Here is a 142,267-nt window from a genome sequence, read left to right as displayed (position 1 = left end):
TTACCTGATCTCTCAGAGTAGGTGTTCCATGATGAAAAATCCATTGTGCATCAACTACCCCCACCTTGTAACGCGCAGGCTTTCAATTGCGTTGAAGAAAGAAAAAAATAAATCAACCTTAGTTGAGGAAGCATATTATTGGCTCAGGTGACAATGTATTTTTTTTTTTTTTCAATTTAAGTTAACACAGAACATTGTAGTTAGCTTGTATACTTGAACAATTTTTTTCAATAGAGCAAGAAGTTACCTCAGCACAATTCCTAAGGACGTAGTCAAGCCCCCAGCCATGAACCAAGTCATTCTATAACAAATTTCATAACATGTCAATAGCAATATAGAATAACAACAGCAACTATATATGGTAATTATACAAGAATTGAAGTACCTGAATCATGTGCCATACACATCTCCATGCATCTCTAGAAAATACAGGTGCCATTATCTCTATGAACCTATGGATTAATTAAAATTATCAAAGGTTAGATCCAAAGAAAATTGCATGGGCCGGGTACTTTTATCTTTTGGAGACAAAGTCAGACTAACAGTATATATAGATCTAGAAAATAGGAAATGTCATGAAATGTTGTTGTCATGCAATCATTACTTCACTACATTCATAGATAACTTAAACGGTATGAACACAAGGGAATATAATTAATAAGCAATATATGATATGAGAGGCTTATTGGAGATCAGTTGTCTTTTGAAATCTACCTTTATCTGTCTCATGTTTTTTTTTTTATAAATAGGTGAGATATTTCATATTCGTCATTCTACCATTAAACATATTTATATGAGAATTCATTGAATTTAAAACTTGTGTAGGTTGCTATTTGGATTGGTTCTTCTTGTAACTGGTGCTGATATCAGGCCTAGACTATATATTCTGATTTCTATAAGAAATCGGTGGGTTTTACCCCACTTTTAAAAAAAAAAATTATATGAGAGAACTTGAGCGAGTATTTACTCTGAGCACGGTGGTTGATGCTTAGGGCAAACCCATGGAGCCTCCCCAGCTTCACTGTTAAGAAAAAGTAAATAAAATTAGAGAGGAAGTGTTTGATAATAGAAAATTGGATATAAACTATAATTCCCTTGTTCGTTGATCAGAAATGTCACCAGTATTTTCCACTAGGCCTCCAAATTAGTGTGATCTTAGTTTTTTTTTCCATTTTAGTGTCATTGAAGTTAAACATAAATTTCTTTTTATTTTCTTCCTCACTAACACATGCATGACCTGTATTCAAAAGTAATGGTATTGACCGACTGAGATCTCAGCCATGCCAAACACTGATAAATTTTACTGGTACAACTTGGAACTTTTACTGGTATGGTTCAATTAGTAGATTGACTGACTACCAAACTAACGCTTGATAGCTACTACCAAGTTTCTCAAAAAAAGACTGACTAGCAAACTAAACGGTCTTACTTACACTTTGAAAATGAGAAAAACAAGCAATTCTCAAGTTGTGATATTGACAACCAAAAAAGAAAAAAGAATAACTATTTTGTCATAGTTTTTCAGAATCTTACTTGTGCACTTCGGTACCATTTCTCCTTTTTGTTACTTCATAAATGATAAATCTACTCGACTCCAATGCTGGTTGTGAGATCTCCAAGTTGTATTTTCTCACCAATTTGATGTATCTACAATTGAAATAGATAAATTATGAATTTCACAACATGGTAAGCCTCACGTATGCAACCGAGGCCAATTATAGCACCAATTAGGAAATAAGCCTTACTAAGCTTAACTTCCCAATTAAGCATTCAGTAACTCCAATTACATTGATTATTTACTATCTCGATTTCTGTCATCTAAATTCTGATATACCCCAGTTAAACCATTTAGCCTCAGCATACCCTTCATTCAAAAACCAAAATCAAAACATAATTTTTAAGAAAAATGAGAAGTATACTCTTCAGCATTAAAATGCTCGACTCCAAGGTCTTCATCCCAAATAAAAATGTACTCGTATGCAGCCACAATATCTGGATGAAGAAATCTCTTTGCATACCACCTAGAGAGAGAGAGAGAGGGGTTAGTTCTGTGTCTTCTCTAGATTTATTTTAGGGCTTGTTTAGCCACGATCTGTGAAAAAATATACACGCACCATTTAGCTTGTTTCCTTGTGCTTATGTGGATTGCTCGTTGCGACCACTCAAATTCGTCCCATTCATTTACTCGGCCATCATAATGGAACAATAATATTGTAAAATTCTCTGAAAACTGCACCACAGTAGATAAGATCTCTCAATGGTTAAAACATAAAATTTCATATCAACACAGCTTCCTGGCCCTTCCAATTAAATGATAACATCTGAGCGTTGTGTTTTTCTGACAAATACTTTGACTAATTAGACATTATGTATGACAAGTTCAAAATTTTAATCACCAATAACCAAGATGGGGAGTTCAAATTCCCATATATAGCTGTACAATAAAAGACTTTTTTTTTTTTAATCATCAGTACCTTTTGCACGGCTGCATTGACAATTTCTTTTTGTTGATATCCAACAGTGAAAACCACAAGGTACTTTGGCTTCATAGGCAAATCCTGTAAATCAGATTCAACATCAAGCTCATTTAAAATCTAACAGAGTATAACACTCAACATCCTTTCTATAAGAAATTTGTAATTGTCATTTTGCATATACCTCGTTTGGATTTCCCCATAATCTGTGCTGATAAAGATCCGAGTCTGAAACGACAATACCTGGGGGTAGTCTTTCGGCTCCCTTTGGATTTGATGGTTCATAAATCTTGCAAAGAACAAAAGAAAATGATTCATTGGTTTGTTTATTTTTATTGATTGTTCTCTATTGGAAATTTCTTATATATGTAAACGTGCTGCAGTATTGCCCATGTTAATTCTATCAACCAATTAATTAAAGAGCTGTATGATGTATTGCCATATAAACAAATATGAATTCCAATGAAACAAAAATTATATAATTAATTCAGAGTCAACTGGTTTAAACAAATATGAATTCCAGTGAAACAAAAATTATGTATAATTAATGCAGAGTCAACTGGTTTAAACAAATATGAATTCCAATGAAACAAAAATTGGTTTCCTAGGTAGTATAAATGCCAAAAACCACGTCACCACAAATTTCATGTCATACTATCATCTTAATAAACAAAGAAACACAAGGAAATAATGGTTACCTTAAATAAATCCGTCGAATTATTTTTTGTAGAATGATCTCCTGTATCTCCACCCGACAAAAAATTCGGAGCTGAAATTTCAAACTGACAAAATAACAAAAATTGTATTTTATGATCTAGAAGGTGTTTGTGTACAAGACGGAACATCAAAGTTTGAAGAATCATCTCCTCTGCTTTCAGTATTGGTAAGATAATTATAAGGTATTATACCATAATGAGATAACTTGCAGCTTAATGTACCTTAAAACTGGCACATTCCAATAAAAAAAATGCAGGGCTTGGTCTTTTTTTTTTTTTAACTTTGCAGACTTTTCATATTGTTGATTTTCCAGTATATATTGCTTATTTTCGTTGGTTCTCTGTCTAGGTTATTTTTGAGATGATGTGCAGAATGAATGATTTTGGGCACATTTTGTGCCAGAAAAAAAAAGATTGAGAAATTTTTGGAATATGGCTGGGCATGCAATTATCCAAAAGAAGGAAAAGAATGGATTTTTGCTGAAATTAAACCAGAAATGAAATGAAAAAATACATATATTACCTTGGTAAAGTTAAAAATAGGGAAAGCTGTTCCAATCATAAACCCAAGAACCGCTGCAATTACTGTAGACAAGGAGAAAGCCATGGTGAAGCTGTGCCGTAACGAGGACCGGCATCCCGAATCCTTCAATGAAATCTGCATTTAGACCTCAAATTCGAACTCCTCTTTCTCCACCAAACAGCCACTAATTCTGTTCCTCAGTACTAAACTACACAAAGGTTATTCCTTTACACAGGAAAATTGAATTCAAATTTGAGAATGTAAAAAAATGGTGTGTTATATATCTCTAAGAAAGAGCAAAGAGAATATATATAGCCCGGTACCTAATACAATAAATATTGTAATTTGTTTGTTATAGCTTTATATATACCCCCTACGGTCCTATAGTTTGTGCTCAATTGTTATTTATTTGGTAATAAATATTTGTGCGCAAATATTACGTGGTACCTTGCACAGTTGCACGTCGTTCTGTGTGTTCGGTAATCTTTGAATTTTATATTGACCTGTTAATTAATTAAATATTTTTGCATGGAAAAGAGGGTAATTTCCTTATCTAGGCCTCCTATGTTTTCTTTTTTTTGAAGGTTGAGGCCTCCTATGTTTTCAACAACCAGAAAATAAAGATTAAAAAAGAGCAACGAAATCGAATAATATTCTTCCTCTATTTGAAGTGCACGATTTCAAATCTTACGGTTGGCTAGATACACGGTCTCTGATCTTTTAGTCATTAGTACAGAAAGTCAAACATGGTATAATATATCTCAAATCTTTTATTATTTACAACATTTAAAAGAAAATCTTTTATTTATTTGTTGCGATATGCGTTTCTAATTACACAAATAAAACACATTCAATATATGTGTGCAATCACTGCGGGGTTAGTCCGATGCTATGGGCGCTCCAGGATCATTTCGTCCATTTTAAGATTTGCACATACCGCTTTAAGATTTGTGCGTGCTCGCATCAATTTTTGTGTGCACGGATTTTAAAGTAGATTGGTGGTGCTGGAGCCCATTAGACCTGCCAAGTTCTCATGTTCAATGATGCTACATATCTAGGATCAGACTCACCTTAATTAGTGCGTCTCCTCTGAGATATCTCATATTTTGTGTGACCAACGTGTCCGGTACCCATTCGGGGGTGACGTAGGGGGGCAATATTATTTGAGTTTTAAGATTTGCACAGAACATATTGCAACGGTTGAGATTTTCCAAAAAGTCACGCAAAATATGAGATATCTTAGAGGATGCAAATTCGCTGTCTTCCGAATCTCCTAAAGTAACTCAATTTTTGGGTTTTGGATCGGGACCGTCCGATTTGAATCTGTCATTCGAAATTGTTTCGCGATTCGAATTCATCTCTTGGGATGTGTGCGCTCCACTTCGGATAGATTATAGCGGATTCGAATCGGACGATCTCGATTTAAAACTCAAAAATTGAGTTACTTCACTGGATCTGAATCCCCCCCAACCCCCCTCTTTCCTTCTCAGATTTTGGATTCTGATTGGCAATTAGGATTGGAAATCAGAATATTGAAAATTAGAAGTTAAAGTATTAAAAATTAAAAATTTGAGCATTGTTTTTTTTTTTTATTTAGTATCCGATTAACTATTTAAACTCAATTCGCTATTTTTGTATTTGGTAATTAGAATTATAAGTTAGATATCAAAAATCATAAGTCAAACATTAGAAATTATAGATTAAAACATTGTATTTTATTTAGTACTTGATTATTTAATGGATTTGAATCCGATTAGTTAATGAGTTTGAATCCGATTTATTATTATTATTTTCATAACAAAAATCATAAATCCATCTCTGAATGAGAACTAAAAAAGTAAATTGATTAAAAAAGAGAAGTTCTGGCAAAAATGGGGAAAGCCGATTTTTTTTAAAATACCCCAAAAAATAATTATTTTATTAATAATAATCAGGTTTTGGATGGAATTTTTAAAATACCCAGGCCGCAGATTTTTTCTGCGCTCCGGAATTTTTATTCCGGGCCGCAGAAAAAATTTGCGCCCCGAAATTTTTTTTTTTTTTTTTTTTTTAGAGTTTGGAGAAAAAAAAAATTCATTATGTATATGTATATATATGTATATGTATATGTATATGTATGTATATGTATGTGTATGTGTATGTGTATGTGTATGTGTATGTGTATGTGTGTGTATGTGTGTGTATGTGTGTGTGTATGTGTATGTGTATGTGTATGTATGTATATATAAATATACAAATATGTATATGTATATGTATGTATATATAAATATACAAATATGTATATGTATATGTATGTGTATGTGTATGTGTATGTGTATGTGTATGTGTATGTGTATGTATATGTATATATAAATATACAAATATATGTATATATAAATATACAAATATATGTATATATAAATATACAAATATATGTATATATAAATATACATATATATACATATATATGGAGATGAGCTATGGTGCATTGCAATGCATGGAGGGGTTTGTGCATTAGACCATAAATTTAAAATTCAAAATTCAAATGGCCGATCCAAACCGTTCATCTTGTTCTCCATATTAATATGTTCTTGGATACCAAATTTTACATTTTTCTGAATTTTTTTACTATTTATTAAGTATTTTACAAAATTGTTGATCCAACGGTGGCTGCTAATTTTACTGTTTTGTTAAGCCACCGTTGGATCAACAATTTTGTAAAATACTTAATAAATAGTAAAAAAATTCAGAAAAATATAAAATTTGGTCTCCAAGCACATATTAATATGGAGAACAAGATGAACGGTTTGGGTCGGCCATTTGGATTTTGAATTTTAGATTTATGGTCCAATGCACAAACCCCTCCATGCATTGCAATGCATCATAGCCCATCTCCATATATATGTATATAATATTTATGTTTATGTATATGTATACACATATATACACATATATACATATACATATATTATACACATATTATATTATATATACATACACATATATTATTAAAAAAAATCAGATCATGGATATTTTCTTTCTCCAAACTCTAAAAAAAAATAAAAAAAAAATATACATATACATCTACATATACATATACATATACATATACATAAACATAAATATTATATACATATACATATACATATATTATACATATATTATATACACATATATACATATACATATATATACATATACAAATACATATACATATACATATATGATAAGCCAAAATTGTATCTATTTAAACCTAGGGTTAGGTATGTAAATTAAGCCAAGTTTTGGTTAAATTAGTTTAAATTAGGTTTAATTAGGTTAGAAATGTCCAAAAGTTCAAGTTACTGCCCTAGTTATGTTTGTTTTACAGGTAATCAAGTGTTTGGACCTTAACGAAGCAAAACGGGTGAGTTAGCACGAAGAAATGAGCTTCTGCCAACATTTATTGCGGCCCGAAATGGAGTTATTGCGGCCCGCAACCAAACAAGTCAGAGCCTCTTCTGTTGGGTTTTGCGGGGTGCTGTAACCAAAACCCCTTTTAGGCTTAAGGTGCGGAATGACCGTAGAACAAAAATTTCTACAGCCAACTTAAGCTCAGGATTAAACGGGGTATGTCAGGAAACTTTTCAAGGCGGTCCACCTTCAGTATTCCTTTGGCATCAAAACCCAATTTAATCCTTTTACAGATCTACTCCATGATTGATTTCTAAAACTTTAATCTACTTACAAATTAAATAGATTAATATAACATATTTATACCTTGTTTCCAAATCACAGTTGGAATGCAGACCGAGCGAGTAGAGCCTCACCAGGGAAGGAATCGACTCGGAGCATCAGACGTCTGATGCCTCTATCGGTTATCCACCAGGACTAACCAGAGAGCGGTTTGTTTCTTCTGCCAGAAATACCGTAAACCGCGGAATTCTGCAAAAACACTATTCACGGGGAAAAAGACGAAAACCTGTAAACACGAATTTTCGGTTGCTCAGTTTCATCAATATGCAAAACTGACATACCGCTAAATTCGGTAAAACACTATTCATCGATCCCGTAAATATACTCCACAACAACCCGCAAGATTATACGTCAAGTACGTATAACTTTCTTTTCTCAACCGAAACACTATTTGGGAGAGAAACCGGGAAAGAGAGAAAATACCGATTCGTTTCTGCACGAAAAGATACATGTGAATGTGCATATGTATATGTGAATATATATTTCTCTCTCTACCCCTCCACCCCTATTTATAGTGTTTAGATTCGGTTGCAAAAGACCAAAATGCCCTCCAAGTTCGGCCTATTTACAAGATATGCCATTGACACCTCATCCTTTTATATGTGAAATGACCAAAATACCCCTTCCACACCCTTCCACATTCTTCTCCATGCTTCTACACATGCAAGGTGGCATAGGTGTGAAATGACCATTTTGCCCTTGTGGATAGGATTGATGACATGTCATCTGGATAGGATCAATGACGTGTCATGCGGATAAGCACGAATCTGAAAAGACCCGAATGCCCTCGGCCCGAACACAAATAATATTCGTATAATTATTCTGAACAATTATATATATATTTTTCTTTCGGTTATTTGTTTCGGTATCGATGACGTGTCATCTGGATAGGATCGATGACGTGTCATGCGGATAAGCACGAATCTGAAAAGATCCGAATGCCCTCGGCCCGAACACAAATAATATTCGTATAATTATTCTGAATAATTATATATATTTTTCTTGTGGTTGTTGTTTCGATAATTTATACAATGTGTCCTGCACATTTATAAATTAACCGGTTAACTTTTATACAACGTGTCATACACGTTTATAAATTAACCAATGTTTTTGCTTGTTATTTTTACATAACATTTATAATTTAATTATAACACGTATAATTAATTATAACCATCTTATCATTGATCATAACCAATTTATAATCAATCAAAATAAGATTCTCCGATTAACTCCTATATGGTGTGACCCAATAGGATCTGTGTTATGTTGGTAAATAGAGTTAAAACTGTTTTAACTTCTATAATCATGGGTGGCGTCTGGCAACACATCATGACCATCCAATTACACAGATGATGCTGTACTGTACAATATCACGATCCAGTAAATAATTTACTTGTGTCTGTTCTTCTGTCTCATAGCTATCAGATCAGTTTCAAGGTAGATGTGTGTCATCCTTGCTAACTTAATCTTTTCTTGATCTTGAGCAGATTATCAAATATAATTACTCTTGTAATTATACCGCTAGCAGATAATCTTACTCTATCAAGGGGCCCAGTGATGCTATAGCTCGTATAGAGATACGAGGGACAAATAGTATTCTTGGTAAACTATCACTTCCTTAGCTAAGCTATACATATGGAAAAGCTACCGTTATGACTGCTTTTTACGGACAGCGGTAGATAGCAATCACACATACATATTTCTTAGTGGGAACGATAAATACCTCATACTTTAGAACGTGACACTGAATGAAAAACATTAATGACACGAACACAATTCTATTTAATGTTTCATTCGGGGTCTGTCAAATACCATGTTCCTAGAACATGTATCTATGTGATTAAAATGACATCTCGTGTCAGGTGGTTTGTAAAACTTAACCATCTTTTAATCCACATACTAACCTTATAGCGGTAATTAGTGTTCCTGCTAATTACCTTGGTTAGTGACCTTTTAAGATTAAGAGTATATATCATCTATATTATGGAGTTTCACAATTTCAGTCATGAACTCGAAATGATCCATAAATTCAATAATACTCAAGGCAACAAAATGATATTAATCATCCAATTCATGAACAAAGCTTTATGATAAATTATCGTATTATTGATTTCTAGATTATTACAAACTAACAATCTCCCACTTAAGCTAGGAGTCAATCATCGTAGACCCTACTTATATACAAAACTCTATATTCTCTAAGATCTCGTAGATCCTGAGAAAATCTCACAGCCAATTTTCTATGCGTTCCAAACTCATAGAAGCATTAAGCATCTAGTGCTTGGCTTGAGGAAGAGATTTTGTGAGTGGATCAGCTGTGTTGCTGACTGTGTCAACTCTACTTATCTTTACATCACCTTTATATTAATTATATCTTTTATAATTAATTATAAACATCTTATGATGTTTACGATCTCTTGTATTAGGTGATAACGTTGTAGACGAGAAACATATCCTTAGTTCTCCTCAAGAACTTAAGGATATTCTTTACAGCATTCCAGTGCTTTATGCCTGGATTAGCCTGATATCTACTCGTCATACTCAAAGCATACGAGACATCAGGGCGAGTGCACAACATGGTGTTTATGATAGAGCCAATAGCCGAAGCGTATGGTACTCTACTCATAGTGCTTTGCTCATCAGTTGTCGAAGGACACTGAGTCTTGCTAAGCAGTGCACCATGATTCATTGGCAGGAATTCTCTCTTAGAATCCTGCATGCTGAACCTATTCAGCACTTTGTCAATGTACGTGCTTTGACTTAATCCTATAAGTCTCTTTGATCTACCTCAATAGATCTTTATGCCTAGTATATATACATCCTCGCCCAAGTCCTTCATCGAGAAAACTTTTCTTTAATGAAGACTTGGCTAATTGCAATAGAGGAATATCGTTTCCTATTAAGAGTATGTTATCTACATATAAGATCAAGGAAAGGCGATGGCACTCCCACTATTTTTTCTGTACACATAAGATTCTTCTTCGCATCTGACGAAGTCAAGCTTTTTGACTTCTTCGCCAAATCAAAGATTCCAACTCCGTGATGCATGCTTCAATCCATAAATGGATTCAAGAAGCTTGCATACCTTCCCAGCTTTCTCTGGATCTTCAAAATCCGTAGGCTGTGTCATGTACACATCCTCTTCTTAAATTTTCATTTAAGAAGGCGGTTTTGACATCCATTTGCCATATTTCATCATCATGAAATGCGGCAATTGCTAGGAGTATCCGAATTGACTTAAACATAGCCACGGGTGAAAAAGTTTCATCAATTCCAAGAATTTGTTTGAAACCTCTTCACTACTAGTCATGTTTTGTAAATAGTCATATTGTCATCCATGTCTGTTTTCCTTTTGAAAACCCACTTGTTAGCTATGGGTTTCACCCCATCAAGTGGTACAACTAGGTTCCAGACCGTGTTGTCATACATGGACTATATTTCGAATCTTATGGCCTCCAGCCATTTATCAGAGTTAGGCCTATCCATTGCTTCCGCATAGGTCAGAGGATCTTCAGTGTCAAAAACTGAGACCTCGTGCAGTCCCAAGTACCTCTCGGGTGCATGGACTGTTCTTGTTGACCTACGTAGCACTTGTTCTTTAGGCTGTCGAACTTGATCCACAACAGTGTGCGGATTTAGTTCTTCTTCAACTTGCGTTGAAGCACTTGAGCTCGGGACTAGAACCTTATCCACAGCTACTTGTGGACTTGGTACTTCCAGATGCTCATTAGCCAAAAAATCAAGAGGTGGGTTAATCTGATCTAGTTCAGATATTGTATTGTGTGATGTATCTTGAATTTCTTCAAGTATTACATTACTCCCACTACTTCCTTTTGCAAGAAACTCGTTCTCCAAAAGTATACCATGACGAGCAACAACTAATTTGTTCTCGGACTGGTAATAGAAGTAATATCCTTTCGTTTCCTTAGGATACTCTACGAAAAAGCACTTGTCAGATTTGGGACCAAGTTTGTCAGACGTCAGGCGTTTGACAAATACTTCGCAACCCCATTTTTAAGATAAGACATATTTGGGATTTCCCAAACCATAACTCGTATGGAGTCTTTTCAACTGACTTGGATGGAACCATATTTATCGTTAGTGCGGCAGTATCTAGTGCGTGTCTCCAAAATGATTTTGGAAGGGTGGCGTTACTCATCATGGAACGAATCATGTCCAGCATGGTTTGTTTCATTTTCTTGGCAACACTGTAACATTGCGGTGTTCCTAGAGGTGTGAGTTGTGAGACTATCTCACATTCCTTTAAGTACGTTTTGAAAACCATAACTCAAGTATTTGCCATCACGGTCCTACCGTAATGCCTTAATACTTTTGTTCAGTTGATTTTCTACTTTAGTCTTAAATTCCTTGAACTCGTCAAAGGATTCAGACTTATGTCTCATGTAAGTCAATACTTTCATGAAACGTTTTGAGTCTTTTGTTATTGATGTTAAACACGGGGTTTTCCATTTCTAACATATAAAGACCATTTAACAAGTAAGATGATCCATAATATGTCTCATTTTATAAATAGAACATCTATTGTCCTTTATAACAAACGAGAAACCATTCATCTCTAAACACGAGATTGATATGATATTTCTAGAAATGGTAGGAACAAAATAGACATTTTCTAGTTCCAGAATAAACCCGCTAGGCAAGTACAATTCTATCCTACCGACTGTAACAGCTGCAACTTGTGCTCCGTTTCCAACTCGGAGTTGTACTTCCTCATTGCGTAACTTCCTCTTAGTGCGTGCATATTCGTGCAAATATGAGCACATGATTCGGTATCCAGTACCCAATCATTAAGAGAGGTCGCAACATTAATTTGAATAACATAAATACTTGAGACTGAGACTTTTGAGACATTCTCAAACTTCATATCTCCAAGATACTCCGGGCAGTTTCTCTTCCAGTGACCTTTGCTATTGCTAAAATAGCAGTCAGAGTTAACAGAAACATTTATCTTGGGAGAGTTCGTTCCTGGAACCAACTTCCATTTGCCTTTGTACTTAATCGCCGTTTTTCCCTTTTGCTTTCTTGATCTTCCTCCCACCTTCTTGGATCATGAGGACATGAGAGCTATTCTCGATGTCTTTATCAGTGATCCTCAGCATCCCTTGGGGCTCCTGCAAACTTTTATCCAACTCTTGCTTATGGGAGTTCACAATGAACTCCGAATAGCTGGGAGGAAATGAGTTCAGGATAACTTCCGTGGCCAACTCGTGGCTCAACGGACAGTTAAGCTTCTCCAGTTTCTCATCATCACTTGTCATACGAAGTGTGTGAGTACTGACAGAGCTGCTCTCTACTATTTCAGCAGGGACCGGTGTATTTAGGATATATTCCTTTTTCTCACGTATGTCTACCTTTCGAATAGAGAGCGTAAAGAGAAAGACGTTTCTTTAACCATATTTCTACAACGTTTAAAGTAAAGATTTTAGCTTTGTTCATGTAATGTTTTATTCCAATAATAAAACTCTCACTGCAAATTTGTTCTATTCCCGTTTGCAGTAGGACCAAGATCCATATTTTCACTAATAACCAAGGCAGTGTATGCATATCATGGCTATTAGTTATCTTAGGTAAGCAAACTTGCTAATCACATCTCTTTGTGATTCTTGGTTTCGTTAAAACATCACGTGTATTTAACGAAGACTTTGCCCCGAGCCCAAAACTGTTTTGGAAATCATCGGTAAGTAACCTCACTCTATTTGGTTTGATATGTCGGACATAACCCTCGACCACCAAAGGTAAAAGGCGATGTCTACTGAGTAGTTTAATCATCAACCAATGAACAATGGTTTGAGGAGGATAGAGTGGGAAGGGCATACTACTTAATATTTAATGGGTTGGTGTTTATGCTTAACAGTGATAGCAATATCCAAAGGAGTATGTCAGAAAGAACGACTAATGTGATTCTATTCGTATCTTTATAGCGACTTCTTTCATATGCTTCATTAAGCAATTATGGAAAGAAAGTCTTGAATACTGAATGTGATCTCCATTTCTTTTCTTATCTTATGTTAGAAAGAACGATTAATGTGATTCTATTCGTATCTTTATAGCGACCTCTTTCATATGCTTCATTAAGCAGTCGTGGAAAGGAAGTCTAAAATATCGAATGTGATCCCCATTACTTTCTTTTCTCAACATATGTAAGAATGACTAAATGTGATTCTATTCGTATCTTTATAACGACCTCTTTCATATGCTTCATTAAGCAGTCGTGGAAAGGAAGTCTTGAATACGAAATGTGATCTCCATTAGTTTATGTTCTCATCAGTACCTCTTTGATACGCTTAGCTTTGTTAAGCAGTCAGTTCTTGTAACTGACTTTGGACACGTGAAAGTCGTCTGCCAGAAAGACAACGGTGAGTTCCTTCACAAATCTTTCTTTGACATCACGTTCTTTCACGGTTCCTTTGAAAGCAATAAATCTAATTTATTCAATTCATATCAAAGCAGTAAATCTAATTTACTTATATACGGGAGCAAGTCAGGTATATTATTTATCAGTTCCTAATTCTTTATTTTGCAGCTATGCTCAGTTCTTATTTATACCATTTAAAGCACATAAACAATTTATATGTTTTAAAATCATATATTCTTTTCGGTCCATAAAGCAATTTGGTAATGTGATAAAGTTCCTTTTGGGCCAGCCATTAGGACACGTGAAAGGGGCTCCCAGGAAAGATTGGGGTCACGAGGACCGCTTAGACTCAATCTTTCCTAGACAGAACCATCTCTTTCTTGTGTGGAAATGACAGCTCTTACTCAGGTACTTTATTGCTTCATCACATTCTTCGATGAACTTTACTTATCCGAAGGTTTTCGAAAAGGCGAAAAACTTACACTAAATTTTGCCATTTCAAAAGCATAGAGTAATTTGGTAACATGACAAAGTCCCCTTTGGGCCAGCTATCAGGACACGTAAACGAGGGTTAGACGAAAAGCCGAGACTTTTCTTGTCATTAACCTAGTCGTTTACGGGTGGAGATTAGCAGTTCTTACTTGGGTACTTTATTGCTTCATCACATTCTTAGATATACTCAAATGCAGTTGAAAGTTTTGAAAACGAAAACATAAAGAAAGCATAAAATCCTATTTTATCTTTCTCGGTCGGAAAACCGATCCAAGAAATGTAAAAGTTTACATTTCATAAGAAAGCATAAAGAAAGTTTAAATCTAATTTAACTTTCTTAGTCGGTAGAACCGATCCAAGAAAATCTCATTTCTAATCGGTTTTGGACTTAAGCTGCAAATGTAAGAATTAAACTGATATGCGGTATATGCACTTAATTTGCATAAGTTATAACTTTTAGAAAATCAATCAGCGGGAGAGCCTTGTGCTCTGATACCACTGTTGGGTTTTGCGGGGTGCTGTAACCAAAACCCCTTTTAGGCTTAAGGTGCGGAATGACCGTAGAACAAAAATTTCTACAGCCAACTTAAGCTCAGGATTAAACGGGGTATGTCAGGAAACTTTCCAAGGCGGTCCACCTTCAGTATTCCTTTGGCATCAAAACCCAATTTAATCCTTTTACAGATCTACTCCATGATTGATTTCTAAAACTTTAATCTACTTACAAATTAAATAGATTAATATAACATATTTATACCTTGTTTCCAAATCACAGTTGGAATGCAGACCGAGCGAGTAGAGCCTCACCAGGGAAGGAATCGACTCGGAGCATCAGACGTCTGATGCCTCTATCGGTTATCCACCAGGACTAACCAGAGAGCGGTTTGTTTCTTCTGCCAGAAATACCGTAAACCGCGGAATTCTGCAAAAACACTATTCACGGGGAAAAAGACGAAAACCTGTAAACACGAATTTTCAGTTGCTCAGTTTCATCAATATGCAAAACTGACATACCGCTAAATTCGGTAAAACACTATTCATCGATCCCGTAAATATACTCCACAACAACCCGCAAGATTATACGTCAAGTACGTATAACTCTCTTTTCTCAACCGAAACACTATTTGGGAGAGAAACCGGGAAAGAGAGAAAATACCGATTCGTTTCTGCACGAAAAGATACATGTGAATGTGCATATGTATATGTGAATATATATTTCTCTCTCTACCCCTCCACCCCTATTTATAGTGTTTAGATTCGGTTGCAAAAGACCAAAATGCCCTCCAAGTTCGGCCTATTTACAAGATATGCCATTGACACCTCATCCTTTTATATGTGAAATGACCAAAATACCCCTTCCACACCCTTCCACATTCTTCTCCATGCTTCTACACATGCAAGGTGGCATAGGTGTGAAATGACCATTTTGCCCTTGTGGATAGGATTGATGACATGTCATCTGGATAGGATCAATGACGTGTCATGCGGATAAGCACGAATCTGAAAAGACCCGAATGCCCTCGGCCCGAACACAAATAATATTCGTATAATTATTCTGAACAATTATATATATATTTTTCTTTCGGTTATTTGTTTCGGTATCGATGACGTGTCATCTGGATAGGATCGATGACGTGTCATGCGGATAAGCACGAATCTGAAAAGACCCGAATGCCCTCGGCCCGAACACAAATAATATTCGTATAATTATTCTGAATAATTATATATATTTTTCTTGTGGTTGTTGTTTCGATAATTTATACAATGTGTCCTGCACATTTATAAATTAACCGGTTAACTTTTATACAACGTGTCATACACGTTTATAAATTAACCAATGTTTTTGCTTGTTATTTTTACATAACATTTATAATTTAATTATAACACATATAATTAATTATAACCATCTTATCATTGATCATAACCAATTTATAATCAATCAAAATAAGATTCTCCGATTAACTCCTATATGGTGTGACCCAATAGGATCTGTGTTATGTTGGTAAATAGAGTTAAAACTGTTTTAACTTCTATAATCATGGGTGGCGTCTGGCAACACATCATGACCATCCAATTACACAGATGATGCTGTACTGTACAATATCACGATCCAGTAAATAATTTACTTGTGGCTGTTCTTCTGTCTCATAGCTATCAGATCAGTTTCAAGGTAGATGTGTGTCATCCTTGCTAACTTAATCTTTTCTTGATCTTGAGCAGATTATCAAATATAATTACTCTTGTAATTATACCGCTAGCAGATAATCTTACTCTATCAAGGGGCCCAGTGATGCTATAGCTCGTATAGAGATACGAGGGACAAATAGTATTCTTGGTAAACTATCACTTCCTTAGCTAAGCTATACATATGGAAAAGCTACCGTTATGACTGCTTTTTACGGACAGCGGTAGATAGCAATCACACATACATATTTCTTAGTGGGAACGATAAATACCTCATACTTTAGAACGTGACACTGAATGAAAAACATTAATGACACGAACACAATTCTATTTAATGTTTCACAATTTCAGTCATGAACTCGAAATGATCCATAAATTCAATAATACTCAAGGCAACAAAATGATATTAATCATCCAATTCATGAACAAAGCTTTATGATAAATTATCGTATTATTGACTTCTAGATTATTACAAACTAACATCTTCATTACAGCACAGTTATTGCGGCCCGCAACGCACTGTAGCAGTCAGCCAAAAATAGAGTCTGAACTTAAAACGGCCATAACTTTTGACTCGTAACTCCGATTTAGGCTTGTGACCACTTTTTGGAAAGCTAACGAGAAGATTTACAACCTGAGAATATAAAAGGAATGTATTACAACCCGCAAGGACTTTTATTGCGGCCCGCAAGGACCTCTTCAGAATTTTTCTTTGCAGTCTGTTAACTGCTACAGTACATTGCGGCCCGCAATTAGGTCGGTTCAGAGTCCGAATTTGCTATTTTTGGTTGGTTATTTCTAGGTTTTAGAGGGGGCTATAAATAGGAACCTGTAGAACAGATTGGGGGACGTTTTTTTAGGCAGAATTTCTAGGGTTTCAACAAGGAAAAACAAGGAAAAGCTAGAGGAGAGAAGAAGGAAGGATAGAGCAAAATCGATCAACCGGTTTTATTGTTTTCTTTCTTTTGGAACTCTTTTATTCTTTTGATTTCATTGGTGCCTTAGCCATGGCTGGCTAAGGGCTTTTCTAGGGTTGATTAGGGTTGTACTTGAAACTTTTGTTATGATTTAGTTGGTTTTATTTTATATATTCTTGTTCTTCTTTATGATTTATTCTTTATTTTAATTGATTGTGAGGACTTAATCGAAATCACATGAAACCCTAGGATTTGGTATTTGCAATTGAGAAATTGAATATTAGGTCCAGACCATAAGGAATAGGGTATTTGATAGGCTAAGTACCGAGAGGTGACGCTTGTCTTATACGGGCTTTACCTAATAGTTTAGGGAATTGTGCCAAGTACCGAGAGGTGAAAGATAGTTTTCTAGATTTATTGGGACAGTAAGAACTTAATGACTTTAGATTAGGGTAGCCAAGTACCGAGAGGTGACGTTTATTCTAATTTAAAGATGGTATTAATATAGAGATATCCCTTTGTACCTACAACACCCAACTGTGCCTTCATAACTAAAAGAACAAATTTAATAAACCAATTAGTCATAACACTAGTGGATAGGAACCCTAAGAAACCCTACTTTCTCATACTTGTTATAAACTGAATTTAGCTTTAAGACTTTAGTTTAATTCAATTTAATCACAACCAAACCATCCTAAAAACAAACAAATTCCTTTTATTTTCTTTTACTAAATTAAATTGATTAGGTTAGACTTGAAATTCCGACTTGTCCCTGTGGAGACGATCCCTAAGTACTCTTCGATAATGTTGTACACTTGCAACCAAATTGAGTGCAATTTAGGATTTATTACTTGTATTGCATAATTCACATCAATATACATATACAGATACATATACATACATATACATATACATATACATACATATACATATACATACACATACATATACATATACATACACATACATATACATACATACACATACACATACACATATAAATACATATACATATACATATACATATACATATATATACATGATGGATTTTTTTTCTTCAAACTCTAAAAAAAAAAAAAAAAAAAAAAAAAATCCGGGTCGCAGAAAAAATCTGCGCTCAGAATAAAAAATTCTAAAAAAAAAAAATTTCGGGGCGCAAATTTTTTCTGCGGTCCGGAATAAAAACTCCGGAGCGCAAAAAAAATCTGCGGCCTGGGTATTTTTAAAATTTCATCCAGAACCTGGTTATTTTTAATAAAATAATTATTTTTTTGGATATTTTAAAAAAAATCGGTGGGGAAAGCTTTGAAGAGAAAAACAATGATCCGTCAAACCAAGTTTATAAGAATAAGAAATCAAAAGTCAAAACCTTAAAATGCAAGCCATCACCTGAAACTTTACAAATGTCAATATTCATTCAATGACGCGTGGCCATATTCTGTGGGGCCAAATTATTAAACTTTAAGTACTTGTAGAAGTAATGGCTGGGAGAGGGACAAACCTTGGGTAGTTATGCGCACCAAAGTATAAAAAATAACCGGAGATAAAAGAGAGAGAGAGAGAGAGAGAGAGAGAGAGAATGAAAAGGGAGTAACTGAAAGGAGGAGGAAAGGGACGTGAGAGAGAAATTGGAATCGGCAGAGATATTTTGTTAATAATTTAAAAAAAAAAACAAATCCTTAATATTTAGTGAACACGCCAATAAACTGTTTCATCCTTTTTTTTCTAAGTAAAGAATAAAAAAATATACACTGTTTTAAAAATCTGGGTTGGAGGGTCCGTGTGCTGCAGTGCTGGACGAGCCTATGTGTATTTAAATTAAATTAATTTTTTTTATTAAACTTTTATATACTTCGATCACTTTTAAAAAATGTTAAATTTATACTTGTAATTTAGTGATTAAAAATTACTTAGATTCAAATTCCAACTGTCATATATTATACATTTTACTTTTCATCTCCCAATCATTTTTTTTTTGGATTCCACACCATCCGTGTGACCTAGGTACCAGGGGCGGAACCAAGGGGGTAAGAGGGGGGGCCAGGCACCCCTCATAAAATCAGGATGTTGCTTATATATATATAGTCTAAGCACACATTTTCATATGATTTTCTACATATGCATACCGATTGGCACCCCCCAAATTCAAATCCTAAGTTGTTCTTTCGTCTTTCGACGGCTTGCTCCCCCCCCCCCCCCCCCCCAAAATTCAAATCCTGGTTCCGACCCTGCTAGGTACTTCAATCACAAGATGAAAAAACTTGTGAGAAACTTGGTTTGTGTTTTCTTTTTCTTTTTCTTTTTCTTTTTAAGGTTGGTGTCATGCATATCTTTTTCCAAAATATAGTGTAAAAGGTGTTTCTTATTCAATAATAATGAAATTTTCTTAATCTTCAATATAAAAAATATTTGTGGATAAATAAGGACGATGAAATATTTGTCTGTCTAAACATTCTTTTCTGACACCAAAAAAGAATAAAAAATAATAGATGAGGGTTCAAGTGCTCTTATTTTTTGTGCTTTCATTAAGTTTTTACTTCTTTAATTTTATAATAACAAAAATAATAAAAAATTTATATAAAAATTAAAACTCTTAGATATGACCTATACTATATATTTTCTCTACATGCACATAAAAATTAACATTTTTCAATTTTGTTAATAAATGGATCAATAAGTTGATGATTCCACGTTCAGAAATTGTCTACATAAGTGCATTTTTGCAATTTCTTAATAACAATCAAATTAAAGTAAAATGTCACATTTTTTTTCCTTTTGCATAGAGAAAATGATATGAGTGATCATATCTAACTTTGTTACTTTGACATTTAAAATTTAAATTTTATGTTATTAAAGTTTAAAATAAAGAGGCATAATAACGGCACACAAAATACATGCATTTAAACCCTCCTCAAAGTAATAACATGGTCCAAATTTGAGCATAAGTTTTTTACTTTTTTTTTAGAAAAAAGTAAATATTTTTTAAAAAACTGGAAAGTTGGCCAAAGATTTTCGATGTTATGTAAGGAACCGCATCAATGGAACCTGCTAGCATGCTACGCGTAGCATAGAGGGCCTTCATGCAACGGCTCAATATTTGACTTTTCAAAATTCTAACGGTCGATCCGAACCGTTCATCTTATTTTCCATATTAATATGTGTTTGGAGACCAAATTTTACATTTTTTTGGAATTTTTTTACTATATTTTTAGATTTATTGAAAATCGCTGTTTTTTTATGGTCCAGATTTGCTGAAAACAGCAATTTTCAATCAATCTAAAAAAATAGTAAACAAATTCTAAAAAATGTAAAATTTGGTCTCCAAACACATATTAATATGAAGAACAAAATGAACAGTTCGGATCGACTGTTAGGATTTCAAAAAGTCAAATATTGAGCCGTTACACGGAGGCCCTCCATGCTACGCGTAGTATGCTAGCATATTCCCCGCATCAATTATATCGTTCCTTAATACAAGGAACAACAGAACTGATGTAGTTCCTTAACGTGCCACAACAAACAAGCGAATTTCCCTGTATAATATTATTATATTTTTATATATTATCTATATATCTTTTTTATAAAAAAAAATTATAACAGATTAATAAATATTTACCACAAAATCAATATTGTAAGAAGTTTTTATTTATTTTCTTATTCTCTAAATATTGAAATAGCTACTATTCGAAAGTATGAAGAGAGAGAGAAAAAATATTTTTTTCTCGGATTTCCGCTAACACAGTCCCGAAATTATAAAATTGATACCACTTATGTTATCTACACGTCGTGACAATTCATTTGAGACCTCACTTGTCTATCTTTTCTCTTAATTAGCACTTTATTAATACTATTATTTATTGGTTACAGCTATTCAATATTCTAAATTTACAATCTAAACAATATTTTTACTAATCCAAATAGCATAATTTTTATACTAATATGAAAAATCACTATTTATTTTCTATTCTCATTTGCTATTTTTAAATTTCACTATTCTAGTTATTCTAACTTTCATCCAAACGTACCGAACATCATCGACATTTAACCTAAATATCATAACTAACCTTAAAAAAGTGACATTTAACCTAAATTAAACTACATATATTTAAATTAAATTTGATTTTTAACCTTAAAAAGGTGACATTTAACCTAAATTAAACTACATATATTTAAATTAAATTTGATTTTTAACCTTAAAAATGAGATTTAAGCTGAATGAATCTGTATTTTAAACTAAATATGATATTTAAGCTATATACTAGGACGAATTTGTAATTTTATTTCAATCAGGCTGAAATGGACTGCTTATGAATTCCTGCTTATTTTAATATTAGTACAAATCTCAATCGGACGGTCCACATCTTAACTCAAAATTTGAGTTAATGCAGAGGATATGAATTCCTGCTTATGGGTCTTTCAATGGGCAATCTTTTTCTTCTCTGCTGGCGCTTAAGAAAATATCTCCCACAGAACCGTATGTGACACGTAAGAAAATATCTTACCTTTTTTTAATTTTTCTCTCTCTTTTCTACATCACTCTCATTTTTCTTGTCAAAATTAATTATATGTCTTTGTCAAAATTAAAAAATATCATATTTATTCTTCTAGAAGACAGAATTTTATGCTCTACCATTTAAAATTAAAATATTTTAAATATCCTTCTAAGAAAAGAAATTCATATTTTATCTCGACACTTCAAAATTACATATTTCTTCTTCTCCTTCTTTTGAATAAAATGAGGGTTTATATATGCCCTCATTTGTATTAAATAAAACGGTTCTTTAAACAAAACATTTGAGCCTAAGTTTAATAAAAAATACTTAACCAGAAGCATCAAAAGAAATATAAATTGGGAATTAAGCAAATAAAACCGAAATTACATATTTCTTCTTTAAAATATAATAGCTCTCCAATTCTCTTTCCTTCCCTCTATATCCATTTCTCTCTCTCTCATCTATCAATAAGGACTGGGTCAAATAATAAATAGGCAGAACAGTAAAAAGTTGATTAAGATAGAATTCGGCCATTTTTATTAATACCCTAAAAAAAGAAAATTTTAAAACTGTCCCGCACTGGATTTTTTTTTTAAAATTGCCCCGACCGCTGAGCTCACGGGCGGCCCACCCTCCCTAGTAGACCGCCCGGGCCAGAGGCGGTCCACTAAGGACCAAACTGCCTTTGGTCCGGGCGGTCCTCTTTTTTTTTATTTAGAGAGAGATCTTAATATTTTGATTTAAATAATTTTATGAAGAAAAAATTTTCTTGTTTAAAGTGTATGCTAAAAAAATAAGATATTTGATATATTTATGCAGTTATGTCGTAACTCTTTCTAACAAGTTTAAAGATAACATTAATTAAGGACTTGGCATTGATTCTTAATAATTTATTTTATTCAAATATATATAAGGAAATATAGTTAGATTACCTCAATGATGTCAATTTCTTCTTCTTTTTTAGAGAATAATTTGATTATTTGATTATTGTCAACATATACCATTTGCTCGGAGATAGGCAAACAATCACAATAAATAGTAAATGCATTTTAAAATAATTATATGAATAATTCTTGAATAATCTCTTAGGCTTTTGACTAAACAAAATACCGATCGTTGTACGTCTACCGTTGAACGAAACTGAATTTTTAAGGAACTAAAGGATGTTTTTTTTAAATTCTAATGCTTTGTGGGGGTGACCCCCGGAGCGATATTCGGATTTGTCTCGTCCCCCCCCCCCCTTTCCGAAAAGTCGTCATACGCACAAATTCGACTTTCCTAGCCAAAGTTATGGATATTTAAAGTTTTTTCGAAAGCTGAACTTTGAAAATTCATAACTAATTGTAGACAAATCCAAATAAATTGAAATTTTTTAATTTTGTGTTCTACATGCTGGTATTTTTTAATTCTATGTCAATTCTGTATCAATCATGTGTATTTTTTAATATTCTACATGCTGGTGTAATTACTTTTTTTGTTTGGTCCCTGTATCAGCCCAGACTTTCTAATTTACCAGAAGATGTCAAATTTGATGTTTTTAGTGCATTGCACTATACCAGTGGCTTTTACTTAGTGCTTGGCTACTGAGTTTGGACTTGGTACCATACCAGAGGTCAGTCTATGGTGCTTTGTGCATAGACAGAGATCTAATTTGAGGTTTGTTCATATTTGAGTAGCTCTAAACTACTGTTTTAGTACCATAAATAAAGAGAAGAAGATCAACAAGCTGTCAGAGCTTGAAAATTTTTGAATCAAGGTCAAATTCTTAATTAGTGTTATCTTTAAACTTGTGATATTCAACTGACAAACTAAATCAAAGTTATAAAGAGTTACGACATCACTGCATAAATATATCAAATGTCTTATTTTTTGGAATACACTCTAAACAAGAAAAAAAAATTCTTCATAAAATTATTTAAATCAAAATATTAAGATCTCTCTTAAAAAAAAAAAAAAAAAAAAAAAAAGAGGACCCCGGACCACAGGCGGTCTGGTCCCTAGTGGACCACCCCTGGCTCGGGCGGTCTGCTAGGGAGGGTGGACCGCCCGTGGGTCCAGCGGTCGGGGCAATTTAAAAAAAAAAAAAAAACAATGCGGTGGTAGTTTTTTTTTTTTTTAGGGTATTAATAAAAATGACCGGATAAAATTTGACTTAATTTTGCATGAGGATATGATAAAAACACAGCTACCACTGGTAGACTCAGTAAAGAAGTAAATAGTTAGAAGTTATTAAGTAAACAAGTCAAGATAGGCAACTTAAAATATGTTTCTAGCTAGAATTAATGATAAAATTACGAAGACCGAGTTCTATACTGTAGTTTGTTTACTCTTTCTTTCTCTACATTTTTCAACTATACCTAATATATATTGTAAAATGGAAAAGGAATTCTCTTTTATGTTTTATGAGTATTAAAATGGTAAATGTTTGCAATTTTGAGACTGTTAGAAGGTATAAATGAGTTTTTTCATGTTTTAGCAGGATAATTATGATATTTGAGATTATGAAGTCTTCGAAGGTATATATAAGAGGTTTCGTGTTTTAAAAGAAAAATAACTAATTTTAAGAGAGATGTACAAGAAACTCTTGTCTTTTTTTAATATGTCGTATTCATTGGTTGAAATTTAAATATGGATTTGATTTTTAGTAAAAACAGTATTTGACTAGGAAAATACACTTCTACTAAGTATAATAGTATTTGCTTTTTGATATAATTTTCCGTGCTACGGCCTCAAAAACCAATAATATAAACTTCAAATTTTGATCTATGTAGCTCAGTAAATTTGTTATATAATGAACTTGTAGAATATTAATTTTTACTATTTTTTATTTTTTATTTTTTATTTTTTATTTTTTATGATTTATGAAAGATGGCAAAAATTGGTTTTAAAAAATATATATATTGTCAATGTTTTAGGTTCTTTTTTGTCATCTTTCATAAATCATAAAAAAAATTTCAAAAATTTTCAAAAATAACAAAAATTGATATTCTACAAGTTCATTAACAAATTTACTGGGCTACTTAGATCGAAGTTTAAATTTTTACAATTGATTTTTGAAACCGTAGCACGGAAGGTATTATGTTATCCACAGCACCTAAGTCTTACTCTTAAAAAATATAATTTGGGGAAGAAAAAGAGAATTATCGTAATGAAGAATGCAAAAATATTGATTTTTTTTTTCTCTTTTTGGAAGAAATGATATTTCATCAAAGAGCAAGAATAAAATATCTGAATTTCTTGCTACTTATTTTTAAATACTTTGCATATACCAAACACGTACATATGTTTGACAAATAAAAAAAATTGCTTTAGATTGTCCATGACAGTAGTCATGACCGTTTCTTACGAATTTTAAATATATCGATCGGCTAAAATTATACTGGTATGTTGATTGATTAGACAGTTTGAATTCTTGAATTAATATGATATTTTCAAACTTATATATGTATCATGATATGGACTCGATGACACATTGACACATTGCATGTCCGGCACTATATTTAATTTATCTATATTCATATTCGCGTCAACATTGTAAATAAAAATTATAATTTGATTGGCGATTGGCGAATTGTAAAAGAGTCTGGGCGGCTGCAGAGAACAGAGGGCTAGTTTGGGAAATTCATCTGTGGCCACTATACATGCGAAGAAGAACGTGGCTTCAAAAAAAAAAAATATATATATATATATAGTTAGGCTGGGTTGCTATGGATAGCATAGTGGCCTCTATGCTACGGCTCAATATTCGAGTTTTCAAAATCCAAACGGTCGATCCAAACTGTTCATCTTATTCTCCATATTAATATCTGCTTGGAGACCAAATTTTACATTTTTCTGAATTTTTTTACTATTTATTAAGTATTTTACAAAATTGTTGATCCAACGGTGGCTGCACAAAACAGTAAAACCGTTGGATTAGCGATTTTCCAAGTGGCTTAATAAATAGTAAAAAAATTCAGAAAATTATAAAATTTGGTCTCCAAGCAGATATTAATATGGAGAATAAGATGAACGGTTCGGATCGACCGTTTGGATTTTGAAAACTCGAATATTGAGCCGTAGCATAGAGGCCACTATGCTATCCATAGCACCCAGCCTAACTCTATATATATATATATATATATATATATTCTATATGTGTGCTTGTAAGGCATGCATGTAAATATATAACACACTATTATAATGTTGATATATATAAGCGATTATAAATAGAGGCAATTTATTAATTAAAATTTTATAAAATAATTTGCAAAACAAATGTCAGACAATGGCATATATGCATTAATAAACGAAGTTAAAAAAAATTAGAAGATACTAGGAGCTCAAAATTAAACCCTAAACTCTAAACTCTAAACCCTAATTCCGTGTGACCAATGCGCTTTTATGGGACAAACTTATTTTCTTTGTTGTTTACTAATGTTTTTTCTCTAGAAATTGAAAATATTACAAAAGTTCTACCAATGAAACCAAGTTGGAGAACTTGCAAATGTTATATGTTGGGACAAAATAGAGGTAAGTTCTACCAATAAAAAAATCACAGAAACATATAGTATAAATTCACTAAATCAAAGAATTTTACAAGTACAAGAAGATTAGAATTTTTAATAACACTTTCTGACACACTCTTTTTCAAGTATAAAAAAGAAGAGAACAAATTTTAAAAGAGGCTTAGTGAAGAGACAGAGACAGAAGACTATGGGAGAGATGCGGCACAGACACGAAATGGCTCAATTTCTCTCTCTCTCTCTCTCTCTGTCTCCGTATAACATACGGAAATGAATTCCTTTAATCGGCTTAATGGGCCGAAGCCCAATTGTCTTCAAATTCAACATTATAATACGGTAGACAGATAACAATTGTACTTCAAACCAATAAAATATAAATCATTGAAGTGATCATGGTCATATAAAAGACGAGAGGTAATGCACTAACACTTGGGGTCTATGTTACCCTGACACTCCTAGGAAGTCATCGTATCCGTGTCCGACACGTATCCGACACCGACACGCCTCCGACACGCGTACGATACGTGTCAGACACGCCAGCTGGCGTGTCAGGTGAGCTGGCGTGTCCTTACTCAGCAGATACGGTCTCCGATACTTGTTGACTCGCCTGGATACGACCCTGACACGCCCTGGACACGGCCCTGGTCCACCGTGAACCCGCCCCGTGAGCCGCGCCTGTGAGCCGCGTGAAATTTTTTTTACCCCAGCGTGAATCGAACTCGCGTGCTCCGATACAAATCCCACTTTACCTCAAAACTTTTTACCACTCTACCAAATTTCACTTGTGTCATAATGAAGCAATTATAATATTTAATACATTATTAAGTTAAGTTATTAATTATCTAAATACAATATAAAAAATAATTAAAATAATAAATATATAATAGCCGTGTCGTATCCTCTATTTTTGAGAATTGCCGTGTCGCCGTACCCGTGTCGTATCCGACACGATACCCGTACCCGTATCCATGCAACATAGCTTGGGGTCCATTTGTCGGATTTTATATAATTAATCTTATATTTCTAAAAAAAATAGTTTTTTTTTCAAATTTTTTTATTTACTAAAGAATGTCTAATAGCAAAGTGAACTTCTTTTGACATTTATGAGTACAAATGATAAGTGTTTCCAATAGTATTCTGTGTGCCAAACTGGATTTGAATTTGGTAATATTTGGTGCATATAAAAATCAAATTACGAATACATTATGATATATCTAGTGGAGATATTTCCCCTCCTCTCTTTTCCCATTTGACTCAAATAAATTTAAAAATATGTTTTCATATCTAACTTTTTTAGAAAAATTATAAAAAAATATACAAAAAATTCAGAAAATCATAACACTGTATCTTACCAAAAAAAATTCGGAAATATGCTTTTAATTCCATAGTTTTCTCATAAAAATATACTCTTAATAGTGAGAATAATTATAAAATTGTCACACACTATTTTTTCCGAAATTTTTAAATATACCATGGTTCAAAAAAAGATAAACCCAAACACCATTTTTTTGAAAAATTTCGAATTTTGACACGGCCGCATCCCGTGGGAGCGGCCACCATGTTTTCAGTTCAAAGTCACATGAGAAAAAGGCAAAAAAAAAGCAAAGCAAAAAAAAAAAAAAAAATGGGTCGCTGCCCCTAGAGCCCGCAGAAAAGTGGCCGCATCTAGGCGATGCGGTCATGTCAAAATTCGAAAATTTTCAAAACCGGAGTGTTTGGGTTTATCTTTTTTGGGATGATGGTATATTTAAAAATTTCGGCTATTTTTTTCCCCATTCTACTAAAAATAATGGGTGCGTCCCTGAATATACATCAACAATGTCTTTCCTACCAAATGTAATGTCAAAAATAATGAGGATACCCTCAATAGAAGTACAAGTCCGAATCCTCCGCATTGCCTCACCGTTGATTTTGAATCATGTCTGTCTGACCGTCCGATCAAAATTGAAGTCAATCCAGCCCAAACTTGTAATGTACAGGTGTATTTAAGATTCATACTCAAGGGCACATTCAGAACTTTTGTGAGGGGTGCCAAAAAAATAGCAAATTGGAATTAAATCCATTAACTAATCAAGTACTAGATAAAAAAATAATGATATGACTTGTAATTTTAATGCTCTTAATTCTAATTTTAATTACCAGCCGAATTTAAAAAATTTATTCTAATTTTAACTCTAAATATAACCTAAATTATAGATCAGAATTTCAGAGATGAAAACAAAAATTTCTAGGAAAGGAAAAAGTTAATCCAAACATAAATCTTCATAAAAATTTAAAACCTAAAGTGAGACAGTTGTCCCCCTCAGCTCCACTTCCTGTTCATACTAATATATAACAAACGGACCGAATTCAAACTCAAACGGTGAAGTACCTTAGATGATGTGAATTCATAGGAGTATTTAGTAGGAATGTGCCGACATCTAATTCTATACTTAAGATTTGCACATTAATTAAGATGGCGTGCAGTGTGTGATCCGAGGTTGACATTTGACATTTTTTAAGTCCATTTGTAGTTTTGTACTAATAATTTACGTGATACTAACCATACGTGCTTAATTAGTGCTACACGGTTACACCTACACCATATGGTAGAAATGAGGCTTAATGGTCACCAATTCACCATGGAAAGTTTGTTGAGTGATTAAGGCTAGCTGCTAAGCAATTTTCTCTTTTTCACCTCAATAAGTTTGCTTCATTTAAATGAGTGCTTGGCACCTGTGTTCCAAAAAAAAATAAGTTTTTTTCTTTCTGAAATTTGATTTTCATTTCGACCATGTTAGCTCTCACTTGAGTTCAAGGCCCAAGGCCCACGATCCACGAGCCCAACAGATATTAAGGGAGACAACATTCTTAATTTGACTTTGGATGCTAAACATTCTTAATTTGAGTTGGACGATGATAATAGTAGCATTAGTAAAATAAAAATGTGTGAATGTGGACTATCAACTATGGCTTATTTTCATGTATTTATTTATTTTTGTATATCTTAAAAAGAGCTACAATTAGAACGGAATAGTCTGGAATCTGGATTCAATCTCAGCCGCATAAAAAAATTAAAAAAAAATCCATACCGTTCTTTTCTAATTTCCACGCTTCGGTATATGAAAATTTTGGGGATTTGATCCGCTAACCAGACCGGCGCCGCCACCTCTAGCTAGCTTCATTGAGGTCGTCTTCTACAAGAACAATACATCTCTTCAGGAACATACTTTTCTTGAAGAGATCTATGTTGAAAAGTAAAGGGATGTATTGTTCTGTAGAAAATTACCTCAAAAGAGAAGTCACCGTACTCGGAAATGCAATCTTTAAGGAAAATTCTCATTTTGAAGCTGACAAGAGACGCGGTTATTCTGAGGTAAATTTTGAAGTATTGGTCAGTTTAGTTTGTGATGCAGGTAATGATGTCCAAACCCTAGATTTGGTTCAAGGAAGCTCGATTGAAAATATTTTATCTTTCTTTGTTTGGATTTTGATTTGGATCTTCCCACTCATAATATGTTCTATCTGATGTTAGTTGTGGTGGCAAACACAAAGATTTAAACTTTAGGAGTTGGGATAAAAAGACTTAGCTCTAAAAATTGTTTTAATGAACTTCTCCTGTACAGATTAGGAGGTATAGGAGGAATAGATTATTTCTGCTATTTCGATCCAATTATTGATTCTGATCAAAATTCCCCTGATTTGATATTATTATATGTAACTATTTACTTTTGTTTCTTACTAAGAAGTGCAATTGGTGGGAATTTTTATATTTTATTATACTGGTTATTAATTTTATTTAAAGGGGTATTTGGGCCTTTTTATTTGCACTTAAGCAAAGATGCAAGAATAAAGGGGTATTTGGGCCTTTTTCTTTTTATTTGCACTTAAGCAAAGTTGAGCAATCTCTCTTTTTTTTTCACTCAACTTAACTTGAGAAATTATTAAAAAAAACCTAAATTTCATGCCTACGGAAAGCATGGGGACATTTTTCTCTATCATTTGACATCCCGATTGCTATGGTTTGATTTTTTGCCTTCTTAATCGAGGTAATTTTTCTTGTTTTATATTCATTTGATAAGAGTAGAAACTACTCAGTTTGTTCAACTTTCCAGATATATCATATATATCTTGCCATAGTTGAAATTCCCCTTGTGTGATTTTTTTTTTAAATAAATCTTTCGTTGCTCAAAATATCTTAGTCAAGAAGCCTACTTTTCAAATGTGACAAATTAGTGCTAGTTTTGAGATATATATCTTAGTCCACTAGTTTTCATTTTATTAGTTGCTAAAGCTTCAGCCCATTTTGCATTAACTATATGTGTTGTTACTAACAATTTAAGCTATTATAGGAGCCTTGACATCCATCCTCTAGTTCTTGTGCTGTCTCTTACTAATTTTGACTTGATTTATAGCAACTAAGCTTCAGTTTTACTTTTTCTTATTGTTGATATTTAGTTTGCTTCATGATGCTGTTGGCCATGCAAACAATCATTGTACTAATTTTATATGCTTTAGTAAGAAATACTGGTATCACTAATCAACATATTTGTGGTAATTATAAAATGCTTGTGGCTATACCTTATTTAATGATCAAACTACGGTTTTGAAATGTTCAAGCCAATTATCAGGTGATGTGCATGCTTACTGGTACTTGCTGCTATAAGATGACCTGTGAAAAAATAACTTTAGCTGCATAATATAAAACATAACATGGAAATATTCAATTGCAAAGGCCAGATTAGAACAACTGGTAAAAATTTGATCTTGCTTCATCAAATTGTCATCCTTTGTCAAACAACATTCTAACTCTGTCCTCGTGGAAATTTTAGGTGATGGACCAAGAATGCACCCCTAAAGAAGAACAATTTTTATTTAGAGTTTGATTGTTCTTGTAATAACTTCAAATTGATGTATTGTGCCAAAAAAAACTAACATTTTAATTGATAAAAGCTGACCTGTTGTTTGATTGTTGGACTGCTGTGTCACTGGATGTCTGGATCAATGTATTTGATCCAGTGTTGTAAAAAACGTCCATTTAGGCCGATTAATCGTTGACAATGACCAAACCGTTATAGATTTTTCTGATTAATCAGTCGATTATTTCTGATTAGTCACGATTATTCCCGATTAATCACTTGGTGGTACTCTATCTGTTCGACGATTGCAAGCTATGGGGTTCCATTTACAAAGGGAAGACCTTTAAGTTCTACTTTGAATTGCTGTATCATTTGGGGTTCCTTGAAATTGTTATTATGAGTTCCACTTTGAAATATAATTAGTTTTATCATTTGGGCTCTTAAACAGAATTATTACGAGGACAAAATTTTAGAAACAAAAGTAATTTCTCTTAGATTCACTTTATCATTTATATAATAGTAAATCCAAGTTAATTTCATTCTTGGACCATAATTCTTTAATTTATTTAAATGAGAAGTTAGAAGTACTTCAGGCACGGATTTCTCTAGATGCGTTATCAGAATTCAGAATCCTGATCTGAGAATGAACACACAAAAAACAGTGAGGCACATGTCACATAGGATCCAGAATTATCGTAATCATTTCAGGCGCTGTCTAGGTCCCAATTCTTGACATTTTCACCTGCATTCCACTTATTTGTTGTAGCTTGTGCAAGCAATCAAGTACTGCCTGTCCATTTCAGAAGTCACCTGGTTATATCAATTGAGAACAAACATGTTCCAGTTACCCAAACAGTGATGATAGAAAAGGAAGGGTGCTGATATAAAACCCCATGTGCTGCGGAATGATATTCTCTGTGGAGTTTTTCGTGCGGAGCTTTTAATCTGGTCCGTTCATTTTGGATCGGACGGACTGGATTAAAAGTTTCACAAATTTTGAGTTTTTTAAAATTCGGACAAAATCTGATTTAATTTGTCCGATTCGAAACGAACGGATCAGATTAAAAGCTCCGCACAGAAAAACTCTGCAGAGGATATACTTCCTGTTCTGCTCCCACTCCTAGGTTTTCTTGTGCAAAGGATTTAGTTGGTTGTACCACCAACTATCATTTGTGCTTCCGCCTGTTCTTTTTGGGCCAACTCAGTCTGACTATAAGGGTTACAGCTCACTAGTATCACAGGTTTGATTTGGGCCTTTATATGTACGAGCCCCAGGTGTTTTGTTTGGGCTAAATAACTTAGCATGATATACATAACTGTTAATCAGTGTCAGGTGTCAATTTATGTCGTTTTTTACTGGGAGCCGACATTCGATGGTAGTTTCTACAAGTGACAAAAGAAGGCAATTCATTTCAAGATATAATTACATATTTAAAAAGAAGAGTGAGTCTATGGTACTATGCATATTACGATTTGGCCTGTAATACGGCTCAATATTTGACTTTTCAAAATTCTAACAGTTGATCCGAACCATTCATCTTGTTCTCCATATTAATATATGTTTGGAGACCAAATTTTACATTTTTTGAAAAAAAATTTTACTATTTTTTTAAATTTATTGAAAATCACTGTTTTTGGATGGTCCAGAATTTTCAGATCAAGTGATTTTCTAAATATCTAAAAAAATAGTAAAAAAATTTCAAAAAATGTAAAATTTGGTCTCCAAACACATATTAATATGGAGAACAAGATAAACGGTTCGGATCGACCGTTAAGATTTTGAAAAGTCGAATATTGAGCCGTATTACAGACCAACCCGTGATATGCATAGCACCATAGACTCACTCTTAAAAGAATTTCCAAAATGCCCAATTACAACATATTAAGATTTCTCCTCTCAATTTTAATAAGATCTCTGATACTGAAATCAGCCAACATCTAACGCGACAGTAATCAAAATATTCAAAATAATACAATATGTGTTGCAACTAATGCTGAAGACACTTCTAGCCTAATTCTCTCATTTCATTTAAAAAAAAAAAAAAAAAAACTAACAAGAGGAGATGCAAGAGCTAACCTTCTTGTGCCATAAACAAAACAGGAATACTCTGATGTGTAACAGTCTAACAGATGTGCATAAATTGTTACTAAACAATTAGACAACATTAATTTTACGATAGAAAACCATAATTTTGACTTCTTCTTTTTTTTTTTTCTGATTCGTTAGGGATATGCTTCAGGCACACAAGTCAAACTCAGTATTTTCTTCAATGAACTGCGTAAAGGCTTAAAAGCAAACTTAAATTGCATAACAACACAGATCGGCTCTCAGCTCTTCAGGAATGGTAATGATAAAACAACTTCCAAATCAAACCTCTAAAACAAGAGGGAAATTGCTTAATATCACAAATCTAATCACATAAATAAATAGGTGTAACAAATGTCAAAACCTTTACTTTATTGACTGGGCAGTTTTCTTCTGTTTTTTTTTATGGTCAGCGGTGAAGTTCCGCCGACAATAATTTTCATTAAAAAAGAGAGGTTTATTTACAACATACTTTTCTTCTGTTATAAATAAGATTGTAGAAAGTCACCAGAATTTACTGGGTAGTTTTCACTTACGGGCAGCTCCAATATCATGCCAACAGCAACGGGCAGTTTAATACAAAAATAAATAGGGAATTCCAGCGCATAATCAAAATTTTCTCATAAAAGGAATGATAGAAAGGGCTCTGACAAGGGCACTTAGCCACTTTCCAACCTACTTCAGGAAAAAGGAAACAAATGGGTACTTATCAAACATGCCTGTCTTGTAAGTTATTACTTACTCTTATGATGAAAAGGTAGGTGCATTATGAACAATGGAAGGTAAAATGGATTACTAATTTTCAAATATTAGTGGATACATCCTGTTTGTTTTGCTTTATTTTTTCCATTTAATTTTGTGTCTCAGGCATGCTTGAAAGTAAAGCCACAGTGCTGAAATCTTGAAGGCATGGCATCATTCAGAAAGAAGCATGTGGTAAAATTCTTTAAGATTAGTCTTTGCTTCTAAGCAACACAATATCAGTGATATATAAACCCCCATATACCTTATTCAAGAAAATCATTCATACAATATTCTCTCTCTCCCTTTATGCATTTTAGCATGGCCTTCTCTCTCAAAAATCTCTCTCAGGTTCTTCTCTTAGTTTCTCTCTTTTCCTCAACACTAGCCTTTCCAAGAGACTTCTCCATTGTGGGCTATGATGAAAAGGATCTATCATCCCATGACAAACTCTTAGAACTCTTCGAATCATGGATGGAAAAGCACAGGAAATCATATGTCAGCATAGAAGAGAAAATCAGGAGATTTGAGGTTTTTAAGGATAATCTGTTTCACATTGATGAGACAAACAAAAAGGTCACTAGCTATTGGCTTGGCTTGAATGAATTTGCCGATTTGTCCCATGAGGAGTTCAAGGAGAACTATCTCGGGCTTTCAGGGGCTGAAATGCAAATTCAGAGTAGGAAAAATAGGGATGGTTGTAGGTTCAGGTATGCTGATTCTGATGCTGATAAATTGCCTAAAAGTGTTGATTGGAGAAAGAAAGGAGCTGTTACCCCAGTGAAGAACCAGGGCCAGTGTGGTAAGGCCCCTAAACATATAGTATAATTATATAAGACAATATATAATAACATTTTTTTTTTAACACTAGAATTGTCATTTTGTAAAAAAAATTTATATAGTTAATTTTGATTTTCTACAGGTAGCTGTTGGGCATTCTCAACGGTGGCAGCAGTGGAAGGGATAAACCAAATTAAGACAGGCAACCTCACATCGCTGTCAGAGCAGGAGCTAGTAGACTGCGACACAGATGGAAACAATGGATGCAATGGAGGCCTAATGGACAATGCATTTAAGTTTATCATAGAGAATGACGGCCTCCGCACCGAGGAAGACTACCCATACCTCATGGAAGAAGGCACATGTGACGACAAGAGGGTGAGAACAACTAAATACTAAACATTAATAATGGGCATATATGCAAGCAAATTATAACCAAATTTTATTTCAACACAAGTTGATAACAAGACCAGCAACAAAAATAATTAACAGAACAACATAACATACATTTTGTATTGCCGAACTGTAGTGAAAATCTGAATATATTTTGTGCTAAATCAAATTAGGATGAGAATGCGGTTGCGACCATATCTGGATACGAAGACGTACCTGAAAACAGTGAAGAGGGCCTCCTTAAAGCCCTGGCCCACCAGCCTGTCAGTGTTGCTATTCAGGCTTCTGGCAGGAACTTTCAGTTCTACAGTGGTGTAAGTCTCCATTCTTCTCTTTTATTACTATTACTTTCCCATACATGTATCATTTCTGAGCAAAATTGACATTACTTATCATATCACCAGGGGGTGTTTAACGGGCCATGCGGAACCAGACTGGATCACGGTGTGTCAGCCGTAGGATATGACAGCACCAAGGATCAAGATTACATCATTGTGAAGAACTCATGGGGCCCACACTGGGGTGAAAAGGGTTACATAAGGATGAAGAGGGGCACTGGGAAACCAGAGGGTCTATGTGGAATTAACAAGATGGCCTCTTACCCCACCAAGGACGAGTGATCAACAAATTAATTCAAGAACTGAATTGCAATTTGTTGAGGGAGTACTGTTGGTTGTGTGATCTCTTTCTCTTGTTGTTCCCATGCATGATCTTTGTCATCATTCTGTTATCTTTTCTTCAATTCAAGAAATAAACTTGTAAGGGAATTGAAATTATCCTTCATTCTCTTTCCTGCTGTGGCAACTTGGCGATGCATCGTGCAATACATTAATATAAATGTTGCTCATTCAGTTCTATCGAGCCATATATATATATAACCCATAAACTGTCATTAATTGGTGGTTTCCTAGTTTTAAATTTTACTGATCTTAGGACAGGACAAGAAGTAATTAGTAGTGACGAATAACAAAATTTTACAAGGGAATGGCTCAAATTTAACAGTACGTCTTACTTAATTGGATATAAACAAAGCATATGCATGTCCTAAATGTTGCAAAAGATTATTCTTTTTTCTTCAAATTACCGACTTTAGTAACTTTTTTCAAATCAATTTTATATATTTTTTTTCTTACAACAATTCACAAAAATTCAAATGTGAAACTGACTAAATATTTTAACTTTAATTAGATTTTGTAGGTATATAATTGTACAGTATTAAATTTTACGTGTGTAATTGACAATTATATATAAATCAATTGCAAATGTATTAATATTTACTAGTATCATGCGGTGCGTTGTAATAGAGATATATTATAAGACAACAAAAAGAATTAGCATACAAAATGACACATTTTCATAAAAAAAATAGGAAAATGAAAAAAAATTATTCAATAATAAAAAATAGACCAATCTATTCTCATACAAATGTAAACTCCATTCTATATATATGAGCTTTTTTTTTTTACTGATATAATAGTTTTTTTATTGTTTTTGTTATGTTGCTTAAAAAGGAAACAATTGAAAAAAAAATCAAAATAAATTGTATTATTTGTTGTTATCATATTATTATACACATCATATCATAATATTATGGCTCTTATTATAGTTATAAGGGTTATCCTTCTCTCCTTGAATTATATATACTTTTATGTATCTAAAATAGATAATAGAATCATGTTTACTCAAATAATATTATTAAATAACAAATAACATTTCTAATATGATACAAAAAAAAATGAAGACATAACTAATTAATTATCAATCAGTGCAAAAATTTATTAAATAACATTAAAAAAAAAAACAATCAGTACAAAAAGAAGCTACACTAAATAAAATTGTAGTGAGTGCGTATCTAAATAAATTTAGACTTCTACACATCAAATTTAAACATGTATCTAAATAAACGTGTGGAAAAAAATAGGCCTGTCGAACATCCAAATAGGATTACAATTCCATTTGGCCCAAATCCATCAAATTCCCCTTAAGGCTTTTTCAGTAATGGAAATTTGAATGAAAATGATAATTTTTCAATTCCCAGAGAATATCAATATGTGAATTTCCAAACTTTTTCAACCCATGGTAAAATTTAAAATATATGTTCGACAAACATAGTAAATTTGTTAGAGTTTTTCTTTTTTCTTTTTACAATTAAAATTTGTTTAGAAGATGTAATTCTAAAATAAAACTATGTTAAGTGCATCAATATTATATTGATCCAGATAAAAATAATTGTACATATCAAATTTTTTTAAGAATTGATCATTTACTGCATAGTAATAAATTTAGAAATTTGTTAACTCTGCTTTTACTGTTAAATTGTGCGTTGTTTAATTATTTTTCTTTTATTCTTGAACCAACAATAAATAATATATTTGACCAAAGAAATAACAATCACACATTGTATTCAAGACAGTTACAGGAGTATAAACTGTATTCAAGCGGTGATCACAGAGCTCGCCGAAATTTTAATTGTTACCATAATAAAAAAATAAATAAAAAACTAAAACACCCTCATTTTGAAAAAATTTCATCAATACTCAGGCCGCAAAGCCAATCCGCGACCTCATTTAATGGAGACCGCACAACCGATCTGTAGATCAAGACCGAAGTTTGTAGTTTCAATCTGCGGCCCCAGTTATCCTTTCTTTCTTTCTTTTTTCCTTTTCTCTACTTAAAATTTGTGCCATTAAATTGTCAGATATTCTGCCCGTTTGAGATATCTCAAAATGTGAGCCATGAGATTGTTTAATTAATAATAAACAAAAATATATATATTTGTGGGGCCACAGATTCAATATGTGGACTAAAGTCTAGGTTCGCGGATCAGCTATGCGGTACTCATTAAATGGGTTTACGGATTGGCTCTGCGGCCTAGATAATTTTTGAATTCCGATTAAACGAGAGTGTTTTGGGTTTTTTTTTTTAATATGGTAAGAATAAAATTTCGGCAGAGATCGTAAATAATATAGTGATTTCAATTCATAATTACACAAATATAAATTATATTCAAGACAGTTACAGACTTACAGTGCAGATTTGAAAGACTACATGATAGTTCTATAAAGAAGTGAAATATCTAATATTATCATTCATGGTGTGATGTGGGAAATTTAAGACAAAGATCAAATTAGATTTATTTTTTATTTTTTCCACAAGTCGATAATTTCATTTGATGGTGGAGTGATCTTTTTAAAAATGTCAGAGAAATAAAATTGAGAAATTAAATACAAAATATTATACGATTTTGATTATATATTCTTGATTTTCTCCAAAGTTCGGAAAGATTGAATAATTTCCATTTTTATTGTTGAAAATATAGCAAAAATTGTTTGGAAAGATCGGATAATTGTATCATAGATTTGAAGAGAAATAAGGAAACAAAAACCATTGTTAGCTAATTATTTTCAGAATTTAAGAGATAAATCTTCCATTTTAAGAGAAGAAATAAGGAAACGAAGAGCATTAATTGCTAACTAAAATAGAACTTGCGATAGTTCATATGGCGAGTACATTTCTAATTAAATTTAGACTTCTACATGTAAAAAAAGATATATTTGATCAAAAGAAGACAAACTATTTGATTAGAGGGCTGATATTCAATTCGAAAAAATTATTTTTTAATCACAATCATTGACATATCAGAACATTTATGTGCTTAATATAATAATAGAGATAATTAAACCACCGACTTAATACAAATGATGGTGATGGATCTCGCCTCTCTATGGAAAAAGAAAAATACAGCTTCAGTTCTGAAAAAAAAAAGCATCTAAAATAGATATCAAAATTAACATGATTCACTATATTAAAAAAGACATCAATGATTAATTTGCAATTAAGATAGAGATGATCTAAGTATTCCTTAAAAAAATGAAATAAATAAAAAATATTGAGGGGATGTTGTCTGGTGGAGTTAGGAGGATTGGTGGGTCTATGATGGCTTTTATTAAATGTGACACTAGTTTTTAGTAGCTATATAATAAAATAGTACTTTTAATACATTATCTTGTCTATAATAACTTCCGATCCCTTCTAATATTATTTTAATTCCACTATTGAATACACAGTTGACCCTATTATGGCTAATTTGCCTCTTTCTTGCGTAAAATTGGGGACCACAACAATTAGAAAGAGATTTCAGGTATTTATTGACATTTCTCGTGCTTTTTTTTTTGTAAAACCTCTATGATTAAGTAGGTTGTGAGTGAGACCAAGAACGAAAATCCAACACTGACCACCCACCCACCCACGCACCTACCTTTTTTTTTTTGTGTTGGTAATCTCGTACTAGGGCTGCACAAAAAATTCATAGTTCGTGATTCGATTCGAGTTTGATTCGAAAAAGTTCGTAAAACGTTTGATTCGAAATTAATTCAAATCAAATTTAAACTAGACCTGGTTCGTTTGAAATAAGTTTGCGAACTATTCTAGTTCGAATCTCAAAGTAACGTGAATCGTTGATTTCTGCTAAAACTCGTAAGTCATAAGTCACAACTCGTAAGTCGTAACCCTCGCTCTTAGTTCTAAAATACTACGGGCCCGTTCGGCAAGAGTGGAATAGAGGAATAGAGTGAAAAATATGTTCTATTCCCGCCGAACAATAGAAAAAGTGCGTGGAATTAGAGAATTGAGAATAGTGGAATTAGGTTTGAACTTTTGCAATCAAACTCCTTTTTTTGCATTTTGGTCCCTCCTCTATTTCTCTATGAGCCAATTTTCTATTCCATGAGAATGGTGAAATAGAGGAATTAACTTTTCTCAAAAGATAGATTTAGCTTTTTTGTCAATATTCTTTCACTCTTCCACTATCCAACTTTTCTACCATTAACCAAACACGACCATAATAGTGAAGAATTGAAGCCCATTTCATATTCCAGTTTTCCTAACTATTCCTTATTCCAATGGTTTGCCGAACGGACCCCTACTTTCACCTCTTGCTTTCGGCAACTACGATCGCTCTTCCTTATCGTAAAAAAAGTTCGTAAAAGATTCAAAATTGAATTCTTGAAAAATTCGATTAGAAATTAATTCAAATCAAACTTAGTTCAAAATTAATTCAATTCAAACTCAAACTGGAATAAATTTGATTTAGTTTGATTCGTTTGCAGCCCTAGCCCGTACCAAGGCTCTTATTACTCTCCAAGTAGGAATCAGGATTTCCGTCCTTCAAATATATTTGTTATCTTGTAGTTTTTATTTTCTTAAGGATAATATCATGATAACAAAACTCGGTTTTTGCTTAACATATATATATATTATCATCGTGCAACGCCAATTAACGTGCCTGTGCACTGTAACATGCATATATTATAAGAAAACAAAAAAAATATTCATGAGTTATTTTGAGAGAATGTTTTCTTTGTTATACTTTTCAATAAAAGCAATATTTTGAAACTAATTAGTATTTTTAATGAAAATTCTAGATCATAAAATTTATAATTTTAAATACATTATGATCATTCATCTACTTGTTAAATACTTAGAAATTCTCAAATAATCATGTAATGACATTTGATTTTTGTAACAGCCCGCTAATATATATTATTTTATTTATTTTGGACTTATATATAATATTATAAAACTTAAAAGGTTGAATTGTACAAATACAAAACTTAAAAAAAAAATGCCAACGTGGCACTATGGCCACGCGACACCATGCATGTTTGAACACCCCATTAATTTCTCACTTTCTTAATAACTCCATTTATTATCTCTAATGTTTCTATCATTATCTAAATTTAAAAGAAAGTGAGAAAAAACGAGAAAAAAAAAAGAGAGAATAGAGAAAGCAACATTTGTAAATATTTTGATTATAATTAATATTTGATTTCAAGTTCCATTGGAACTCCGAGTACGTCTTGTTGATTTTGATCAGTCATTGCAATTTGATTTGGATTTCTGAATTGTTCACTATCAGGTAACTGGACTTCTCTATAATATGTGTTTTCGTTTTGTTTGGTTTAATTGGATGCATGTTTGAATTGGATTTTGAATTATGAATGCATACTTAACGGGATAGGGTGTTTGAGGTTCGAATTTGATCTATGAAATGATATGATTTTGTGTTTTGAGAATTTGTGAAATGAAATGATACAGATACAGTGTGACTTGATTTACAGATAACCCAGACCCAAGTACTATCGCCGGTTAAATATGCAAGTATAATTTGATTTGAAATTATGTGGATTAATCCAATCAGTTTGAATGGTTATTTAATTAAACCAGTTATAGAGAAGCACGTCGTTAAGTAGCCGGTTACTGAGCTTTGTAGCTGACTCTATATTGTATTTGTTTGTTCTTTTTGTTGCGACGTAGATTGACGAGACAAGGGATGGATGCGAGGGTGCCTCTTTTGTCGCAATCCCCGGTCCAACGGCGAGGTTGTGACAATTTTGACATCAAAACATTTGTTCCTCAGACTGTGTTTGTGTTCAAATTTTGTTTGTTACCAGTATTATGTCCGAATTTAATTTTGATCTATCTAAAAATATAAATGATCATTATTTCATGAAATTTATCATTTATTATATCATTTGATTATCAATCTATTTATATCTTATATGACTATGTAATAATTCAATTTAAAGGTAATTAAATTTATTTACAAGTTTATTATTTCTTTCTATTGATTTGTATATGATAAATTCGATTTGATTATCATTCATTTTTACTATTCAATTTGAATATCAACCGTATGAATTTTGAGAACAAAATTCTTTTAAAGGAGGAGAATTTGTAACAGCCTGTTAATATATATTATTTTATTTATTTTGAACTTATATATAATATTATAAAACTTAAAGGTTGAATTGTAAAAATACAAAACTTAAAAAAAAAAAAAGATGCCAACGTGGCACTATGGCCACGCGGCACCATGCATGTTTGAACACTCCATTTCCCACTTTCTTAATAACTCTATTATCTCTAATGTTTCTATCATTATCTAAATTTAAAAGAATGTGAGAAAAAACGAGGAAAAGAAACATTTGTAAATATTTTTACTATAATAATTATTATTCGATTTCAAGTTTGATTGGAACATCAACTACGTCGCGTTGATTCTGATCAGTCATTGTAATTTGATTTGGATTTCTGGATTGTTCGCTATCAAGTAATCAGACTTCTCCATAATCTGTGTTTTCTTTTTGTTTGGTTTAATTAGGTGTTTGAATTGGGTTTTGGATTCATATTTAACGGGATAGCAGGTCTGAGGTTTGAAGTTGATCTGTGAAATGATATGATTGTGTGTTCTGATAATTTGTGAAATGAAATGATATGGATACAATGTGACTTGATTTTACGGATAACCCAAACTCAGGTACTATTACCGGTTAAATATGCACGCATAATTTTATTTGAAATTGTGTGGATTAATCCAGTCGGTTTGAATGGTTGTTTAATTAAGTCGGTTATAGAGAAGTGCGTTGTCAAATAACCAGTTACTGAGGTTTATAGCTGACTCCATATTATTTTTATTTATTGTTTTTGTTGCGACGTAGATTGACAGAACGAAGAATGAATGCGAGGATACCTCTTTTGTCGCGATCCCTAGTCCGACGGTGGAGCTCGTGACAATTTTGAACATCCGATTAATAATACAAAAGGCAATGCTATACTATTTTTTAATAAAAGAAGTAATATTTTGAAATCCATAATTTTTCTTTATTCTCTTTCCTTAGAAATTTTGATAGTGGATATATATTCTATTACTTAATCGGTAAGATTATATGTATTGAAGGAAACTAAAAAAAAGTAAGACGTTAATTCTTGCCGTATGTTATATTTTCTTAGCCATCAAAAACAGTAAGATATCAATATTAATTCTTATTAAATTTGTGTACAGTACTTGTCTAAATAAATTCAGACTTCTACATGTAAAAAAACATTAAAATGATGCATTGATAAAAAAAAAAAACACAGACTTTTTATTTGAAGGGTTAATATTCAATTCAAAATTTCATCTTTAATTAGAATCATTAATTGGCAGATCAAGATATATATATGTGCTTAATATAAGAATGGAAATATTTAATGACTTGAAAAAAAATATTTAATGACTTGAAATTTTAATATGTCATGAATCAAAATTGATGTAATTTTGAAAACTAATTTACTATTCATCAACCATTAAAAAAAAAATAATGGTGTCCGCATTTGATCGGTATTTGAGTAATTCTCAATTGTATCAAGTTTTGAGTGAGCACTATGCATAGCGTAGGGATTAATATTTTCGTTTTCAATATGAAACAGTTTCTAGGAAAAAAAAAATCTTTAAAAATAGAAAACCACTATTTTTGAATAGTTTAAAATCATTTCAAGTGATCTTCTACCTATCTAACAAAAAGAATAAAAAGCTTAAAAAAAATATTTCATCTGTTATTATATTTTTGTATGAAAATCATATTGAACAGTATAGATTAATTATTTGAATTTAAAAAATAAAGATATTGATTCATAACATGACCAACATATCAAGTTATGATAATATAAAGTTATCTAAATATTGATAGGGAAAATATAAAACTCAACAGTTTCGCGAATCCTTCCAAATCATAATAACTACTAATTTGTCTCCTTCTTACAACAAACTGAAATTCTCATAATTATTTGCTACCTCCTCTTCAAATAAAATTGAACCACGTATAGAGTGAAAAAATCGTGCCATGTCGTACTGTGATTAACACGTCTTAATTTTGGTATCGTGCCGTGTCATGTTGTAATCAAGTCAATTTTTTACGTGTCGTACCATGTTGTGCCATGATCAAAATGTCAATGGGTGATTATGATATGCAAATGGTCACACTGTGTTCAAATGTGTTATAACCAAACGTGATTTGCGTGACCATTTGATCATAATTTATGTTAGTTTATTTAAGATTCACTATTTGATCAATATCTAACAGTCATAATTACACGTGACTCACGTGACCACATGCCGTAACTAGATATTTTGCGTATCGTGTCAAATTTTTTAAAGATAATTACAGCACACAAATTATCACAGTACAAAAATAAAAATCACAATACGTAACCGACATGTATTCTATGCCGTTATGCAACAGAGCCAACCCTCCCCTGTGTCATTTTTCCCACTCTAACCACATACATTTATACCAAGAAAACAGAAATTCTTAAAATTTGTTCCTGTTTCTGACCCTAACGAAAAATGAACCATATACAGTCTGTAGAAGATAACAAAAGAGTAAGGCTACGGTGCTATGGGTTGCATAGAGGACTACGGTTCTACAGCTCAATATTCGAGTTTTCAAAATTCTAACGATCGATTCGAACCATTCATCTTGTTATCCATATTAATATGTATTTAGAGACCAAATTTTACATTTTTTTGAAATATTTTTACTAATTTTTTAGATAGGTAGAAAATCACTTGATCTAAAAAATTATGCACTATTTAGTTAATTTTTTATCTATTTAAAAAAATAGTAAATTTTTTTTCAAAAAATATAAAATTTAGTCTCCAAACATATATTAATGGAGAGCAAAATAAATAATTCGAATTTACTACTGGCTGCTGCTATTCTAGTCTAGAAATCAGAACTCTATCCTATGATAGCATTTACTTTCCGATCTAAAATCGACGGTACAGGTCGTACGGTAATAATAATTCAATGGATAGTCTATCTGAACCGTTAGATAGAAGCAAATATTGACCGTTTGATTTTTATTAGACGACATCGATTAGGAGAGGACAATAATATTTAATGATGTTGCAGCAGCAAATCCGCTAGTCATATTCTCACCTACACCCACTGACTCCCACCCACCTACACCAGCAACGCCACACTCTCAGCCCCTTGTTTTCTCTCTCCTCCATAACCGCTATAATTGAATTTCTGCTCAGAAATTTTCGTTGGTATTTTTAGAAAGAGCAGAATCGAGAGAGAGAGAGAGAGGGGGGGATGGCGAAGGTGTTTACTTTGGAGGAGGTCTCGAAGCACAATTCCAACAAGGATTGTTGGCTGATAATCAATGGAAAGGTATGATATTTGCTTTAATTTTTGGATTTTTATATGATTCGTGGTTATTACGGATCTTTTAGTTCCCTTTTTTCATCCGCAATGTAGCCTCGCTAAAATCGCATATTTCGTTCTTAATACACTTTGCATATGTTTCCAAAATCTTATTTTTTGCAGTACATATCAGAGTCCGGTATTTTTTTTTTTTAATTTTGTTGACAAATACATAGATCTTCTTTATAATAGTAAAGAATTAGAAATCCCTTCACTAATTGTAATTAGAAAAAAAAAAAAAAAATTCGGGGGGGGGGGGGGGGGGGGGGGGGGGGGGGGGGGTTGTTATCGGCGATTATACCCTTCAGAGTTCAGATAGCTTAATTGCATTTGTGCCCTCACAAAAACTTTTCCTTTGTAATATACTTTTCAGCCTTCTAGTTCTTGATGTTTATCAATATAATAAGATCTTAACATCAACATTGAAGTTGATTAATTGATAATGGGATTTTGAGAAATTGTCTATAGCTAGATTCTCATAACCAGGGTTTATGGTTCAATGAGATGTTTAAACAACAAAGAAAAAAAACTGTTTCTAATTTTAGGATGGATATCATTTTATAATCTCGCTCTAAAAGTGTGGGTCTGAGCGCATATGCATGTACATGCAATGGTCCTTTTGTTTTGCTCTTTTAAGATTCCCTAATATTTTGCTTTGTTGCTGATGCCTTTTGTAGTTTCTTGGCATCAATAATGTTTGTTCTTAAATAGAATGAACTGATAGAATTACTGTTACCTCGAACAGGATAACTAAATCAGCCTTGGATATTTTTAGATTTTCAGTTCAGAAAAAAAAACTTTGAATCAAATAAATAAAAATATGTCAAACAGGATAAAATTGCTGCTATTTAATTTACTCATCATTGTTGCACTAACCAAACACATGATTTCTGTATGTAAATATATTAAAATCAGTTACAAGAGCAGTAAAATTTTAGGGTGTAATCTGCAAAAAAACAAGGTTAATATTTGTTTTCTAGCAAGCAATGAAAACACAGTTGTCAATTGAGGCGGTTAAAATAGGGAATTCAATTTTATATAAGTTTCAATGGTCCAAATTATCGTTTAATCTCAAGTTTAATGTCACGACTCATGATGAAATCCTCAAGACCTCAAGAGAAATATTCTAGAGGAGGCAACTTAGTTAATGAATTATTATTTTACTTTCTTTTATGCACTGTTTTCCTGTCAGTGTGCTTAACATGTTAAGTTTTATCTTATTCCTTTTAAAAGTTTTAATATGGCATTTCTGTGGATTTTAATATATTAGTTTTCAGCAAATATCATGAAGATGAGGTTGCAAATTCTTCTCTCTTGAGGGTAAACATATGTTTACTAATGAGCTCTGAAAAAAGCTTCATAAACTTTGCACTATATGCTTGGTATACACTAGCAATATATTTTTGCCTGGAATGACTATTCATAGTAAAATAATTTGATTCAAACTTTGTTCATAACAAATACCATTCTGTTAAACCTTCTAAATGCATTTGCTTTTGTTTGTTAACTTTTTTATCCCTTATATTCTATTAGGTATTTGATGTGACAAAGTTCTTGGAAGATCATCCTGGTGGGGATGATGTCTTGATATCCTCAACAGGTATCTCTGACACAAATTTTTTTATAGTAAGTAATTGGAGATGTTTCTTTAGTAGCATCTTGGCTTGTACTCCTAAAACAAACAAAAGTTGAAAAAAAAAACTGGATCAATTAGTTGTCTGGATCCCATGCAACTCCAATTACGATGCTGTTGTTTCGTGATTTTTATAGTACCAGGTTGCTAGTCTGTCAAGACGCTGTATTTTCTATCATCCATACTGGTTCCAAATTTAACCAGCCAATTTATAATGGTATCAGCTGATCAGCTCATCACATCTACCAGTAATGAACTAAAGCCATTGGTCCATTCTTTTATCCCAATTCTGTTCCAATACTACACCTAGTCAGAACTCCATGACGAAACCACTCTACTCAAATCCAGTTGTACTCTTGTAAAATCAAATTTTTGACTAATAAAGAATCTGAAAAATGCAGGAAAAGATGCAACTGATGACTTCGAGGATGTGGGCCATAGCACGACAGCAAGGGCAATGATGGACGAGTACTATGTGGGTGACATCGATGTCAACACAATTCCCAAAAAGGTGAAGTACACACCTCCCAAGCAGCCATACTACAACCAGGACAAGACCTCTGATTTCATCATTCGCATCCTCCAGTTCCTGGTCCCGCTCGTCATCCTTGGCCTTGCTGTTGCTGTTAGGTTCTACACGAAGTCTGAATCTTCCTAATTAACCAAGTTATTAATAATTGGTCTTGTGGTTGAATTGTTTTCTCAGAAGGTGTGTGCGTTGAAACTGTAAGGACTTTAGCTGGTGCGTTGTATTGTGTGATTGGATGGCTCTCTTATTGCGTGTTAGTGATAATGTGGAATCTCATACATACGTAGATTTTGTTCATGTTTTATCTTTGTTGGTTCTGCCTTTATTACCATATTTTTTTGTGAGGCGACTAGCTGCATTTGGGACATGAAATTGTGTCATCATTCTGTTTGATTTTTGTTAGTTCTACCTTTACTATCGTATAGTTTTCCTTAGTTAGGGTTGGCCTAAAATCTGAATAATTAATTTGGGTTATGATTACGGCCACTTCAGTATGAGAACTGCCAATTGAGTACAATCCATGAGAAATTTACCAAGGCCATTATATCAACCATATTATAGTCAAATCCGTATCCGACCGTTTATACTCTTAAATTTGTACTCTATGTTCTTAAATTGATTTATTTAATTGTATATTCATGCTAATGATTTATTAAACTGCATATTCATATACATTTTAATGAATAATATAACACTATGATAAAATTAATGACTAACATTTTAATAATATGATATATGTTTTATAATCAACAAATTTATTATGAAAAATATTAGATTTAATTTATGAATAAAAAAATTATATTTAGATGTTATTTTTTTACTATAATGTACATTAGTAATTTATTTTTAATTATCTGAATATATTCATATCTTATTCATATCTTATTCATATCCGATGAATCTGCATTCATAGTGTTTAATATCCGATCTATATCTGTATTTGTATCCGAACGTTTACACCCCTATACCGAGGGCTAGCCAGACTTTACGGGCGATTTTACCCTTTCTTTTTTTTGCTTATTTTATGTTGGGTTCGTTAATTCAGATAAAATCAAGTCTCAGTTGAGACGGCAATGTAGAATGTATAAGGTCATAAGCAATGTGTTCCGACTTCTGACCGTTTGTAGAGAAAGAGGAGGTAGCACAATTGATTAGGAAAATGTTCTAGAGTTGTTATACTCAAAGGTCGAGAGTTCGATTTCCCCTCACGAACCTTGGTAGCTAGTACCAAGTTTTCAAAAAAGACTTCTGACCGTTTGTATATTGCTAGGAAATTTGCTGGAATGCTAGCTAATAGCCAATAGGATGATTTATATGAGGTCTAGCTTCTCTATGTATTATCTAATAGTATGATTGTCATTAGTACCGGACTAGAAAATTTAGATAGTAGAGGCTGAAAATATATAATGTTAGTAATCAAAATTTTCCACAACGAGCAACTTCAACCGCTAAATTACAAACAAACATTTGATATTTTATAAAGAGGTTAAACTATATAAAAATTTAAAGAAAAAAAAAAGAAAATTCAATTAAAGATAAATTTATAATCATGAGTATTACTTAGAGCGTGCTCCAGAGAGGAGGAGAACTTCTCCATTAAAAGAAAGAAAGAGAAAATCCACACAACCACAGTTTGTCCACACCATTCACCTGTTCCAGAAGAAGGTAATCGGAGAGGAAAAAAATAAGAAACACGGGTATTGTAGCGAAAGGAAGTGGAGGGACTAGGAGCATATTCACAACCTAGTTCGGACTTGACTTTTCACACTTCATAAAAAGAGATGGGCCGAATATGGGCTAAAACCTGATCATTAGCAGGCCAGCTCAAAACAGATTTTTCACAAAAGTAAAACCCTCACCTCTTGTTAGCAGAGAAAACCTTCTTCTCTCTCTCTCTCAGGTAAAACCCTGCACACAAACCTCACCTTAGGGCTTAGGAGCATATTCTTATTTACTAAGATCAATTTCTCTCTTCTTCAACCTCGTCTCTGTATACTCCGCCTCCATGGGAAAAGCTTCGAAGCGGTTAAAACGAGATCCCAGCGAAAGTGAGGAGGAATTTGGTTCACACGATAGTGATATGGACACCGCCGCCGCCATGGGATTTGATTCGGAGGAGGTAAAGTTTCGACTACAAATTTTCATCTAGCCATCAGAATTTCAGTTTTTACGATTATTAGTTTCAATTGAAGGCTTGAAGTAGGTCGTGTGCGTGTAAATTGAACAAGTATTAATTGCCTATGCAATATCTAAGCTTGGAACCTGTCAAATTACGCGTTTAAATGTTATCCCCTACAGATTTGTCAGTATACTTTAGCATTGATTCGTTCCTCCAGATAATGTATTGAAATCGTGGTTGATTGCAAAGAAAATAGAAGTACAGTGTCTAACTGAAAATTTCGAAGCTGTCTCCGTCTGTTTCAGTTAACCCTTTTTCTTATTTCTTTTTGTGAATCACAATTGTAAATAACATTTGCATAAATAATTAGGAATTTGACTCAGAAGATGACCCGAGTGCAAGTGGTGATGACAATAATGAGAAGAGTGAGGTAAAGCAGTTTCTTTATTAAGGGAATTTTAAATATATAACCCTTCAGATTCTAATATTATAAATTGAGCTGAATAAATTGTGATGTGGCATATTAGGACGAGGAGGAAGAGGAGGAGGAGGAAGACAAAGATGACGAGAGTGACCAGGAGCAAAATAGAGATGCTGAAATGGAGCAACTTGAGAAAGAATATTTGAATTTACGAAACGAGGAGCAGTAAGTCTTCTGGCATCACTTATTGTGTCACCCATCTCATCTTGGTACCTGTTCGCTTTATATACCTTGACTGTTTCCTAGCATCTGAAACTTGGTGCATAGATCTGACATAAGAAACAATTATCAATTATCCAGTCCAATGGATTAGCATGGTGGCTCTTGTATTTTATTCATTTATTTGAATCACTGAAAACTTTCAAATTTCAGAAATCTTTTGACAAACCTGAAACGTCATAAAGATGAGGATGTGCTGAAAGGCCAGGCTGTAAAGAACCAAAAGGTACTTTTACTATCTGACATCTATATTTCCAATCTGGTTAGTAAAGTGATTAATATTTTTTATTGTAACTAATTGTCAAGTTTTCTGTTAATTTTGTTGAGTTCCATATAATGTAGAACCCCTTCAAGTTACTGTTGGATTGGTCTATATTTTGCTCGACCATAACTATCTGTTTACAAGTACATTTAATTATAACTCATGAGCATGGAGTTCTTTAACTTTTTTAAGTTTTCGTAACACAAAAAAATATTCTATATAAATGAATAAAATACAGAGTATTTTGAACAAGCAGTGATACACTGTTACCACCTGTGTTCATGCAGTTTTTACAACCTTATCACTACAAAAAATCGAATCACACAGCCTTTTATTCATCCGATGCCTTTTAAGTCTCAGATAAGTTTAGTATCTGTGGTTTTATCCAAAAATCTCAGTTTAATCTTTCCACAACAGCATCATTTATCACTGGGCTTCCAGAAAACCTACATAATACCTGACAATCTCATCCAAGGCATGCTATACAAGTACACATACAGAATAAAAGAATATAAGCAGTCGCAAAACAAATATCTTGTTACAACCAAAGTAACACAGCATAACCAAGAGGTTTTTCTGAACAATCCCTCAAGTTTCATAAGTTACACCACTTGTACCAGTAAGAACTAGTACTTCATCACCAGCATGTCTTGGCCTCTTCTTCCTCATTACAATCAGTTAACTGCATTGATAATAGTTCTACATCCTCTGGCAGAAATGATCAATCCACTGCTTCCAGTCCATACAGGATCCATTAATCTAGGAACACCATGGAAATTATTAGAGCCGCTACAGATCTATAAGACCTAGTTTTAAGTGAATCAAAACACACTCGACTTCTTTCAAGGCACAAATACCATATCACTGCACTGAGGATAATCTCACAACACTAGCTTTAATTGATATGCCACATATCATTGACGCCAATATAATGGACTAAGAAATTTATTAAAATGTGCAAACCAATGCCAAATTATGAGGGTTCAAATGCCTCCTTTTTTTGTGCCTCCATCATGCCTCCATTTTTTTAAAACTTAAATAATTCAAAGTTTAAAACTTAAATGTCAAAACAAAACCGTTAGATGTGATCTATGTTATTTTCTCTCTGTGCCCATAAAAAATTATCACATTTTGATTTTTCTTTTATGTGAATCAATAAGTTAAAAAATCAACGTCTAGAAATTATCCACATTAGTATACATTTTTACAAGCTCAAGATGACAACCAAAACAAAGTTGAAATGCCATAATTTTTTACACATGCATAGATAAAATGATGTAGTTCATATCCAACGGTTTTATTTTGAATTTTAAGATTTAAATTTTTAGTTATTAAAGTTTTTAAAAATGGAGGCATGATGGAGGCATTTGAACCCCCTTCCCAAATTATATATTTTTTTAAATTTTGGTAGTGTTAATTTAATCACTGACATGAAGTACCTTTGGGTTCCAGTAATGACATAAGTAGCAAAGTAATACATTGATTAGCTTTCAATATTTTTTTGTGAAATTTGACTTCAAATACTGAAGATTTTTTTTTTTTGAAGAAAGAAAGGGAAATTTTGTTCAAAGTTCAAGGGATAATTATTGTCCTGCTTATAGAATTTTTCCTATGCAATTTTTCAAATATTTAATTCTGTCCTTTGTGCACTTAAGGCTCTTTGGGACAGGACTCTGGAGCTCCGGTTTTTGCTGCAAAAAGCTTTCTCAAGTTCAAATAAATTGCCCAAGGTATACTCTTATTTTCTCAAAAGATTTAGCTTCAAATTGCCATCACTATCATTAGTGTTGTTAATATTACAAAATGATTTCTTTGTTTTGTTGTTATGTTTGATTGGTAAACATGATGTTCAAAGCCCAATGTAATCCTAATTTATACTTAGGCCAAAATGTCACCTTATTCTAGTTTGGCCATACTGTTAGGGAATGGAATCCAAGCCAAATACTTCTTGAACTGTGCTCTTTAAGTTTTTGGGTTTGGCTTGATTTGGCATATCTAATGCAGTGAGCATTTGAACTTGACTAAACTTGAGTGTGTCTCAGGATCCAGTCAGGTCAGAATTTTGCTCATCTAATGAAGCAGTGGACAAAGCATATGCTGATATAATCTCGTCATCTCAAGGAGTTCTAAGTTCCATGTTGGACCTACAAGAGGTATGTATAGTACACAGACTACTAAGAGCTTATAGAGTAGATCTTTATTTGTTCTTCAGGCTTCATGGGACTTTTTAGTCTTCATCTTAGTGCTTAAACCATAACACTTTGAAGGTATGTTTTCAAAATGCCATCAAATCATTTAAGTTAATGGTGTAGATCAAATGCGATAGAAATGCGGGAGTTCTTTCATGCAAATTGGTTCTCTTTTCAGAGCAGTATCGAATAATTGAATTAAATGCTACATGAGACTTGAAGAATAATCGATGCAATTTACTCTTGCTCAGTTAAATTTAGTTTTGGTTCAACTTATTGCATAATAATGTACTGCATTTTTTTTTTTTTTAATTCTGCAGGCTTTGCTTGAGAAGAACCCTTCCATTGTACAAACCAGTGATGGTATGATATAGTTCCCTTTGGAAGACTTCTATAGTTGCTTATCATCTTAAATATATTATTGATAAATGTGAAAGTTCCTCTTTTCATCATGATAATGTGTAAAGTTGAGACAAGTTTATGAATTGGAACTGTTTGTCAATTAGTAAACATTATAGATGCACAACAATTTTTTTTTTTAATACAGCAATATTTATTTTTCTTTAATTTGTGCATGCTACTTTACTTCTAAATTGTTTTATCTGATAGGTGTTTCTCTATATTCTTTGTATGCAGTTTTGTATCCTCAGACCTCAAGTATCTTTATGTACTAAAATGAAAAACATATTACGTGTTAGACAAATTGTAATTGCCAATACATCATTGTTATTGCTAATTTAAATATGATAAACTAGCTTCTTAAATACAACTCTTAATTTTCTTTTATGATTGAATTAAGGTTAAACAAGGCTTTGCATGCAGGGGAATGGACTATAAAGGGATAAAATTAGGAGGGTGAATATGTCTATTGATTGGTTTGTGTCAACAGCAGAATTTGTTGATTTAATGAAAAATGAGATCTTGTGTCCTTAAATCCTTATATTTTTTAATTTATTTGTGTGTATCTTCCTTTTCTTTTCTTTTGGAAGGAAATAACAAGGAATCTGGTAAACATGATGTAATATCTAATGGATTGAATGAAGAAAGAGATGATGATTGGTTAAGATTACAGCACATGCACCTAAGGTATGGTATGAAAGAATCTTTTTGAATTAAAATTTACAGATGTCCCTTTTTCTTAATAAAAGGCTAAATATTAAAGAATCAAAGCTATTGTTTTGCTAGATTTTATATGAGTACTTTTGATTGGATCATATTGCTTTGAATTGGAAAAAAAGAGTTAATACTGAGGATAAAGTCAGTCATTTGATACATGGATCACAAAACTGGGTCAATTGAGGCTAAATTTGCAGAACTAAGCCTCTATCTCACATTGAGGTCAATTGGGACTAATTCATGAAAATTTTGACAGTTGGAGCCAACTAACTTTGGCTGGGCCAAGCTTATTAATGAAGTCTTGAAAATTACTGCAATTACCACTTACTAGTTTAAAAAAAATATGTTCAAGTTGAGAATAGTATGGAGTTTGCTGATATGGATTCTGATTGCCGGCAGATTAGCACCATTTAGAAACAATGCAGTGGACAAATGGCAGAGAAAAACTCTGGTTAATACAGGAGCTGCTGTTTTGAAAGGAAAATTGCACGCTTTCAATCAGGTGTTGATTTTATGGTTTCTTGTATTTTTCTGTTATGTTATGTTTGGTATTATATCAACAACCCTCCTTTGTATTTTTTAAAGCATGTTATCATAGTTGTATAAAACGGGGAAACTTGAAGTTACAGACTCTCTCAATTTTGTTCCTTTTTCCTTGTTTAGTTTACCACTTTATTAAATGATAACTCCATGAGGGTTCTATAAGGACATATTTTGGTGACGGGTCATGATAACACTCTTCGTTGAATTACTAATTTAATTTTGAAAATTTAAATGTCAGAGTAGAACCGTTGATCTTGTCCTTTGTATCAAGCAATGCATGCACATAAAAAAAATTATAAAATTTAGAGTTCAATAGTTACAAGATCAGGAATTCCAAAATCAACAGCTGGCATCCAGTTGGGACCAACAGTTGAAAATAAGTGTTGTCAGAGTGTCACAAAATAAGTGTTGTTAAATCACTCTTTTGGGTGGTACCGGTTGCATTTTTCCAATGGTTAGCAATAGTTTACTGGAACTTCAGTAACTCATCTTTGTTTTTTAACTAAATTATTTTTTCTATTATTGAGAGCAGAACATAAGCGATCAAGTTGCAGGATACATGAGGGATCCAAGCCGCATGATTAAGCGGATGCAATTGAGGCGACCTTCTGTAGGAATTATTGGAGAGGTTTTGTTTTGTCTAAATATATCCATGATTTTTTTTTTTTTTTTTTATGTTATAGCTAATTTTTCCATTCATCTGGTTCCCTATAGTGCTAGAGATAAAATTGAAAAGTGCAGATTGATTGAATGGGTTTTCGGCATGTATTTGTGACTTGTGACCCTGCACATGTAGGATCAAATTTTGATTGCCGGCTTCCATACAAAATTACACAAGTAGTTAGGCTTTGAGTCTGACCCTAGGATTATTTGGAATTTTGTTACAGATCCAGTGTATATTAATACTGTAATATGGTTGCCAATACTTGGTTTGTATTGATTGATCTCACTTAGTTTTTTGGTTTTGCCTTATGTTCTATTGTTGTAGAGGAAAAGAACTACAACAATGGCCAAAATTAGTTATTGTATTGTGGTCACAAACTTTTCCTTATTGCGACACTATTTAACCATAATTAACCATACTTACTATATTTTAATCCTTGCAGGAACTTGTACAACTGGACACCAAAAAGGAGGTAATGAATTCTTCTTAATCAGCACAATTTTTGGGTTACAAAATCAAACTGTTACATTTTTTCATGTAACTTTCAATACTAATATGTTGAAATTATATAATGGTTGTAGGACGACAATGTGAATGAAGATGGTGACCCAGAACTACTGGATGACTCAGAGTTCTACCAACAACTTCTCAAGGAATTCCTTGAATCTTGTAATCTTGGATCATCTGGTCAGTTTAAAACATCTCCTTTTTCTTGTCAGTTCTACATATATTTTATAACAATATATCATATTTTGAAATTTCTGAGCTTCAAGTGTCTTCAACAATTTTGGTGCCTGGGTACTGTTGTATGGACCCCATAATGATACCAGACAACCAAAATAACAAAGCTTGAACTTTTTATTGGTCCTTCGTGGACATGAGGAAACATTGTCTAATTTAATTGGAAAACAGGCGATTCCTATCAGGTTAAATAAGTTGCTATCAAGTTCAGTGCTCAGATGATTTTTATATTGATTTGGTTTGATCAATTTTGGGTTGTTTAGGTTTTCCTGGCAGATTTGGGTTAGTTTTCATTTGGTCACTTCTGATTATTGACCCAACAAATTGTATGTTGCTGTTCTTTACATTTGTTTTTCTTTGGGTACGCGGGTGTGTGTGTGGGTGGGGGGGTTTGAGTGGGTTGCTTGTTGGATCGGGTGCAAGTTAGGGTTCAATTAGGTTCCAGTTCCATTGAGCTTCGGGTTTATTGTGTTTGGGTTGGCTCAAATTTAGATTAGGTCAGGTTCTGTGAATGAGGCAGATTTTCCAGGTCATTTCAGATTCTGTCCCCTTATTTGACACTGCTGTTATTTGGCTTAAATTTACTTAACGGGGTTCCAGTTCCATTGAGCTTCGGGTTTAGTGTGTTTGGGTTGGCTCAAATTTAGATTAGGTCAGGTTCTGTGAATGAGGCAGATTTTCCAGGTCATTTCAGATTTTGTCCCCTTATTTGGTACTGCTGTTATTTGGCTTAAATTTACTTAACGGTAATTAATCTGTCTAATAATTGTAGAGTCCATGTTTTATGCTATGCGAAGAATGCAACCAAAGAAGCGCAAGGTTGTTGACCGCCGTGCTTCCAAAAGTCGTAAGATTAGGTGCACAACTTTTTCTTCATTTTCACTTTTTAGCTATTTATCTTTTCAAAGTCAAAATTCTAGTGATGTGAGTATGATAATATGTCAACTTTCCAAATGACTATAAAAATCAAGTAAAATTATGAAAGAGAAAAAAGTGAATGATAATTTTTTTAGTTCATCAGAACATTTTTTTTACTCATAGAGAAGCTTATTTGGGTTTTCATGTATGTTTTCAGGTATCATGTACATGAAAAGATTGTTAATTTCATGGCTCCTTTACCAATGACTGTTCCTCCGATGGCTCCTAAATTATTCGAGAATTTATTTGGCCGTGGAAACCAATAGACTGTGTATTCTGCCTATGTGCCTTAGGGGGAGACCTATGTCAAATGCTTAGTTCTCCTAAATATTGCTGCTCTGTTGATGTTCATTTCCAAATTGCCATTCCATCTGTACTTCTAGCTTTCCTTCTCATTATTCGGTGTTGTTGTAGTTGTAAGTGAAACCAGGAATTATCATTGGTCGGCGGATAGAACACATCTTAAGATGTATAATTGAGCCAGTAAAGACTTCACTTTGAAAGTAGAATATCATTACAAGATTTGTAGTACACCTCAAGAAAATGTATGTAAAATTTTGTTTATTGTGGTGATTGAAGAAAGAATTTTGCGATGCAGCCTGTTAAGAACTGTAAACTATTTTTATAAGCTGTCCTATTTTTCAGGGGCCATTGACATAAATTATTAGATTCAAAGACAACAAATCTAGTACGAAATATGTCAATCTAGAATTCCAAACCCCTGGTGCCAAAGTAAGTTCCTCGACAAGGATGTTTGTTGTGTATGTTACAGATCGCACCATAAATCCTTATTTTTTTTAAATCAAGTCCTCAAATCAGACAAGAATATTTATGATAGGAGTTGGGTTAAAATGAAACAATTTCTGTCCCAATAACGACTTACATTTTTAATGTCGTTTTTAGTCTAAACAGTCAATAAAAACAGCTCAATATGATATCCACATAAAAAAAAATGTTGGTTTCGGTCAGATATAATATTGGTATTAGTTTGACTACACGGTGACCAAGTTAAGCGATTGTTCAGTTGTTAAGCGATTCTCCGAGGAGAATTCTGCTGAGGGAAAGGCGGTGAGTTATTTAACCAGGGTAGTGTGAAAGTAACCCCCAACTATAAACAGAGACGGAACTAAAAAAAAATCTAAATAGATATAATTCAAGTCTCTACACTAATAAATATAATTCTAAGTACACATGTGATAATTCATAAGGAGAGTTGAACTATATAAAAACTGAGTAGGATTAAAATATTTCATTATTTTTGTGTCCTAATCATGCCCGATCTCCATATTAAAATGTACTTGAAAATTAAATTTTTATATATATATATTTTTACTAATTGTTGTGATATGTACAAAATCACTATTTTTTAATAATCCAAAATCTTCTAATTTTGTATTTATCTTAAAAAAAATACTAAAAAAAAAATTCAAAAAATTATATTTTGTCTCCAAGTACATTTTAATATAGACATCATATTAAGTAGTCCGGATTGAATGTTTACTTTGAAAAACTGTCATTTCATTCCAATTTTATTTTATGGCACCTTTATTTTTGCTCTATAGAATATAGTAGAACAAAGACTACATTTTTTTTGCCGCCACGTCACTCTTTTTAATCAAATTACCAGAGAAATCTTAATACAAAAAAATATATTTCTTTATGCCCCGCTCAATGACACAGACCAATAGGTCACACTACAAATACACCACGAAAGGGTTTATTTCTTAATATTCCAATTTATTTCTTAATACCCGATTTATTTCTTAATATACTTCGGTTTATTATAAATTAATTGTTTTAAATAAATAAATAAATATATTTCGGTTTGAACCGAACAAACCGAAATAAAACTTTGGTCCGGTTCGGTTCGGTTTTATTTTTAAAACCGAATTATAATTTTGGTTTGCTTAGTTCGGTTCGGTTTCAACCGAACAGATGAACACGCCTAAGATTGAAACCGAACCAAACCGATGAACACGCCTAAGGTTAAATTCTATCCGTACATTATAAATTAATATGGATTTCATGTGTCTTTATTTTTTATCTCCGTCGTTTTTTTTTTTGTAATAACGAAAAATTGAAACATATGTCTAAATAAAACCATTAGATGTGATATATATTGTTTTCTCTATAATATACATACAAAATATGTCAATTTTCGGTTTTATTTTTATATAAATCAATAAGTTAAAAAATCAATGTTCATATTTTATTCACATCTATCTATTTTTACAATTTTTTATACCGATCAAAACAAAGTTGAAATTTCGTAATTTTTTATATGTATATTGAGAAAATAATATAGATAAAATCTAATAATTTTATTTCAATAATTGAATTTTAAATTTTAAATTATTAATGTTTAAAAAATAATAGCAGAATAAAAAAAACAAAAAATAGAGGCATTAGAATTCGACTCTTCTTATATAAACAAGAATGCGGTAATATGCAGTCATATACAGTCATATGCGGTAATATGTGGTATTATTTGGTATCATACAGACAAATATGCGGTAATATGCGACTGAATATGCGATAATAATATGCGGCCCAATATGCTATAGTAATATATGGCCGAATATGCGGCCACATATGTGAAACCGCATATATTGACTGCATACAGATTTTTATGCGAATTACAACCGAATATGTATATGCGGCTGCATAGACTGCATTTTATTACACTGTATATATCTACTATTCAGATACGGATAATTGAAACGTAAAATCATATTAGTATCCTTATCTACACGAATATCTCCATATTTAAGTTTTTGAATACGAATCGAATATAGATCAAATATTATCCATACTTTTTTCACCCCTAACTATAGAGCATTCGCACCTAATTTCTTCAAAATATATACATAGACCAAAACTAAAATTCATATTCTGCATCTTTTGAGTTAATGCATCTGAATTATTTGATTTTAAACCAAACTAATCTGAGATGTCTCAGCCTTTAAAGTAGGGGAGTCTTTAATATTAATATAAATTTAGCCTGTACGGATCTTAAAATAGATCGGACGATTCAAATGCATTTAACTCAAATTTTTTTTTTGAGTTAATGCAGAGGGTACAAATTCCCCCGAGTCCCGACTCCCCGTACCGTAAAAGAATTTTTTTTTAAATTACTGGATCCATTCTTGTAACTTTGCACGAATCCCAAAGCCCAAATAATACTGCCTTGGCGCTAGGGCGAATCTCAAAGCGTCTGAGAGTAAATCTGAAACCGTAAAGTCAATTGAATCTTCACATACCGGAGAGAGACTTCCCCAAACGAGTGCGTATCCTCTGAGATATCTCAACTTTTGCGTGACCGACGTGTCCGGTGCCTATTCGGGGAGTGATGTAGGGGTCAGTATTATGTGTGCTTTGAGATTCGTGCAGAACGTATTTAAACGGTTGGGATTTTCCATAAAGTCACGCAAAGTTTGAGATATCTCAGAGGATACGAATTCTTCCCCAAACGGAAGCGTATCCTCTGCAGAGGTTTTACCTGCCGAGCTGTGCGGTGATTTTGATCTGGTCCGTTCGTTTCGAATCGGACGGACCAGATCAGATCTTGCCCGAATTTAAAAAAACTCAAAATTTAATGAACCCTTAATCCAGCCCGTCCGATCCGAAACGAACGGACCAGATCAAAACCACCGCACCGCACAGCTCCGCAGGTAAAACCTCCCAGAGGATAGCGTTTCACCCCAAAACCTCTCCAACTTAGACACAATGAAACCCTGTGCTTCCCGCTAATTACTAAACCCCGTCAAGAGCACCGCGCCATTGCCTCTATTCCTTCCAAATCCAATGTCCTCCCACACAGCCATAAAACAAGTAACCAAATCGAACTTCACACCATCCCTTCTCAGAGAACTCAAGTCCCATATCGACTGCTGCGATTTCATCTCGCTCTCCTCTATCAAAACTGCCTCCGCCACCTCCGCTTCGCCGTGGCAGCGCCGCCTTCTCCCGTTTGACACGGCCGAGACAGCATACCTTAAAGCCAAGCTCACCGCAGAGTCCTTCCAGCTTCTCAATGTATCCATCTGCCCCTTTCGTGTCGACGGCTCCAAGGTCGTCGCTTTTCCGTATGTCTACTCATCTCTCTCTTTTGGAGATTGTTTTTGTGAGCCAGTAATGTGTGTACAAATGTTTGATGGAATGCATGACCCGTTTGATTATGTTCTGATGTAACAAGTATCTGTTGCACACAAGGTGTTTGATGAAATGATAATGTAACTCAGATTGCTCGCTTTGATTCAGGGAATCGAATTACAGATGTTAAGAATTTCGGCCAAAACCAGTCACTACTCAATGGTACTGGTATGGTAAGGACCAGTTTAATAATAGTGCTTGTTTGCCCAAATTAATTAGGCCTGACCAGCCTCAGTTATGCTGTCGAGCAAAAACTATGCTTCTGTTGTGCAATTCTGGGGCTCAATTTTCTCCAACTTTAATTGCTTTGTTCTCAGTTAGACCATTGTGCATCAGTGAAGATTCTTTATTGCCTCAATTTCACCCATTTAAGCTTTGATTTATCCTTATTTGTGCATCAAACAAAAAAAATATGAAGGAAAAAAATCACATCCAATCCAACCAATAGCGTGACAGGTCTATACAGGTACAGAATCAACTAAAATTGTATTAGAACTGGTTCTGTAATACTTGCATATACACAGATTTCACTCCTTTCACTTAATTCAAGCCACTGTTGTAAAAAACGTCCGTTTAAGCCGATTAATCGTCCGATTAGTCGTTGGCGGTGACCAAACCGTATGGATTTTTCTGACTAATCGACCGATTATTTCCAATTATGGCCGATTATTCCCGATTAATCACTTGGCGGTACGCTGTCCGTCCGACGGCCGCATACCGTTATTTACCACAGTGATTCAAACGATCTGTTAGTGTCCTTTTATGATAAGTTCCATATGCTTTTACTGCAATTTGTGCAGTTATAACTTCCATATATTTCCAAGGGAGGAGGTAAAAGTGGGCTTGCCTTCACACAGCTTCTCTTGTCAAGCTTCATACCTTGAATCTCTGGCACGTGAAGGCTTTGATTTTAATCTCTGTATATACAAAGGTAATTCAAATGACAATTAAAGGAAAAAATCTACCGAGTTTATTATGCGTAATATGCTTTTGGTATGTGGTCAGAATAAATTCAAATGTCATTTGGAATAAGAAAAAAGAAGTGTTTAGTTACCCATTCTTATATGTGGAATAGATAAATAGATGGACATTTGGAATATTATCCTTGGATAGGAATCCTAAGTCATTAGTGCATTCATTTGAAATAATGTGTAATAGAGGCCAATTCCTACCTTACTGCTACTCAAACCCTTATGGTTTCTTGATATGAGAGATGTGTGTTTGCCTTTATTGCTATCTTGCTAGAATGAGCCCCGAGTTCAAAATTCCAAATAGAGAGCAGTTGTATGAGTTTTTGCTCTTCATCTGACACAACACCACTATATTAAGAAAATTATGGTTTGTTTTTCTATATCCTTATTTTACCTTTTTTTTTGTGTGTGTGTAGGAATATCATACATATCTAGAGTGCAAGAATCCTTGGCTAGACAGACAAACACAACGCCTTTAGATTTCAGAATATATTCCAAATCAAGTAAATCATTTTCCGATTCACTGTTCATAGAAGGAATCAAGTCGAGGATTCTATACTGGAGAAAGGCGTGCTTAGCTTCTGATGAGTCTCCTCATGGTGTGCTTTCTTGCAATTGATTAGCCTTTATGGAGTATTCTCTCTCTCTTCATATTTTTGGGCAAGAAATATTCTTAGCACCCTTCATCAATTTCTTCAAAAGATGCCCAAAGAAACCACCCTTGGTCACTATTTTCTCTGTACATAAACAAAGGAGAGAGGAGGGTTATTTTTTGGCATCTTTGAAGACTTTGTGAAAGGTGCATATTGAATTATATTGCTTTGTTGCTTGTTACCTAAACATTCTTCACATTTAGTGTCTCTGATATTTTGAGGAATTGTACAGAGCATGCATGAAATGTTTCCTTATGAAATTTGGACTTGTGTGAATATCCAGCAAAAATAATGCTTATATGAATGCATGTCTGGCAAAAATAACTGATTGCTACTGTTATTCTTCACATGGATTGTCTGATACTTGTATTATTAATTGATGCTTGAGTTTGTTATTTCTGTTTGACAGGAAAAATGCCAAACTCCCTTAAGATGCTTATTTTAGGTACTCAGACGTATGGTAAGAGACCTTGCATGACCATAGATGTATGCAGTGAGCATCAAGTCAACCTTGTATTCCAGGTATGAGTGTTATGCTTTGATTTCTGAGTTTTTTTTCATGTTTATCATGATGAGTAATAACTTGATTGTGAACTTGCCCAATATTTGCCTACACTTCTCTAACATTCCATCATCCCTTTGTACAGTATACTTGATCTCTGTATCACACTTCTCTCACATTTTATGATCCATTTGTACAGTATACTGGATCTCTGTGTCATACCATCTTATAAATGTTATGCAGTATTTAATACAACTTATTTGATCATTCTTTGTGTGATTTTGTAAAAGAATATACAAAAAACACTATATAATACTGTGCCAACAACTTCATGTTGAGGTCTGATAGTGTAAAGCTTGCTAAGTTGCTATAGTCAAAGGGGGAACAGAGCTCCCACATAATGATGTATTTTAATTTCTAATTCATGATGCAGACAATACATGGCATTTCTGACAGCCTGGTACCTTTACGGGTTCATGACGAAGGTGGGATTACCAAATCAGTACAGGTTGTTCTTAGTAGCTCTGAGGAGGACAAGAGTGCTCTTCTGGTTTGCACTTATGATTTTCTACTTAATATTTTTCTTTCTTTTTCCGTGTCATGTATCCTCACTAAATCGGTATTGTTAATCTTGGCAGCCCCTCCAAGCTTTACAAAAAAAAAAAAAAAAAAAAAAATTATCATCCAAAATTTCAGTCAGTACTTGTGTACCCCAATCATATTTCAAAACTAAAAAAAATGATACTTTTGATGTGAGAATTACTAAGTATTTAGGTTGCTGATCAACTGTGGATTATCAAAGGCAAAACTAGTTTTATATCATCACCGGTCTGCTGGTTTCATGCATGCAATTAAACTTTTAAGGGTTTACTAGAGATTCAAGTGTTATGAACACGATATTAGCTTTTTTGAGGATGCACATGCAAATTTTAGTGCTCCATAGGTTACTTGTCATGTTTTGATCATGCATTTTCTTGTTTTTTTTATGACTAATTACTTATTTCCTTTAGAGTGATATTCAACGTGCTGAAGAGGAACAAAACTTCAAGCTGCGTGGTTTTCGAGAAGTTATTGACTTGATTTCAAGTTCACAAAAACCAATTGTATCGTACAATTGCCTCAACGGTAAATCTCATCACTCTTCTTTTCTTTCTGGAGTTTAGGTAGTATTAGTACACATCAGTTACATAGTTATGGTTGTTACCCCGAGTCCTGACCAACATATGAACTCTAATCCAAATAGTGATGGTTATTCCAGCTTTTAAAAATAAAAAAAGGATGGTAGATTTACCATTATTCCTCTTGGCCATGATTTTTTTTTTTTTTTACCCTTTCTTATTTTGTGTGCAGATTTTACATTTATTCATGAGAAATTTATTGCGCCTCTGCCACCGAGCATGCATGAATTTGCATGCTCTCTGAAAATGGTGTTTCCAGAAATACTTGATTTGGGGCATTTAATGAAGGAAATAGGTCCTTTGAAAAATGCCAAGAATGTTTCCTCAGCTTTCAGTTATTTAAATCGGCAGTTGTTCCTACCAATTAAACTTGAAGTCCCTTTTCAAGGTACATGCTCTTTTGTCTGAAAAGGACAAATATGCAACACATTTTTCATTATTGTACAATAGCAAAAATGGCCTCTCCTTTCCATTATTAACATAATATAATTCCTTAATTGAGAAAGTATACAAATCTCATTTGTTAGCTGAATCCTTAATTTAGTGATTTTTAACTGTGATTGACTATGAATAATTGACAAAGAATAACCCTTGCAAATGGTAGACTGGTTTCTTTTAGTCTACTTTAAATCATAATTCACTATTAGTGTATATAGATTGGTATGTTCTTCCATCCATTGAACTAAATTCTTTTAACTGATGCGTACGCATTAAAGATCGACTAATGGTAGAGGTTTAGTTATGAATTCTTTTGTGGGAAGGGATTGACAACCAACTTATTTAGACAACTATGACAAAAAATGTCAATCTTCAAAATTCAAGAAGTAAATTATGTGTTTATCATCATTTAGATGGGCCATGCATCAAATTTGGTGCAATCTGAAATCATTTGGTTGCATATCAAAAGCTGATGAAATTAAGCTGTTAAACTTCCAAACCGCTCGATGCAATACCAAATTGCACGAAGTTTGATGCACAATCTATCTAAGCAATGAAAACCTTTATATCTCACTTCAATTTTTCTGAAATATGTATGTTGTGAATATAACTTCTCCCTTCTTTAAGATGGTAACACTAGTGCAAATACAAAAAGGGCTTTTCAGCACTTATTGGTAGTGTGCAGGATCAATGCAACAACATAGATGATGCCATGGTTAGCATGTTACATTATATTATTATAATAACTTACTATTTGATTTTCTTTTTTCAGGTGACAAAGATGCTGAAAAAAATAATCAAGTAAGAAATGTACTAAAAATAACAAGCCTCTTTGCCCAAATAAGTCAGCTTCTTAAATTTAATCCAATTGAGGGACACACAAACGTATTTCATCCCATATCTCGGATGGAACTTGATGCTATCAGCCACAAAGATGACACAATTAATCATGCGACTAAACAAGAGGAAATTGCAAAATGGAGTACCCATAACTTGGTCTTTATCTGGGGTTTCAATTCTACTTCAAGTTTGAATTTGAAAAATCAGCTGAAGAGCTACCATCCTAAATTTAATGAAGATTTTACTTTGAGAGTGGTGGATAGAAATTGTGCGGTCGCGGCATTTAAGAGGCAAGGTGCTGTAGTTGAGTTGCTGAAGGAAGTAGAAGCTGGGAGTTCTTCTATTGAAAATATGCTCTCTGATGGGGTTAGAATTGCGGGCTTTGGGGCGTATAAGAAAATTTGTGAAATAGGGTTATGGGATGGAGAATTGGCTGATTCGTTGCAAACTGTTATGTTGTCAGAGCATACTAAAATGCATGTGTCGGTTGAGAATAATACTTCTGAGATATATTGGGATAGTAAGCTCATGCTCGGCCCGAATGAATATCTAGAGATTTAAAGGGGGACTTGCGCGTTTCTAATTTTAGCCATTATTGCTCGAATTAACAAAATGAGATTGTTTTATTCTTTTTAAGATGCTGTACAATATTCATTACGGGAAAATAAGGTGAAAACTGGGAAAAACAGAACAGGAATGATTTCTCTTGACACCGGAACTCCTCGATCACCTTCTCCTTCCATCAATGCTGATTGCAGACAGTGAATATGAAAGCTTATCGGTGATTTTGTGCCAAATGGATTATTTCAAATCTTTACCTTCATCCTTTTGATCAATAAAAACTCTACAATGCTAATACTCTTTTCTGTATTTATGACATTACTAATACGAATATAATAAAATTATGGAATTTGATGTATATTTTACCGTTCATTAATTGAAGTTAAATTGTGTGCACCTTATTATCTTAATGCATCAATAAACGGCACTTTAAACAGTTAAACTGCACCTTTTTTGATGTTTTGGGAAAAGGAGGAAAATTGCACAACCTTTCCGGCACTGACACTGACCAAATGGTGTGCTTTCTTTCCTTCTCATTTAAGAAGTTCACGTACCTTAATTGCATTGAGCAAGCAGTGTGTGTAGTATAACATTCTTTCCTTTATACAAGGTCCCAAGCCTAAACCTTCTCAGTAAAGTAAACACATTTTTTGAGTTAAAAATATATAAAGACATAACAACTAGAAATTTTGCTAGTATAGCTAATGACAGATTTAAAACAGTCAGGATCAATACTCTTGGATCTTGGTCCGGATCCCCTAAAGTAACTCAATTTTTGGGTTTTGGATCGGGGCGGCCAATTCGAATCCGTTGCTCGGGATGTGTGTGCTCCACTTCAAAATGGATTATCACTGATTCAAATCGAACGGTCCTGATCTAAAATTCAAAAATTGAGTTACTTCACTGGATCTGAATTCCTGATAGAATACTCTTAGTTGATTAGTTGAGGTAAACAAATTTTGGAGCCTATTTGAAATATAGAGGATTTGTTTTAAGATTCTTGCAAACTTTAAGTTGAACGGTTTGAATCTAATCTGATACTATTAGGTACATCACATGATCTGAATACCTCACATATTCTGTTGAAGCTCACTAAGCTAATAATTTTGAGGCCCTATTGCTGTTTTGGTTTGGTTTAATTTGGCAATTAAATTGTCTAAAATAAAAAAAATAAAAACGAATATGGGGGCAATTGCAAATCAATTTGACCCATGCAGGAATTCGGAGTTCAATAACTTTGAAGTAGATATAACTGCTGCGCAAATCTTTTTAAGTAGGATTAGATTAACAAAAAAGAAGGGACAGCAAGTTGACTAAAGTTTTTTTTTTTTTTTTTTCAATTTTAAATGGTACCGATAATATAAATATATCAAATTGAATTATATTTTATAAATATTATATGTAGATAATATAAATTATGTCTATGATATTCACTTTTAAAATTAAACTTGATTAAAATTTTCAAATAAAATTTTATCAAGTGATCCTTCACCTTATTGATAGCCGGATCTTATTTGTCCACGTCATCTTGTTCTTCAAATGCGAACCACATATTACACGTATCGAAGCTCATCTAAGAAGGAATTCAGATCCAGTGTAAAACCTGACCGTGTAGAATAAGATCAGAGTCGTCCGTTTTAATCTGACACGAATTTCAAAGCGAACCTCGAATCTATTAATCTATTTGACCCGCTGCAACTATTCTCCCCGTATCTCAGGAGATACTCGATAAGAAGCCCGACTGCTGCTCCTCGACTCTTCCTTTTTTCGCTTTCCCCTTTTCGATCCAATTCAGACTCGGATAAAAACAAAACAAAAATTTGCGAAGAAAAGAACCTTGCAACCAATCAACCAATCAACCACTAATGGAAATCTCCGGCGCCGCGCTTCAGCGATCCTCGATTGGCTCCGTTCACCATCGTATCCTGTTCGGTCTCTTCGGTGGAGGTGCCCTAAGGAGTGCTACTGCGAGGGTTAGGGTTCCAGCGAGAGCCACCGGTGGTGCTGTGTTTTGTGATGAGGGACACCGCCAGTACTACGAAGAGAAAAGTTCCAAACAGGATAAAAAGAGAGCCAAGCTTATCAAGACCTTGAAGAAGGATCTCTCCGAGCTTAATTCCATTGGCTTTGGTGTTCCCGCCGATCAAAGCGACAAAATCACGGTATTTGTGTTTCTCTTCTTGTTTCTTACTATCTATTTTATCAATTTTATTCAATTGCTGATTCTGTTAAAACTTTTAAGAGGTAGAGACTAGATGATCGTAGCAATTCTATCTTTCGTTTCAATTGTTACTTCGGATCTAGTTAATTTTTCATTGTTTCTGTTGCTCTGATGCAAAAGATGTTGAATTGGATAATAAATTTATTAAGATAAACTTCAAGTTAATTACTATCTGATACAGGGGTGGACTGAGCAAGACTTTCGAACAATGGGGGTCAAATCATATAAAATTTTCCTATAAAGAATGGGGGTCAATTTCACAATACCATGACATTTTACTCTAAATTATATAGAAAACCATACAGAAATACAGAAATTTTAAAAAATGGGGGTCAATTGACCCCAATTATTCCTTCTACTTAAATCCACCTCTGATCTGATAGTTGAAATCCATAAATTTTGCAATTCTATAGGATGCAGCGAAGCAATTGCTGGAACAGCTCAACCAGATTAAGGTCGAAGAGAAAGAGATGAAAAAAATGAAAAAGGAAGAGAAAAAAGCAGCATGCAAGATGGTTTGCGAGGACTCTTCCTCGAGCTCCTCAGAATCCAGCGAAAGTGATTGCGAGGAACCACAAATCCTGCGACTCAGTGATCTCAAAACCACTACTACTGCCACCATAACCACACCCAATCCAATCTCATCTGCACCTCTACCCTTACCTTTACCTGTACCTCTACCCTTACCTGCACCTGCACCGGCACTCATACAGACAATACTTGTGGAGGATGTTGCACCTGGTAAGATTGAGGTTTGCATGGGTGGCAAGTGCAAGAAGGCAGGCGCAATGGATTTGTTGTGCGAATTTGAGAAGAAGGTTGGGGGTGAAGGGGAGGCTGTGGTTGTTGGTTGCAAGTGCATGGGCAAATGCAAGGAAGGGCCTAATGTGAGGGTCTCCAGCTGTGGTTCAGGAACTACTGGTACTACTGGTATGGTACAAGGAGAAGAATTAATTAGGGATTTGAGGGATAAATTGTGCATTGGTGTGGGATTGGATGATGTGGGCCCCATTGTCGCACACTTTTTTGGAGAAGAGGAGCATGATGATGCGGGGAGCCTCATACCGGCTTAGGCGGCTAGCTAAAATAATTGTATATAAGCATAGTATGTTGTCTCTTATAAACTGATGTTATGCCACTTCTATTAATATGTGATGAAGTGCTTTCTCTTTTATGACCGATGTAATGAAGTAGTTATTGTGTATGAGTGTGTTCTGTCACCTATATATCAGTGTCAATAGCTGTATGCATATAATTTGTCATGAATACTATTTCTACGACAGTCAACTGTCAATTTAGTTGGGCTTCTTATTATATATTTTCCTCCTCAGTCAAAATTGGCAGGTGTCCACCTTGGTTTGCCTTTGGCTTTGGTACTAGAGCTTGAAATAACTGTGATAGTGGAATGCTGGTATTTTATTTAACAGGTGTGCAGAAATTGCCGTTCTATTATGCACTTATTTCGGCAGAAAAATAGTTTTGTTATATATGTCATTAACCAAATATACCAAGTACCAAGCCAAGTATGTGACGAAACTTGACCTTGCATTCTTTAATTTGATTATCATGGCAGTTAATTGAGTATGTTTTAGCCTAAAGTATAGCACAACATGATACGTATGATAGGTCATGGTAGAGCTCCTACAAAAATGTCATCATGTTACGCTTTTTCCATAGTGCTCATAGGCCTGCTGCCCAAGTCGTGTCCCATGCACGCAATTGAACTGGCCCCATCCCTTCTCTTGCATTCCACCAAACATCCACAATTGTTGCTCCTGGTTGTGAGATTATGTTAAAGTTGTGGCTGGCTAGCAAACCTCTCCAATATTTCTTCGCATAGGGGCAATCCAGAAGAAATGATCTCTGGTTTCCAATATCGGGGCTCGGTACAACACGCATCGTTTGTACTACGCATCCTCTTCATCAAGTAAATTAAATTGTAAACTCGAAACTTGTGAACAATTAACTAAGTAAATTGATTAGTTCTGATTACATTGCAAAAATAAAATATTCCTACATTTACGAATCTACTTTGTGCGAGGTGGCTCACTTGTAAGAATTTAAATCCAGTGCGAATTTAAGTTAGAACCATCCCTGACAATTTTGGTGCTTAAGAAAATTTCATATTAAATATTTTGTATAGTGGCTGTAGCGCTGGAAAAACTGACAACAATGCTGGAAACAAATTTATATACGCAATTAAGTGCACCTATTTGCCTATTGTTCTGCTAGATTTCTTGACTCGGTTAGTAAATATGGGCCACAGTTGGGCCTTATTGTCATTCTGTTCGAGGAAAGGCTGCAGTTGAGAACAAACAGATACGTTCCTGGCAAACTTCTCAGGAATTTAATCAAAGCTCGCTGTTCTTTAGTTCTTACTTCTTAGCAACCAGTTCCCCCCCCAACAAATTCCTTAGTTGGATCTTCACTAGACTTCTCCGATTTTTCCCTTCTGCCATTGCATCAATTTGGTTAGAAACCATTTCTTTCATTTGTTGTAGTGCTGTGTTTCGCCCCATTGTCTGTAATGAAAGGATGAGTGGAGTGTGTATCTGATTAATATCTTTTAAATCCACTTCGCATGTTCGATCCTTGGTCTACATTCAATTTTTTTTTTTTTTCATTATTGGGTAATGGCTTCTGGCAGGTACCTGCAGGTGCAGTTAACAATGGCCGTGCATGTGAGGTGTTTGACAAAATTCCTGAGTGTGAGTGAGGTTTTTAATCAGTATTGGAACCTAGCTAGCTTACATCTTTCTATATAGAGAAGAGTAATGAAGGGTAGGTTCCGGAGATGATAAGTATATTTTAATTGAAGTGTGAGAGTGTAGATTTTTCATAGGTATCAAAATAAAGGCTAAGTAACCATAAGAGAAGCATATCATCTTTTAATTTCTAGCATTAGGTGTTTGCTACTTAAGTTGGAAAATCTACTTGCTACTTTCCATTAGAGAACAATTTTGTGTTGTTCTCTCAAAATGAATCTACTTGCTACTTTCCATAAGAGAACAATTTTGTGTTGTTCTCTCAAAATGTGTGGGGGTCATATCATACTCTTGTCTGGTTCAGTTTATAAATTATTTGACCGGTTCTTTCAGTTCAGATAATAGCATTTGGCTCTCTGAGTCCGAAGCCCTATGGAGTTTTCAGTAAATCCATGTCTTTGGTCATTGAGTCCAATTTGGTGGTTTCTAGGGAATTCAGATTTGGGGGTATTCAAATCATTAAGGTTGCTTTTCAAATCGTCAGATTTGGATTTGATGTTGGATCGTGCTGGGCTTCAGGCTGACCAGATAACTGGTCCATTTGATTGGAGATTTCCGGGTTTGCAGTAGACCTAATTGTAGGTTACCTGGGGTTGGATGCTGTGTGAGATTATATTCATTTTATGAACTTCTCAAAAATGCTTTGGGTTAGCTCTGGGACGTGCTAAGCAGTGGGTTAATGAAGTTCCTGTATGTCAGGCTTCAAGTTGCTAATGGAGGGATTAGATTAAACTTTGGTTGTACCTAACTGTATTTTGGTCAGGTTACAAATTGATTCGCGACATTTCTTGATAGAAAAAGAATAAAAATTCAGTTCGCATCACTGATCATGCATTTTGGTATAGATATTTTGGATTCGGTTAGATTTCTCCGGATCCACTTGTCACTCCTTATTGACCTTCCCACTATTTCGTCCACATTCTGTAATTTCTCTACCCCTCGATTTTTTACTTGCTTCTGTTGTTAACTTCTAGCAAACTGAGCCTCACAACTTTCTATTATGAAAGTTGAAACAATCTTTTTCCTATGTTGGCCCTTCATTTCCCAAATAACACTCTACCGACCAAACCTTTCTAATATTTGCTATACATGTCCTTCATTTGTAGTCTTTCCAAATTTGAGACGTAACAAACCCTGTACTCCTTTTTTTTCCCCCAAAACTGGCTGCTCTCCACACATACCTTTCTAATATTTGCTATACATGACCTAATTTTGAATTTTGGAAGCACCAAATCCTCTTCTGCACAAAAAGCCTCAACATCTGAGGTAAGTTCTTCGTGCAATTTCTATAATTTTTTTTTTTATTCATGATTCATGATATGATAATTATAACATTGTGTATGGGTTTTTAAGTGGAGAAGTATGGAGACTCCTATGAGCAAAGTACCCTAAATCTAGTATCCTTAGACACATACATTCTTAAAGTGCAATTGTACATTCTTAAAGTGCAATTGCTTTTCTTTTATCTAAAGTTAAAAATATTACTGAGTTGTTGGATGAAGTTATCAATCTTATTGATAATTGGTTATTTTGTGTATTTAATTGGTCATTTTGTGTACTATTTTCTGATAAGGACAAAACTTATACAAGTTAGAAAAAGCATCTCCTAATGTTAGTCTAGTGTTGGACAAAACTTCATTCATATCTATGTTGTAGTTGGTCTGTTACATTTATAGTGATAAACTCAAAATGATAGTTATATAGAGGTTTCAACCTCTTGCTTTATATCTTTGAGAGAGAAATTAGTTGTGTGAAAATTAGTTTGACAATTTTTTTTATTTCTGTTGTTTATTTATTTACTAAAGCTTGCCATATTACATCATACTTTTTAATGTGTTTTGTTTATCAGAAACCAAACTAGTTGAACTGAGCTTCTTTTGTAATTTTTTGGTGACAAAAACAAAATTTTAAATATAAAAATATGGTAAGAATGTTGACCTTGATAATGCACACGTGAGCGTAGTTAATGTGCGATGGCATACTAGCAAGGCTAATGTGCCACACCAAATCCCCCATTGCCCTCCCCTTCTTTTTACCTTTCCTCAATTCTTCTTTTTTGCAATAAAAGCGACTCCCTCCTCTCATCCTAGAACCCTAGCTGTGTTCCCACCAATTCTCTTCTCTCACACTCTAACCTTAATCCTTGGTCCAGTCACCACCTCTCTCTTACTCGCTTTTCCCCTTCTCACCACTTGCTGGTACCAAAGTCCTGCCCACCTAGATTCGGCATCTCCTGTATCTTAGCATACCCTACACTTCTTCTTGGCAGCAGTGGCACCAGCAGCAGCGGTGCTTTGTCCGTGTCATCTCTCTGTAAAAGGTACATTTTTGTATATTACAAGATTTTGAAGATTTTGTTCAAATTTTATGATATTGTAGATTATGCAAGGAAATTGTAGGTATTTGTAAAATTCTAGATTTTGGTAAAACATAGATCTTATTGTATTGTAGATTTGTAGGTATCTAAGGACCATGCATGCAAATTTGTGGTACTTTTGGATCTGTAGAATTACGGAATTATGCATGGGTCTTGTAGAAGTTTAGATCGGTAGAAATTGTGTAAAAGTTAATAAAGATTTGAATCAAATTTAAATTCAAATAGATGATCAATTTGTAGATATATGAGGACCACACATGCAAATTTGTTGGTGTTTTTAGATCTGTAGTATTACTGAATTATGCATGGAACCTGAAGAAATAAGATCGGTAGAAATTGTGTAAAAGATCTAGAGATTTGTACAAAATTTCTAAATCTAAAATAGAATCAACTTTTAGATATCTAACGACCACACGGACAAATTTGTTGATACGTTTACATCTGTAGAATTAGGAAATTAAGCATGGAACTTGTTAGAATTTAGATCAGTAGAAATTGTGTAAAAATTTGTAGAGAATTGTACAAAAAATTTAATTGCAAGAGATAATAATCTATACTTCCATTTGGATTGTAACATCTTTCATAAGTTTTGGTTCAGCCTCTCTACTCCATAAATGTTCGATTTGTAGTACGCTATTATTTAGTAATAGGTTAAATCTCATATTCTATAATTGCTCTGTTAAGTTATAGATATACTCAATTAAGAATGTAATTATGTGGAAATTTCATCTTTTGCTTTGTGTCTATGAAAGATCATTTTTTTCCCTGAAATTTATCAGTTGTTATATTTCCTTTTCTTCAATAAAGCATGTTTTCATTTACGTCATGTGACATTTGATATGTCTTAATTACTCGTGCATTTGGTGGACAATCATTTTTAGCAAACTTTTACTTATCTTTATGCCTTTTGCTGGAGAGTGAAATTTGAAATACATGAAACAATTAATAACTTTCAATTTTCATGAAGAGTCAAAGGCAACTAGTAAATATAAATTAATTGAAAGTAGAAGCCTCTGCTTGCATTTGTGGAGTATAAATGAAAATATAAACTGACAAACGTTTCTATATAATTGTGTGTAATAAATGACTTGATATTGACCAATGACTTCAAAAATGCATTTAATATAAAGAAACAAAGGAGCTATTGATTTAAAAAAAATTACTGTCTGACATTGTGATTGTTATTGCTGATGGTAGATTGAAAAAACAAAATATATATCAAAATTCACTAATGCTTTGCTGTAAAAATAAGTTATTTTCTTGAACTTGTACAAGTTATGTAGATCCCGTAAAACTGACATGAAAATAACTTTTAGGAAGTAAAAGAAGTTAAAGACTGAATCCATATGTATCAGGCTACCAATATAGACAACCTATCCAACAATCAAAATACATCCCATAATGCATTGTCATGCCCAACATTATTAGCTTTGACATCATTATACACATATTAGTTGTATATTTTTATACAACTCATTTTTACTAAATATCATTGTGCAACTCTGAAAGTTTAATTAATGAAGAGGCATTGGTTTTTTCAGGTTTGTTGGACAATGCCTAGGCATAGGCCTCGGGGTCGGGGGAGACAAGGTCATGCAGGTGCGCCATCACATCAGGATCCTTCTTCTAGTGACTCCAATTCTGAGGACGTGGAGCAACCACCTGTGGCTGTGGCACATCCTGACCCACCTGGGGCTGTGGCACATCCTGACCCACCTGGGGCTGGACCATTAGTTGATCCTGCACATGCACCTCTCTTCTATTTACAGGACGACCACCGATCAAAAGCCATTATCGCTGGTAATTCACTACCAGCATTGATAGCTCGCCACCATGTGGTGAGTCTCATATGGCATCCCCGGTACAAGCCTTACCTCATTAAGGCTGGGTTATATGGGGTTCACCAGATAGGCCATGTACCTGCCGATGTCAGGCTCATTACGGCTCTTGTTGAACGGTGGAGGGAGGAGACACATACCTTCCACCTCCCTATTGGCGAGGCAACAGTAACCTTGGAGGATGTTGCTGTTCTCTTTGGCCTGCCGATAGATGGTAGGCCACTTTTGGGGAGGACCGATCTCGATTGGTCTGTTGTAGTGCAGACCTTACTTGGGTGTTCAGTCAACTCAAGAACATTCAAGGACAAATACAAAACAAAAATGAGATTAACATGGCTGAAAAAAAAATTCCATATGTTGCCTGATAATGCTGAAGAAATAACTGTACAGTACTATGCGCGGGCTTATATGCTTGTATTGGTGGGTTCAGTGCTCTTTACTGACCTCTCAGGAGATTGTGTCCCTGTTATGTATCTTCCTTTCTTTGAAAATTTTGAGGAGGCTGGCAAGTATAGTTGGGGCAGTGCTGTGCTTGCTTATCTGTACAGAGAGCTGTGCTTGTCAACAAGCCTCCAAAGGAGACAAATTGGTGGTGCATTGATCCTTCTGCAGATGTGGTCATGGGAAAGGTTTCCATTTGGCCGCCCTCTGCCTCGTCAGCAGGAGCCAGAACTAGGCGGTGATGACATTGTATCTAGACCGCCATATGGTTACAAGTGGTCTGGACACCATAAATTTGCTGAACATGTTACTTGCAGGTTAACAGGGGGATACCGTGATGATATTGATCGCTTCACCGACGACACTAAGGTCAACTGGACACCTTATGAGCAGGAGAAGCATTTACTCCCCCCTGTCTGCACTGACAACTCCAATTTATGGATGACAACTGCTCCTCTGATACATTTCTGGATAGTTGAGATGTACAATCCTGAAAGGGTTATGAGGCAATTCGGCCTCTATCAGAGCTTCCCTCCATTTTTTCGGGACACTGACAGGGACCTTCACAAAATGAAGAATGGGAATCACAGGGGTTGGCTTGAGCAGCAGGCTGAGTACCTAGGGCAGTGGGAGGAAAGATGGGATAATATTGTAATGGAAGAAAGACCATATGACCCGTCAACATTTGAAGACTACAAGAGGTGGCTTTCCAGTGCCTCGATATTGCGCCTCCAAACATCACAGATGAGATCTGCCAACCAACCTTGGATTCACCCTAGACTGTTGCACTATCAACAAATTGTACCAGACATGCAAAGCACGGTAAAAGTCTCATATACTGACCCTGTATTATTTGATAGAAAATTTCTTCTTGATGTTTTCCTTTAATTGTGAAGAACTCTCTGACAGGCTGAGAAAATTTGGGAGCTGACAAGAGGCGCTGCACAACTACTTAGAGCTTGGGATGAAGGTGGTGCAAAAGCATTTGTGCGTAGTGTGCTCAGTGTTGGCAAGAGTGCTCTGGAGGACCTTGGTGAGTTTACTGCCTTGGATGACACATTCCATGTCTTGGATGAGGAGCACCAAGCCGAGTACGATATGGAGGATGATGTGCCAGAGGACCTCTCGGTCGGAAGTGGTGATACGCTTGAAGGATCTCATGATCACCAATCCGAGATGGGGCAAGATGAGCTGCAAAATCATCTCATTCCGGTTCCAGAAAGCAACACGACTCGCATGCGACCTGACGAGGCAGGGCCTTCCAGGCCTCCACCAAAACGTGGCAGAGTCTACAGAGGAGGTTAGTCTGCTTTAGGTTCCTGCATTTCATGGTGAAGCCTTGTTTTGTTCGAGGAGTGTTGTTTTCTGCAGGAGAGGTAAGTGCTATGATGCGGTTATAAACTTTGTTTCTTTAGGTACTTTTTATCTGGTTTTCATCTTGTGTTTGTTTCAATGTACTGCCTAAGTTTGGTTGTGATGCTTTGGGTAGTTATGCTGTACCATTTGTATGGCTAGTGTAGACAATTTAGATGTGCTTATCTTTGTTGGCTGGAGGCCGTGAAATTCTGAGAATTTTTTTACTTATTTTTCTTTGAACTGGATGTTCTAATATATTTGAGAATGAACTGAGATGATAGAATATTGAGTTGTACCTTTAATCTGGTTTTATTTTTGTGCATGTTTTTTCACTGCTGAAGTTTTCTTATGATAATTAGAGCTGTCATATTGTACCAGTCTGTGTGGCTTGATGGAGAAAACATTCATTTTATATTAGATGTGTTATTCCATGTTTGGCGAGCCTTTCCCTTATTTTTAGAGAAATGATCCTTTTAGTAGTACTCAAAGGCTTTAGTAGTATGTACCGTTTTAGGTTTTGAAGAGGTGGAGATGGAGACGGAAGGATTCAGGTTTCTAGGAAGCATAGGCAGAAATACCCTACCATTTATATAATGAAATTTGTCTTTAATTTTTTGAAAAAAAAAAGCCTAGGTACTTTACAGTAAAAAAACTAGGGTGTTCATTGGGTCCGGCTTGTTTGGTTTTCAACAAAACCGAAAAAGTTTGGATAAATCCATGCTTTATATATAATGTATGTAATATCAACAACTTATATTTTGGTTTGGATATTGTAGAACATCTACATAGTTTGTATGGAATTGAACAATGTATGTATTGTCAACAACTTGTATATAATTCATGTTTATTCCTATGATGAATACATGTTAATAAATGTATTAATTTGTATATATCGAGTTTTGACCTTTAAAATTTTAATCTCTTATTTCGGTTCAACCAAACAAATAGAAATTTACTTTTAGTTATTTTGATTCGGTTGATAAGTTTAATTTAGTTGGTTCAGTTATATTTTTGAAAACCAAATAAAAAGTTGGTTTGGATATTTTAATTTGGTTTTAACCGAATAAACACCTCTAAAAAAAGTTCATTTAATTTAATTTACTTTTTTATTCTAATGTTGGGTTTGATGTTTCTTAATTTAATTAAGGGTGTTAATTAACACAATAATAATACCATTAAGTTAGGGGATAATTATTTGAGGAAGGATAGACTGCTGACCTTGAGGCACAATATTAATACCATTACCATATTTTTTTAATTAATATTTTTTTCTATATTATTGTTAGATGGAATATGTTTATCTTTTATTTGGACCTTTTTTTAATTATAACTTTTACAACTTATATTTTTATGAAAATCGCAAAATATGACTGCCTAACAAAAAACCCAGATTGAATGAATTTTATCTTTATTGGTTATTCACGGATTGAAAATATTATAATTCGATTACAATAAATCCTATAAGAGGAGGGTTCAAATGCCTCCATGTTTTCGTGCCTCCATCATGCCTCCATCTCTCTCTATCATTTTCAAAGTTCAAATAGTCGATCCGAACCGCTCAACCTAACCTCCATACTAAAATATGTTTGGAGACCAAATTTTATATTTTTAGGAATTTTTTTACTATTTTTTTAGATAGGTACAAAATCAGTAAATCTGAACCATCTAAAAACAGTATTTTTGTACCTATCTAAAAAAATAGTAAAAAAATTTCTAAAAATATAAAATTTGGTTTCCAAACATATTTTAATATGAAAGTTAGGTTGAGCGATTCGGATCAACTGTTTGAACTTTGAAAATAATGAAGGGAGATGAAGACATGATGAAGTATTAAAAAGTTAGGTTGAGCGATTCGGATCAACTGTTTGAACTTTGAAAATAATGAAGGAAGATGAAGACACGATGAAGACACAAAAACAGAGAGGCATTTGAACCCTCTTCATCCTATAATACTAAACTAAAATCCTATAATACTTTATTAGGAAAAGACATCATTGCAGAAAATCGTCCGCTGACAAACCGATCGGATATCATCTCGCCGATCTTCTGTTGTCAACATCCGGCATTACCGCACCAGACGTCCTTTTGCAGTGTAACAGTGTCTACAATCAATGCTTATATGTGAACAAACAAATTAAAAACTCAAAAGAAAAACTGTCAACGGAGCTGTCTTACTCAAGTACGGATTCAAAATTTTGATAAGGAGTGGCGCAAAATATTGATAAGAGTTTAATTATTTTTTTCTTATGATAATTAAAGTGGAGTAGTATAAAGTCATGACACGATCGGATATATCACGGTATGATACGGTTCCGTCACGGTACGTGTATTGGTTATGTGCTGTGATCATTCACGTGACGTGACCATCTTTCGAAAACTTGGTTGCGTAAAAGATTTGATCACGTGTAATTAGGACCATTAAATCTTGATCGAGTGGTGAATCTCAAATAAACTAACCTAAATTATGAAAAAAAATAGCTAAACGTGACCAAATGTGACCGATCACGTCATGTGTGGTAATGGCGTAATTAATGTGTTGTGACCATTCACGTGTCATGACCATTCACGTGTCATGAATATGATATGTGATCCCAAATTACGATGTGACTAGTCACAACACGCTGCATATTTATATCCTTAGTAGCGAACAACTTCTTTCTTCTAACAAATCAACGATTATTCTAAGTGGAATAGCTAACCGCACTGCGTCTTTTTTTTTTCTTACTTTCTTTTACACGAATCAATCTGGACTAAGTTACATTCCACACAATTTTCTTCTGTTGAACCGTAAATTAAATTCAAGGACAGGCATTATATCCATTCAGGGATAAACACAGGTATAAAATATTGTTGGATCTAAATTTTTTTTTGAATTCAAGGATAGACAAGTGCCTACCCCTAACTCTTCTTGGGTCCACCAACGGTCTTCTACTTTGATTGTCGCCATTTCAACATTGCCCATCGAAATTGGACTACCAGTCGACCATACATCAGTGTTGTAAAAAATGGTCTTAACGGTCGTTTAATCGTTAACAACAGTCAAATCGTTACGAATATAGCGGTCAAATCGTTACGAATATACTTAACGGATGCCTGTTTGCGGATTAAAACGATTAATTGGCCATTTTACCGTTTAATTGTTCATCTATTCCGGTTTATTCCAGGGAATATTTATTTTCATATTGCTTTTATTCTGTGATAGTGTGTGATAATAAGGTTTATAAATCATGTATTGTAGTTTTATTTGTGCTTGGATATACATTCAATATTTTTTATATATGTATTTTCTTTTTTACTTTGATATTGATAATTCTTGTATTATTTATAGAGGAGGGTTCTCATGCCTCATGTCTTTCGGAGGGTTCTCATGCCTCATGCTTTTCATACCTCATCATACTTCATATTTTATATCTTCGTTTTTAAAGTCGAAATTGTTGATCCGAACAGTTCAACATGATATATATACTAAAATATGGTTAAGGATGAAATTTTATAATTTTTGAAATTCTTTTACTATTTTTTAAGTACGTTTGGATCGTGCAAGGAATAGCTCAAGAATAGCGATTTTTGGATTAGTGATTGAGAATAGTGCTAACCCAAGAGATTCAAGAATAGCACTAACTTTGGCTATTCCGGATTTGTAGAAATATTGTTTGGATTGTATGTTAGGAATAGCAAAGGCCAGCGGGTGCTAAATCGCTATTCTTGCGGGTGCTAAATCGCTAACCCAACGTTTTCACGGAATAGCGGAATAGAGCTAATCCGGAGCTATTCTTAATCTTCGTTTCACGTTTGGATGACCCTCTTCTAAGAATAGCTCCGCTATTCTGAGAATAGCTCTATTCTTTGAGCATCCAAACGCACCTTATAGGTAGAAAATTACTATTTTTTTAACGGTTCAAAAACAATGATTTTGTACCTATCTTAAAAATTAGTAAAAAAAAATTCAAAAAATATAAAATTTCATCTCCATGCACATTTTAGTATAAATATTATGTTGAACAGTTCGGATCGACAATTTTTCAAAATGAACATATAAAATATGAGGTATAATGAGGTGTGAAAAATATGAGGCATTTGAACCCTTCTCTTACTTATATACAATATATTTTTCTTACTTACTGATGTATTTTTAGCAATTAGTACGGTGTGTTCATTTATTAAATTAAGTTGTTATCATAAACTAAATTTAGTCATTTTATATTTGAATGTTTCATTTCTTTCAAATAATATGTCATTAGTATTTACTAAGTTAAATTAAGTTTATTTAATAAGTTTAATGAGTTAAATATTTTTTTAATAAATTATTATTATTATATATATATATATATATATATATATGAGATAGGCTAATGTGCATTCGAATGTATATGGTCCGAAGTGCTTACGGTCCAAATTTGAAATTTCAAAATCCAAACGGTCGATCCGAACCGTTCATCTTGTTCTCCATATTAATATGTGCTTGGAGACCAAATTTTACATTTTTCTGAATTTTTTTACTATTTATTAAGTATTTTACAAAATCGTTGATCCAACGGTGGCTGCACAAAACAGTAAAACCGTTGGATCAGCGATTTTCAAAGTGGCTTAATAAATAGTAAAAAAATTCAGAAAAATGTAAAATTTGGTCTCCAAGCACATATTAATATGGAGAACAAGATGAACGGTTCAGATCGACCGTTTGGATTTTGAAATTTCAAATTTGGACCGTAAGCACTTCGGACCATATACATTCGAATGCACATTAGCCTATCTCTCTCTCTCTCTCTCTCTATATATATATAGATAGATAGGCTAATGTGCTTTCGGTATCATATGGGCCGAAATACACACGGTTCAAATTTGAAATTTCAAAATTCAAAAAGTTGATCCGAACCTTAATAAATTATTATTATTATTATTATTATTATTATATATATATATTGATAGGCTAATGTGCTTTCGATAGCATATGGGCCGAAATACACACGGTTCAAATTTGAAATTTCAAAATTCAAAAAGTTGATCCGAACCGTTCATCTTGTTCTCCATATTAATATGTGATTAGAGACCAAATTTTACATTTTTCTGAATTTTTTTACTATTTATTAAGTATTTTATAAAATTGTTGATCCAACGGTGGCTACACAAAACAGTAAAACCGTTGGATTAGCGATTTTCAAAGTGGCTTAATAAATAGTAAAAAAATTCAGAAAAATGTAAAATTTGGTCTCCAAGCACATATTAATATGGAGAATAAGATGAACGGTTCGAATCGACCGTTTGGATTTTGAAATATTAAATTTTGGACCGTGTGTATTTCAGCCCATATGCTACTGAAAGCACATTAGCCTATCTCTCTCTCTCTCTCTCTATATATATATATATATGGATTTGGCTAATATGTTATGGGTTGCATAGAGGCCTCCCGTGCTACAGCTCAATATTCGAGTTTTCAAAATCCTAATGGTCGATCTGAACCGTTTATCTTGTTCTCCATATTAATATGTGTTTGGAGACCAAATTTTACATTTTTTAGAAATTTTTTACTATTTTTTTAGATTTATTGAATATCGTTGTTTTTTATGGTCCAGATTTGTCTGAAAAACAACGATTTTCAATAAATCTAAAAAAATAGTAAATAATTTCCAAAAAATGTAAAATTTGGTCTCCAAACACATATTAATATGAAGAACAAGATGAACGGTTCGGATCGACCGTTAGGATTTTGAAAACTCGAATATTAAGTCGTAGAATGGGAGGCCTCTATGCAACCCATAGCACTGTAGCCAAGTCCTATATATATATATATAAATGAGGTTGACTACGGTGAGCTATGGAGTAAAACGCATTTGTACTCCACGCCGTATTTTCATTTTGAAAGTCCAAACAACTGATCCGAACCGTTAGATGTGATCTCTAAATTGAAATGTGCTTGGAGACTAAATTTTACATTTTTTGGAATTTCTTTACTATTTATTAAACAATTTTGAAAATTGTTGTTTTGCTGTGAACAGTAAAAAAACAGTAAAAATTTATGGACCATCGGATCAGCGATTTTCAAAGTGGCTTAATAAATAGTAAAAAAATTGCAAAAAATGTAAAATTTGGTCTCCAAGCACATATTAATATGGAGAACAAGATGAACAGTTCAGATCGGTTGTTTGGATTTTCAAAATAAAAATATACTGCCATGGAGCACCAACTCATTTTACTCCATGGCTCACTGTAGCCCATCTCTATATAAATTTAATAAAAACGTTAAATTGTTTGTATAATTTTGATTAATCGGCCGCATACTAATTAATTACTTAACGGTACCCTATCCATCCGATGACCGCATACCATTATTTGCAACAGTGCCATACATTAGGGCCCATTAAATTAAAATTTTGATTGCGCGTACAGCGTACCACTATATCACTGTGGTTATATGCAATGTTTTAAAATGTGGTTTTATTCATGCATGCGGAAGGCACTGCATACCGCATAAGCGGTATGCGGACGTATATGCAAATTTTAATGCGGATTTTAAAATAAAAATTCACGGGTATATATATTTATATTCATATAGCTGAATTTATTTTCACATAACCAATATAAAGTGTGCCTTATTGTATATAAAAAATACAATAATTTGGGATGGAATAGTAAAACTCCGCATAATGCATATGAACTTTTAATTACATACCCTGCATATTACGTTTTTAATTCGCATAACCGCATATTTGGACCGCATATGTGGCCGCATGCTCAAAACTGCATGGGGAGGGACTGCGTGGCATTCTGAGCATGGCTGCCGATTGCATAAGCATATGCGGTCCATGCGGCCGTATTTTAAAACAATGGTTATATGTGAGTTCAGATCTAGTGATGTAACCCAATATTTAGGTTTTGGATTGGGACCGTTCGATTTGAATTTGTGATAATATAATTAAAGTGAAGCGCACACATCTCAAGAGATGAATACGAATTGCGAAGCAATCTCGAGCGACGGATTCGAATTAGACGATTTCGATCCAAAACTCAAAGATTGGGTTACTTACATGTTACGTTTGGACAGCCATATTTATTGTTTCTTGTCAGAGAATGTTATTTCAGCCTTTTCTTTCACTGGGTCCAATTGAAAGTTCTTTTGCAGAAATAAAATTAAATTAATCGGTTCAAAAATTCAACTACTCCAGCAGTCCGGCTATTCCAATATTGCGTATAGACGAATTTTTTATTAATATAAAAAAAAAAATTGAGGTAGCACAATTGGTTAGGAAAAAATTCTAGAGTTGTTGCACTCAAAGGTCGATAGTTCGATTCCCCTTCACAACTTCGCAGCTTCTAGAAAGATTTTCAAAAAAAATATTCCAAACAATAATAAAATTACAAAATCTACTCAACTTTTCAGAGGAATTCAAAATCTGCCCCTTTCGGTGAGTAAATAACCGGACAAAGCCCCTCTTTCCGGTTATTTAGTTACCGGATCCAAAAATTGAGACCGATGACTAAATAACCAGTTCAAAGAAATGTATCTAGTTATTAAATAACCGGTTTTGTGTTTTGTGTATTTTTTTAACGAAACAATTTTATTTTATTATTTGTATTGAAATATTAGAAATGAATATATTTCTTTGAAAATAGATGAAATACAATATAATTTGATTTATTAGAAAGACTGCGACAAATAACTCTGATGAACATTTTTCAGGCCGGATTTTTTGTAGCTATAAGAAAAATTAATATATTTCTTCATGTGTAATTGGAAAAAAATTAAAAATGCTAGAATTCTGAGTTATTGATCCCGGTTCAAAAGTCACTTTTAGGTAAATACAAAAAATATTGTCATCCTTGTAGTCCATTTAATTTATAAAAAATTGTATCTATTTTTGAAAAAAACAAAAACTTTAAGTTATTTAATGACTTTTATTCAAAAAGAATTCTCAAAATAGATACAACTTTTTAGAAATTAAATGTACTAGAAGGATGATAATATTTTCTGTATTTACCTAGAATTGACTTTTAAACCGGGATCAGTAACCCATAATCCAAGCATATTTTTTTTCAATAATACATAAAAAATATATTAATTTTTCTTATGGATGCGAAAAATCCGGCCTGAAAAATGTTGATCCGAGTTAATTATCGTAGTTTTTCTAATAAATCAAATTATATTGTATTCCATCTATTTTCGAAGAAATATATTCAACATTCAAATTTTTCAATACAAAAAAATTTCTGTTTTGTAAAAAATACAAAAAAATGGTTATTTAGTAACCGATACATTTCCGTTACTAAATAACCGTTTTTTTGTGTTTTTTTTTGTATTGAAATATTAGAAATGTTGAATATATTTCTTCGAAAATAGATGAAATACAATATAATTTGATTTATTAGAAAGACTGCGACAATTAATTCGGATCAACATTTTTCGAGCCGGATTTTTCGTGGCCATAAGAAAAATTAATATATTTCTTTATGTGTTATTGGAAAAAAATAAATATGCTTGGATTCTGAGTTATTGATCCCGATTCAAAAGTTACTTCTAGGTAAATACATAAAATATTGTCATCCTTCTAATACATTTAATTTCTAAAATGTTGTATCTAATTTTTTAAAAAAACTTTAAGTTATTTAATTATCGTTATTCAAAAATAATTCTCAAAATAGATACAACTTTTTAAAAATTAAATGTATTAGAAGGATCACAATATTTTTCGTATTATCTAGAAGAGTCTTTTGAACCACGATCAATAACTCACATTCAAAGCATATTTATTTTTTCCAATAACACGTAAAGAAATATATTCATTTTTCTTACAACCGTGAAAAATCCGGTCTGAAAAATGTTGATCTAAGTTATTTGTCGCAGTCTTTCTAATAAATCAAATTATATTGTATTTCATCTATTTTCAAAGAAATATATTCAACATTTATAATATTTCAATTCAAAAAAAATTTATGTTTCGTTAAAAGAACACAAAACACAACCGGTTATTTAATAACTGGATACATTTCTTTGAACCGGTTATTTAGTCACCGGTCTCAATTTTTGGATCCGGTGACTAAATAACCGGGAAGAGAGGCTTGGTCCGGTTATTTAGTCACCGAAAGGAGCAGATTTCGAAATCCCGCGAAAACGTGGATAAATTGTGTAATTTTATAAAATTTTTGGGAATTAATAAAAATTTCGGTGCATATAATCTCCCCAAAGAGTAAAACCAAATCATCAAAGTTACTTGATTAAAATTTAAAATATTAAAGATTTGTTCGTTTGTTGCGAGACTATACGGAATGTAATTTGATAGAGATGAGAATTCACTTTTGAAAAGAAAAATGAGAACCTATAACACAGATACATTCAAGATTAATTACAAAAATATGTTAAGATTAATTACGAAAATATCTTAAAATGAGTCTCCAGTTGTATTGTGGAAATAGTTATAGAAAATATTATTTTTTGTTTCTAAAATTCTTGATACCAATGAAATTATACTTATTAATAATTAGCAATATAATTAAATAAAATGATTAAATAATAACATAATTATATTTATTAATTATTATTTCTTAAATTAATTAAAAAAAAACTTTTCTTTTAAAATGCATTAAATGTTTCTTAGAATGTCTTGCATATAATTTTTAGTTTTATGTTTCAATTATTAATTAATAATTTTAAACTATTAGCTTAATCACAACATGATAAATGATAAAATATATTTATATTTTTTTATGTACTACGGACAAGACAAGAAGCATTTAAATTTTTTAACTATTAGTTATATCCGATTTAATATTAATAATTATGAGAAAATAGTTTAATCATGTTAAGAAACAACAAAAATTATTGGTTTTCATAGCAGCTGCTGGTTCAATTGGGGGAAAATAAAAATGACTGACTCAATTTTCATCAAAACAAAACAGTGCTCTTGGAAGGAAAAAAAAATAATGAAATAATAAAAATTTAATTGAAAATATACTTAACAGTCGAGCACCCAATGGAAACAAATCCCAGGCTACTGAACAGGCCTAATCGAATCAATCCTTCGGCCTTGAAAATATTTTGACAGGACAGGTCATGCCTGGGCTCGGTGCTCGCTGTCAACAGCGTCAAGCTACATCACATCACACCTGATTTCTTCACGGTACCCAGAGCGAGCATTAATTATTACCTCCTTGTAAGCTGAGTTTCTAAATGTACCTCTTATACGTGTCGTTGTTGTTACAAACTACATCCAAAATAGTGAAATACACTAGGAAAATAATTTGGAGATGGAGAACGCTGTTAACAAATTATCGCTAAAGCTTCTGATCGACAACCAATCTGACAAGGTGTTGTTCGGCGAAGCGAGCAAAGATGTGGTGGACTTCATATTCAGTTTCTTAGCGCTCCCTCTTGGTGCCGCTAACAAGCTCCTTGCAAAGGATGCCACGGTAGGTTCCATTGGAGAAGTCTATCATAATTTGAGTAAGGTCAATGAGATCCTCTCTAGCGACAAGGTATCTTCCCTTTTGAAAGCCCCTCCTCCATCCCCAGTCAATCGCAATACCAACTTTCTCCTCCCTCCATCAACCTATCAGGGTACAAAGCTCTACGTTTGTCCCAGTACAACCTTCCATTATAATAACGGGAATAATTCTTATGCAAGTGAGGTGAAAGGGACACGTCCCAATTGTGGCCTCGGATTGAATAGAGAGGCAAAATTTGTGGATACAGAGTCTAATGTCAGTGTGGTGGAAGTTGGTAGTGATGGAAAAGGGCATGTTAAGGGAGTGGTGACTTACTCTTTGATGGATGATCTTACAGTGGTCCCCATGTCAACTATATCCAGTACTGCTCTTCTGAACAAGTTTCAGATCAAAGATTTGGGATTCCTCGAGGAGAAAACGGTCACTATTGGCTTTGAAGAGGTAAGTACGATGTTCGTTACTCCTAACTAACATCCTTTGTGTGTGTGTTGATGGCGTTGCTATTTTTAATGTTTGGGTATTGGGTATTTTTGAGAGGGATGGTAAACTGAAACTGTTGCCATATTATTACCAAAAGAAAATTTGTAATTAATCTCTATATTAAAATGCAATTTCACTCTAATTACATATTATGTATAGCAAGTATGGCACTTCTATTTTTTATGTTTTTGGTATATCACATATAAGTCCATATATTAATTAAAATTGAAATTAATTCCAACACGCCAAACATGGACTAACACAAGTATCTAAATTAAAAATGATATTTTTTTCTCCATCAAGTCACACAGACTGATACAGTATGATAGCTCTATTTATCATAAGAAAACTTCAGCAGTGAAAAAAGAAAAGAAAAAAAGAAGATTAAAGGTACAACTCAACATTCTATCATCAGTTCATTCTCAAATATATTAGAACAACATCCAGTTCAAAGAAAAATATTCAGAATATGACGGCCTCCAGCCAATTCTAAATTGTCTAGACTAGCCATACAAATTGTATAGCATAACAACTCCAAGCATCACAACCAAATTTTGGCAGTACATCGAAACAAATACAAGATGAAAACCAGATAAAAAGTACCTAAAGAAAACAATTATCGTGAAAATGAACAATTGTTTACCTCTTCTGCAGAAAACAGCACTTCTCGAATAAAACAAGGCTTCACCATACAACACAGGAGGCTAAAGCAGACTAACCTCCTCTGCATACTCTGCCACGTTTTGGTGGAGACCTGGAAGGCCCTGCCTCATCAGGTCTCATGCTAGTCGTATTGCTTTCTGGAATCGGTATGAGATGATTTTGCAGCTCATCTTGCCCCATTTTCGATCGGTGGTCATAATGTCCTTCAAGCGTATCACCACTTCCGACCGAGTGGTCCTTTGGCACATCATCTTCCATCTCGTACTCGGCTTGGTGCTCCTCATCCAAGACATGGAATGTGTCATCCAAGGCAGTAAACTCACCAAGGTCCTCCAGAGCACTCTTGCCAACACTGAGCACACTACGCACAAATGCTTTTGCACCACCTTCATCCCAAGCTCTAAGTAGTTGTGCAGCACCTCTTGTCAGCTCCCAAATTTTCTCAGCCTGTCAGAGAGTTCTTCACAATTAAAGGAAAACATCAAGAGGAAATTTTCTATCAATAATACAGGGTCAGTATATGAGACTTTTACCGTGCTTTGCATGTCTGGTACAATTTGTTGATAGTGCAACAGCCTAGGGTGAATCCAAGGTTGGTCGGCAGATCTCATCTGTGATGTTTGGAGGCACAATATCGAGGCACTGGAAAGCCACCTCTTGTAGTCTTCAAATGTTGACGGGTCATATGGTCTTTCTTCCATTACAATATTATCCCATCCTTCCTCCCACTGCCTCGGGTACTCAGCCTGCTGCTCAAGCCAACCCCTGTGATTGCCGTGCTTCATTTTGTGAAAGTCCCTGTCAGTGTCCCAAAATAATGGAGGAAATTAAGTTCTGATACAAGCTGAATTGCCTCATAAGCCTTTCAGGATTGTACATCTCAACTATCCAGAAATGTATCAGATGACCAGTTGTCATCCACAAATCATGCTGAAAGCTGATTCCATATAAACAATTTGTTCACTTGACTGTTTTTGGGTTTTCTAACTCAGATATATACATAAGAAAAAGACGACAAAAGAACTGTACAATATGGATCGTTATTAATCTCCAAAATCTTTTTTTTTTTCTTTTGAAAACCTTCGCAGAGGCTGCGAAGTCAGTAATTGCTTAAATCTTACTTGGTTAACTCTAAATAAGCAAATTATTGAACTCATATATATTACACAGAGAACTTTTTAAATTTTTGTACGAAGATAGTTTCACAATTGATCTGACCTGAAAAAATAAAACTAAAAGAATGAGAATCAAGCTGACCTGACTTCCAAGCATTTATATCCATGCATATTCTCTTTTGCAACTTTCTTCAGTCTTCTCTCTTCTAGATCATCATGCAGATCTTCCTTCAAGTATAGTTTGTCCTCTTAACTCACAAGGCTTTGGTATAAAGGGCACAAAATCTGCTTGATATATAGTTAAAAGTTCATATCGGGATATTATATCATGAATTGGGCTAGAATTATAAATTGTGGCAAACTATAGGAATTTGTTTTTGGTGTGGCATGTACAAACCAAGTGTAACATACAAATTAGTTAACAAAAAAACTAGCTGCAAATTAAATTGACTGTTACCCCAAATTGAGAATAATAAGTATAACATTTTAACATATTGTTGATCATAATCTATAATTCACTCTCCAAACAAAATAATATATGACAATATAAGTTCAATTATATAATCATACGAATTAATTAAGCGTAAATAGATCATTTCCATTTTGAGATAATACATAAATATCAAATCTTAATTATTTAAAAAAAAATGCGTCACAGAAAATGTTTGTGACATAATTATTTATAATTCTAATTAATATTACATAGTTAAGAAATGAATGCATAATCAATCATTGTTTACTAGATTTTTTTTTAACCACTTGAGCTGAAAATATTATTAATTTTATTGGAAATATTATCGTGAAAATGAACAATATCAGCAATTTGAATTCGACATTTGAGTTTTAAAATTTGTAATATAAATAAAAAAGTAAGTTTGTGGCGTTGGAGATTCCTCTCTATTAAGAAGAAGTCAACAATGATAATGCATAACCTCCACGCACCAAATGAACTTGACACTATGCAAATGAATTAATTTTCATCACAAAGAAAATGTACAAACATTATACATTTTATATATAACTAATGAACAGTAAGGAATACTTTGTAGATGTAGAAAAGTTTCTCAGAATTTGAAGTAACTTACGTTAGAATTGTAGGTCGGACATGGCCTTCAAGATAAACATGTAACCATTTTGTTTTTATTTTCTTCTAGTTTTTCTCTTCTTCTTTTATAAGGTCGGAGATGGCCTTCAGTTTGATTGCAGCACGTGTTTTTATAGCCTTATAGGCTGCATACACTACAACAAAATATATGTTTACCGGCGTTAAATCGGGCGGCGTTACTGAAAACGCCAGCATATGGCGTAGTTGAGATTTGATCGCTAAGCAAACGCCGGCTTTTGTTAAAAAAATATTTCGTCCAAGTTTTGAGTATCGCCCAAACAAAAATAATTATACCCTAGACCCGCCTTTCCTCTCTACCTCTCCCTCTTCGCTTCATCTCTGCCTCGCCATCCCGCTCCGCTCGTGCCCCCTTCGCCATTTCGTTTGCCCTCTCTTTACCGAGCACAAATCCTTCCCCGCTGTCTGTCTCTCTCTTTCTAAGCCCGAGCACCGAGAACAAACCCTCCCCCGTTGTCTTTCTCTTTCTCTAAGCGCGTGCATGGAGCACAAACCCTATCCCCGTTGTCTCTCTCTGTGGGACCGATCATTTACCAGTTCGTCGCACTCTCTCTCTAGGTATGTTATTTTGGTTCAATAGTTACTTTATTTTTCTCATGTGAAATTCGTGAAATAATGAAATTTTTGTGAATTAAGGGTTAGGATTGAGAGTTTGAATTTGAAATTTTGTGAATTAAGGGTTAGGATTAAGTGTTAATCGTTTCTGGCTACTTGCTGTCTTCGTTTTCAACTGGAGCAGCTCTAAGTTGTCTTTTTTCCAATTCAAATCACCTCTTTCAAGTCTGACTACACTTAATCAAGACATCTACCATCGAAGCCTCTAGTTATAGCTACAAGATACTGGTAAAAATGATACCCTGTTGTTGGTAATGTTTGGATTGTGCTTGAGAAATTAAGTAGACAACTAGATTATCTCAGACACTGAATGTTAAATATTAATATTCTGCTATGGGCGCTATGTTCGTAATGAGATGTTATTTAATTTATGTATATGGTCTAGTTTATTAAGTTATTTCAATATTTCAACAAGGATACTTCATTTATTTGGCCAACAAATATTTTTCTTTCCTTTTTATGTGTAAATAATACTGACAGAAACTGAACATCAATATGGATCGCTGCCTTGTTCAGGTCATAATCTTTCTATTCCTTAAGAGCTAGTGTGTGAGGAAATTAGAAGCATTTTTTGGGGTTCTAATTGCAACAATGGCCGTAATCTTTGCTATAATTTTTGGTTAAGCAACACCTGGTTCTGAGAAGCTTCTATATGGTAACCAACTATAATTTCTTTTTAAATTAATAAAGCACTGTTGTTGTTGGTTATATAAAATAATCGATCTTTTCATTTTTGTTTAAAATATCAATAGGGAATTCGGAGCTTTTGCCATTTTGCCAATGATCATAGTTGCACTGTGTTTCGACAGTTGCCGGTTCATTGTTAACTCCAAATGTTCCCTCTAGTCTCCAAGTTCTTCTCTCTAGTAATTGATAATTAAGTAATTTCTCAGTTTATTTACTATTTAGCAAAATAGATAAAGTTTATTAGGACCCATCTGCATATTTTTAAATTTTGGTACTGTGGTGAACTGTGGTGAGTTACAGTGTCGCATTCTTAATTTCATTTATGTTCTACAAGGTAAGCATACTAATTTCTTTTCCTTGTAAAAGATAATATGGTACATGTTGAACACTGGTACATCTCATTGCAGATATTTGATGATTTTCAAAGTCATCATAAATATGAACGTTTAATATTTGTACTAGTAATATATGTTTTATGATAGTGCAACATGTCACCTCCTGTGGCAGATAGGTCTTATTACTGGCATTGCCCATTGTGCTATAGCAGAAGCTATTTCAGCTACAGGAAAAGTACTGATAGCTCCATACTATAGTAACATTATTATTGAAGGGCACAAATGAAATTATGATGTGCATATTTTGAACTAATAACCTTTGAGCTGCGATTGAGTTGCTATGATAAATTGCAATTCTTACCAGCAACTTTGGTTTCGGCTTCATATTCAAGCAATCTTTTTTATTAGAAATCTTGAACTTTGACTATGTTTTCTGATTTAGAGTTATGTATAACTTATTTTATATGTTAATAGGAAACAGGCGACATATCCCCCCGCTGTCTCTCCGAGGACTGATCATCGGTGCATCGCTAATTGTGTTTGTTATGTGTTAGTGGGTTGCTAGTATTGGAAACAAGAGAGAAGCTGAGAAGCCCAATCTGAACAATGTCAGATTGCATTAGCTGATGCATCCCAAATTGTGGACTCATTTCTTGCCGGTTTTGTCCTTGTAAGTTACTTTGGCAAAAAAATTATTAGATTAAGTTTTCTCTTAAATTTTCTTCTTAATTTTATTAGATTATATACTGGTAATTGATGTAATTATACGCCATCTTGCCAAGCTATTAACTCCAAATATGTCGTTTGTCTGGTAATTTTATAAAAATGTTTTTTAGGTCTTCCACCGTTATTTGTAATTGCCGATCCATATGCCTGAATGTCAAAATGCCTTACCCCTAAAGGTCTTGATAAATTTGTTGTCCCGTCATTTATGTAAAAAATATGAACCTTTTGAGCCAACCAGTGAGTTTTGTCACTCTAGGTGATATGCACATGTGAATATGTTGAGTTTGTTCTACAAATTGGAATTTGGCCCATAAGTGGAGTTAGTTTGGGAATTTGACGTGCAGATTCAATTATTCAGAATTCATATGCGAGTGCCAGAATATGGTTGGACTACACAGAAAGTGTTTCATCTCATGAACTTCATTGTAAATACTGGTAAGCATAAAGTTCCTAAACTAGCCACTACCAAGCAATTTTTAAAAAAAATAAAGTTTCTATTTGAAATAGTTTCTAGATTTTAGACTATATATACCATTTCAATTTTATAACTTAGTCCATTCTTGTGTCAGTTGAGTAAATTGGATTAGGATTGTTTCTGGCACATGCACGCTAATTATTAGGTATGTTTATTACTTAGACATTTTCTTTGATTTATAATGTTATAATTCAATGAAAATTTTAAATGAAATCAAAGACAAAATAAAACTTTGCAGGTGACAAATTACACTGGTGAAACTTGAGGAATCCAGCTAGGAAATGTCTTAAGTTTTAACATTTGATTTCCATTTATTAGTCTCGGTTAATGCTTGTTATATGTTTTTATTTTTCATTTTGAACAAATTAGTTCTGAAGATGTATTCTTTTTTATTTTCAGCTTTAAAATTAGTTATATGTATATTTGGATGTTGTAATAAGTACTAAGTAATTGGTAAATGGGCTTAATTGCTTCTCTATCGTTGACCATCCAGTATGCTATCGTAGCAATTTTTTTTTTTTCAATTTTTTGTGATCTTTACCGGCGCTACTAAACGCCAGACTTTTAAAAAAAAAAATTTGTGAGTTTTAACGGCGCTTAGTAAATGCCGGGAAAAAGGAGTAAACGCCGGGAAAAGTTCAAAATGTCGGATGAAATTTGCTAAACGCTGGGAATTAAAACTATCGGACGGCGCTTCTTAAACGCCGGGAAAGAGGCTTCAAACGCCGGGAAAGAGCCTCCAAACGCTGGGAAACCCAGATTTCGGGCGGCACTTCTGAAACACCGGCAAAAGGGTCTATAAACGCCGGGAAAGGCTTTTGCCGACCCTGATATTAGTGGCACTTGCCCAAACGCCGGGAAAAGTGTTTAGTGGCGTTTTTTCAGGCTTTTAGTGGCGTTTTTTAATGCCACTAAAGGCTAGATTTCTTGTAGTGATACCTTTTCAAAGTTCAATGTTTCAAATCTTTGTATTTTATTCAATTTGATTCTATCATTAATGTTAAATATATCCTCATTAATTGTGATTTAATGGTCATTGAACTAGGATTATTCATGAAAGGATTAAATCCGTTGACTGTATTTTAGCGGGATAGTATGCTAATTAAAAAAAGTTTGCTTTTACTCCCTACATTTTATGTTTTGTTCCAATATTCAAGCCCCTTCCCTCTCTCTCGTCTCTATCTCCTTAAGCGGAGAAGAGAATGAGGGAGAGGGAAGGGAGCCGATCGGAGCCGAGAACGCGGTATCGTCAGAGTTCGAAGTGTAAAGTTTTTACTCCATCTTGATCGGAGCGCGACAGATCCGGTCGTCGAAGTGCGGCGACTATTGGACGAAAGCGGATCCGATCATAAATAGAGATAGAGAAAGAGGTAACAGAGTGTTTTTTAGAGTAGATAAATATGATTAGTTGATTAGAGTACCTTACGTGATTTCATAATAATAAATGAGTTTAGATCTAAGAAGGAGGGTCATTTGATTGGTTGTAAGTCTGTTTTTTATTAAAAATTATTAGTGTGTATTTAAAGTCACTAACTTTAAATAAAAAAAAAAAAAAAATAAATAAAAAAAAACTAGTAAACTTCTTCTGTTCCCTCTCTTTCCTTCATCTGACTATTCTACCAACGCCGTACCGACCATGCTTCCTCTAGTCTTCCTTCCATCAACTAGTGTTGGACAAACATACAACCTAGAGGAGCCCAGGCCTGAATAGTTCTCTTGATAAGTATATATATAGGCCTTGTTAGGGTGTTACTATGGGCTGGGCTGTCAATTCGTCGGATTTTAGTACTGGACTGGACTGGACTCTTATCTACGATTAAAATTTTAATTGGCAGTTTGCCCCCGATAAAAAGGTGATTTTAAATGGGGGGCCCAAGTAAGTGCCCAAAATCAAAACCTTATCAGGTTACAAATTCTGATTATTGGGCTAATCACCACCAACCAAATAGATGGTTTGAACAAATACTGAGATTTTCTTAGTTGTTTATACAAAAATAACTTTTACCGCGTAGGAGTTGATCTAAACTTGACTGGTCGAATTTGACACGGATCAATTCATTTAGCTAGCCTACTTTAATTTCGTTCAAATGTTATTTTATTGTATAGCTAGCTATATAAGTCAATAAAGCGTGTTGGCACCTTAATTGGACGCTAAGGTAATGAAACGGCATCATCCGTGTTATTTCCATCGCGTCTCTTGTGTAGAGTATAAATTCATGAGAAACCCAACCTCTATTGCATAATTCGTATTCTCAGAACGAAACTCATCAAGCAAGTAGAGAGGAAAAGATCAATTTATTTACAAAGAAAAGAGTTGGTACCATTCACATCCTTGAAGTTTCAACAATGTTTGGTCACCACCAGAAGCAGGAAGGCAACCAACCAGCAATCGACTATCGCAAGCAGCAGAAGCACCACAAGCACATGGAACAACTGGGTCAGCTCGGAACAGTTGCTGCAGGAGCCTATGCTATGGTACAATTACATTAATCCTTAATTTAAAACTCTTCCATGTACTACAGAGTAATTAGCCAATTACTAACTCATTCTAATATTTTGGGTACTAGCATGAGAAGCATAAGGCTAAAAAGGATCCCGAGCATGCACACAGTCACAAGATTAAGGAGGAAATTGCAGCTACTGTCGCAGTTGGCAGTGCAGGTTTCACACTGCATGAACATCACATGAAGAAAGAGGCAAAAAAGCACCACGGCCATCGCCACTAATTATATCTATCCATAGGAACTGTGTGCACAGTGTATTTTGTTGATTTTGATGTCCATTTTTTACATTCTTTTGGTATATAGATATGTTCTGTGTTGTATGTGTATCATTATTTATTTATAAAACCTTACCATTTGTATTTTATTTTTAATTGTCCATTCCAATTTGTTTTGTTTATTCTATCATCAAAAGATCAAACAGAAACTATGCTTATTTCTTTGGCAGAATCATCATGATTTGCCTCACCTGACGGGCAAGTTTGGTAAATTATGGCCTAATAGAGGTTGGTTTTGTGGAGGGGAACAAATCAAATCCTCCTATTGTTATTCCTTTATCGGGATATATAAATATGGGAGCATCTAACTATCCCCCGTAACAATCCTCCATTTCATCACCCAGTCATTAACTACTTCAATAACTACTAACTACTTAGGGGACCACTTACTATTTGGGGACCACATAATATTTGAAAGATTTTACAACTGGCGCGCGCAAGTATTCATCTATAATGTATCAAGTATTCATCTATAACACATCAAGTATTCATACCTAATATATCAAGTATTTTAAAAAAAAATCTGGACTCGTTTTTAGAGGTGATATTTTTTTTTTCTTCGTTCAATTTAATTAATATTTCTGACGATCGGTGATGAATTTTGCAAATCTAAATCCACGAATGTTTTTGCTATAATTTTATCTTTAAAATGAGATCCATGATGATATACTTTCGAGTTGTCCATTGTACAAGTATTCATTCTTATCGAGAAAATATTCATCCTCGTCGTGCAAGTGCAAATATAGAAACTTGACACATCACTCATCCATCTTTTACACGTGTTTAGAGGTGGTTTTTTTTTCTCCGTTCAATATAACCAATATTTCTAACAATCTATGAGGAATTTTGCAAATCTAATTAAAACCACGAACGTTTTCTACACAATTGTATCTTTCAAATGAGATCCATGATAACATACTTTCGAGTTGTCCGTTGCACAAGTATTCATCTCTTATCGAGAAAGTATTAATCCTCATCGTGTAAGTGTAAATATAAAAACTGGACACATCACTCATCCATTTTTTGCATGTTTTTAGAGGTGGGTTTTTTTCTCTCCGTTCAATCTAACCAATATTTCTGACATTCTGGGAAGAATTTTGCAAATATAAAACCACGAACGTTTTCTACACAATTTTATCTTTCAAATGAGATCCATGATGACATACTTTCGAGTTGTCTGTTGCACAAGTATTAATATCTTGTCACGCAAGTATTCATTCATAAGATATTAAGTATTCATTTATACACATTGAAGTATTCATTCATATATCTCTATTTTTTTTTCAAAATTTGTTTTTATGTCATTTATTTAATACGCAGTGGCCTAATTCACCATTAATAAAGCTTTGTTCTTTGCAAAACTCGCTACTTCATGAGGAAGGGGAACATAAACATGAAAAAGATTAATTGCATATACATATACAATATTATTTTGATACGATCGACAGTGACGGATCTGACCTGGTAGAGACGTGTTCTAATATTCATTCAAACACATTGAAGTATTCATTCCTGGCAGAGGCGTGCTTGATTGGGATGGAGTGACGGATGATCTCCGGCAGAACGTTCGCTAGAGCAAGAGCAGCATGCATAGAGGGAAAAAACTGAGGCGAAAGTGTAAGAGGGAGGGAGCTTATTGTATTTATCATTTCGAGGTGGGAGAGGGAGGGGAGCTTATCAATGGAAAAACGGAGGTGGGCGAGGAGGTAGGATGCGGTGGTGGGAGAGGGAGGTAGAGGCGGAGGTGAGGTGAGGTGAAGGTGAGAGAGGGAGGTGGGAGGCGGAGGTGGGAGAAAAAAATGGAGGTGAAAGAGGAAAATAGAGGTGGAAGAGAAAGGGAGAAAGAGGAAATAAATAAATGTTGTTAGAAATAGTAGTTATAGTTATAGTTAAAATAGAAAGTTAGTTGGGGGGTGGATATGTGGGGGATATTATAATTACCCTATAAATATAATTATATATGATATGTAAGCAAATATTTTAGGTATGCTGAATCTTTGTTTTGATCGAAGACGGTAATAATTGCCTACGGGCTTCTGAATGACAAAAAAAAAGACGGTAATAATTAATGGCAGCACTATGATATTGCTGATGCCACACCCACTGCAGAGCCGGAACTACGGCACTATGATATTGCTCCATTGCTCTATTGATTACGGGCAACCCTATGGACCGAAATTTTTAAATATACCATAACCCCAAAAAAGATAAACCAAACCACCATAGTTTTTAAAAATTTTGAATTTTGACACGGCCGCATTGTCTAGATACGGCCACTTTTCTGCGGGCCGCATCTAGGGGATGCGGCCCATCTTTTTTTTTTTTTTTGGTCTCCTTCTCGTGTAGCAGTTCAATCTAAACGAAAAAGGGGTGGCCGCATCTAGGGGATGTGGCCGTGTCAAAATTCAATTTTTTCAAAAAATCGTAGTGTTTTGGTTGTTCTTTTTTGGAGATATGGTATATTTAAAAATTTCAGCACTATGGACTGAGGCTATGAGACTATGCATAGCGTTCATTGGTCCATACTATGGATCAATATTTTTGTTTTAAAAAACCTACAAGTCGATCTAAATCATTCAACATGATATGAATATGTATTTGTAAACTAAATTTTATGTTTTTTAAATGAGAAAAGGTAAAGTCCCCCGGGCTAGAGTACCCCCAAAATCCCCGCATATAAAAACCTTCTCTTTTTAGTTTAGTTCCGACGCGTTTTCAACTGCCATAACCGGCAACGACGTGGTCCCCACTATTACAGCCGCCATTTTTTCTATTTAAGCCCTTTCTTTTTTTACCGCTTTCCTTTTTTTGAAAATTGAATCGTTTTTTGAACCTTCTTTCCTTTTCTGATCTAATTTTTTTCGGCCACGCGCTTTCAACTGCCATAACCGGCAACGACGCGCTTTCAACTGCCATAATTTCAAGTACAATATGTATGTTCACAGGATAATATGTGTATGTTCACAGAAGGTGGTCTCCAGTTTAACTGCCGACTGTACTTTGTTCGTTGACCACGTGTTTTCAACAGCTTTCACGCGTTTTCATCTGGGACCACGCGGTTTCATCTGCAAAATATCCATTGAACTTGTTTATAGGATTGTTTTCATAGTATTACCGGATCTAATGAACTTCTTTATAGGATTAGTGTAAAAAGTCCGGGGATTTTCAGGGGACTGTTAGCTGCTTCCTTTTTAAATATGTTATTACTTTTTTTTAGAGTGGTAGAAAATCATTGTTTTTGGATGGTCCAAAATTTTCAGATCAAGTGATTTTTAACTCATCTAAAAAATTAGTAAAAAAAAATTATAAAATTATAAAATTATAAAACTAAGTTTACAAGTACATATTTATATGGAGATCATATTAACCGGTTCGAATCAATCGTTAAAAGTTTCAAACTAAAAATTTGAGTCCATAGTACAGACTAATATGCACTATGCATAGTACCATAGCCTCACTTAGCACTATGATATGGCCCTAAATATTGGATAAAATAAATATAATGACAGTTGATAGAACCAAGTAGAATTTTGTAATCATGTCCATGAAAAATAGTGAATTGCTGGCGTATTTTAAAAAAAGATCGTGATAACAATCCCCGCAGTCTCAACCCTGCAAAAAAACCCCCGCACAAACTGCCAAAAAAGTCATTGGGGGACCGCTCAATCATTAATACTCCGCAGAAACGGTTAGTATTTAACGTGAAACATCAAAGTATTTATCGTGGATTTGCAATGTATTAATCCCTATGCAATGATCTCTATTTATGACTGAACAAATCAATCCATCAATTGTCCCCGCACAAATTTTTTTTTTTTTTTTTGAATTGTCCCCGCACAACTTGGGATCATTAAATAAACAATTTCCACATAAATACTTGTCAGTTATCCCCGCACAATTTTTTATTTTTTTTTGGATTGTCCCCGCACAACTAGGGACCATTAAATAAGCAATCGCCTCACCCAATGATAAATACTTCTCAGACATAATGATAAATACTTTATGCTAGATGGATAAATACTTTATGTTACATGGATAAAAACTTCTGAGACATAATTGCAACTTTCAGTAAAACATTAATAATAAATACTTTTCAGACATAATGATAAATATTTTATGTTACATTGATAAATACTTCTCAGGCATAATTACAACTTACAGTAAAATACTTCTTAGACATAATGATAAATATTTTATATTACATGGATAAATACGTCTCAGACATAATTGCAACTTACAGTAAAACGTCCGTGACAATGATAAATACTTCTCAGATATAATGGTAAATACTTGTCAGAACAATGATAAATACTTTCTTGAACTTTGTTCTTGAACTTGTCAATAAGTAATGTTTAATTAAATCAAAGTATTAACATGTCAGGGACAATGATAAATATTTTTCAGACATAAGAATAATATTTGTCAGAACAATGATAAATATTTTTTTGAACATCAATAAACATATAAATAATTGTTAGCGAGGATTGTTATTAAAGAAAAATATAATTAATAAGGGGATTGTTATTAGAGGATAGTCTAATTAATGCGGGGATTGTTAATAAAATGACAGTATAATTAATGCGGAGATTGTTATTAATTCATAGTAATTAATGCGGGATAAATGGAAATTCTTAGCGGAATTAATGGGGAAATAAAAGACAGTTAAGGAAGTTAATTTAGAGAGAGAGGATGCGGGGAAAAATGGAGGGACAGGGGTGGGGGATTAGTATAATTATTCTTTAAAAAAATTAACGAAATCATGTTCTAACATTATCGAGATATTGATCCATCATCACATATATTGCGTAAATTTCAGGCATATAAAGAGTCCAAAACTCCAAATACAACCCTAATTTAGAAAACATCTACGGCGGATAGTGACGGTTCCCATTTTGTGGCGGTTTAGTATGCGTTTCATTTGGTTCATGCGACACTTTTGTGCTCCACAATTTCAATTCCAATGCGACCTCGCACTTATCTATACAGAAAATTAATTTGGTCAAATCGGAAATCGAAACGCCGCGACCAGGGACAAACTCCCCTGCACATTCTCATTAATTAGCAATCTTTGAATCAGCGGATAGATACTCGAGGCAGCATTATAATTATGTAATGCGCTATGTACGCTTTAACAAAGGTTAGCTACTGATAGGATGTTAATGAATTCCTCATTTGGGCTAAGTTGATTGTACTGCGTACGTACTTAAATACCAAAAGCTTGATAATTCAATTTACATTTATACTTGTAACTTCATTTGGGCCATTCTTTAAGAAAAGATAGCAGAGTAGAAAATAGTTCCGAGAACAGAATGAACGAAACAAATTGGAATGGACAATTAAAAATAAAATACAAATGGTAAGGTTTTATAAATAAATAATGATACACATATAACACAGAACGTATCTATATACCAAAAGAATGTAAAAAATGGACATCAAAATCAACAAATTACACTGTGCACACAGTTCCTATGGATAGATATAATTAGTGGCGATGGCGGTGGTGCTTTTTTGCCTCTTTCTTCATGTGATGTTCATGCAGTGTGAAACCTGCACTGCCAACTGCGACAGTAGCTGCAATTTCCTCCTTAATCTTGTGACTGTGTGCATGCTCGGGATCCTTTTTAGCCTTATGCTTCTCATGCTAGTACCCAAAATATTAGAATGAGTTAGTAATTGGCTAATTACTCTGTAGTACATGGAAGAGTTTTAAATTAAGGATTAATGTAATTGTACCATAGCATAGGCTCCTGCAGCAACTGTTCCGAGCTGACCCAGTTGTTCCATGTGCTTGTGGTGCTTCTGCTGCTTGCGATAGTCGATTGCTGGTTGGTTGCCTTCCTGCTTCTGGTGGTGACCAAACATTGTTGAAACTTCAAGGATGTGAATGGTACCAACTCTTTTCTTTGTAAATAAATTGATCTTTTCCTCTCTACTTGCTTGATGAGTTTCGTTCTGAGAATACGAATTATGCAATAGAGGTTGGGTTTCTCATGAATTTATACTCTACACAAGAGACGCGATGGAAATAACACGGATGATGCCGTTTCATTACCTTAGCGTCCAATTAAGGTGCCAACACGCTTTATTGACTTATATAGCTAGCTATACAATAAAATAACATTTGAACGAAATTAAAGTAGGCTAGCTAAATGAATTGATCCGTGTCAAATTGGACCAGTCAAGTTTAGATCAACTCCTACGCGGTAAAAGTTATTTTTGTATAAACAACTAAGAAAATCTCAGTATTTGTTCAAACCATCTATTTGGTTGGTGGTGATTAGCCCAATAATCAGAATTTGTAACCTGATAAGGTTTTGATTTTGGGCACTTACTTGGGCCCCCCATTTAAAATCACCTTTTTATCGGGGGCAAACTGCTAATTAAAATTTTAATCGTAGATAAGAGTCCAGTCCAGTCCAGTACTAAAATCCGACGAATTGACAGCCCAGCCCATAGTAACACCCTAACAAGGCCTATATATATATTCAGGCCTGGGCTCCTCTAGGTTGTATGTTTGTCCAACACTAGTTGATGGAAGGAAGACTAGAGGAAGCATGGTCGGTACGGCGTTGGTAGAATAGTCAGATGAAGGAAAGAGACTAAGAGAGGGAACAGAAGAGTTTTTTTTTTTTTTTTTTTTGATGTTTGAAATGCCCGTAGGCCTGTTACATTAAAACATTCCTAGACACCTTCTGTCAAAACATAGTCCTGATACAAAGGAAAAGTAAAACCTACACTATCCCAATTCTGCAGTCTCCCTTGTCGGAAAATTTGCCATGTCATTTGCCTCCCTCTGTATATACTCACAATGAAAACCTCCATTCTGCTTGAGCTTCAACCAAATCTGCTGAATTAATTTGAATGCCTCCCAATGGGGCCATCGGAAATTGATTCTATTTTGAAGTATGAATCAATTTTGAAGTGTGAATCAATTTTGAAGTGTGCATGGCATGGATGTGATTCTATTTGCTGTACTTGTATCTGTGAGAATGACTGAATATGTATTGCAATTTTGTGTCGGAAATTGATGGTTCAGTGTGAGTAAAAATGACATGTGATAGTGCATTGTTATTTAATCTTTTACATAAACTCCCTTTGAATTAAGTGATGGTTTGCGAAAAAAGTTTAAACAATAACGTAAGTCCACTGTCATATGGTCATTTTTACACTGCCGAAGACCCGGAATTAAAACATGATTTAATGTTTATAACATGTTTTGCATGGGTTAATGTTGGCCAAACAATACTTTGTGTGTTGATGTTTAATTGTGATATGTTTTTTAATTATTGTGTTGTTGCTTCATGTCAAGGAGTTGATTAATGGCATGATGAATTTTATATAGAGCCAAACTTAATATATTTTTTTGCATTGGAAGAGAGAACACTATGGTAGAATAATTAAATGAGATGGGTGTCACAGTAGCTATCCAAAATTCATGCAAAACATGTTCTTAAAATTAAATCACGTTTTGATCCCAAGTTTTCTGCAGTGTATGAATGACACATAACAGTGCATTGTTGTTTGATCTCTTACACAGACTCTCTTTGAATAAAGTGGTGGTTTGCGAAAGAGCTCAAATAACAACATAAGTCCACTGTTGTGTGTTCATTTTTACATTGCCAAAAACTCGAGATTAAAACATGATTTAATGTTTAGAAACATGTTTTGCATGGATGTTGGATAGCTATTAATTGTAAATACTGTGATGAATTTTATGGATGTTTATTTGAGTGTTTATGTTGCATACACATGGTAACTTTTACATGGATGTGTTGCATGCATATATATGATGTGTTGTAATTGTAAATAAGGAGATGAATTCTATATATGAATATGTTTATTTGAGTATTTATGTTGCATGTATGCACATGGTAACTTTCATGTGGATTAATTGCACAATTAAAAGAAATACAACGAAACATGTTCACATAAGGAGGGATCCACTTAGGATTAACATTTGTTTACAATTGTTTACCTATTGCCTAAGAAATATCAATTTATAAGAAACATGCATCAACAAACATCAACAAATGTTAATTGTAAGTGGATCCCTCCTCATATATTGTTTACCTATATTAATTGCATGCACAACTCGTTAACTTTTATGTGGAGTAATTGCGCAGTTACATAAATTAATTAGTAAATATTGTTTGAGTTGATGTGGATTAACTCGAATTTACATCATCTTCAATGCTGCATAGGGAATCTTTTACAATTAATGGATCTAGACAGTTCTTTTTAACTTGGCATGAATCACAAAGTCCAATCATACTGCTAGTCTAAATTCCAAAGCGATGAGATTTAATCTCAAATCGTAAATGAGACCTATCCTCAATGGTATCGGAGAAGAGTTGAATCCGATGCTGCTATATTTATAAATACGCACGTACTGTTTGCATTTATTCACCATATTTATCCAAATACCACTATCGGTGGGACTGTTGACCATCACTACTAGCTGATGCCATTACAGTTAAAGAGGGAGCTAGGGTTTCAAAAATATATATATCCAACAACACAGAAGTATTCTAGCGCACTCTCAAAATTATTATTGGTCATATCAAGGTAGCTCACTTTCTTCGCCGCTACTCCGTCTTGACAATAGCACTCATCGCCCGCCACCTCAACAACACTGATCGAGCGCTCTCTGTCATAAGGTTTCTGCAACTGACACTTTGTCTATATCTTAATTTCTAGGGTTTTCTAGTTTTGGGGTTTTTTAGGATAATATGGTTATAGGGTTTAGTTTTAGATCTTTAGTTTTTTTAAACAATAATTTGTAGTTTTGGAGGTTTCTTATGTTAGTTTGTAATAATCTAGAAGTCAATAATACGATAAATTATCATAAAGCTTTGTTCATGAATTGAATGTTTATTTATATATCATTTTGTTGCCTTGAGTATTATTGAATTTATGGATCATTTCGAGTTCATGACTGAAATTGTGAAACTCCATAATATAGATGATATATACTCTTAAAAGGTCACTGACCAAGGTAATTAGCAGGAACACTAATTACCGCGATAAGGTTAGTATGTGGATTAAAAGATGGTTAAGTTTTACAAACCACCTGACACGAGATGTCATTTTAATCACATAGATACATGTTCTAGAAACATGGTATTTGACAGACCCCGAATGAAACATTAAATAGAATTGTGTTCGTGTCATTTATGTTTTCATTCAGTGTCACGTTCTACAGTATGAGGTATTTATCGTTCCCACTGAGAAATATGTATGTGTGATTGTTATCCACCGCTGTCCGTAAAAAGCAGTCATAACGGTAGCTTTTCCATATGTATAGCTTAGCTGAGGAAGTGATAGTTTACCAAGAATACTATTTGTCCCTCGTATCTCTATACGAGCTATAGCATCACTGGGGATAATTACAAGAGTAATTATATTTGATAATCTGCTCAAGATCAAGAAAAGATTCAGTTAGCAAGGATGACACACATCTACCTTGAAACTAATCTGATAGCTATGAGACAGAAGAACAGACACAAGTAAATTGTTTACTGGATCGTGATATTGTACTGTACAGCATCATCTGTGTAATTGGATGGTCATGATGTGTTGCCAGATGCCGCTCATGATTATAGAAGTTAAAACAGTTTTAACTCTATTTACCAACATAACACAGATCCTATTGGGTCACACCATATAGGAGTTAATCGGAGAATCTTATTGTGATTGATTATAAATTGGTTATGATCAATAGTAAGATGGTTATAATTAATTATACGTGTTATAATTAAATTATAAATGTTATGTAAAAATAACAAGCAAAAACATTGGTTAATTTATAAACGTGTGTGACACGTTGTATAAAAGTTAATCGGTTAATTTATAAATGTGCAGGACACATTGTATAAATTATCGAAACAACAACCGCAAGAAAAATATATATAATTGTTCAGAATAATTATACGAATATTATTTGTGTTTGGGCCGAGGGCATTCGGGTCTTTTCAGATTCATGCTTATCCGCATGACATGTCATCGATCCTATCCAGATGATACGTCATCGATCTTATCCACATGACACCTCACCTCCCAGGTGGCATGCCTTGTCATAGGGGTATTTTGGTCTTTTCACACCATTTTAGAGGCTATAAATAGAGGGGTGCATGAAAGGATTAAATAACTAATTCATTCGTACCGGTTTCGTGTCGAAACGGATCGGTATTTTCTCTCTTTCTCGGTTTCTCTCCCAAATAGTGTTTCGGTTGAGAAAAGAAAGTTATACGTACTTGACGTATAATCTTGCGGGTTGTTGTGGAGTATTTTTACGGGATCGATGAATAGTGTTTTACCGAATTTAGCGGTATGTCAGTTTTGCATATTGATGAAACTGAGCAACCGAAAATTCGTGTTTACGGGTTTTCGTCTTTTTCCCTGTGAATAGTGTTTTTGCAGAATTCTGCGGTTTACGGTATTTCTGGCAGAAGAAACAAACCGCTCTCCGGTTAGTCCTGGTGGATAACCAATAGAGGCATCAGACGTCTGATGCTTCGAGTCGATTCCTTCCCTGGTGAGGCTCTACTCGCTCGGTCTGCATTCCAACTGCGATTTGGAAACAAGGTATAAATATGTTATATTAATCTATTTAATTGGTAAGTAGATTAAAGTTTTAGAAATCAATCATGGAGTAGATCTGTAAAAGGATTAAATTGGGTTTTGATGCCAAAGGACCCTAAACGCTAAGCTATAGCATCAAAACGCGCTATTTGAGCTACGGACGCTATAGTGGTAATAGTGGTTCGCTATAGCGCATAGCGTGTAGCGCAAATAGCGCGTGCTATGCAACATGAGCTGTTTTTTTTTTCTTTTCAATTTATATGGGCTTTAAATAAATGCTCATATTGGATTTTAACCGTGATTTTTTTTTACAATTGACGTACTAAGCTTTATATTAAACTATTAATTATTAAATGAGAGATTCATCAAACGAAATCAAATAAGGAAGCTACAGCGTGCTATGCAACATGAGTTTTTCTTTTATTTTCAATTTATATGGGCTTTAAATAAAGGCTCAGATTGGGATTTAATCATGATTTTTTTTATTGCAATTGACGTACTAAGTTTTATATTAAACTATTAATTATTAAATGAGAGATCCATCAAACTAAATCAAATAAGAAAGCTACAGCGCGCTATGCAGCATGAGCTGTTTTTTTTTCTTTTCAATTTATATGGGCTTTAAATAAAGGCTCAGATTGAATATATTAAGATATTTCTTGAAGTAACAAAATGTTACTTACTATATGGTAGTTTGAATATTTTGAATAGATTAAGATAGTTAATTATGCCATGATGTCTAGGTTATTTTAAAATTTAAATAGAAAAAAAATAGATTATGTCATGATGTTGAATATATTTTGAATAGAAAAAGATCGATAGTTATGATATTAGTTTTACTATGGATATTTTGACTCGCAATTTGGACTTCATATTGGTTCAATATGAATATTATATATTTTTTAATCAATTTGATGTTATTTATTGTTCTATGAGACTTAGATAATGTTGATATTTAGTACAAATATATGATATAATTTTAATAAAAATAAAAAAACGCTATGTAGCATAGCTTTCGCTATAGCTTTTTTTGTAGACTTCCCGCTATGACGCGATAAACGCTATTTAGAGCCTTGGTAAAAAATAATAATAATTATATGTACATCACCATCGGCCCAGAAATTAATGACCCACTAGAATTCTAGGATTTGCCAACGCTAACACAGACAAAACAGATGGTGCAAGACGCTATTGCAACCGGCTATTGAAATTCAGTGGACAACGTTAATCACATTCCTCGTCGGTTGGGAAAACAAAAGCGATGGCATTAGGTTCGTTAAATCCGGTGGCCAAAGGTGCACTGTCGATGGTATATTGATTAACGTCATTTGTTTTGATCCGATAGAATAGACATCTACATTTCCTATCGGGGTAATATGCATTGGATTGGACCCCGATGACGCATCACAATTCTAACCGATATAAAAGAGTTTTTTTTGTAGTAGTGTTAACGAACTTCTTATTCTCAAACAAACCAAACGATTAAACGACGAACGCCTACATTCTCTCTCTCCGTATTTGATACCCTGGAACCCATTGTCAGTAAGAGAGCGTTTCATTTAAATGGACCGCGCCTTACTGTGCTGAGGTCCGCTGTTAGTCTCTGTTAATCTTAAAATGTGCTTTGAGATCAAATTTTACATTTTTTTTAAATTTTTTTACTATTGAAGTCTCTTTGAAAATTGTTGATCCAATGGTCCAGTTTGGTTTTACAATTTTGTTAAGTATGCGTCTCAAAAAAATGTTTGCAACATAAATATCCAATCTTAATTATTTCAAAAAAAATATGCATTGCAAAAAAATCGACATAATTATTTATAAGTCAAATATTACGTACGTAGTCAAGAAATGAATACATTAAATTAAAATAGATCAATCGCCGTTTACTAGATTTTTTTAACCACTTGATCTAATATAATATGAGCTGAAAATATCATTAATTTTATGTGGAAATATTATCATGAAAATGAACAATATTAACAGTTTGAATTGAAATATATAAAAAAAGAAGTAAGTTTATGGCGTTGGAGACTCCTCTTTATTAATAAGAAGTCGATAATGTTAACGCATAACATCCACCCACCAAACGAACTTGACACTATGCAAATGAATTCATTTTCATCACAAAGAAAATGTACAAACATTGCATTTTATGTATAACTTACGTTTTTATGTAGATGTATAAAAGTTCCTCAAAATTTGGAGTAACTTGCGTTTTAGAATTGTAGGTCGGACATCAAGACATGGCCTTCAATTTGTTTGCATCACACGTGTTTTTATAGCCTTATAGGCTGCATACGTTTTCATAGTTCAATGTTCCAAATCTTTGTATTTTACAATTTGATTCTATCATTAATGTTAAATATATGCTCATTAATTATGATTCAATGTTCAATGAACTAGGATTATTCATAAAAGGATTAAATCCGTTGATTGTATTTTTGCGGATAGTATGCTAATTAAAAAAAAATAAAGTTTGCTTTTAGTCCATTCTATGTTTAGTCCAATCAAGCTTAACTAGTAAACTCCGTTCAAATTGCGCCCCTCCCCCCTCTTGATAAATATATATAGGCCTTGTTAGGCTGTTAATATTGGCTGGGCTGTCAATTCGTCGGATTTTAGTACTGGTGATTTTTTACGGGAGGCCCAAGTAAGTGCGCTAAATCAAACCTTATCAGGTTACAAATTCTGATTATTGGGCTAAGCACCACCATCCAAATAGATGGTTTGAACAAAAATTGAGATTTTCTTAGTTGTTTATACAAAAATAACTTTTACCGCGTAGGAGTTGATCAAAACTTGACTGGTCGACCTTGACACGGATCAATTCATTTAGCTAGCCTACTTTAATTTCGTTCAAATGTTATTTTATTGTATAGCTAGCTATGTAAGTAGGGGTGAAAACGGATCGAATACGGATCGGATAGTGATAAAACCATATTCGTATCCGTTTTTATTTTCCGGATACGGATACGAATCAGATATTAATCGGATACGAATACGGATCGGATATTAATCAGATACGAATCGAATATTAGTCGAATACAAATACGAATACGGATATAAATCAAATTTCTAATTCGGATATATATATATATTACAACAAGATTGTATAATATTAGTGGAGTGAATTAAAATTTTTAATTGTAAAACAACAAGTATCCACATTTAAAATCAGAACAAAACTAATTAACTAACGAGTTATTTAATAAAAATAAAATGACCCATCATAAACAATAAATTACATCAAAACTCAATTAATTAAAAGAGAAAATAATTAAAAAAAATGATTATTAGTATTTTTGAAAATTTATTATGGATTTTTAAATCTAAGATTTAACTTAATGAGATAAATAAAAATTCAAGATGTTGTTTGAATAACGATGGGGTCTCATGGCAAGACTTCTCACTCACGGATGGCCATACAGATCCCACCTCTTAATTCTTCTATCTCTATTTCTATTACAGGCGGATCCCACCTGTATCCGAATATCCGAAAAATTCAAAAATCCGGATATCCGAAAAAATATCCGATTATCCGAAAAATATATCCGAAAAATGAAAAATTCGGATATCCGAAAAATCAACGTATCCGGATTCGGATTCTGAAATTAAAACCGAATTCGTATCCGTATCCGGATAAATCATATCCGTATCCGTATTCATATCCGCAAATTATCCGTATCCGACTATCCGAATCCGAAAAATTCGAATACGAATCCGAATTCGGTCGGATAATATTTGACCCGTTTTCACCCCTATATGTAAGTCAACTAAAGCGTGTTGGCACCTTAATTAATTGGACGCTAAGGTAATGAAACGGCATCATCCGTGTTATTTCCATCGCGTCTCTTGCGTAGAGTATAAATTCATGAGAAACCCAAGCTCTATTGCATAATTCATATTCTCACAACGAAACTCATCAAGCAAGTAGAGAGCAAAATATCAATTTATTTACAAAGAAAAGAGTTGGTACCATTCACATCCTTGAAGTTTCAACAATGTTTGGTCACCACCAGAAGCAGGAAGGCAACCAACCAGCAATCGACTATCGCAAGCAGCAGAAGCACCACAAGCACATGGAACAACTGGGTCAGCTCGGAACAGTTGCTGCAGGAGCCTATGCTATGGTACAATTACATTAATCCTTAATTTAAAACTCTTCCATGTACTACAGAGTAATTAGCCAATTACTAACTCATTCTAATATTTTGGGTACTAGCATGAGAAGCATAAGGCTAAAAAGGATCCCGAGCATGCACACAGTCACAAGATTAAGGAGGAAATTGCAGCTACTGTCGCAGTTGGCAGTGCAGGTTTCACACTGCATGAACATCACATGAAGAAAGAGGCAAAAAAGCACCACCGCCATCGCCACTAATTATATTTATCCATATATAGGAACTGTGTACACAGTGTATTTTGTTGATTTTGATGTCCATTTTTTACATTATTTTGGTATATAGATACGTTCTATGTTATATGTGTATCATTATTATTTATAAAACCTTACCATTTGTATTTTATTTGTAATTGCTCATTCCAATTTGTTTCGTTCATTCTGTTCTCGGAATTATTTTCTACTCTGCTTTCATTTCTTAAAGAGTGGCTCAAATGAAGTTACAATTGTAGAAATGTAAATTGAATTATCACGCTTTTGGCATTAGTAAATATGTACGCAGTACAATCAACTTAGTCCAAATGAGGAATTAAGGATAATTTTCCGTCTTTAAGCTAATAATGGAGTTGGGACTGACGTAATAGAAATATTAAGTACTTCTATCATCAAAAGATCAAACAGAAACTAGAGTAAGTCTATGGTACTATGCATATTACGATTTGTTACTGTGCTACGGCTCTATATTTGAGTTTTCAAATCCTAACGGTCGATCCGAACCGTTCATCTTGTTCTCCATATTAATATGTGTTTGGAGACCAAATTTTACATTTTTTGAAATTTTTTTACTATTTTTTTAGATTTATTGAAAATCACTGTTTTTGGATGGTCCAGAATTTTCAGATCAAGTGATTTTCTAAATATCTAAAAAAATAGTAAAAAATTTTCAAAAAATGTAAAATTTGGTCTCCAAACACATATTAATATGTAGAACAAGATGAACGGTTCGGATCGACCGTTAGGATTTGAAAACTCGAATATAGAGCCGTAACACGGTAACAACCCGTGATATGCATAGTACCATAGACTCACTCCAGAAACTATGCTTATTTCTTTGGCAGAATCATCATGATTTGCCTCACCTGACGGGCAAGTTTGGTAAATTATGGCCCAATAGAAGTTGGTTTTGTGGAGGGGAACAAATCAAATCCTCCTATTGTTATTCCTTTATCGGGATATATAAATATAATTACTAGTATCATACCCGTGCGTTGCAACGAAGACATATTATAAGAAACAAATATATCAATGAAAATAATAATTATCTAAAAATTAAAACACATGTTAATCGTGATCTCTATAGAAAATTTATATGATTCTGTATTTTTAATTATCTATATAGAAAATTTATATGATTATGTATTATTAATTAACTTTAATCGTGATACCTGATAACAATTTGATGATGTGGTGATTTTTTAATTTTAAGTACCAATGATATCAAATAATAGCTCTATTCAAATTTAATATCAAATATCGTACAACAATTCAATATCAACATATAATACGATATCAAAAAAATATAAATAAAAAGTGTTATCGTGTGTATGTATAGGATATACACACACACACACACACACATATTATAAGAAAAATATATATTCACACACACATTCCAATTTATATTCTTCTTTGTTTTCAATTTAGAACACACACACACATTGATATATTCTATATCGGAAATATATTCTAAATTGCCCACACCAATATGTATAGAAACAAAGAAAGAGAAATAAGGAAATAAAAAAAAATGATTTCCATTGTGATCCGTATAGAAACGAAGAAGTAAGGAAACAATAAATAAAAAAATGGAAGGTGGAGTTTTCTCAATTGAAGATGGGAAATATGAAAAAAAAAGGAAACGGATAAATATATCGCTAAATTTCAGAATTTATTCAATTTTAATTGTAACATATCGTGTGACAGCATATGTGGTGGGTATGTTTTTAACTAAATTTAGACTTCTATACATAAAACAGATGCATTTAATCAAAAGAAGACAAAATATGTAATTGGAGAGCTGAGATCAAATCCAAAGTTTCATCTCTCAATCGTAACCGTTGGCGGATCAGACATCGAACGTGCTTAATAATAGAATAGAGAAATAGAGATATATGATCTTTTTTTTTAAATAAAAAAAAAATGTGACTAGTGAAAATTGAACCCATGACTTCAGACATAATAACTAAAGCTCAAACTACTAGACTACCAACAAACATGTAAATTATATATGATCTGTAAGCAAATATTTTAGTTATGCTGAATCTTTGTTTTGATCGAAGACGGTAATAATTAATGGCAGCACTATGATATTGCTGATGCCCAAGCATGCTGATGCCACACCCACTGCAGAGCCGGAACTACGGCACTATGATATTGCTCCATTGCTCTATTGATTACGGGCAACACTATGGACCGAAATTTTTAAATATACATAACTCCAAAAAAGATAAATTAAACTACTACGGTTTTTGAAAATTTCAAATTTTGACACGGCCGCATCGTCTAGATACAATCACTTTTATATGAGCCGCATCTAGGGGATGCGGCCAATTTTTTTGTTTTTTTTGTCTCCTTCTCATGCAGTAGTTTAATCTAAAAGAAAAAAGGGGTGGCCGCATCTAGGGGATGTGGCCGTATCAAAATTTAAATTTTTAAAAAACTGTGGTGGTTTGATTTATCTTTTTTAGGGATATGATATATTTAAAAATTTCGGCACTATGGAGTGAGGCTATATGAGACTATGCATAGCGTTCATTGGTCCATACTACGGATCAATATTTTTGTTTTGAAAAACCTACAGGTCGATCTAAATCGTTCAACATGATATGAATATGTATTTGTAAACAAAATTTTATGTTTTTTAAATATGTTATTACTTTTTTTTAGAAGGATAGAAAATCATTATTTTTGGATGGTCCAAAATTTTCAAATCAAGTGATTTTCAACTCATCTAAAAAATTAGTAAAAAAAAAATTATAAAATTATAAAACTAAGTTTACTAGTACATATTTATATGGAGATCATATTAACCGGTTCGACTCAACCGTTAAAACTTTCAAACTAAAAATTTGAGTTCATAGTACGAACTAATATGCACTATGCATAGTACCATAGCCTCACTTAGCACTATGATATGGCCCTAAATATTGGATAAAATAAATATAATGACAGTTGATAGAACCAAGTAGAATTTTGTAATGAAGTCCATGAAAAATAGTGAATTGCTGGCGTGTTTTAAAAAAATTAACGAAATCATGTTCTAACATTATCGAGATATTGATTCATCATCACATGTATTGCGTAAATTTCAGGCATATAAAGAGTCCAAAACTCCAAATACAACCCTAATTTAGAAAACATCTATTGAGACGGCGGATAGTGACGGTTCCCATTTTGTGCGGTAATTAGTATGCATTTCATTTGGTTCATGCGACTCTTTTGTGCTCCACAATTTAAATTCCAATGCGACCTCGCACTTATCCATACAGAAAATTAATTTGGTCAAATCGGAAATCGAAGCGCCGCAACCAGGGACAAACTCCCCTGCACATTCTCATTAATTAGCAACCTTTGAATCAGCGGATAGATACTTGAGGCGGCATTATAATTATGTAATGCGCCATGTACGCTTTAACAAAGGTTAGCTACTGATAGGATGTTAATGAATTCCTCATTTGGGCTAAGTTGATTGTACTGCGTACGTACTTAAATACCAAAAGCTTGATAATTCAATTTACATTTATACTTGTAACTTCATTTGGGCCACTCTTTAAGAAAAGATAGCAGAGTAGAAAATAGTTCCGAGAACAGAATGAACGAAACAAATTGGAATGGACAATTAAAAATAAAATACAAATGGTAAGGTTTTATAAATAAATAATGATACACATACAACACAGAACATATCCATATACCAAAAGAATGTAAAAAATGGACATCAAAATCAACAAAATACACTGTGTACACAGTTCCTATGGATAGATATAATTAGTGGCGATGGCGGTGGTGCTTTTTGGCCTCTTTCTTCATGTGATGTTCATGCAGTGTGAAACCTGCACTGCCAACTGCGACGGTAGCTGCAATTTCCTCCTTAATCTTGTGACTGTGTGCATGCTCGGGATCCTTTTTAGCCTTATGCTTCTCATGCTAGTACCCAAAAAAATAGAATGAGTTAGTATATTGGTTAATTAATTACTCTGTAGTAACGTAGAAGAGTAGTTTTAAATTAAGGATTAATGTAATTGTACCATAGCATAGGCTCCTGCAGCAACTGTTCCGAGCTGACCCAGTTGTTCCACGTGCTTGTGGTGCTTCTGCTGCTTGCGATAGTCGATTGCTGGCTGGTTGCCTTCCTGCTTCTGGTGGTGACCAAACATTGTTGAAACTTCAAGGATGTGAATGGTACCAACTCTTTTCTTTGTAAATAAATTGATCTTTTCCTCTCTACTTGCTTGATGAGTTTCGTTCTGAGAATACGAATTATGCAATAGAGGTTGGGTTTCTCATGAATTTATACTCTACACAAGAGACGCGATGGAAATAACACGGATGATGCCGTTTCATTACCTTAGCGTCCAATTAAGGTGCCAACACGCTTTATTGACTTATATAGCTAGCTATACAATAAAATAACATTTGAACGAAATTAAAGTAGGCTAGCTAAATGAATTGATCCGTGTCAAATTCGACCAGTCAAGTTTAGATCAACTCCTACGCGGTAAAAGTTATTTTTGTATAAACAACTAAGAAAATCTCAATTTTTGTTCAAACCATCTATTTGGTTGATGGTGATTAGCCCAATAATCAGAATTTGTAACCTGATAAGGTTTTGATTTTGCGCACTTATTGGGCCTCCCATTTAAAATCACCTTTTTATCGGGGACAAACTGCCAATTAAAATTTTAATCGTAGATAAGAGTCCAGTCCAGTCCAGTACTACAATCGGACGAATTGACAGCCCAGCCCATATTAACATTCTAACAAGGCCTATATATATATTCAGGCCTGGGCTCCTCTAGCTTGTATGTTTGTTCAACACTAGTTGATGGAAGGAAGACTAGAGGAAGCATGGTCGGTACGGCGTTGGTAGAATAGTCAGATGAAGGAAAGAGACTAAGAGAGGGAACAGAAGAGTTTTTTTTTTTTTTTGATGTTTGAAATGCCCGTAGGCCTGTTACATTAAAACATTCCTAGACACCTTCTGTCTAAACATAGTCCTGATACAAAGGAAAAGTAAAACCTACACTATCCCAATTCTGCAGTCTCCCTTGTCGGAAAATTTGCCATGTCATTTGCCTCCTTCTGTATATACTCACAATGAAAACCTCCATTCTGCTTGAGCTTCAACCAAATCTGCTGAATTAATTTGAATGCCTCCCAATGGGGCCATCGGAATTGATTCTATTTTGAAGTATGAATCAATTTTGAAGTGTGAATCAATTTTGAAGTGTGCATGGCATGGATGTGATTCTATTTGCTGTACTTGTATCTGTGAGAATGACTGAATATGTATTGCAATTTTGTGTCGGAAATTGATTTTTTTGCTCAAGTGCTGGTATTTTATCAATTATTTATAGTGACATGAGGGAACAAGACACACTGAACCATAAATTTAAGGTAAGATGAGAGATATAATTCATATAGTTTAATTGAATCACAGAAACCTTGTTTTTTTTTCAAATTTTGTTACATTGTGACAAAGAATCGCAATTCATGCACTTGATACTTTTCTCATGGTTAATATCATTTATGTTTTAGGATATATCTAAAAGGCCTCATGTAGCCTATAAATAGATTTGTAGTCAAACTCAGTTGCTTACGTTTTCTTCGATCCACGTTTCAAAACACGGTTCTTTAAAAGGGGACTTAATTTCACTGCCCGTGGCAACGCACTGGTCGCTAACTAGTCCCTATTAAGTAGTTTTATTATATCGTTTGCTTAATTTCAATCAATTTTTAGATATAGTTGGACATGTTTTCTAAGCACTGTGATTTGGATTTGTTCAGCGTGCTTGATTTATCTAATTCATTACTATGACTTTTACATTCCAATTGTGACTAGGTTCTACTACCTTTCACAAATGTTTTGAGCGGAGGCACTATGCAAGATCAAAGAAACGAAATAGGATAGCAAGGTCGATCAAAAATCAACATTCAATCAAAATCTGACAGAAGCGATAAGTGGAGATGGATACAGGAGAAAATACTCAAATTGATTATCTATTTTATAAAATCGAATTCACAGATACATCGGTGTTTTATAGGCAACAACAACATAAAAATAATTAACTAAATTCACTTACTAATTACTTATTTTCAATCTACGTAAGACACGTCAACGCTAACTAAGCTAAGATAGTTAATGTGTCATAACGACCTTACACTACTACAAAAAATATTTTTTCTATCACCCCTTTATCATCGAATGTGCTTCCACATAGATGGCGCTCGTCACGAGTGGCAACACTGTAATTACGTTGAACTTTGTATCAACGGTTATGAATAACAAACTGATTGCGTTGATGGATCCCCTCCTGAGTCCCTCCTTTTTCATCGGTTAAATTTCACGAACAGTTAGTATTGAGCGACTCTTGAACATCGGTTCGACTAATCGGCCGATGGCACTGAGAGATTTACTTTTACCATTTGACTGTTTCATGATCTGTTGGTCTAGTACAAAGTAATAATAACTCGTTACCATATTGAACAGATGGTGATGTTGTTATATATTTTATATATTCCAATAAACCCTAGGTCGATCCATTCATCCCCTCCAGAGCCTTCCAGTATATCCCCAAATTAAGTATTCTGCTATATTGCTCGCTGCGAATTTTAACTTCCCAAATCGATCGACGGACAAAGATCAGCATTTCCTCTCCCGGAGTCATTAATCGGATCGTATGCTAGATCACTCTTCCCTCCTTTAATTTTTGTTTATTTTAATCGTTATTTTGAATGGTTTCTTAAATTAGGGAACAACTAATTTAAACTAGAGTTTAGTTAATTAATGTTATTTTTTTGTTTTGTATAGGCGAAATGAGTAGCCAAAGTAGTCGTTGCGATAGATGTCTCAAGCGGACGGTTGTGAAGCTTTAGAAGACCAAACAGAATCCGGGGAGGAAATTTAATATATGTTCAACATGCAATCAATGGATGGGTTGGTGTAACAACACTGCCAATTTGAGTAATGTAAATTTAAATCATCATATGCAGCAACCTTACAGTCAAGTTGCAATATACCGAAATGAGACAGAAGTATCTTGGATTCTCAAGAAACAACTAGCAGTATTAATCGTGATTTCTGTGTTGATCTTGATTGTGATTTTTTTTTTATTGTTTTGTTGCTTCATATAAAGTAGTAGATTAATTAATTAAATGAGATGGGTATCACAAGTTATCCAAAATCCATACAAAACACGTTCTTAAAATTAAATCATGTTTTGATCCCAACTCTTCAACAGTGTAAAAATGACATGTGATAGTGCATTGTTGTTTAATCTCTTACATAAACTCCCTTTGAATTAAGTGATGGTTTGCGAAAAAAGTTTAAACAATAACGTAAGTCCACTGTCATATGGTCATTTTTACACTGCCGAAGACCCGGAATTAAAACATGATTTAATGTTTATAACATGTTTTGCATGGGTTCATGTTGGCCAAACAATACTTTGTATGTTGATGTTTAATTGTGATATGTTTTTTAATTATTGTGTTGTTGCTTCATGTCAAGGAGTTGATTAATGGTATGATGGATTTTATATAGAGCCAAACTTAATATATTTTTTTGCATTGGAAGAGATAACACTATGGTAGAACAATTAAATGAGATGGGTGTCACAGTAGCTATCCAAAATTAATGCAAAACATGTTCTTAAAATTAAATCACGTTTTGATCCCGAGTTTTCTGCAGTGTATGAATCGCACCTAATAGTGCATTGTTGTTTGATCTCTTACACAAACTCTCTTTGAATAAAGTGGTGGTTTGCGAAAGAGCTCAAACAACAACATAAGTCCACTGTTGTGTGTCCATTTTTACACTGCCAAAAACTCGAGATTAAAACATGATTTAATGTTTAGAACATGTTTTGCATGGATGTTGGATAGCTTGTGATACTCATCTCATTTAATTGTCTGCCATAGTGTTCTCTCTTCTAATGCAAAAATATATTAATTAAGTTTGACTCTATATTAAATCCATCCTACCATTAATCAACTACTGTGTGTGATGTGTTGTAATTATATATATTAAATCGATCATACATATTAATTAGTTTGCATATGATGTGTTGTAATTGTTGTGTTGTAATTAATTGTAAATACTGTGATGAATTTTATGGATGTTTATTTTGAGTGTTTATGTTGCATACACATGGTAACTTTTACACTGATGTGTTGCATGCATATATATGATGTGTTGTAATTGTAAATAAGGAGATGAATTCTATATATGAATATGTTTATTTGAGTATTTATGTTGCATGTATGCACATGGTAACTTTCATGTGGATTAATTTCACAATTAAAAGAAATACAACGAAACATGTTCACATAAGGAGGGATCCACTTAGGATTAATATTTGTTTACAATTGTTTACCTATTGCCTAAGAAATATCAATTTATAAGAAACATGCATCAACAAACATCAACAAATGTTAATTGTAAGTGGATCCCTCCTCATATATTGTTTACCTATATTAATTGCATGCACAACTCGTTAACTTTTATGTGGAGTAATTGCGCAGTTACATAAATTAATTAGTAAATATTGTTTGAGTTGATGTGGATTAACTCGAATTTACATCCTCTTCAATGCTGCATAGGGAATCTTTTACAATTAATGGATCTAGACAGTTCTTTTTAACTTGGCATGAATCACAAAGTCCAATCATACTGCTAGTCTAAATTCCAAAGCGATGAGATTTAATCTCAAATCGTAAATGAGACCCATCCTCAACGGTATCGGAGAAGAGTTGAATCCGATGCTGCTATATTTATAATTACGCACGTACTGTTTGCATTTATTCACCATATTTATCCAAATACCACTATCGGTGGGACTGTTGACCATCACTACTAGCTGATGCCATTACAACTAAAGAGGGAGCTAAGGTTTCAAAAATATATATATCCAACAATACAGAAGTATTCTAGCGCACTCTCAAAATTATTATTGGTCATATCAAGGTAGCTCACTTTCTCCGCCGCTACTCCGTCTTAACAATAGCACTCATCGCCCGCCACCTCAACAACACCGATCGAGCGCTCTCCGTCATAAGGTTCCAGCAACTGACACTTTGTCTATATCTTAATTTCTAGAGTTTTCTAGTTTTGGGGGTTTTTAGGATAATATGGTTATAGGGTTTAGTTTTAGATCTTTAGTTTTTTTAAACAATAATTTGTAGTTTTGGAGGTTTCTTACTCTTTGATCTGTAATTTAATTTCAGTAATGTCGGTCCAAAATTATTTACCACATACGAAAAGACTGAGAAGGCCTATCGCTGATCTGCAACAAACTCATATTACTACTGACGGTGATGCTGGTTTGGATGTGTGGGTAAAATTTCCTAATTTGACATTTTATTGATTTTTAATTCTTCAATAACATGAAATATGCAAGAACAACCTTGCCTTGACATCCAATCACATAGATTTTATTTTTTTCAAGATATGCATCCATTCAAGACCTGTTAGGAGGAATCCAAAAAGAACAAGGGATTGGATATTGGCTAGAGCAAAGCCAAATGCCAACCAAGAAGCTGATTCCCCGAACTGTACTAAGGTAAGGCACCTAACTAAATAAATTATTGTCTTTTTAAATAAGTTGATACATGTACATGAAAGTGATACAATCATATCTACATTGTCAGGACTAGTCTATAGTTGTTTATGTTACAAGATGTATATGACTGTTAGTAATAGCTGTTAGGGTAGTTAGTTACAGCTGTAACCATAGAGTTATTTATAAGCTGTTATGATGTAAAGTTGAAGGCTATATAAACAGCACAAGTGTAATTGATTCAGACTAATTAATGATGAAATACAATTGATTCATTATATTCCATATCTCTCTGTCTCTATTCTATCATACTTGACAGGGGCCTGCTGATGGGATTAATGAGACTGCTAGTAAGAGTATTACTGAATTGGTGCTACCGAGGTAGCCAGTACCTGTACAAGGAATACGAGGTCGGGTCCCGCTTGTAAATCAGGAGGCATTGGACGAACTGGGCCTGGAATTCCAACTGCTGCATGACAAATATCTTGCGATACCACCATTTGAAAGAGGAGCCTTCTGCCTTTCTATCGGGCCAGGAGCTTTACGGGATAAGAGCTTTTAGATAACAGTGGATTTCAAAGATCTCCGTGATTTTATGACTTTCAACGACATTGACGTCTCTATTATCCAAGTCTGAACGATGTGAGTATTTATTATTATAAACAGATCTATTATTTTTACAATCAACTACTCATTTATTTCATTCTGACACTGACTGTTTTCAGGTATTGCACGAAACTAATTCCTAATGGTGCCCAAAATAATGAAACTATTGGTTTCCTGGACCCCAATCAGCTTAGCGACACAGCTGTTAAATATGCTGGTGAACATTCCCTTTCGTACTTGATCGATTCCTTGCTAAAGTTGCAAGATAAGAATCTTGTATTCTTACTATGCCAAAAAGATGGGTAAGTTGCTAATTGTACTCATGTTTATTGTCTATTCTTAACAGGATAAAAATCTTATTTTATTACTTAAATTGTAGGGAACGTTGGAGGCTTCTTGTTATTATTCCAAGACAGAATGCTACCTACTTGCTGGACTCGGTGCCAAATAACAATGACCGGGAGTTTTACATTGTTCCTGTGTTACAGCAGTAAGCAAAATACATATAATTTAAAATGCAAAGTACTTCCCATTACCTACTTCTAGGTACATATCGTATACTGACATTTAATAATTCTAGGGCTTTTAAGTCATACATCTCCCGGGGAGGTCGACACATACCGGGGAGAAGAGCACTGGAGGTCAGAATGTTTTAGGTAAGAAATATTTTAATCGAGTATTTCCTAACAACTTATTTGAAGTTGCAATTGCACTACTAATTAGATCTTGTTTTAAACAATATACATTTGATCAGAGCCCCACATAGAGCAATTTACAAGAGTCCAGGTATTATGTAATGAAGAACATGGAGACGCTCATTAGAAATTATGCACGTTCTTTCCCAAAGGTTTGGCAATCACTTGTTTCTATCATCCTTTCAAATTTAAGTTTTTAATTATACATGTTATTCATATGTTTTCATTTATTCATGCAATGTCATCTATCCAAAATGCCGTACAAAGAACACGAATTACATGACATCCGTATCCAATGGTGTAAGTTCTTCTTGGAATTATCATCAGTTTAATTGTCGTGCAGGTACTTGGCGATGGGAGGATTTGACAAGTTGTTGTTTGTGATTTGAAACAGTTATTGTTGTCAGGTTCTTGTGTTCAAACACTTAATTAATTTGTTGTTAGTTTTAATAATTGTGGTAAGAACATTTAGTTTTCTGGTACAATGAACTATTTTTGTGTTTATTGGTTGTATGTTTAATAATTGTTGGAAATTCTTTTTAGTTTTCTGGTAGAACATTTAGTTTTATGTATGTTTAATAGTTGTTGTAAACTCTTTTTGGATATTGCTTGTAACATGGATTGATATATATTATATGTTGGAGTACTTGTGTATGTATATTTTAATTATTGGTTCAGAGATGGGTATGATGGAATGAGCACATGCATGTATCTTTGCTTTGCTAGTTGTGTTTTAAAAATGGCTAGGCTAGCCTGTAATCCTAGAATTAATAGTAAAAAAACAATGTTCTGAATAGCGCACTATAGCGGCGCTATAGCATTTTTGGACCCTAAACGCTAAGCTATGGCATCAAAACGCGCTATTTGAGCTACGGACGCTATAGTGGTAATAGCGGTTCGCTATAGCGCATAGCGTGTAGCGCAAATAGCGCGTGCTATGCAACATGAGTTTTTTTTTTTTCTTTTCAATTTATATGGGTTTTAAATAAATGCTCATATTGAATTTTAACCGTGATTTTTTTTTACAATTGACGTACTAAGCTTTATATTAAACTATTAATTATTAAATGAGAGATCCATCAAACGAAATCAAATAAGGAAGCTACAGCATGCTATGCAACATGAGTTTTTTTTTTCTTTTCAATTTATATGGGCTTTAAATAAAGGCTCAGATTGGGATTTAATCATGATTTTTTTATTGCAATTGACGTACTAAGTTTTATATTAACTATTAATTATTAAATGAGAGATCCATCAAACTAAATCAAATAAGGAAGCTACAGCGCTATGCAGCATGAGCTATTTTTTTTTTCTTTTCAATTTATATGGGCTTTAAATAAAGGCTCAGATTGAATATATTAAGATATTTTTTGAAGTAACAAAATGTTACTTACTATATGGTAGTTTGAATATTTTGAATAGATTAAGATAGTTAATTATGCCATGATGTCTAGGTTATTTTAAAATTTAAATAGAAAAAAGATAGATTATGTCATGATGCTGAATATATTTTGAATAGAAAAAGATCGATAGTTATGATATTAGTTTTACTATGGATATTTTGACTCCCAATTTGGACTTCATTATGGTTCAATATGAATATTATATTTTTTTAATCAATTTGATGTTATTTATTGTTCTATGAGACTTAGATAATGTTGATATTTAGTACAAATATATGATATAATTTTAATAAAAATAAAAAAACGCTATGTAGCATAGCTTTCGCTATGACGCGATAAACGCTATTTAGAGCCTTGGTAAAAAATAATAATAATTATATGTACATCACCATCGGCCCAGAAATTAATGACCTACTAGAATTCTAGGATTTGCCAACGCTAACACAGACAAAACAAATGGTGCAAGACGCTATTGCAACCGGCTATTGAAATTCAGTGGACAACGTTAATCACATTTGTCGTCGGTTGGGAAAACAAAAGCGATGGCATTAGGTTCGTCAAATCCGGTGGCCAAAGGTGCACTGCCGATGGTATATTGATTAATGTCATTTGTTTTGATCCGATAGAATAGACATCTACATTTCCTATCGGGGTGATATACATTGGATCGGACCCCGATGACGCATCACAATTCTAACCGATATAAAAGAGTTTTTTGTAGTAGTGTTAACAAACTTCTTATTCTCAAACAAACCAAACGATTAAACGAACGCCTACATTCTCTCTCTCCGTATTTGATACCCTGGAACCCATTGTCAGTAAGAGAGCGTTTCATTTAAATGGACCGCGCCTTACTGTGCTGAGGTCCGCTGTTAGTCTCTGTTAATCTTAATTTGTACTTTGAGACTAAATTTTACATTTTTTTTAAATTTTTTTACTATTGAAGTATCTTTGAAAATTGCTGATCCAATGGCCCAGTCTGATTTTACAATTTTGTTAAGTATGCGTCTCAAAAAAATGTTTGCAACATAAATATCCAATCTTAATTATTTCAAAAAAATATGCATTGCAAAAAAATCGACATAATTATTTTTAAGTCAAATATTACGTACGTAGTCAAGAAATGAATACATTAATTTAAAATAGATCAATCGCCGTTTACTAGATTTTTTTAACCACTTGTTCTAATATAATATGAGCTGAAAATATCATTAATTTTATGTGGAAATATTATCATGAAAATGAACAATATTAACAGTTTGAATTGAGTTTCAAAATTTGAAATATAAAAAAGAAAAGAAAAAAGAAGTAAGTTTATGGCGTTGGAGACTCCTCTTTATTAATAAGAAGTCGATAGTGATAACGCATAACATCCACCCACCAAACGAACTTGACACTATGCAAATGAATTCATTTTCATCACAAAGAAAATGTACAAACATTGCATTTTATGTATAACTTACGTTTTTATGTAGATGTATAAAAGTTCCTCAAAATTTGGAGTAATTTACGTTTTAGAATTGTAGGTCGGACATCAAGACATGGCCTTCAATTTGTTTGCATCACACGTTTTTATAGCCTTACAGGCTGCATACGTTTTCAAAGTTCAATGTTCCAAATCTTTGTATTTTACAATTTGATTCTATCATTAATGTTAAATATATGCTCATCAATTATGATTCAATGTTCAATGAACTAGGATAATTCATGAAAGGATTAAATCCGTTGATTGTATTTTTGCGGATAGTATGCTAATTAAAAAAAAAAAATAAAGTTTGCTTTTAGTCCATTCTATGTTTAGTCCAATCAAGCCCCTTAACTAGTAAACTCCGTTCAAATTGCCCCCCTCCCCCCTCTTGATAAATATCGTCGGATTTTAGTACTGGTGATTTTTTATGGGAGGCCCAAGTAAGTGCGATAAATCAAACCTTATCAGGTTACAAATTCTGATTATTGGGCTAAGCACCACCATCCAAATAGATGGTTTGAACAAAAATTGAGATTTTCTTAGTTGTTTATACAAAAATAACTTTTACCGCGTAGGAGTTGATCTAAACTTGACTGGTCGACCTTGACACGGATCAATTCATTTAGCTAGCCTACTTTAATTTCGTTCAAATGTTATTTTATTGTATAGCTAGCTATATAAGTCAACTAAAGCGTGTTGGCACCTTAATTGGACGCTAAGGTAATGAAACGGCATCATCCGTGTTATTTCCATCGCGTCTCTTGTGTAGAGTATAAATTCATGAGAAACCCAACCTCTATTGCATAATTCATATTCTCACAACGAAACTCATCAAGCAAGTAGAGAGCAAAATATCAATTTATTTACAAAGAAAAGAGTTGGTACCATTCACATCCTTGAAGTTTCAACAATGTTTCATCACCACCAGAAGCAGGAAGGCAACCAATCAGCAATCGACTATCGCAAGCAGCAGAAGCACCACAAGCACATGGAACAACTGGGTCAGCTCGGAACGGTTGCTACAGGAGCCTATGCTATGGTACAATTACATTAATCCTTAATTTAAAACTACTCTTCTACGTTACTACAGAGTAATTAATTAACCAATATACTAACTCATTCTATTTTTTTGGGTACTAGCATGAGAAGCATAAGGCTAAAAAGGATCCCGAGCATGCACACAGTCACAAGATTAAGGAGGAAATTGCAGCTACTGTCGCAGTTGGCAGTGCAGGTTTCACACTGCATGAACATCACATGAAGAAAGAGGCAAAAAAGCACCACGGCCATCGCCACTAATTATATCTATCCATAGGAACTGTGTACACAGTGTATTTTGTTGATTTTGATGTCCATTTTTTACATTCTTTTGGTATATGGATATGTTCTGTGTTGTATGTGTATCATTAATTATTTATTTATAAAACCTTACCATTTGTATTTTATTTTTAATTGTCCATTCCAATTTGTTTTGTTTATTCTATTCTCGGAACTATTTTCTACTCTGCTTTCATTTCTTAAAGAGTGGCTCAAATGAAGTTACAAGTAGAAATGTAAATTGAATTATCACGCTTTTGGTATTTAAGTACGTACGCAGTACAATCAACTTAGCCCAAATGAGGAATTAAGGATAATTTTCCGTCTTTAAGCTAATAATGGAGTTGGGACTGACGTAATATAAATATTAAGTACTTCTATCATCAAAAGATGAAAAAAATTTCCGAGATAGAATGATACCTCCAAGACAGTTAGCTGATAGGGTAGTTGAAGAAAGTGCAATGTGGTTGCAGTACTGTGGAAGTGCAGCTAAGAAAAAAGGAATTGGCTAAACAGGAAAAGTGGTTTAGAGAGGGTTGTTATCTTACTGGTACACTATAACCAGAAAGAAGAATGTAGAAGTATGTTAATTATAGCAATTGTAACTTTACTTAGTAGCTTCTACTAAGATTTTAAAAAAAAAAAAAGAGTTTGTCCCTGGTCGCGGCGCTTCGATTTCCGATTTGACCAAATTAATTTTCTGTATGGATAAATGCGAGGTCGCATTGGAATTGAAATTGTGGAGCACAAAAGAGTCGCATGAACCAAATGAAATGCATACTAAACGGGAAATTTCACATTTTGCCCTTCTTTTTCAAAACATAGAACAAAAGGCCTCCTTCTCAAAAATCTTAACAAAATGCCCTTCTAGACTCCACTTTTCTCCTCTCTTACCCTTCCTCCCACTCCCCTCATTTTACTCGTCTTTAAAATTTTTGAGAAGGTGCAATTTTAAGAATCTTAAAATATTTGGTAGTAGTTTTTTTTTTATGGTTTCATCCTATATAGATTAACAATATTATTATTGTTTTTTTAATTAATGGATGCAGTTTTTATTTTTTTATTACTTTTTAAATTTATTTCTTTTGCATGTTTGAAGTTTCAATTTGTATTAATTAACTGGTATTATTGTTTCTTGTTGTATTGATAAAATTATTGTTACGTTTTAAAATATTCTAATTAATGGATACATTATTGATTGTTTTTTTTTAAATTGTATATAATTTGCTTGTTAAATGTTCCGATTTGCACTGATATTATGTACACTATTATGATTGATGTTATGTTACGATGAATTTCTTTAACATACAAGTATGCAACGTTAAAATGAGAATTAAATTTATTGTATAGGTATTATATATATCATAAATTAAATCCAAACAAAGAGAAATGCTCAGTACAATCTACTCATGTTCATCACAAATTTGCAAGGCAAATTATCACAGATCAAATGTCGATTCAGCCAAGTTGAATTTAAATTTAAAGGTCATAAATAAAGTATATTGGGGGTTGGGGGAGGGGGGAGGGGGGTTTACTATAATAAAATCAATTTATTTTTGTTTAGTTGTGCTCATTGTATGTAGATGATTATGTTAAAAAAATAATTTGTGGTCAATGCTTCATCGATTGCCCTTCCATTTGTCTATTTCAAATATAATTAAACGGTTACGGAATTTTTATTTTGATGGTCGAGCAAACAATCACGATGATGATGTACCAAATTTTATATTTATATGTACCATAGATGATTGTATTATTTACAAAAAAATTGGAACTTTTTGAAGATTTAATCATGAAGATAATCAAATTTTCACACGTTGTTAAGATTTAAAAAAAAAATCACAAATCAGAGTTTAAAATCAGGAAAATTAATTTAGTATTTTAAAATAAATTTTCTTCCAAAATTATTTTTTAGTGTATGAATTTTCCATATTTTTTATAACATTTTTTATTTTTATGAATAAACTAACTAATATTTTTAGAAAATAGTTACTAAATGTGACTAATGTTATCAGACGTGACCAAATCACAATTTATCAATACAACAAGAAACATCAATACCAATAAATCAATACACATTGAAACTTCAAACAAGCAAATGAAATAAATTTTAAAAAACAATGAACAAATAAAAATTGCATTTATTAATAAAAAATAAAACATAATAATATTGTTAATCAGTGCAAATCGGAACATTTAACAAGCAAAATATATACAATTTTAAGAAATCAATCAATAATGTATCCATTAATTAGAATATTTTAGAACGTAATAATAAATTTATCAATACAACAAAAAATATTAGTAACACCAGTGAATTAATACAAATTTAAACTTCAAACATTCAAAAGAAATAAATTAAAAAAGTAATAAAAAACAAAAACTTAATTAAAAAAATAATAATATTGTTAATCCATAGAGGATGAAACTTAATTAAAATTGCACCTTTTAAAAAAATTTAAAGATGAGTAAAATGAGTGGAGTGGGAGGGAGAGTAAGAGAGGAGACAAATGGGGCCCACAAGGACATTTTGTTAAGATTTTTGAGAAGAGAATATTTTGTTCTATGTTTTAAAAAAGAAGAGCAAAATGTGAAATTTCCCCATACTAAACCGCCACAAAATGGGAACCGTCACTATCCGCCGTCTCAATAGATGTTTTCTAAATTAGGGTTGTATTTGGAGTTTTGGACTCTTTATATGCCTGAAATTTACGCAATATATGTGATGATCGATGGATCAATATCTCGATAATGTTAGAACATGATTTCGTTAATATTTTTAAAATACGCCAGCAATTCACTATTTTTCATGGACTTGATTACAAAATTCTACTTGGTTCTATCAACTGTCATTATATTTATTTAACCAATATTTAGGGCAATATCATAGTGCTAAGTGAGGCTATGCTACTATGCATAGTGCATATTAGTCTGTACTATGGACTCAAATTTTTAGTTTGAAAGTTTTAACGGTTGATTCGAACCGGTTAATATGATCTCCATATAAATATCTACTTGTAAACTTAGTTTTATAATTTTATAATTTTTTCGATGAGTTGAAAATCACTTGATCTGAAAATTTGGGACCATCCAAAAACAATGATTTTCTACCCTTCTAAAAAAAAGTAATAACATATTTAAAAAACATAAAATTTATTTTACAAATACATATTCATATCATGTTGAACGATTTAGATCGACCTGTAAGTTTTTCAAAACAAAAATATTGATCCGTAGTATGGACCAATGAACGCTATGCATAGTCTCATAGCCTCACTCCATAGTGCCGAAATTTTTAAATATACCATACTCCCAAAAAAGATAAACCAAACCACCACGTTTTTTGAAAAATTCAAATTTTGACACAGCCACATCCCCTAGATGCGGCCACCCCTTTTTCGTTTAGATTGAATTGCTATAGGAGAAGGAGACAAAAAAAATGGGCCGCATCCCTTAGATGCGGCCCGCAGAAAAGTGGCCGTATCTAGACGATGCGGCCGTCTCAAAATTAGAAATTTTCAAGAGCCGTGGTGGTTTGCTTTATCTTTTTTTGGGTTATGGTATATTTAAAAATTTCGGTCCATAGTGTTGCCCGTAATCAATAGAGCAATGGAGCAATATCATAGTGCCGTAGTTCCGACTCTGCAGTGGGTGTGGCATCAGCAATATCATAGTTTTTTTTTTTTTTTTATCACTAGCAATATCATAGTGCTGCCATTAATTAATACCGTCTTTTCTTTTCTTTTTTGTCATTGAGAAGCCCGTAGGCAATTATTACCGTCTTCGAGCAAAACAAAGATTCAGCATACCTAAAATATTTGCTTACAGATCATATATAATTATATTTATATATCCCGATAAAGGAATAGCAATAGGAGGATTTGATTTGTTCCCCTCCACAAAACCAACCTCTATTGGGCCATAATTTACCAAACTTGCCCGTCAGGTGAGGCAAATCATGATGATTCTGCCAAAGAAATAAGCATAGTTTCTGTTTGATCTTTTGATGATAGAAGTACTTAATATTTCTATTACGTCAGTCCCAACTCCATTATTAGCTTAAAGACGGAAAATTATCCTTAATTCCTCATTTGGGCTAAGTTGATTGTACTGCGTACGTACTTAAATACCAAAAGCGTGATAATTCAATTTACATTTCTACTTGTAACTTCATTTGAGCCACTCTTTAAGAAATGAAAGCAGAGTAGAAAATAGTTCCGAGAATAGAATAAACAAAACAAATTGGAATGGACAATTAAAAATAAAATACAAATGGTAAGGTTTTATAAATAAATAATGATACACATACAACACAGAACATATCTATATACCAAAAGAATGTAAAAAATGGACATCAAAATCAACAAAATACACTGTGTACACAGTTCCTATGGATAGATATAATTAGTGGAGATGGCGGTGGTGCTTTTTTGCCTCTTTCTTCATGTGATGTTCATGCAGTGTGAAACCTGCACTGCCAACTGCGACAGTAGCTGCAATTTCCTCCTTAATCTTGTGACTGTGTGCATGCTCGGGATCCTTTTTAGCCTTATGCTTCTCATGCTAGTACCCAAAAAAATAGAATGAGTTAGTATATTGGTTAATTAATTACTCTGTAGTAACGTAGAAGAGTAGTTTTAAATTAAGGATTAATGTAATTGTACCATAGCATAGGCTCCTACAGCAACCGTTCCGAGCTGACCCAGTTGTTCCATGTGCTTGTGGTGCTTCTGCTGCTTGCGATAGTCGATTGCTGATTGGTTGCCTTCCTGCTTCTGGTGGTGACCAAACATTGTTGAAACTTCAAGGATGTGAATGGTACCAACTCTTTTCTTTGTAAATAAATTGATATTTTCCTCTCTACTTGCTTGATGAATTTCGTTGTGAGAATATGAATTATGCAATAGAGCTTGGGTTTCTCATGAATTTATACTCTACACAAGAGACGCGATGGAAATAACACGGATGATGCCGTTTCATTACCTTAGCGTCCAATTAAGGTGCCAACACGCTTTATTGACTTATATAGCTAGCTATACAATAAAATAACATTTGAACGAATTTAAAGTAGGCTAGCTAAATGAATTGATCCGTGTCAAATTGGACCAGTCAAGTTTAGATCAACTCCTACGCGGTAAAAGTTATTTTTGTATAAACAAGTAAACAACTAAGAAAATCTCAATTTTTGTTCAAACCATCTATTTGGTTGGTGGTGATTAACCCAATAATCAGAATTTGTAACCTGATAAGGTTTTGATTTTGCGCACTTTCTTGGGCCTCCCATTTAAAATCACCTTTTTATCGGGGACAAACTGCCAATTAAAATTGTAATCGTAGATAAGAGTCCAGTCCAGTACTACAATCCGACGAATTGACAGCCCAGCCCATATTAACAATCTAACAAGGCATATATATATATTCAGGCCTGGGCTCCTCTAGCTTGTATGTTTGTCGAACACTAGTTGATGGAAGGAAGACTAGAGGAAGCATGGTCGGTACGGCGTTGGTACTTGGTAGAATAGTCAGATGAAGGAAAGAGACTAAGAGAGGGAACAGAAGAGTTCAAGAGATGTGCTCAACACTCGAGTAACAGGGGGGGCAATTGAACCGAGTTTACTAGTTAAGGAGCTTGATTGGACTAAACATAAAATGTAGGGACTAAAAGCAAACTTTTTTTTTAATTAGCATACTATCCGCTAAAATACAGTCAACGGATTTAACCTTTCATGAATAATCCTAGTTCAATGAACATTAAATCATAATTATTGAGCATATATTTAACATTAATGATAGAATCAAATTGAATAAAATACAAAGATTTGAAACATTGAACTTTGAAAAGGTATGCAGCCTATAAGGCTATAAAAACACGTGCTGCAATCAAACTGAAGGCCATGTCAGACCTTATAAAAGAAGAAGAGAAAAACTAGAAGAAAATAAAAACGAAATGGTTACATGTTTATCTTGAAGGCCATGTCCGACCTACAATTCTAACGCAAGTAATTACTTCAAATTCTGAGAAACTTTTCTACATCTGCATAGTGTTCCTTACTGTCCCTTACTGTTCATTAGTTATATATAAAATGTATAATGTCTGTACATTTTCTTTGTTAGTTATATATAAAATGTATAATGTTTGTACATTTTCTTTGTGATGAAAATTAATTCATTTGCATAGTGTCAATTTCATTTGGTGCGTGGAGGTTGTGCATTATCATCAGTGTAATAACATACGGACTATGCGGCCATATATGCGTATGCGGCTGGAGACCGCATAAGATCCGGCGATACGGATCAATATGCAGATTTTACCGTCCACCTAAAATATTTTATATTTAAATTTTAAATTTAACTTAAAAAAATACGGATTCTGATCGGATATCGTGTATAAAACCGAACCCAATTCGTAATCCTCTACCATACTATATTGTCGAGTTGAAGTTAATTTGAAGGCAGTGGAGAGGGCTTTATTTATAGGGACTCTAGCGGCTTCAAAATGTTAGTTTAATGATGTGGGACTAAAGAAAACCGGTTACAATTGAGACGCCGCGCCCCAGGTTCATTACTTTATCATTTCCTTTCACGTGCTCCATTTATTACAATGCTTTTGGGCCAAGGATTTGGGCCATGAATGCTACATTTCATTTTATTTTCTAAATGCTGGCAGCAAAGGTGGATATAGACCAAGTTTAAAACCTGCATCGATGTACTTAATGTATACACAGATCTTTCGTATTTTGGATCACGCTATTATAATCATGATTATATTATGTGCATATAAAAGTTCATATATAATCAAAATATTAAATATTTAATAAAAAAATCTGCATATGCGGCCGGCCTTCCACATACCGCATAGAAACCGCATTTTATAACACTGATTATCATTGTTGACTTCTTCTTAATAGAGAGGAATCTCCGACGCCACAAACTTACTTTTTTATTTATATTACAAATTTTAAAACTCAAATGTCGAATTCAAATTGCTGATATTGTTCATTTTCATGATAATATTTCCAATAAAATTAATAATATTTTCAGTTCAAGTGGTTAAGAAAAATCTAGTAAACAATGATTGATTATGCATTCATTTCTTAACTATGTAATATTAATTAGACTTATAAAATACAAATGGTAAGGTTTTATAAATAAATAATGATACACATACAACACAGAACATATCTATATACCAAAAGAATGTAAAAAATGGACATCAAAATCAACAAAATACACTGTGTACACAGTTCCTATGGATAGATATAATTAGTGGAGATGGCGGTGGTGCTTTTTTGCCTCTTTCTTCATGTGATGTTCATGCAGTGTGAAACCTGCACTGCCAACTGCGACAGTAGCTGCAATTTCCTCCTTAATCTTGTGACTGTGTGCATGCTCGGGATCCTTTTTAGCCTTATGCTTCTCATGCTAGTACCCAAAAAAATAGAATGAGTTAGTATATTGGTTAATTAATTACTCTGTAGTAACGTAGAAGAGTAGTTTTAAATTAAGGATTAATGTAATTGTACCATAGCATAGGCTCCTACAGCAACCGTTCCGAGCTGACCCAGTTGTTCCATGTGCTTGTGGTGCTTCTGCTGCTTGCGATAGTCGATTGCTGATTGGTTGCCTTCCTGCTTCTGGTGGTGACCAAACATTGTTGAAACTTCAAGGATGTGAATGGTACCAACTCTTTTCTTTGTAAATAAATTGATATTTTCCTCTCTACTTGCTTGATGAATTTCGTTGTGAGAATATGAATTATGCAATAGAGCTTGGGTTTCTCATGAATTTATACTCTACACAAGAGACGCGATGGAAATAACACGGATGATGCCGTTTCATTACCTTAGCGTCCAATTAAGGTGCCAACACGCTTTATTGACTTATATAGCTAGCTATACAATAAAATAACATTTGAACGAATTTAAAGTAGGCTAGCTAAATGAATTGATCCGTGTCAAATTGGACCAGTCAAGTTTAGATCAACTCCTACGCGGTAAAAGTTATTTTTGTATAAACAAGTAAACAACTAAGAAAATCTCAATTTTTGTTCAAACCATCTATGTGGATGGTGGTGCTTAGCCCAATAATCAGAATTTGTAACCTGATAAGGTTTGATTTAGCGCACTTACTTGGGCCTCCTGTAAAAAATCACCAGTACTAAAATCCGACGAATTGACAGCCCAGCCAATATTAACAGCCTAACAAGGCCTATATATTTATCAAGAGGGGGGAGGGGGGGAATTTGAACGGAGTTGACTAGTTATTAAGGGGCTTGATTGGACTAAACATAGAATGGACTAAAAGCAAACTTTATTTTTTTTTAATTAGCATACTATCCGCAAAAATACAATCAACGGATTTAATCCTTTCATGAATAATCCTAGTTCATTGAACATTGAATCATAATTAATGAGCATATATTTAACATTAATGATAGAATCAAATTGTAAAAGACAAAGATTTGGAACATTGAACTTTGAAAACGTATGCAGCCTATAAGGCTATAAAAACACGTGTGATGCAAACAAATTGAAGGCCATGTCTTGATGTCCGACCTACAATTCTAAAACGTAAGTTACTCCAAATTCTGAGGAACTTTTATACATCTACATAAAAACGTAAGTTATACATAAAATGCAATGTTTGTACATTTTCTTTGTGATGAAAATGAATTCATTTGCATAGTGTCAAGTTCGTTTGGTGGGTGGATGTTATGCGTTATCATTATCTACTGTGATGAAAATGAATTCATTTGCATAGTGTCAAGTTCGTTTGGTGGGTGGATGTTATGCGTTATCATTATCTACTTCTTATTAATAAAGAGGAGTCTCCAACGCCATAAACTTCCTTCTTTTTTTTATATATTTCAAATTTTGAAACTCAATTCAAACTGTTAATATTGTTCATTTTCATGATAATATTTCCACATAAAATTAATGATATTTTCAGCCCATGTAGCATAGCGGACCGCTATTGCCGCTACGCGCTAAACGCTATAGCGAACCGCTATTAGCGCTATAGCGGCCGTAGCTCAATTAGCGCAGTTTTACCCCGTAGCTTAGTTTTCTAGGTCCAAAACCGCTATAGCTAGTTATTTAAAAGCTTGATTAATATCCATATTCTTTAGTTGTTTTTATCAGAAGACCATTCAGTTAACATTCACTACATTATTTATTCATTTTGTAATTATTTTATCAAAAAAAAAAAATTGCAAAATACAGACCGCGTATCTTCATGTGCGTCAATATATATTATCGTCACATATTTCTAAGATGACCTGCCTAATAAACATGACCACTATCAGATTCAGACGTTTTGAAAGTGAATACAGTTCTAACACGCTTTATACATGATATAAGCATGCGAGTTTCTTTTCAAAAAAAAAGTACCAAAAGTTATTAAATAAATAAATAAAGAGGAGGGTTCAAATGCCTTCATGTTTTTGTGCCTTCGTCATGCCTCCATCTCTCTCCATCATTTTCAAAGTTCAAATAGCCAATCCGAACCACTCAACCGAACCTCCATACTAAAATATGTTTGGAGACCAAATTTTATATTTTTAGGAATTTTTTTACTATTTTTTTAGATAGATAAAAAAATATTGTTTTTAGATGGTTCAAATTTACTGATTTTGTACCTATCTAAGAAAATAGTAAAAAAATTTCTAAAAATATAAAATTTGATCTCCAAACATATTTTAGTATGGAAGTTAGGTTGAGCGGTTCGGATCGACTGTTTGAACTTTGAAAATAATGGAGAGAGATGGAGGCATGATAGATGCACAAAAACATGGAGGCATTTGAACCCTCCTCATAAATAAATATATAATTATCAGGAAAAAAATCAGCAGCGTAGAATTAGTTAACACCAAAACTAATATTGCAAATATTTAGCCATTTCCTTTTCTAGATCTTCCTGGTAATTCCCTACAAGCCTAGAACTATACAATTTCATTTCAACAAAAATGAGTAAATAAAAATTTGAAAAGTTTACATGAAGCTGAAACCTACATTAATTGCGAGATAAATCAAGAAATCTTCAATATTTTAAATGAAGCAATGCCATCAGAATACAAAGCAATAATATTTTAATTTTACTGGGAACTGATGAAGCTTCTGAGAATATGTATTTGTTGGATTGTTCTCTGAAAAAACCAAAATAAAGCAAGTTACAACACAATAAATGAAAAAAAAAAAAAATGAGGTATTTGCATGAGGCAAAAATATTGTAGCAAGTTGTCAATAAATTAGCATTGCTTTTACCAATCGTGAATTACCACGCCTAAGAGACTAAGACCTTGACCCACATTTTATGAACTTCCTTTATTTCAATTACTTTACTTATTTTTTACTTTCTATTTTCATGCCTTTTGGTCTATTGACTGAACAGTAAAAATTAATCAATCTTGAGGTACAAGATGACACTAGATTTTGGATCCAGGTGAAATTTGTTCATTAACTCATTTTTTTTTTTTAAGTAAAGCAAGGAATGAGCTAAATTTAGGCCTAATTGCACAATAAAGCATAAATGCCCTGATCTTTTTTTACTTTTTTAATATAACAGTTCACCAATTGTCATCAATTTGTTCAAAGGCATGAACAAAAGATTTTGGGGAAAATATTATATTGACAAAAGCTTATAACAACCATGAGGTGTGCAACAACTAATAAAAATGGTTATCAAAATAAAAAGTAAAATAACAAATATGTTCTCTATAGGTTAGATAGATTGCTTACCAAATTTAGTGTAATTCGAGAAAAGAAAAAAAAAAACTGGTTGACCCTCCATCAAATTATTTGGAAAAGTAACATTCAATTTACTGGCACTTGAATGGTGACCATATGTACCCTGGATTGAGCCAAATTTGATACACAAAACTTCTAAAATATATAGAACATATCTGCAATAATACTTTTTGTATATTGACAACAACTTTGATAGTTGCTATGGTTGTCAAGAAAATGTTGATGTCGATATATCCATTTCAATGATGAAACCATTGAGTGACATGCTAAAGCAAAAGGAATGGCAAAAAATGTTACTTTTGTAAGCTGGAGAGGGCCCCACAAAAAATGGCATTGTCAGGCAAAGGAAGCTCAGTTTTGTTGCTACCATCCTCCGGATTGACCACACTAATGTACACCTCCTGCCCCAAGTACCAAGTATTTAGGTTTTCTGACCGTAAATTCCACATCCCGACATTATCCATGTACACCAGTATAGCAGTCCATGCTCCAGGAAATACCTGGTATATGAAATATTATAATGATATAGTTTTTTATAGATACACTGGAATTAAACAATAAGTTTCGCGAACTAATTGTTGCTCTGAATCTATGGTGCAATGCGACATGAGCTTGAAATTTTAGAGCTCATTTGGGAATAAAAGCCTACTCAATTCCTTACAGAATTGATAGTGTGATGACACAAGGGATAACGTTTGTTCAAGTTTATTGAATTGCTTCCTTTTTTCTTGTACGGCCTCAGTCTAAGGAAACATTCTATCTTAACATGAAGCGAGAAAGGGGTAGATCGAATTTTTTTTTTTATGAAAACCTGTAGGTAGATTGAATTACCTGCGTTGTAGACCGTGCAACGCCATCCCATTTGTTGTAAGTCCCACGACTGTTCTCCGTCCATAACCCGAAATCCATCCTGTAAGTTCAAAAACCTTTTACAAAAAGTAGGACACAGTATAATCATACAAAATATGGATGATCTATTACAATAAAATAACCTTCAACAAATAGAGTTTATAATCATAAGGAATAAAAGCAAATGAAACATTGCATGTGCCTCGGAAATATATTATATCATATGTACTCAATTTTCAAAAGATCCCCAAACTGTCAGTCCTACCTCAATCTCTCTAAATAAATTAGGGAGCCCTGTATTAGTTCAAGAATTTTCAAAAACAAGAAGGGCAGAAGTGATTCTTCACATAATTTGCAGTGCTAGTATGAACTGCTCACTTTGCAACAGCAGCATCACATTTTGATGTTTAGTAGGGGAAAAATACGAAACAGTACCAACACAATCAAATAAATTGAAAATGGATATTACCCAACGACAAAAAATGCATATCCATCCAAGTGATAGTTCTGCACTGTGGTCCCATTATTCTGTAAGACAATTTCCATGAAAGCCTTGTACGTCCCATTAATTACTGAGGTATCCAACTTTGCGGGTCGATCCATGGCTCGGTTTGGAAAATCTAGCTTGTAAACCCCAGGGACATTGAACAGCTGTGCAAGTTTCAGCGGGGTTGGAGGGGCAAAATAGGAAATACCATTAAGAGTGGTACGGAGCTGCCCATTTATTAGCTCTGGAGGTCGGTTTAGAAGGACGTACACTTCTGTGACTGTGATCTCACCATACCTGAACGAACCTTGTGGGTTGGGCCTGGCCGCACTAGCCGTGACATTCCATCTGAAATCAATGCAAAGTTACATAAAAAAATCTAAGGATGGCTAAGATGGTGGTGGAAATCCAAGTAAATAGAATTTATGTGATATAAGAAGTAGCCATGGTTTGGTCATTTTGGGCAGACAGAGGTTTACACTTCCCATGAATTTGCAAATCCCCCCCCCCCCCCCCCCCCCCCCCCCCCAAAATTTGATGAACCCCCGGGCTGGCCACCTGGATAAAAGCCCAAAAGTGAGTCCCTGAGAAAAAAAATCTATGCAACAATAACACCTAACGTGCACAAACCACACAGCTTAGATATTACTGTAAGAAAGCTATAAAAAAAAGGAACAAAAAATAATAAAAGATTAAATCTTAGTATCTACCTTATTGATCGAGCCTGGTTCATAGAGAAGTACGTATCAGCCTCGTTCGGGCCATCCGGCAAAGGTCCAAAAGCAGGGCCCTGAGAGTTGGAATAATGCAAAATAGCGACCCCAATTAACTTGTCTCTGACAGAGGGGTCCATGAACCTTGAACTCGCCACAACATAGTAGTCTGAACTGGCATTCTGATCCATAGTGACTAGAAACGAGAATGACTGCCCTACGTGTATGTCCATGTTGGTGTAGTTTTGTTGCACTGTGTATGAACCTTCAGTTTCTACCAAGAGAAGATTGTGATTTTGAATTCTGAAATTTAGACTTGTGGAGATGCCCGCGTTGTGTACCCGAAACCGGTATGTTTTACCTAGAAGAAAAGAGAGGCAGAGAATAAAGTGGGCAGCTAAGGATAATGACAAGGATCTCCCACAAAAAATCAGGCAACATTTATCTGGTGTAGGTTGAACAAATGGAGTAATGCGTACATATCAAAACAGTACAATCTAGAAGATCTATGTACCAGAAAATTATCTTTATAGGAGAGAACTTGATGTTTAGTGTTAAATTAGGCATAAACTGCCAAAAAAGGGAAAAGGTATTTCTTTTCACTGCTAAATAACGCAATGGATAGTCAAACCGTGGCGATACCATCCTAGACATGACACAATCTGCCACAGTAAACAGTCTTTTTTATTTCTGTCATCTGTCGATTTGTTACTTTGACTTTATACTGGTAAATATCAAAATACCTGGCTCAACGTTTATAGTCTCATAAATAATGCCATCTCCAACGACTGAACTGTTGTATCGGTATGGGCCTAATCCATTGATAACAACCCCATCTGGTGGACCGAGATCATTCCCGCTTTGTAGGTTTTTTCTTAGTTCCTACACAAAAGTATTCATAACTAGCAGACATTAGCAAAACTTAAAAATGGTAAATATGAGCAAGGAATGAAACTGGGTAGGAGAAAGGCAAATGGAATAGTTTTAGGGATATTTTGGTCCAAGAAGTATATCTTTCCTACAACTAGCAATAAAATGGCAAAAGCTTTATAGGCATTTTGGAGAAAAGTAGAATGTCCTTTATATATTTTAATTCTTACAAAAAATTATACTATTAGAGACCCCCCCCCCCCCCTCAAATCTAAATTTTCTGGTTCCACCGCTGCTTCCTAAAACTAGCAACATGCCAACAAACTTAGGTGTACCATTTCTTTGAAAATAAGTCCTAACCTTATAGTCCGCGTTATACCAATCACTGATAAAAATTGTGAGATCTCCATCTGGGGTCCCAAATGGCAAGGGAATAATATCTCGATTATTTATGGTAATTCCACCATAGCCCCCAGCTGCTCTTTGGAAGTTCGTTGAAGGGAAGTAGAAGAAGCTACCAATCTGGTCTTTGACCTGGAACTGGTACGTCCAGTTCCAACCAGGTGGAATCGGGCAGTTTGTGCCTGACACCCCATCCACCCATGAGTTCTTTCTGTGCTGTAACCCATTCCTACATGTTAACAAGCCTATGCTGTAGTGTACGTATATACAAAATAACATATAACAAATACCATACCAAGCCTACATTGATATTGTAGCGGATCATATCAGGAGCAAACTGTATGACCATGCTAGTGTAATAATGAAACTTACTAGGTGATACATGACCCACACCTGTAGCATGTTTGTAAGCTCAAAGGTGTTATGGAAACTCAAAGGTGACAATACTTTGTGCAAAAGAATCATGATATATCCAGATAACCCCAGGAAAGGTGATTTTTAACATAATTGATACCAACTTGGATACGTAAAGCTAAAGTGGCAATCTTTTTAAGAAAAGGACTGAAGCTATCTAATGACAAAAAAAATAAACAATACAGTGCATACCATGTAACAAGAAGAGGCTCGTCAAGGTGATTTCTGACATTTATTACAACATTCCAATTAGTCGTCACATTTACAATTGGCCCAGGAAATGACCCACTGATCCCTATGACCTGCAATTTTTCCATAAAACAAATCCCCTTATGAGTAATAAAAAATTATACAATGTTATCAATTCTGAATTAATGGTACTAATAGTTCCCATAATAAGCTAACCATTGCAGTACTGTGTGTACAGATAACAACAACAGCAATTATAGAGGAATACCAATGCTAGTAGAGCACTATCCAGTATCAGAAAAGTTTGTACCAATTCAATTTGCCTTTAATTTAAACTGCTGATAAATAAATGCTAACAAAAAAGCAAACGTTGTGAAAGTATTACAAGGCATCAAACAAAGTCAAGGTTTCGACTATTTTGTGTAATGGTACCGTTTGTGAGGTGGTAGAACGAAATGAACCAACTCATTTCAACTCAAAGTTTAGTCAATGCCTCTGCCACCAAATTCAAAACCGTAAACATGGAGAAATGTTACTAATAAAAGAACCTGCTGCTTTACTCCAAGAGGAGCAGCGGTTAAGTAAGAGACGTCCCAATCGAAGAAAGCATAAGGATCTCCACCATGAACCCGGTGCACGGCGTGCCACAATGTGAGAGCCAGAAACGAAAGAAGAAACCTACAATACATGGAGAATAGAAGCACTGCGTTGAAAATTTGTGCTTCTCTTCGATTTTTCTTTAACCCTTTTGTTGTGATTTTTGGGTTTTTTTTTTTTTTAAACTTAGTTCAAGCTCTTGTTTCTTCTTTCAAGTGGAAGCCGAAGTGGCAGAGGTGATGCAAATTGCAAAAGCATGTGCGGAAAAGAACAAAAGTATTGTGGCACTTTTTCACATGTGCTCCTCTAACCACATATAATTACTTGGTGTTGTAATTAAGTTTTTACCTTCAAAAGAATATTCTCATTTCCAAATGATATTGTTTTTATTTGACTCTTATCATGTATTAGTTGTCAGTGATGATTTTGTCATTATTATATTAATTATGTGACAGATATTTTTCCGTCAATTATTTATGTTCAAATTTTACACGCTTATCACATTATGACACACTACTGTATTTTGTTCAAATTCACTGTCGCCTTCTCAAGTTATAAAAAGGAAAA

At 33.7% G+C, this 142,267-nt stretch overlaps 16 protein-coding genes and 1 long non-coding RNA gene across 22 annotated transcripts in view; 10 read left to right on the top strand and 7 right to left on the bottom strand.

The window, feature by feature from the left end:
• Nucleotides 1-3,908, bottom strand: part of LOC144564129 (uncharacterized) — a 4,878-nt gene extending 970 nt beyond the window's left edge. For 2 of the 3 annotated variants that reach the window (XM_078313649.1, XM_078313650.1), the window contains exons 1-11: nt 3,714-3,907; nt 3,173-3,256; nt 2,659-2,763; nt 2,475-2,558; nt 2,115-2,230; nt 1,920-2,021; nt 1,534-1,647; nt 968-1,021; nt 386-452; nt 248-301; nt 5-79 (exon numbers count right to left, since the gene is read on the bottom strand). In XM_078313649.1, the coding sequence (XP_078169775.1) occupies nt 5-79; nt 248-301; nt 386-452; nt 968-1,021; nt 1,534-1,647; nt 1,920-2,021; nt 2,115-2,230; nt 2,475-2,558; nt 2,659-2,763; nt 3,173-3,256; nt 3,714-3,854 (996 nt within the window). In that variant the 5' untranslated portion in view covers nt 3,855-3,907. Of the gene's footprint in view, nt 1-4; nt 80-247; nt 302-385; nt 453-967; nt 1,022-1,533; nt 1,648-1,919; nt 2,022-2,114; nt 2,231-2,474; nt 2,559-2,658; nt 2,764-3,172; nt 3,257-3,713 lie in introns of all 3 variants that reach the window. The other variant, XM_078313651.1, reaches the window with a different exon arrangement.
• Nucleotides 3,909-34,199: 30,291 nt separating this feature from the next.
• Nucleotides 34,200-36,022, top strand: LOC144564193 (cysteine protease XCP1-like). The gene is made up of 4 exons (XM_078313741.1): nt 34,200-34,861; nt 34,982-35,217; nt 35,406-35,546; nt 35,637-36,022. Exons 1-4 carry the CDS (start codon nt 34,369-34,371, stop codon nt 35,850-35,852), a joined length of 1,086 nt encoding a protein of 361 aa, XP_078169867.1. The 5' UTR covers nt 34,200-34,368; the 3' UTR covers nt 35,853-36,022.
• Nucleotides 36,023-44,972: 8,950 nt separating this feature from the next.
• Nucleotides 44,973-47,727, top strand: LOC144564527 (cytochrome b5-like). The gene is made up of 3 exons (XM_078314123.1): nt 44,973-45,230; nt 46,797-46,863; nt 47,298-47,727. The coding sequence occupies exons 1-3, from the start codon at nt 45,153-45,155 to the stop codon at nt 47,552-47,554; spliced, it is 402 nt and encodes a 133-aa protein (XP_078170249.1). The 5' UTR covers nt 44,973-45,152; the 3' UTR covers nt 47,555-47,727.
• Nucleotides 47,728-49,294: 1,567 nt separating this feature from the next.
• Nucleotides 49,295-57,221, top strand: LOC144564229 (rRNA processing protein-like protein). 3 transcript variants are annotated; one of them, XM_078313805.1, is made up of 14 exons: nt 49,295-49,544; nt 49,915-49,974; nt 50,072-50,190; nt 50,398-50,470; nt 52,162-52,236; nt 52,549-52,659; nt 53,016-53,058; nt 53,685-53,781; nt 54,211-54,313; nt 54,887-54,982; nt 55,461-55,490; nt 55,600-55,705; nt 56,532-56,616; nt 56,835-57,221. In XM_078313805.1, exons 1-14 carry the CDS (start codon nt 49,431-49,433, stop codon nt 56,941-56,943), a joined length of 1,221 nt encoding a protein of 406 aa, XP_078169931.1. In that variant the 5' UTR covers nt 49,295-49,430; the 3' UTR covers nt 56,944-57,221. The 3 variants fall into 3 exon arrangements, with proteins under 3 accessions (XP_078169931.1, XP_078169933.1, XP_078169932.1); XM_078313807.1 differs by having other exon boundaries at nt 49,306-49,544; nt 50,087-50,190; XM_078313806.1 differs by having other exon boundaries at nt 49,306-49,544; nt 50,078-50,190.
• A 3,178-nt stretch (nt 57,222-60,399) lies between these two features.
• LOC144563982 (Polynucleotidyl transferase, ribonuclease H-like superfamily protein) lies at nt 60,400-66,043 on the top strand. The gene is made up of 8 exons (XM_078313446.1): nt 60,400-60,762; nt 61,630-61,760; nt 62,217-62,399; nt 62,863-62,975; nt 63,389-63,505; nt 63,966-64,080; nt 64,306-64,521; nt 65,344-66,043. The coding sequence occupies exons 1-8, from the start codon at nt 60,482-60,484 to the stop codon at nt 65,970-65,972; spliced, it is 1,785 nt and encodes a 594-aa protein (XP_078169572.1). The 5' UTR covers nt 60,400-60,481; the 3' UTR covers nt 65,973-66,043.
• A 1,651-nt stretch (nt 66,044-67,694) lies between these two features.
• Nucleotides 67,695-69,511, top strand: DGAT3 (diacylglycerol acyltransferase). The gene is made up of 2 exons (XM_078313447.1): nt 67,695-68,134; nt 68,607-69,511. Exons 1-2 carry the CDS (start codon nt 67,838-67,840, stop codon nt 69,264-69,266), a joined length of 957 nt encoding a protein of 318 aa, XP_078169573.1. The 5' UTR covers nt 67,695-67,837; the 3' UTR covers nt 69,267-69,511.
• A 17,678-nt stretch (nt 69,512-87,189) lies between these two features.
• LOC144563923 (uncharacterized) lies at nt 87,190-87,919 on the top strand. The gene has a single exon (XM_078313384.1). The coding sequence runs from the start codon at nt 87,210-87,212 to the stop codon at nt 87,876-87,878; it is 669 nt and encodes a 222-aa protein (XP_078169510.1). The 5' UTR covers nt 87,190-87,209; the 3' UTR covers nt 87,879-87,919.
• Nucleotides 87,920-88,601: 682 nt separating this feature from the next.
• Nucleotides 88,602-89,443, bottom strand: LOC144563922 (uncharacterized). Its single transcript, XM_078313383.1, has 2 exons — nt 89,084-89,443; nt 88,602-88,997 (listed from the first exon to the last, which is right to left on the bottom strand). Exons 1-2 carry the CDS (start codon nt 89,333-89,335, stop codon nt 88,602-88,604), a joined length of 648 nt encoding a protein of 215 aa, XP_078169509.1. The 5' UTR covers nt 89,336-89,443.
• Nucleotides 89,444-91,068: 1,625 nt separating this feature from the next.
• Nucleotides 91,069-94,101, top strand: LOC144564555 (uncharacterized). 2 transcript variants are annotated; one of them, XR_013514648.1, is made up of 7 exons: nt 91,069-91,346; nt 91,920-92,058; nt 92,156-92,284; nt 92,900-93,095; nt 93,510-93,586; nt 93,721-93,771; nt 93,865-94,101. It is a non-coding gene; the product is annotated as an uncharacterized LOC144564555 (long non-coding RNA). The 2 variants fall into 2 exon arrangements; XR_013514647.1 differs by having other exon boundaries at nt 93,496-93,586.
• A 1,782-nt stretch (nt 94,102-95,883) lies between these two features.
• Nucleotides 95,884-96,505, top strand: LOC144564475 (abscisic stress-ripening protein 1-like). The gene is made up of 2 exons (XM_078314071.1): nt 95,884-96,101; nt 96,194-96,505. The coding sequence occupies exons 1-2, from the start codon at nt 95,973-95,975 to the stop codon at nt 96,350-96,352; spliced, it is 288 nt and encodes a 95-aa protein (XP_078170197.1). The 5' UTR covers nt 95,884-95,972; the 3' UTR covers nt 96,353-96,505.
• A 5,243-nt stretch (nt 96,506-101,748) lies between these two features.
• On the bottom strand, nt 101,749-102,362 carry LOC144564250 (abscisic stress-ripening protein 1-like). The gene is made up of 2 exons (XM_078313832.1): nt 102,142-102,362; nt 101,749-102,049 (listed from the first exon to the last, which is right to left on the bottom strand). The coding sequence occupies exons 1-2, from the start codon at nt 102,268-102,270 to the stop codon at nt 101,891-101,893; spliced, it is 288 nt and encodes a 95-aa protein (XP_078169958.1). The 5' UTR covers nt 102,271-102,362; the 3' UTR covers nt 101,749-101,890.
• Nucleotides 102,363-110,871: 8,509 nt separating this feature from the next.
• LOC144564289 (abscisic stress-ripening protein 1-like) lies at nt 110,872-111,496 on the top strand. The gene is made up of 2 exons (XM_078313878.1): nt 110,872-111,119; nt 111,212-111,496. The coding sequence occupies exons 1-2, from the start codon at nt 110,991-110,993 to the stop codon at nt 111,368-111,370; spliced, it is 288 nt and encodes a 95-aa protein (XP_078170004.1). The 5' UTR covers nt 110,872-110,990; the 3' UTR covers nt 111,371-111,496.
• Nucleotides 111,497-115,069: 3,573 nt separating this feature from the next.
• On the bottom strand, nt 115,070-115,634 carry LOC144564343 (abscisic stress-ripening protein 1-like). Its single transcript, XM_078313946.1, has 2 exons — nt 115,417-115,634; nt 115,070-115,315 (listed from the first exon to the last, which is right to left on the bottom strand). The coding sequence occupies exons 1-2, from the start codon at nt 115,543-115,545 to the stop codon at nt 115,157-115,159; spliced, it is 288 nt and encodes a 95-aa protein (XP_078170072.1). The 5' UTR covers nt 115,546-115,634; the 3' UTR covers nt 115,070-115,156.
• A 10,149-nt stretch (nt 115,635-125,783) lies between these two features.
• Nucleotides 125,784-126,520, top strand: LOC144564430 (abscisic stress-ripening protein 1-like). Its single transcript, XM_078314028.1, has 2 exons — nt 125,784-126,156; nt 126,258-126,520. The coding sequence occupies exons 1-2, from the start codon at nt 126,028-126,030 to the stop codon at nt 126,414-126,416; spliced, it is 288 nt and encodes a 95-aa protein (XP_078170154.1). The 5' UTR covers nt 125,784-126,027; the 3' UTR covers nt 126,417-126,520.
• Nucleotides 126,521-130,641: 4,121 nt separating this feature from the next.
• LOC144564295 (abscisic stress-ripening protein 3-like) lies at nt 130,642-131,333 on the bottom strand. Its single transcript, XM_078313888.1, has 2 exons — nt 131,099-131,333; nt 130,642-130,997 (listed from the first exon to the last, which is right to left on the bottom strand). Exons 1-2 carry the CDS (start codon nt 131,225-131,227, stop codon nt 130,839-130,841), a joined length of 288 nt encoding a protein of 95 aa, XP_078170014.1. The 5' UTR covers nt 131,228-131,333; the 3' UTR covers nt 130,642-130,838.
• A 2,219-nt stretch (nt 131,334-133,552) lies between these two features.
• LOC144564335 (abscisic stress-ripening protein 3-like) lies at nt 133,553-134,194 on the bottom strand. Its single transcript, XM_078313940.1, has 2 exons — nt 133,958-134,194; nt 133,553-133,856 (listed from the first exon to the last, which is right to left on the bottom strand). Exons 1-2 carry the CDS (start codon nt 134,084-134,086, stop codon nt 133,698-133,700), a joined length of 288 nt encoding a protein of 95 aa, XP_078170066.1. The 5' UTR covers nt 134,087-134,194; the 3' UTR covers nt 133,553-133,697.
• A 2,114-nt stretch (nt 134,195-136,308) lies between these two features.
• LOC144563981 (monocopper oxidase-like protein SKU5) lies at nt 136,309-141,962 on the bottom strand. The gene is made up of 9 exons (XM_078313445.1): nt 141,652-141,962; nt 141,107-141,216; nt 140,459-140,729; nt 139,972-140,110; nt 139,226-139,589; nt 138,498-138,863; nt 138,011-138,089; nt 137,477-137,679; nt 136,309-136,578 (listed from the first exon to the last, which is right to left on the bottom strand). Exons 1-9 carry the CDS (start codon nt 141,790-141,792, stop codon nt 136,473-136,475), a joined length of 1,779 nt encoding a protein of 592 aa, XP_078169571.1. The 5' UTR covers nt 141,793-141,962; the 3' UTR covers nt 136,309-136,472.
• Between the last annotated feature and the right edge of the window lie 305 nt (nt 141,963-142,267).

This window comes from Carex rostrata, chromosome 13, assembly GCF_964058835.1.
Source record: "Carex rostrata chromosome 13, lpCarRost1.2, whole genome shotgun sequence".
NCBI classification, from domain to species: Eukaryota; Viridiplantae; Streptophyta; class Magnoliopsida; order Poales; family Cyperaceae; genus Carex; species Carex rostrata.
Note: the sequence above shows the minus strand (reverse complement) of the source record. Positions and strands in the feature narration are given on the sequence as shown.

What these genes read in the sequence shown, in the direction of transcription:
- LOC144564193 (XM_078313741.1), top strand. Translation starts at nt 34,369, where the DNA reads ATGCATTTTAGCATGGCCTTCTCTCTCAAAAATCTCTCTCAGGTTCTT. An exon ending in GCACATGTGACGACAAGAGG is followed by an intron (nt 35,218 to 35,405) that starts GTGAGAACAACT and finishes AAATCAAATTAG; the next exon opens with GATGAGAATGCGGTTGCGAC. An exon ending in ACTTTCAGTTCTACAGTGGT is followed by an intron (nt 35,547 to 35,636) that starts GTAAGTCTCCAT and finishes TCATATCACCAG; the next exon opens with GGGGTGTTTAACGGGCCATG.
- LOC144564527 (XM_078314123.1), top strand. Translation starts at nt 45,153, where the DNA reads ATGGCGAAGGTGTTTACTTTGGAGGAGGTCTCGAAGCACAATTCCAAC. An exon ending in GGCTGATAATCAATGGAAAG is followed by an intron (nt 45,231 to 46,796) that starts GTATGATATTTG and finishes ATATTCTATTAG; the next exon opens with GTATTTGATGTGACAAAGTT. An exon ending in TGTCTTGATATCCTCAACAG is followed by an intron (nt 46,864 to 47,297) that starts GTATCTCTGACA and finishes TGAAAAATGCAG; the next exon opens with GAAAAGATGCAACTGATGAC.
- LOC144564229 (XM_078313805.1), top strand. Translation starts at nt 49,431, where the DNA reads ATGGGAAAAGCTTCGAAGCGGTTAAAACGAGATCCCAGCGAAAGTGAG. An exon ending in TTACAGCACATGCACCTAAG is followed by an intron (nt 53,782 to 54,210) that starts GTATGGTATGAA and finishes GATTGCCGGCAG; the next exon opens with ATTAGCACCATTTAGAAACA. An exon ending in AATTGCACGCTTTCAATCAG is followed by an intron (nt 54,314 to 54,886) that starts GTGTTGATTTTA and finishes TATTGAGAGCAG; the next exon opens with AACATAAGCGATCAAGTTGC.
- LOC144563982 (XM_078313446.1), top strand. Translation starts at nt 60,482, where the DNA reads ATGTCCTCCCACACAGCCATAAAACAAGTAACCAAATCGAACTTCACA. An exon ending in ATCGTACAATTGCCTCAACG is followed by an intron (nt 64,081 to 64,305) that starts GTAAATCTCATC and finishes TTTTGTGTGCAG; the next exon opens with ATTTTACATTTATTCATGAG. An exon ending in ACTTGAAGTCCCTTTTCAAG is followed by an intron (nt 64,522 to 65,343) that starts GTACATGCTCTT and finishes TTCTTTTTTCAG; the next exon opens with GTGACAAAGATGCTGAAAAA.
- DGAT3 (XM_078313447.1), top strand. Translation starts at nt 67,838, where the DNA reads ATGGAAATCTCCGGCGCCGCGCTTCAGCGATCCTCGATTGGCTCCGTT. An exon ending in ATCAAAGCGACAAAATCACG is followed by an intron (nt 68,135 to 68,606) that starts GTATTTGTGTTT and finishes GCAATTCTATAG; the next exon opens with GATGCAGCGAAGCAATTGCT.
- LOC144563923 (XM_078313384.1), top strand. Translation starts at nt 87,210, where the DNA reads ATGGAGAACGCTGTTAACAAATTATCGCTAAAGCTTCTGATCGACAAC.
- LOC144563922 (XM_078313383.1), bottom strand. Translation starts at nt 89,335, where the DNA reads ATGAAGCACGGCAATCACAGGGGTTGGCTTGAGCAGCAGGCTGAGTAC. An exon ending in TACCAGACATGCAAAGCACG is followed by an intron (nt 88,998 to 89,083) that starts GTAAAAGTCTCA and finishes ACTCTCTGACAG; the next exon opens with GCTGAGAAAATTTGGGAGCT.
- LOC144564475 (XM_078314071.1), top strand. Translation starts at nt 95,973, where the DNA reads ATGTTTGGTCACCACCAGAAGCAGGAAGGCAACCAACCAGCAATCGAC. An exon ending in CTGCAGGAGCCTATGCTATG is followed by an intron (nt 96,102 to 96,193) that starts GTACAATTACAT and finishes TTTGGGTACTAG; the next exon opens with CATGAGAAGCATAAGGCTAA.
- LOC144564250 (XM_078313832.1), bottom strand. Translation starts at nt 102,270, where the DNA reads ATGTTTGGTCACCACCAGAAGCAGGAAGGCAACCAACCAGCAATCGAC. An exon ending in CTGCAGGAGCCTATGCTATG is followed by an intron (nt 102,050 to 102,141) that starts GTACAATTACAT and finishes TTTGGGTACTAG; the next exon opens with CATGAGAAGCATAAGGCTAA.
- LOC144564289 (XM_078313878.1), top strand. Translation starts at nt 110,991, where the DNA reads ATGTTTGGTCACCACCAGAAGCAGGAAGGCAACCAACCAGCAATCGAC. An exon ending in CTGCAGGAGCCTATGCTATG is followed by an intron (nt 111,120 to 111,211) that starts GTACAATTACAT and finishes TTTGGGTACTAG; the next exon opens with CATGAGAAGCATAAGGCTAA.
- LOC144564343 (XM_078313946.1), bottom strand. Translation starts at nt 115,545, where the DNA reads ATGTTTGGTCACCACCAGAAGCAGGAAGGCAACCAGCCAGCAATCGAC. An exon ending in CTGCAGGAGCCTATGCTATG is followed by an intron (nt 115,316 to 115,416) that starts GTACAATTACAT and finishes TTTGGGTACTAG; the next exon opens with CATGAGAAGCATAAGGCTAA.
- LOC144564430 (XM_078314028.1), top strand. Translation starts at nt 126,028, where the DNA reads ATGTTTCATCACCACCAGAAGCAGGAAGGCAACCAATCAGCAATCGAC. An exon ending in CTACAGGAGCCTATGCTATG is followed by an intron (nt 126,157 to 126,257) that starts GTACAATTACAT and finishes TTTGGGTACTAG; the next exon opens with CATGAGAAGCATAAGGCTAA.
- LOC144564295 (XM_078313888.1), bottom strand. Translation starts at nt 131,227, where the DNA reads ATGTTTGGTCACCACCAGAAGCAGGAAGGCAACCAATCAGCAATCGAC. An exon ending in CTGTAGGAGCCTATGCTATG is followed by an intron (nt 130,998 to 131,098) that starts GTACAATTACAT and finishes TTTGGGTACTAG; the next exon opens with CATGAGAAGCATAAGGCTAA.
- LOC144564335 (XM_078313940.1), bottom strand. Translation starts at nt 134,086, where the DNA reads ATGTTTGGTCACCACCAGAAGCAGGAAGGCAACCAATCAGCAATCGAC. An exon ending in CTGTAGGAGCCTATGCTATG is followed by an intron (nt 133,857 to 133,957) that starts GTACAATTACAT and finishes TTTGGGTACTAG; the next exon opens with CATGAGAAGCATAAGGCTAA.
- LOC144563981 (XM_078313445.1), bottom strand. Translation starts at nt 141,792, where the DNA reads ATGTATTGTAGGTTTCTTCTTTCGTTTCTGGCTCTCACATTGTGGCAC. An exon ending in TTGCACGGTCTACAACGCAG is followed by an intron (nt 137,680 to 138,010) that starts GTAATTCAATCT and finishes TTCATATACCAG; the next exon opens with GTATTTCCTGGAGCATGGAC. An exon ending in GCCCTCTCCAGCTTACAAAA is followed by an intron (nt 136,579 to 137,476) that starts GTAACATTTTTT and finishes TGGTTTTTTCAG; the next exon opens with AGAACAATCCAACAAATACA.